The 144,179-nt window shown below is 37.3% G+C and overlaps 11 protein-coding genes and 3 long non-coding RNA genes across 24 annotated transcripts; 6 read left to right on the top strand and 8 right to left on the bottom strand.

Moving 5' to 3' along the window:
• The first annotated feature begins 10,608 nt into the window (after positions 1-10,608).
• Positions 10,609-12,288, top strand: LOC124223709 (tigger transposable element-derived protein 6-like). The gene is made up of 2 exons (XM_046635942.1): positions 10,609-11,661; positions 11,800-12,288. The coding sequence occupies exons 1-2, from the start codon at positions 10,609-10,611 to the stop codon at positions 12,286-12,288; spliced, it is 1,542 nt and encodes a 513-aa protein (XP_046491898.1).
• Positions 12,289-53,406: 41,118 nt separating this feature from the next.
• Positions 53,407-55,801, top strand: LOC138191255 (uncharacterized). The gene is made up of 2 exons (XR_011177637.1): positions 53,407-53,476; positions 55,513-55,801. It is a non-coding gene; the product is annotated as an uncharacterized lncRNA (long non-coding RNA).
• Positions 55,802-59,255: 3,454 nt separating this feature from the next.
• LOC124224008 (alpha-ketoglutarate dehydrogenase component 4) lies at positions 59,256-60,696 on the bottom strand. Of its 2 annotated transcripts, none has more exons than XM_046636498.2 (4): positions 60,549-60,696; positions 60,371-60,425; positions 60,038-60,286; positions 59,256-59,446 (listed from the first exon to the last, which is right to left on the bottom strand). In XM_046636498.2, the coding sequence occupies exons 1-3, from the start codon at positions 60,570-60,572 to the stop codon at positions 60,039-60,041; spliced, it is 327 nt and encodes a 108-aa protein (XP_046492454.1). In that variant the 5' UTR covers positions 60,573-60,696; the 3' UTR covers positions 59,256-59,446; position 60,038. The 2 variants fall into 2 exon arrangements, with proteins under 2 accessions (XP_046492454.1, XP_046492455.1); XM_046636499.2 differs by having other exon boundaries at positions 60,111-60,286; positions 60,549-60,695.
• A 500-nt stretch (positions 60,697-61,196) lies between these two features.
• Positions 61,197-63,683, top strand: LOC124224000 (uncharacterized). The gene is made up of 3 exons (XM_046636484.2): positions 61,197-61,554; positions 61,666-61,740; positions 61,820-63,683. The coding sequence occupies exons 1-3, from the start codon at positions 61,440-61,442 to the stop codon at positions 62,476-62,478; spliced, it is 849 nt and encodes a 282-aa protein (XP_046492440.1). The 5' UTR covers positions 61,197-61,439; the 3' UTR covers positions 62,479-63,683.
• On the bottom strand, positions 63,198-64,949 carry LOC124223996 (putative nuclease HARBI1). 2 transcript variants are annotated; one of them, XM_069137847.1, is made up of 4 exons: positions 64,587-64,949; positions 64,372-64,493; positions 64,102-64,282; positions 63,198-63,942 (listed from the first exon to the last, which is right to left on the bottom strand). In XM_069137847.1, exons 1-4 carry the CDS (start codon positions 64,755-64,757, stop codon positions 63,313-63,315), a joined length of 1,104 nt encoding a protein of 367 aa, XP_068993948.1. In that variant the 5' UTR covers positions 64,758-64,949; the 3' UTR covers positions 63,198-63,312. The 2 variants fall into 2 exon arrangements, with proteins under 2 accessions (XP_068993948.1, XP_046492437.1); XM_046636481.2 differs by having other exon boundaries at positions 64,351-64,493; positions 64,587-64,947.
• A 1,327-nt stretch (positions 64,950-66,276) lies between these two features.
• RIC-3 (RIC3 acetylcholine receptor chaperone) lies at positions 66,277-116,524 on the top strand. 6 transcript variants are annotated; one of them, XM_046636475.2, is made up of 9 exons: positions 66,277-66,430; positions 66,545-66,971; positions 73,548-73,901; positions 80,398-80,663; positions 90,381-90,573; positions 93,280-93,419; positions 111,156-111,322; positions 111,508-111,694; positions 115,152-116,524. In XM_046636475.2, the coding sequence occupies exons 2-9, from the start codon at positions 66,824-66,826 to the stop codon at positions 115,569-115,571; spliced, it is 1,875 nt and encodes a 624-aa protein (XP_046492431.1). In that variant the 5' UTR covers positions 66,277-66,430; positions 66,545-66,823; the 3' UTR covers positions 115,572-116,524. The 6 variants fall into 6 exon arrangements, with proteins under 6 accessions (XP_046492431.1, XP_046492433.1, XP_046492432.1 ...); XM_046636477.2 differs by lacking the exon at positions 93,280-93,419 and adding an exon at positions 109,879-109,931 and having other exon boundaries at positions 66,277-66,971; XM_046636476.2 differs by lacking the exon at positions 93,280-93,419 and adding an exon at positions 109,876-109,931 and having other exon boundaries at positions 66,277-66,971.
• LOC124224001 (uncharacterized) lies at positions 99,344-105,780 on the top strand. 2 transcript variants are annotated; one of them, XR_011177660.1, is made up of 3 exons: positions 99,344-99,987; positions 100,086-104,152; positions 104,311-105,780. XR_011177660.1 is itself a non-coding variant. In XM_046636486.2 (2 exons), the coding sequence occupies exon 2, from the start codon at positions 102,621-102,623 to the stop codon at positions 103,722-103,724; it is 1,104 nt and encodes a 367-aa protein (XP_046492442.2). In that variant the 5' UTR covers positions 99,344-99,987; positions 100,086-102,620; the 3' UTR covers positions 103,725-105,780. The 2 variants fall into 2 exon arrangements, 1 of the variants encoding a protein (XP_046492442.2); XM_046636486.2 differs by having other exon boundaries at positions 100,086-105,780.
• On the bottom strand, positions 100,756-111,618 carry LOC124222615 (uncharacterized). Its single transcript, XR_006884051.2, has 2 exons — positions 111,479-111,618; positions 100,756-100,929 (listed from the first exon to the last, which is right to left on the bottom strand). It is a non-coding gene; the product is annotated as an uncharacterized lncRNA (long non-coding RNA).
• A 2,375-nt stretch (positions 116,525-118,899) lies between the features above and the next one.
• On the bottom strand, positions 118,900-121,074 carry LOC124223708 (zinc finger MYM-type protein 1-like). Its single transcript, XM_046635941.1, has one exon. The coding sequence runs from the start codon at positions 121,072-121,074 to the stop codon at positions 118,900-118,902; it is 2,175 nt and encodes a 724-aa protein (XP_046491897.1).
• Positions 121,075-123,086: 2,012 nt separating this feature from the next.
• Positions 123,087-124,727, bottom strand: LOC124224003 (uncharacterized). 3 transcript variants are annotated; one of them, XM_046636490.2, is made up of 5 exons: positions 124,339-124,727; positions 124,019-124,253; positions 123,686-123,812; positions 123,402-123,576; positions 123,087-123,318 (listed from the first exon to the last, which is right to left on the bottom strand). In XM_046636490.2, exons 2-5 carry the CDS (start codon positions 124,105-124,107, stop codon positions 123,113-123,115), a joined length of 597 nt encoding a protein of 198 aa, XP_046492446.1. In that variant the 5' UTR covers positions 124,108-124,253; positions 124,339-124,727; the 3' UTR covers positions 123,087-123,112. The 3 variants fall into 3 exon arrangements, with proteins under 3 accessions (XP_046492446.1, XP_068993949.1, XP_046492447.1); XM_069137848.1 differs by having other exon boundaries at positions 123,412-123,576; XM_046636491.2 differs by having other exon boundaries at positions 123,456-123,576.
• A 578-nt stretch (positions 124,728-125,305) lies between these two features.
• LOC124224005 (uncharacterized) lies at positions 125,306-126,922 on the bottom strand. The gene is made up of 3 exons (XM_046636495.1): positions 126,883-126,922; positions 126,430-126,641; positions 125,306-125,746 (listed from the first exon to the last, which is right to left on the bottom strand). The coding sequence occupies exons 1-3, from the start codon at positions 126,905-126,907 to the stop codon at positions 125,456-125,458; spliced, it is 528 nt and encodes a 175-aa protein (XP_046492451.1). The 5' UTR covers positions 126,908-126,922; the 3' UTR covers positions 125,306-125,455.
• Positions 126,626-139,637, top strand: LOC138191270 (uncharacterized). The gene is made up of 2 exons (XR_011177661.1): positions 126,626-126,697; positions 135,919-139,637. It is a non-coding gene; the product is annotated as an uncharacterized lncRNA (long non-coding RNA).
• On the bottom strand, positions 128,109-129,645 carry LOC138191246 (DNA ligase 1-like). The gene is made up of 3 exons (XM_069137754.1): positions 129,185-129,645; positions 128,390-128,795; positions 128,109-128,149 (listed from the first exon to the last, which is right to left on the bottom strand). The coding sequence occupies exons 1-3, from the start codon at positions 129,482-129,484 to the stop codon at positions 128,109-128,111; spliced, it is 747 nt and encodes a 248-aa protein (XP_068993855.1). The 5' UTR covers positions 129,485-129,645.
• LOC124223997 (retinol dehydrogenase 14) lies at positions 131,810-142,975 on the bottom strand. Its single transcript, XM_046636482.2, has 5 exons — positions 142,787-142,975; positions 139,410-139,683; positions 137,807-138,046; positions 136,087-136,469; positions 131,810-132,120 (listed from the first exon to the last, which is right to left on the bottom strand). The coding sequence occupies exons 2-5, from the start codon at positions 139,678-139,680 to the stop codon at positions 132,016-132,018; spliced, it is 999 nt and encodes a 332-aa protein (XP_046492438.1). The 5' UTR covers positions 139,681-139,683; positions 142,787-142,975; the 3' UTR covers positions 131,810-132,015.
• Positions 142,976-144,179: the final 1,204 nt, after the last annotated feature.

Raw genomic sequence — 144,179 nt, 5'->3', positions numbered from 1 at the left:
CGGAGGAAATAAATCTCGTTAAAAGAATTTATTCAGTCGAACAGAACAGCTACAATGAATTACGAAAACAATATGAAGACGTATTTTCTGGAATAGGTTGTCTAAGTAAACCGTATCAAATTAAGCTAAAAAAAAACGCCACGCCTGTAATACATCCTACGAGGCGAGTTCCTTTGCCGCTGCGAGACACTCTCAAACAAGCATTGGATAAACTTGAAAAAGACAAAATAATCGAAAAGAAAGAGGGTCCGTCAGAATGGGTAAACGCACTCGTGCTCGTGAGGAAACCAAACGGATCGATTCGTATTTGTATTGACCCGAAAGAGATAAATAAACAAATCGAAGTCGAGCCGCGACAAATTCCGACCTTCGAAGAAATTATAAGCAGAGCTAACGGAGCGACCGTATTCAGCAAACTTGACGCGCAAGCAGGGTTCTATCACGTCCCGTTGGACGAAAAAAGCTCGGAAATTTGCACATTCGGCACGCCTTTCGGGAGATATAAATTCAGAAGGATGCCTTTCGGCATTAAAACTGCACCGGAGGTGTTTCAGGATAGATTCAAACAAATTTTCGATTTGGAAGGCGTCGAAGTGTACATTGATGATATTTTTGTATACGGCAAAACGAAAAAAGAACACGACATTAGACTTAAGGAAGTCCTAGATGCGGCCAGGCAAAACGGCGTTCGGTTTAACATAGATAAATGCGAGTTGGGGAAAAAACAAATTAAATACATTGGTCATATAATCTCCGAGAATGGTATTGCTCCAGACAGTACAAAGATAGAAGCCATCAAAAAACTACCGGTGCCGCAGAATAAAAAAGAGTTACAAAGAATCCTCGGGATGCTAACGTACGTCAGTAAATTCGTAGTCAATTTCGCGGAGAAAACGGCTCCCCTAAGAAATGTTCTGAAAAAAGATGGGGTTTTTGAATGGAACGCGGAGCAACAGAGAGCATTCGACCAGCTAAAAGCATGCCTATCGAGCGCTCCAGTATTACAGTTCTTCGATGTAAATAAAGAGACGACACTTTCAGTCGATGCTTCGCAGGCAGGGCTAGGAGCCGTATTACTCCAAAATAGACTTCCTTGTGCGTACGCGGCGAAAGCGATGACCGATACACAAACGCGTTATGCGCAAATAGAGAAAGAGCTGTTGGCAGTTTGTTTCGGATTAGAGCGATTCCACGATTATATTTATGGAAAAAAAATAGTCGTCGAAACGGATCATAAGCCGCTAATACCAATATTTCAAAAGCCCCTGAACAAATGTCCAGGAAGACTTCAAAGAATGTTGGTGCAAATTCAGAAATACGACATAGAGATCGTTTATCGCCCAGGCAAAGAACTCTATATAGCAGATGCTTTGTCGCGGGCTTACGATAAAAACGATAAGTTCCTAGGATGGTCACAAGAAATTGAATCACAAGTATGCTCAGTAAATTATGTAAATGCAACTCCCGAAAAGATAAAACAGCTAATTGAAAGTACCGAGAAAGACAGCGAGTTAAAAGCGTTAAAAGAAATAATCCAAAACGGTTGGCCGAACAACTCAAACAAACTGCCAGCAACGGTAAGACCGTATGCTCAATATAAAAGCGAACTTGTTATTGTAGACGGTTTAGTTTTTAAAAACGATTGTTTAGTGATCCCGCGTGAAATGCGAAATGAAATAATCGACAGAATACACTATTCCCACCAAGGAATTACTAAATGTCAGAAAATCGCACGCGAATCGGTATTTTGGCCAGGTATCTCGAATCAAGTCAAACAAAAAATCGGCAGTTGTCCAATCTGTTTAAAATACTCGAACTCACAAAACAGGGAACTTCTACAACCCCATGAAATTCCAGAACTACCATGGAACAAAATTGCGTGTGACATATACGAGATAAATGGCCAGAAATACCTTCTCGTTGTAGACTACTATTCAAAGTATCTTGAAATAGCCGAGCTACGGCGAAACGCGACAAGCGAAAACGTGATTAGACACCTCAAAACAATGTTTGCGTCTCACGGCGTACCGGTGACCATAGTATCTGACGGAGGTACTCAATTTACATCGCAAGAATTTAAGAAATTCGCGAAAGAATGGGAGTTTGATCATGTAACATCATCTCCAACGTATGCGCAGTCCAATGGCATGGCTGAAAGACACATTCAAACGTTCAAGAAAATAGCGAAAAAAATAATAGAAGAGAGAAAAGATGTACAAATGGCGTTGTTACAGTATCGCAACACTCCTGTAATCGGGAATCGATCGCCCGCCGAACTATTAATGTCGCGCAAACTCCGAGACAATTTGCCGAACTGTAGTGAAAAATTCCTACCTAAAGTGGTACCAAACAACATAAAAAAAATGATTGTCGAAGAACAGAACAAACAAACAGAATATTATAATAGAAGGGGAGCGAAAAACCTTCCTGAAATTCCCGACAACACAGACGTCTACGCACAACTCCAACCTAACAGCCTTTGGCAACCGGCAAAAGTCATATCTCAAACAGGCAACAGACGCTACAGCATACAGACGAAAACGGGGAACATCCTCACGAGAAACAGACGATTCCTGAAACCCTTTAAAAAAACAATGGCAAAAAATAAACCTCCCTCGTCTCCTCTCGTCGCTAACAGCGACAATAAGACCTACTACATTCCTTTGGATGACGAAACAAATTCCCAAACAGATGACACCGAGACAAACTCAGATAGCGAGGGTCCTGAAACCGCACAGGCGGTCGAGCTTAACGATACGAGCATTGCGGAATCTCAAAACGGTACCGAATCAGATCAAAGCGTAATTATAGTAGACACTTCGACCGAGGCTGACGAGACGTGGTCAGAAGCCGAGGCAATGCCTACCGCAACGATCACACAAAGCGGTAGAGAAAGTAAACCACCAAGTAGACTACAGATAGAATAAGCTAGTATGTAAGAACATATAGGATAAGCTTGTAAAAAACTAAAAAAAAAAAAAAAAAAAAATAAAAATAAAAAAAAAAAATAAAAAAAATGTAATGTAAAAAAAACAAAAAAAAAACTTTTATACATATATATATAGCAACACATAGAATAATTACGTAGTAATTAAACTAGAAAAAGAAGGATGTAGAGAGATATGAGTAGACAGGGAGAAACCACTGGTGTGCGCGGGCCTGAGTTCCTCTCGCCACGCGCCACCGGGCCAGCGAATAAACGGGTGTCGCCAGTTCGGCTAGAGACACACCACCTGACACATGTGCCTCATTTCATTATACCCTACCTAGATCATAACAAGGTCTATATTTTCTAAGCACACGTAAACCTTAGGATAAACACTAACGGCTGGGTAAGGTCAGTGAGGGGTGGAAGACCTGTAACCCCAAACGTCGAAGTCACAGAGTTCGCTTCGTGAACGGAGGTAGCGGGGCAGGTAGGTAGGTGGCCCCAGAGTCTGCCGCACGGCCAGGGGCACCAGGGTAAGGGGAAGTAGATCGTCCCATGGTCAGAGTGCACAGGCCCAGAGGCCATCCCGTAGAGTCCGAAATCTGATTCGCGGTCAACGGTACCCGGGGTAAGGGGTCGCCACACGATATTCACCACTTGGCGAGGGGGTCGCGGGCGAAGGGCTGACGAGTTGCGGAGCTTCGAGGCGGAAAAACCGCTCCTTGGCAAGGGGTTGCGGGAAAGGGTTGGTCGTTCGGAGAAGCTTCTAGAATAAAATACCTCCTTGACGAGGGGCTGCTGGGGAAGGGGATAGTGCCCAAAATTTGCTCCTAGGCGAGGGGCAACGGGGGAAGGGGTGGTCGCCCGAAGAAGCTTCTAGAATAAAATACCTCGTGGACGAGGGGTGGCGGGGGAAGGGGAAGGTGCCCCAAAATTCGGTCTTCGGCGAAGGAGGCGGGGGAAGGGGATGGCGTCCTAAAGTCACTCCTCGGCGAGGGGCGGCGGGGAAAGGGGAATGCGTCCCAAAGTCACTCCTTGGCGAGGGGTGGCGGGGGAAGGGGAAGGCGCCCCAAAGTCACTCCCAGGCGAGGGGCTGGCGTCAGAGAGGGGTGCGAAAGGGGTTTGTTGTGACGCCCCAAAGTGCCCCTATACTACTTCCCTATTATCATATCCATCAAAATTCTGGAAAAATTTTAGAATCGTAACAAAAAAAAAAAAAAATGATTGGATGGAAAAGAGGACCGTCAGACTACCCACCCAATTCACCGCCACGATCGCCGACTTATAAGCGGGTGTGCAGAGAGGTGGGTTACGATGAGGAGGAGGATGATGATGAAATGATCGATAGTGATGCCAATACGTTCATTATCGACACCAAGCCATGTTTTGGCAACAGTGCTGGTGATGATGATCGCGAGTTTGAGCGAAATTTGGCTGGCGAGCATCATCATTTCGAATCATCACCATCACCGACTGATGTGGAGGATGAGGAGGGGGAGGATGAGGAGGAGGAGGGTGAGGAGAAGGATGAGGGGGAGGCGGACGTGGAGGGTGTATGGAATGACGATGATGTTGATGAGGGGCGGGTGGAGTTTGCTAATGATTTTGACGGTTGTGAAGATGTACACGTCAGATTCAGATTGCTTCTTGATGAGGTTGATCAAATCCATCAAATGCTGGGAGACATCGATACAGCTGACGATGATGGCTATTATTCATCAAAATTAAAAAACATTAAAATAAAATTTTAGCATCTTCCATACATTCGTCGTATCACTCATTTTGAATGTGTGGAAACTTTTTTGAGTTGGAGAGTTATCATGTATATAAATGGTGAGTGCAGCAGCATCAACTTTTCTTTTTCGGTTTGCTCTTTTTACAGATTTATCATCACGAGTCAATTTCGAAAAAATGGCATCTAAGTCCCATCACGAGTATGATTCAAGTGATGATGATGATGGTGACGAATGGGCAATCGTTGATTGGGGTGAGAATGAAGAGGCTGAGGAAGAGATAATTATAGGCTTTTCCGAAGCAACACGCTAGTTCTCGTTGGAGGAGCTTCGGGAACTCGTTGAAGACGCGCGAGCTGCTCGAGTGAGGCCAAACAGCCAACATTACATGTATAAATTACGGGGATACATGTATAGAAATAATTATTGAAAAACGGGCGAATGAAACTGTTGTAATAATTATTCTATGAGTTCGGATGTTTTTATAATCTGAGGTTGTTCGTTTCTATAAGATTGATTGATTCATTTTGTATATGAGTAAATTTTCTGAAGATTTGTATACTTCCGATTCTAGTATAAATTTCTGTGTTTTCCATCTTGTCGTGGGTGGAGTCACAGTTTGAAGAGTGGGAAAAGGTTAAACTTTTGTTATTGGTCGGTTTCCGTCTGGGGGGTTGGTCGGGTCTAGTCTATGAGCTTATATAAGGGTCTGTTTTGAGGAATTTATCGTAAATTTGAATTTGAGTTCCGACTGGAGAATTTCCAAAAAATATTGAGATGTCGAAAGTGTCAGTCGCAGTCGGTGGTCTGAAGGTGAGTTTTGGGTGTTTTAGTTTGTATTATTGTCGAGTTTTTCGATCTTGATTATTTGCTTGTTTTAGACCAATCTTAGATTTCGTGATTTGAACGTGAATTTGTGTTTGTGTTCTAGGTTTAGTCTACGAATAATGTTTTGGTGCACTGTGTGGTTTTAAGTTTGGTTTATCTTGATTGTTTTAGTTTATTAACATCGAAGAGATGAAGATGCGCCGGCTGCGGAGGGCCGCGTTGGAGGCCGAGCTCGCGTATCTCGAGGGATTGGCCGAAGCGCCGTGGGACGGAGATGATTACATTGACTATTACGGGATTAGGTGGATGGTGGAGGGCCGGTGGGGCCAACACAGTCCCCACGACGACTGGTTCCACCCAGCGTGGCACTCAGCCAGGGGGCTGTGGTCGGTGTACAATCAGGATTAAAAAAAAATATAATAAAAAAATAAATTTTTCAAAAAAAAATTTTCAAAAAAGAAATAAATATACAGTCTTTTAATTTTATCGTACCTGATTCGTGTTTGTGTTGGAACTTATTTTCTATAAGTTATATAAGTTAGTTCGTAGGTTATTTTCAGGTCTTAGTTTTAAGAGAAAGCGAATTATTATGTGTAAGGTTGTTCGTCAGTTCTGTCCTGATATATTGAATTTGGTTCTAATATTCCTGATTGACTCCTGTCTTCATGGTCTTGTGGTAAGTACAAGGTCACGGTTTTATTATCTGTTTTAAATATAGTGACGTCCGTCTGAGCCACTTGGTGTCGGTAGGGTTTGTTTCGAAGTTTTGTTCAGCTCTGATTTTGATGACTGTTTTGAGAGTGCATCAATATTATTTTGATTTTCTAAGATATTTGTATTACTCGTAATCTCGATTGTTTGCATTTCTACGTCTGAATTTTGTTCTCGTGTTTGTCTAACTTCTCCCGATCTTTTGCTCAAGTGTAGTAATAGATTTGTGACAGAATCCCAAATTGCGCCGATGAGCCATATGCTCCATCCGTAAACTGAATGTAACGCGTAGCCGTGAACTAGAGTGTCGATTAAAAACTTAATTCCTCTAAATGTTATTCATGCCCCTAGTAAGGTTGCACTGAATGTTCCGACTGTATTGAAAAAATTGTAAACTTTTCCCCAAGCTTCTTCCAAAGATCTTTTGATTGCTTCCTTATCTATAAGTGAATTAACAGATAATCCGTGATCAGCTGAGATTTGACCTGTTGCTTCTCGGGCTGTTGTATTCAACACGGCTGGTTTTTCTACTGGAAACATTATATTTTAGCGTAATTTTTCCAGATCTTCGTTCGAATAAATTCCGCCTGTTGCGAGGTTTTCTGGCGTAACGTATTTCCAAGATTTCTTTGTAGTGGTAGACATTTCATCGGGAGCTATTGCAGGTACTAAATTAGGTGAGGTACTGTACCAAGCATTGTTGATGTTGAACATCGGTGATAAAAATATGTTACATTCGATTTGATTTCCTGATTTTACTAAGATGTGAGTTCTCGGTAGCATAAATAAACTTTCGTTGCCTCTATAAATTGGAAGTTCTTGATAGCATTCTTTAGTTTTCCTCGTTCTAACGTCCACTGGTACGCATTTCGCTACACGTACTACTTCTCCTGTAATGTAAGCGATATATCCTGGTTGTTTCATGAGATGGAATGCAAATTCTGCAGGTGCTGGTGGGGCTGTTGAGAGTGCGGTGTGTAGTACTTTATTTTATAATTCGCACTGTTGCAATATGGCGTCGTTATATAGAGCAATGATTTGATTTCTGACGTGTCTTTCAAGATACATTAGTTTAGAATTTACGTATGTAAAAATATCCATATTATCTTACTGTTATGCCGTTATTTTTCGTAAAAAAGTTTCCGGTCATTTTATCTAATATGAAAAGTTTAGGGTGTTCTGTTTTAATTAATCTATATCCGCATAAAGGATAGGTTCCGCGAACTCATAAGGCAAAAGGTATATCGTTTGTTGTTACTGAATAAATTTCTTGACCATATTTCCCAATCGTATTATCTTTAATTTTCTGAGCTGCACCTTGATATAGAACTGAATATTTTTCGAAACTACATCTGTCTGCTTGGATTATATCCCTTTACGTATTACCGCCTTCTACGTCAATGCAATTCCCTGATGAATATTCACATCGTACGCCGGATCTAAGAATTATTCCGTTTCTCTGTATATTTACCGTAGCTTCATAATCTTGTAATGTGATAAAAATTTGTCCGTAAGCTACGACATCGTTCCAGCTTCCATAGTGATCGGAAAAGTGTTCTTTGCAATTCCCTGAGTTGTCTACATCTCCGGCTAGGACTATAGGTCTCGATGTCTTTGAGTTCAGTCGTATTTGTGTGAATAGTTGTCTATGAGTTCGGTAAGAGCGTGCGTAGTGTAGGTCTCTGCACGCGTCACGGGATATTTCGTCTATGTATTCGATGTCGCCATATGAGACAGCTGATATGTGTGAGTGCATGCCGCAATGGAATACTGATCTATGGATTTCTACCTTGCATTGGATTACTTTGACGCTTGAAAATTCGGCTACCTGAAGTAATTGTATACTTGTATCTATTGCAACTGGGTTCGAAATCGGAATGTTACATTCTTTGATGTTGATTAACGATAATGTTGTAATGTTCATCGATGGTGCTCCACAGTCGTAAGCTACAAAGCTATTACCTGGCCGCATGGCAAATATCAAGAGTGTTCCGATGAATAGCAATCTGCGTAAACTCGCGTCCATGATTATCTGAAAAATTGTTATGCTTCATCAGCAATACGAGTAATTGAAATTTGAATTTGATTAATAAGCTATCTTTGCTCTGTCACAGTGAATTATTTTACGTTTGTTTTTCTCTAATTCTATTTCTATATCATTCTTTTCTGGAAATACTTCTGTGATTCTGTACGGTCCCTTGTAATTGTCATCTAACTTTCCTGTCTTTTGATTTTTCACTAGATAAATGCTTTGTCCTATTTTGAAATCAACTGGATTTATTTTTCTGTCGTAATATTGTTTCGATCTGGCTTTAGCTTTTTCTAAATTTTCGCGTGCTCTATTTCGAATTTCTATAGTTTTAAGCATTAGGTTCTTTACGTAGTCGTCATAGGTCAGAGTTTCGTCGAGGGATGGGAATTCTGAAGGCATGCGGGCGATCCGTCCGTAAACTATCTCGAATGGGGTGTGGTTTGTCCCTTCGTGTCTGCTTGTATGTATTGTAAGAAAATGTCGTGTGAGGCAACCATTCGTCCCAGTCTCTCTTCGTTAAATAATGTTTTAGATAATCTACAAGTACTTGATGGCTTCTTTCTAAAGAACCATTTGATTGAGGATGGAATGCTGTAGTCTTGAATTGTGTGATTTTGAATGCTTTTGCAACTCGTCTCATTACTTGACCAATGAATGCTGCTCCTTGATCTGTTAATATTGTTTTTGGACATCCGTATTTACAGATAAAATTTTTCACAAATGCATCTGCAATATCTTCAGCAGTTGCATGGACTAACGGTATTGCTAAACTGAATTTCGAAAGATTGTCTTGCATGGTCAATACATACTTGTAACCGTTTGGGGATGTTTCGAAGGGTCCGACTATATCTAGCGCTACTTTGTCAAATACGTCTGCAGATGTGTCTGTTATAACCATAGGTTGTTTAGTTTTAATGCGCGTTAGTTTTTTATTTTGACAGCTGACACGTTTCTTTATAAAATCTTCTATTTGCTTTTTCATATTATCCCAAAAATATTTCTGTCGAATTCTGTTATACGTTTTCGTGATACCTTTATGTCCTGCGATCGGAGATTCGTGATTTTCTTGTATTATTCTGAGTCTAATATCTGGAGGTGGAATGATAATTTTGTCTTTACAGATCGTTATGATAATTTGTGTTCCGGCGAATACCTGTCTAATGATATTTTTAATTTTAATCCATCCAAGATCGTTGATTCCACTTTTACCTTGCGATATGCTTGCTGTTTTAATATTCAAATCTTCCATATTCTGGTTCAAATTTACAAATGCATCGTAATAGTTATTTTCCAAAGGTGTATCTTGTTCATGTTCTTGAGTAACTAATGCAATTATTCGTTTCTTTGGTGTTCCCAATATAATTATGTGTCCTATCTGATATTCTGTAACTGGTTTAATGTTTTTCAAGTATCCTTTTTCATCTAAATATTTACCTATCTCGCCTAGTGCTATTCCGTTAGTGGAAATGAAGCATAGATAATTATCTTTTTCCATTTCTAAATTGTCTCGAGTTTCTATCAAATTAGTAGGTTCTTGTCTTGGTAATTCTACTGAGGCTTGCGAATCATCAGATACTGTGATATCTGATACGTTGTCTACTTATTTCAATCGATTTATCTTCTAAATTCTGTGGATCATTAAATTCTACTATTGCATCTAGATCTGGTAAAGCGTTTGAAATATTTATCGATATTAGATTTCGTTGACTCTGAGGATCTGGAGTTATATTTATTTTTGAAGATTCTTTGTTAACGTTCTCAAGTGAAATTGGAGTCTTGGGAGTCTGCGAAATTTCCACTGCCTGTTTTCTAATTTTTAGACTGCTAGTTTTGTTTCTCACGGCTTTCGGTTTTGAAGGTTTACTTGCATGGGTGCCTTAGTGGCCTCCTAAACCTTTGTAACATGCGTATTCATATGTCGGTCTATGTTGTCTCGTCGTACGTCGGGGTTCTGGCATATGATTTACACCACTGTTAGGTATACAGTGAAACCTCGTTTATACGATTCGCACTTGTACGTTTTTCTCGTTTATACGTAACATTCATTTGGCCCCGGCGGTTTCCGCATATAAACCATGTAGAAAGATTTCATTTCTACGTTTCTCGTTTATACGTTTTTCACACTTATACGAATACTTATTCGGTTCCCGAACGGTATTTTCTATTCACTTATACGTCATTATGACAGCTGATTTTCTGACGGATACTCGCGTTACTGTATTTCATTATCCTACCGCTAGATGGCTGAGCCTAATGTTTCGCTTCGCAACCGCTAGATGCCGCGGCTTACAATTTATGCGTATTCGCGTATAAGTTGTCTCGAACAAGTTCTGGCGTGTTCTGGTGTGTAGTGTCACCCAATATCGTGGTACGTCATGGCAAATCCAGCAGGGGGGAGGAAAAGAAAAGCAATATCGCTGCAGAAGAAGCTGGAAATTTTAGAGGAAGTACATGATAACCCACAAGAACCGAAGATCAGTGTTGCAAAGCGGCTCGGTCTTCCATATTCAACACTGATGACAATTATCGCCAATTCGGCAGACATTAGGTCAAGTACGTCTAAGGCAGGACCTTTAGGCGAGAAAAGAACACGAACTCAAGAGGGCCGATTTTCAGACTTGGACAAAGCATTGCTCACATGGTTCCAACAAAAACGGGCCGCGAACATACCCGTTAGTGGTCCAATGCTGCAAGAGCAAGCTTTAATTTTTGCAAAAAAATTAAATGTAACTGCTGACTTCAAAGCATCGGCTGGCTGGGTGTTCAAATTTAAAAAACGTTGCGGCATAACCGGCAGAAGTGTTTGCGGGGAAGCTAACAGTGTCGACGAGGCTACTGTAGAGCAGTGGAAGAACATCGATTTGCCTCGAATCATAAAGAACTACGATCTCCGAGATATTTACAACACCGATGAGACAGGTCTGTTTTTCAATCTCCTACCATCTAAAACATTGGCTGAAAAAGGAGACCCCTGTCACGGAGGGAAACAGAGTAAACAGAGACTGACGGTGCTTCTAACAGCGAATGCAGATGGCTCCGATAAACTTCGTCCCTTGGTCATCGGGAAATCACAGAAGCCGCGTTGTTTTAAAGGCGTAAAAAGCTTTCCTACAGAGTACGCAGCAAACAAAAAAGCATGGATGACTGGAGCATTATTTGAGTCGCAGTTAGATAAGCTGAATAACAGAATGCGTCGTGAGAAGAGGAAAGTCTTGTTGTTGCTTGACAACTGTGCCGCTCACCCCCCGGCACTCCGTTTTAGCAACATTGAACTGGCTTTTTTTCCGGCCAACTGTACAAGCCATCTGCAGCCCCTGGATTTAGGAATCATCGCTGCTTTGAAGGCCAAATACCGCAAGGTGCTGGTACAGCGGGCAGTCGCGGCACTCGACGCGGGAGAAACGATGCCGAACTTGCATGTTCTGCAGGTGAGTTCGTGATGTTTGGAAATTTTCAACATAAGCACATAGGCCTATAAAATCGGTATTATGCATTCAAATAAGAATGTTTCCGACACGTGATGTTTAGGCAGTGTTTAAATCTTGGAATTTGTTTCTTGTCTATAGGCAATGCAACTGACCGGTATTGCATGGAACCAAGTACAGTCTGACACCATTGCCAAGTGCTTTCAAAATGCAGGAGTCGTAAAGGCGAATGATCTCGATGCCTCTTCTAACGAAGAGAATGAGCTTGAGGGTTTCGAAGAGCCCGGAGATTGGGCACAAGTGTGTGCTGGGCTTCAGTTCGAGGATTTCGTTCATTACGATGAAGACTTGAGTACATGCGCGGTACAGGATGACGATGACATTGTAACTGAAATTCTTGCACAAGACTCAGACGGGGATTCGGACGAAATAGACGAGACTGTCAAAGAAGTCCCGGTGAAATTTTGTGAAGCTTTGTCGGCACTGGAAATTACAAAGCGATATATAATGTCCAAGGTTATCGATGGTAAAGGCATGCAACTCGTCAGTGACTACGAACGTTTCATGTACGAGTGCTCGTTGGCAGAAAAGAAACAAGCCACCATTGACAGCTTCTTCAAACCTAAATAACTGAATCAGCTTTCCTTATCTGACTTTTGTTCCTATTTTACTGTGATTGTTTTTAATCCGTACTTAAGACTAAATAATATATATGATACATAGTACAAATGTAAGAAATGTGCAATATGTACAATACAAATACATATTACTGATTAATTGCGGCGAGTTTCGTTCATTCAATAATGTGTGTGGGTGTATGATTCTAACCTCGAAATGTATCTTGATTTTCTTCGGAACATACAAAATTGGGTTATATGTATATTCCAAAATTCGAAATTTCACTTGTACGATATTCTCACTTATACGTAATTTTTAGCGTACCCCTTGAAATACGTATAAGTGGGGTTTCACTGTAATTATTTCTGTAACTTCGATGTTTAGTTTAGACGCAAGTGTCCTCGGTTTTACGGTCTCGGTCTACTTTTTCTGTTCGTCTGGAGAATGTCGAACTGGTGACTGTTCTGTCTTTTGTTTGCCTCTAGCGTCACTTTCGCTTGAGGGTATGTTTATTGCTTCATGTTTGAAATCTTGAAGCGTCTCGTCAACGTCCATCTTTTGTGTGGTCCTGAAGGATTCGTCTACACATATGGATTCTTGCAAGGGGTGTACGTCTGCCTGAACTGTGATTGTATTAGTTTCTTCGCTTTCTGAAGCTGATGCAACTTCTGAAGTTATAATGCGTCTTCCTGTACATTCCTTGTCCAATTCTATTTCGTCATGAAATTTCTTTTGTCTCGAAATTATGTCGTTTGTTTTTGATATAGGGTATGGAGCAATTTCGTCTGCGTCTGTTATTACTTTCAAATTATCTGTAATAGTTTTACGTCTTGTTCTAAGTAATGGTGAAGGTGTACATTCAGCTGTTTAAGAAGAACGTTTGTTTAATAAATCTCTGGCTAAGCTTCTCTGAAAATTATTCTTCCTATTGGTGGAAGGTGTTCCTGAACGTGTCGGTGTATTAGTAACACTTGGCACGGATACAATCTTAAGGGTGTGAATAATCGTAGCTGAAGTATGCTCTTGAGTGGGTGTCGAGGGTGAGGCGATAGATTGCCGGCTTTCTGTGACGACTGTAGCTGTATTTTGTCTCGGACTAGGTACACTCGATTCCCTATTACTTTTATTAGCTCTATGGTTTACTGGATTTAATTTATAAGAATCATCACTATCCAGTGATGAGGATTCAGAGTCCACATAATCTGGGAGTAACGTAGATTGATTTTTCTTTGATTTTTCATCCATCGAAGATGTAGATTGAGAATCTGATTCTATTTCTATGATAACAGATTGTTGATTTTCATTCGATTTATTGCTAGCTGGTGTTCTATGATTTTCTGGAGAGTCTGATAATTCATCCGATGATGAATCTTCATATTCAGAACGATGTCTGAATGGAGTAAAGCGTTTAGCACTTGATTTTCTTTTATTAAGGATTTTTAATTTCCTTTGTTTACCGGTTTCCTGTGAGTTTGTATTTTTGTCTACGAATTTAGATCTAAGACGACTGGCAATAGGTTGCGCAGGCCTATTGTTATCCATCGTTCGATTTTTGCGATAGTCGGAATTTGAGTCTAATCGTGCGCCTCTCGGGTTTGTCACGTTTTTAGAATCTACCGTTCCGACATGTTTGTTTCCACCTGAGCTCGGAAAACCTAAAAAGTCTTCCTCGTCTGTACTCATTGCAGCTTCTTGGGTTTTGTAATCTGCCTGTACAGTTTTTCCTTTCTCGGAGGAACTACTTACATAACGTCGTCTAATCTTCGCGTCTCTCTGAGTTAACTTTTGAGCGGAGTCAGATGACGACCGTAGCCTGGCTATACCCGGTGCTACGTTAAGAGCAGGGTCTGCTGACCGTCTCCACTTGAATTTTATGGGATATACGTCCCTTTTTCCAATATCAACGGGGTTTCTCGACAACGCGTCTGCGTTTGTATTTATTTTACCCGCTTTATACTGAATTTTATACTGGAATTCTTTTAAACGTTCTCTCCATCTCATTACACGTGACGTAGGGTCATTCGTAGAATTTACCCATACTAACGGTCTGTGATCGGTTAACAATGTAAATTGTCTACCATAGAGATATGGTCTAAAAGTTTTAATTGCATAAACGATTGCCACCATTTCCTTCTCAGTTGTCGAATAATTTCTTTCATGCTTGTTCAAAACTCTAGAAGCATACGCGACGGGCGCGTCTCCGCCTGGCTTTCCTTGCGATAAAATGTCTCCTACTGCGAAACCAGATGCGTCTGTTGTAACTATAAATTGTGACGAAAAATCAGGATATTGTAGTATAGGTGCTTCGCAAAGTTTATCGCGCAAGATTACGAAAGCTAAATGCGTATTAGAATCCCATTCAAATTTTTTATTTTTGCTAGTCAATTCTGACAAAGGCTTAGCGATTTTAGAAAAATTCTTAATAAATCTACGATAATATCCGGATAGTCCTAAAAATTCTTTAACATTCTTCGTGGTTTTCGGAACAGGAAATTTCTTTACAGCTTCGATTTTTTTTGGATCTGGTTTAACTCCGTCAGCTGATATAATATGCCCTAGATATTTCACTTCTGTTCTAAGAAATTCGCACTTGTCCGATTGTAACGTCAAGTTTGCTTTTCTTAAGCGTTCAGCGAGCTTTATAAACTTAGTTGCATGCTCTTCAAGTGATCGTGCATAAATTACAATGTCGTCTAGGTAAACGAATAAATCTATTCCCTGTAAACCTCGTAAAACTAAGTCCATAATTCGTTGAAAGGTTGCTGGTGCGTTTTTTAGTCCAAAAGGCATTCGGTTAAACTCGTAATGTCCGTGGGGTGTTGTAAATGCTGTCTTATGTTTATCGTCTGGATGCATAGCAATTTGATGGAATCCTGAGGCTAAGTCAAATATCGAAAAATATTTTGCTCCACCTAGTTGGTCGAGTATGTCTGATATTAAAGGTAATGGATATGCGTCTCCAATCGTTTTTTCATTTAATTTTGTATAATCGATAACTAATCGCCATCGTTTATTTCCTTTTGAATCTTCTTTCTTTGGTACAATTCATAGTGGTGAATTATACGGTGAATTTGATGGTTCTATGATATTCATTTTCAATAAATCTGTAATCTGTTTCTCAATTTCTGGCTTTTGAAAAGGAGGATGCCTGTACTGTCGGGTGTTGACGTGTATCTCGTCTGTGGTTAGTATACGATGCATGCATCTGTTAGTAACTCGCAGGGGTTCTCCGGGGATGTGAAAAAGGTCAGCATACTCATCGATTAAGAGAGCAACTGCTTTAAGACTTCCGTCCAAAATGCTGAACTAATAACAGCAGGAACAGGTCGTCAAATTTCCTGAGGATGGTCGGCAGGGCCCGGCCGAAACGTCGGAAACGTTTAAACATGTTACGTTTTCCAAACAATTAAACTCTCTTTACCTGACCGGAATTTTCGACTGAACTTTCTTCTTCAATCAACCTCCTGGTCACGATTTCTTCACAAAAGACAGTATTTATCTATCTGCTGATTTGAGTTTGATATATTTGCTTGACTTGAATTATTTTGTCGATTGCCATTGATTCGAGAATTTGAAATTTTAGTCCGGTTTATTGCATTTGAACTATCTGTTTGAGCAGTATAACGAGCTTTTTGTTCGAATGCTTTAATTGTTGGTTTATAGATATTTTCGACTTTCTTGACATTCTTTTGACGCTTTTCTAATTCCATAGCTTCGGTAACTACTTCTTGCAATGTATTATACGTAGATTTCGACAGAAAAAGGGAATATCTGGGAAGCAGTCCAGCTATAAATGATTTTACTGCAACTTTAATTGCCCATGATTTTAGTGATTGAGTGTCACGAGCGCCGCATATTTATTAAATATATTAGTTAATCCATATAAAATATTCATTATAAAACAGTTCGTGGAACAACCAAAGCGCAACGGCGTAGTTGACGGCCAGCAACGTCAGCGTCTTCGCGCCCGCCAGATACCGGGTGTAATCAACACCGGGATAAGGCGAGGGCGAGATCACGCGCTTCGAGGATGACCGTCGTGAGGCGAGCCTTTGTCTCAAAATTGTAAATTCAGCGAAAACCTCGCTCGCCGCCCGACGTTCCAAGGGGTGTCGGACGAGCGAGCGAAGTCAGTCCCGTTAGAGACAGAGTAAAATCGACCTCTACGAAAACAGGCTCCTTCAAAGCTGTCGAGTATAGAGTTATCAGTCTTAGAGTCATCGACGAATAGAGAGTGAATTCCTCTAATTCTACACGCGGTGTTCAAAGCGTCTCGCGTCGCGACGTCAGTCTTTCGAAGCTAGAATATAAGACTAGAAAGCTGTGCCACGAACTTAATCAAGTTGTGTAGTAATAAGAATAGTGATAATTGAGAGAGAGTGAGAATTCGGAGTAGAAACCACCAAAAGAGTGAGTAGATGTATGAACGAGAACAACTAGGTTAAGAACATTTATGTAAGCTTCCTCGCAGTGGCGTAGCTATCATAGGGCCAGGTGGTGCAGTGCACCAGGGCCCTGGAGCTCAGGGGGCCCTCTAACCTCAGCTTTGAAAAAAAAAAATTTTTTTTTTAAATTAAAAAAAAAAAAAATTTTTTTTCAATCTTGTGTTACGTCCTCCAGACTTCATATTCCTTTCCCACGCTCTTAGTTACCTTACGCTCTGTAGTCTACTCTTATCGTTCGCGAGTCAGCAGATTCTTCTGTAACTCGCGGCTAGCTTGCCTGCTACAGCCCGCAAAACCAGGCAGATCCATCCCAGCGCTCAAGCAAGACACCTATCCCTCTAAACCAAGACCATACCTTTTTCCCTTGACCGACTCCGTTGCATTGACCACTAATAAACAATCATATACTTTAAATCGTTTACCTTCCCTTAATACCGATCCCTTTCTATTCCACTCACTTCCTGCATTGGGAGTAGTAGCACGCGAGTGCATAGTCGACGTGAACGGACCCTACAATAGCCAAATAACACCTTGGCTGGGCGTGGAGTAAGCTCCGATTACCGCTCATCGGAGCCTACGCAATCTACCCCGTAACACTTGTGACTGTGAGCAAAAAAAATAACAAATTAAAAAAAATATAAAAAAATCTTGTGAGTCGAGGCTCGAGCCTGCTCACAAGATTTTTTTGTATTTTTTTAAATTTTTTATATTTTTTTCAAATCAACATCACCATATCACCAATTATAGAACTCCTTATTTAACATTTCCAACACATGCGCCAAGCGTCCTCGATAGGCATGTGCTGTTTGTTATCGTTATTTCGGTTATTTGGTAATTTGGATGAGTAAACCAGTAGCTCATTCGATCAGCGATAAGCTCACGTGCTTGACGGTCGCGAGATCAATTCGCCAATTCCACCCATCAACTTTTTAATGAAGTTTTCATTCGCTCTTGCCTTGCATCAGTTCTACAGTTATCGTAATATCGTTTGTAATGTCTTTCGATGATTTTTTCTTATATTTAAATTTTCACCCGATGGACGGTCAGATGCGAAAAATGCTTTCGTACCTGACCGCCATAAACGAAGGCTATAAACCCTTCATCTGACAAGCTGGCAAACTCTATTTCTCAACTTCTGCTTTTTTATTCTGCGTCCATACGGCAACCTTATGTTTTGCGTCTCTAATGCGAGACACTGCCAAATGGACAATTTTTGAATATTTTTAATCTTTGTGTCCACGCTAACCGTCACGTTCGGATTTTATTCCTTAAACTCGGGAAGTTTCTAAGTCAAGAAATTTGTCGAGTCTGCGTGCCAGCTGTCAGTAATATAATTTTATTATAGAGTGCATCCTCGTTTTAAGCCTACGCACATTTTTTATTTTCTCAGTATTTTCGCCAGATTTTCCAACTCTTCCGTGATTGGCGACCTCTGGACCTTCTTCTTGAGTTTTCCGATCTGCTTGACCAATCATCTGTTTCTTAATATTCGAATAACGAAGTAAACGTCAACGCCTTCTTTTCTAAAGGAACTCGAAATTGTCAATCACGGAAGTCAGTCTAGCGACAACCATCGAACTATTAACGTCACATCCACTGTTTGACTGTTAGCTTCACGCCCACTTACTAACTTCTTAATTCCATACCTATAACTTGAAATCTTGGTTGTAACAAATGTTACGCCCCGACGTACCGCCTTGGCGTACCTTTTTCAAAATTCCATTTCATTTCATTTCTTTAATTTCTTCAATGCACAGATATCATTTCATCAAAATCTCATATTCTAATAACGGCGAGTTCCACCCCTCCTGGCAAAAGTCACGTAGAGACCAACAATGATCCCTAGTATAAGGTTCAACTTTCTTTTATTTAGCTGGTACCAAGAACTGAGATAGGAGACTGCTGAATTAGCATCAGCAGCGCTCAGCCTGGGAAATATCCCTCTTTTTAAGTTAAAACTATAATCAATAACTAGAATAAACCACTACCTTTCGAACCACCAAATTAAAATAGATTACTTATTAGGATGTATGAATCAATGTGTGAACATTTTATGTAAATATCTCTTGTTCATATTTTTAATATGTCACCGATGAGATTGAGAATCGTCGGAACACCGTCGAAGAGCGTGAACTAACGCTGACCATGTGGATTTGGGCACCAGGAGGTCGCCCTCGCACCTCATTGGCTAATTACCGTTGTAACTTATTACAACTGCAGCTCCTTGGACCCTGAGGCCTAAGAAGCCGCGGTCTTTCGTCTGTCAAGTCGCGAGGTGCGTGGACGTCAACCCGTATTAGCCCTTCTTGAGCAATAGTAGCGTTCGGAAAATCTTATTTGTGACCGGCCTAAAGTCTCGCGCTAATTCGTCGGTGTTCCGACGATTCTCAATCCCGTCGGTGACATATTAAAACTATGAACAAGAGATATTTACATACAATGTTCACACATTCATTCATACATCCTAATAAGTAATTGTTGAAATATTGGGTTCGTCTACAAAAGTTTCTCTCTTTTTGAGATATTATATTTCTCATATTTAAGTTTTATTTTATTTATTTTAAAAGTGAAAGTTTTCATTTTCTTGCAACATTTGGTAAACACATTGTCAACCCTGTAGCGATTGCTTTTATGGTTTTCTAGAAGTAAGGATAAGAGTACTCGAACAGAGTCATAAAAACTAGGTATAATTTTAAGCATAGTATAGACCCTTAAATATATTTTTAACAGTACAGCTACAGTAATATGGCTCCAAGGAGTTAGTTCACTCTGATCCTTCAGTTTGTCAAGACATACCTCCGATACTCTATTTTGAATAAAGTAACAATCTTTTTATAATAAATTTTTAATTATTTAATAAAATTAATCACACCAACATCCATAATCCCAACAGTAATCTATGTTAATTTGGTGGTTCCAAAGGTAGTGGTTTATCCTAGTTATTGGTTATAGTTTTAACTTAAAAAGAGGGATATTTCCAAGCTGAGCGCTACTGATGCTAATTCAGCAGCAGAATTGGGCAGCAGAAATTGCTTTCGTCATTTCATTACCCGTAAATTACAATTACTGTGAATAACTGTAATATTTAGTAACTAATTACAATTACGGGAAATAATTATAAATTTTGATTTACCAACTACAGTTAGTATAAACAATTGTAATTTTATGATTATCAACTACAATTACTCGAAATAATTGTAATTTTTTTGTTGTCAATTAAAATTACTTGAAAAAATTGTAATTTTTTTGCTACTAATTACAATTACTTGGAACAATTGTAATTTTTCTGTTATCCATTACAATTAATGGAAATGATTATGTTTTTTTTCAAATTTCAATTGTTTTTCATAATTTATTTAAACAAATTACCTTTGGAAACGTAATGTCGAATTCTCAACATAATTTCAAATTCCGAAAACATCGGGAACTTCATGGAGCTTACATATTCACATTGACTGGTCAAGCAAATTATTTAAACAAATTAATTTTTCAAAGTAATGTGAAATCCTTGATCAGCTACCCAAAAAACTTTGGTAACCATAGCCCATTCACATATTGACTGTAAAAGACTCGTTCCGATCACACCATTTTAATACTCCAAAAACGGAGTAAATTTATTTGTCTATTTGTTATTATTTCACAGGAATAACGTTAGAGAAAAAAATTCAATTGGACCACATCGTGTGGTTTACAATTACTCAAAAAAATTTTAATAATGTCTGATTTAATTACAATCACTGAGGATAATTGAAATGATTTCTGATTAAATTCCAATCACTGAAAGTAATTTTGATAAACTTTGATTAAATTCAAATTACTCAATGTAATTTTAATGAAATCCAATTCAATTACAATTACTGGAAATAATTTCGATGGACTCTGAGTCAATTACAATTATCAAAAGTAATTTCACTGAACTCCGATTCAATTATTATTACTGAAAATAATTTTAATGGAATTCGATGTCATTAAAAATTATCCTTAGTGATTTGTAATTGTTAATTTTTTATTACAATTTTGCCCAGCACTGTTCAGCAGTCCCTTATCTCCGTTCTTGATACCAGTTGAATAGAAGAAAGTTGAACCTAATACTAAGGATCATTGTTGGTCTCTACGTGACTTTTGCCGGGAGGGGTGGAACTCGCCGGTTCAGGCAATACGATATTTTAGTGTTGTTTATGGCCGTAACCGTTACAGTGTTGAAAGCTAATTGTGAGAATCACTTCCACATATTAAGGATCATATAGATTTTGAAAAAGGTACGCCGAAGCAATGTGCCGGACGTAACAACGGCAATATTAAACAAAAGTTTAAGCTTTTAGATCATAAACTGGATAATAAATTGCTTCCAAAAACTAGTGTTTTTTGTCGAATCGCTTGTTTTTTACACAATGAATTTGGTACAAGACTTGATTCTGATCTCGATCTTTCGAAGAAATCATTGCCAGCATGAATTCAAAAAAAATCAAGATAATACTCTAGCCTCGGAAGCAGAGACTAATCGTTGGGCAAGAAGAAAAGTTCCCTTTGCAAGAATAACTTCAGATCGATTAACTGATTTTCCTGAATTAACGGAGCACGAACTCAAAATTCTATTCACAGGATCGTATCAAATGTCTCAAGCTGTATCGTATTTAGCCGAGATGATGGATGAAAACGGAACTATCACACTTCATTACGTAAAACTAACACCTAACATCATTAAACTTGAAGTAAGATCTCGACATATTAATTCCAAGATGTATCGCTGTTTTGTCGAATATCAGCCAGATAAGAACGACATCTCTGCAATAACTCGATATTGTTGTGATTGTGCAAATGGTAAGCGCACTGTCGGATGTTGCTCGCACGCTGCTGCTATCATATATTATTTATCTCATGCTCGATATTTGGCAAAAATAGTAAAACCTGCTGAGATACTTAGTCGTCTCTTTGTTGATCAAAAAGTTAATGTCGTAGTAAATGAAGACAGTGATGAAGACTAATTTAGTTACTTTTTTAATTATAATTCTTTTTTTTGTTGTATCAAAACTAAAAATAATTCTCAATAGCATAAAAAATGTATAAATATCATCTTTAAGTGTCTTTTGAATCATTTATAACCCTTTTAAATTACTTTAGGCGAGATATATTTTAATTTCCTATAATATTCTTTATGTTTATCTCTTGCAAAGAAATATTTTCGGTAAAAAAAAAATTTTTTACGTATTTTTTTACACAAAAAAAATATATAAATATATTTAATTGCAAGATTTCAGGGAAAAAATAAGTTTTTCATTTTTTTGATATTGTTGAGTGACACCTTCCAAAAAGCTAAAAAAAAAATTAATTTTTTTTTTCGCTAAAAATTGGTTTTTCGATTAAGAATCACGATCACATTTTTTTTTCATGTCTTAGACTCCTAAGAATTAGGAAAAAAATCATCATTGATTAATTTTGAATTTTACTATAAAAATAAAAATAAAATCTAAAAAACAGGTTTTTTTGAAAAGCTCGAAAACCGTTTAGGTTAAAGAGCCAAAAATTTCGGTGAATTATTTTTATTCGACACTGTGGCGGACACCCGCCACTAGCAAGCCGGCGAAAAACCCTTAAAATATTTCCGTTTCTCCATGTTTATCTTTTTTCTATAGTTCTTTACAACTAACGTTCGAGTGTTCAGGCCTCGCCTCGCTAGCCGAGGGCTAAGGGTTTAACCGCACCGGAAATTTCCCTACATGTGGCATTTATGGCGCGACGCGACCCTTGGCCTCGACTCGGGGGCGAGCCCGCACTTTTTCTCATCTGCAACCAGTCTTCGCCACGCTCTTGGCACATATGTACCTATCAACTCGTTTCGCTTTTTTCCCTGCCTTCCGCATTGTCTATTACGCCATCCGAACTGTGTAACCCGCTTTTTCGAGCAATAAACAACTTGTAAACCATATTCTCTGGCGTCATACAGTAACTAACCTCCCGACAGCACCACAGACACCAAATCGATCCTCCAAGTGCGAGTCAAAAAAGCCGCGGGGACATATTTTCCATATTAACCCGACTATACCCTTTGATTTTGTTTAAGAACTAAGCCAGGGCCGGAACTTTTGTCTATTTTGCCACACTGTACGTCGTTGCGGACAATTCCGGTGAAACGAGGGCCGAGCAACGGAGGGGAGGCGACGAACGCCAGCTCTTGCCAGAGAGCATACCTGAGGCATCCGTTTTTCGGACCGCCACAAAGGAGGCTTCTCGTGACCCAGGCATGATCACTAGCAGGGGGATGATGGCCAATTTTGGCCTTCGCTTTAGTGACCACGTCAGGCATCGCCTACGCCGTCGCAGGCTAAGGGTTTTCCCTCGCATCTGGAATTTTATGGCAGCATGCCACCCGGATGCGGTCCGGGCGATATCTGCGTTTTTTGGGGATAGTTCTGAAATAGCAGTCAGGCACCATATTCCTTTTCTCACTCTGTACGCTCCATTGCTTTTCTAATAAATATATTTTCTTATTATTGTAAATTCGCGAGATATTAATTCACCTTCACCTTGTCCACCTCAGCTCAAATTGTAGTTTTTACTATTTTATTTTGATTGTACGATCTGCAGAGTTTTACAATCAATCAATGAATTTTTCTGAACACCGGGGATCGAGAATTCCATCTCTTGATTCTAAAAATTTGGAATTGAATTGCTTTTGCAATCTCCGAATCTGAGAATTTTTCTGAACACTGGAGGTTTGAAATTATAGCTCTTTCTTGTACTTTGGAATCGATCGTGTTTTCAACCTTTATCGTACCTTTGGGGCGCGATTCACTCCGACTATTCTTCGGTAAAAGATTAATAACTTTCTTTCAATATTAGGAAAAGGAATCCATCGAATTAAAATAATAACGAAATATGCTAATTTCCTGTACGCACCTCAAAATAATTCAATACGATACACACCGCGTGGATTCCATCCCAGCATTAAAACTGTTTCTACGTTAATAGCTACACCATAAGATGTGGAAAATGTTTCTTGAACCCTTCAAAATGAGGAATCACAAAAAACCTTGTCGATTTTCTATGAAGCAGCACATGAAAAACTGTTAATGTACAAACAGTTTCAATGCTAGGGTGACATCAACCCCGAATGTATCGTATTAAATTATTTTGAGGTCTGTACAGCAAAGCATTATAATCTCGTCACTTTTTTTTTTTAACTATATACAAATACAAGGCTCTCGTTACCAATTATACATTAAATTCATCCATTCTCGATATTTGTTCAAAATTTTACCACCCAATTACCAAAATCAATATCGCAGACTCGAGCTACAATAAGAATGTTTATACAATAACTCGTCTTTATTGGAAGTCATACGATCCGCCTGGTGAAAATATTATCAACGTATGTAAATCGTCGTTAATTAAATTCATCCCAGATTAGTAAGGATTGAAATTACTTATAGTGACAACATTCAGGTAGAAAAACAAAAGTAACATTTAACAATGTGATTGACACTAACCTTTAACCCATGCGCGATAACTGCTAGTGTTGATTCATGGCACGATGAGCATCTATCCCTCTCGAAATTTTGTGCAAGCGAAAATGCTATTTACAGTCACTGTCCTTTTCCGAATCTGTGAAGACTGGGTCATTACAGCAATTAACAGACGACTGTTAATCAAAATAATTTAAAATAATTGCAAATAATTGCTATGTGGTATTTTTTTTTTTTCACAAATATCTAAATTTTTCAGCGTCAAAAATCTAAGTCATCGATATTTTACTGTAGTATTGGCGTCACTTATTTGAAATGTAAAAAATAGAATTTGCACACTAATTCACACTCTGAGGACATTTGTACGTCCATCGAAAATATAATCATGAGTAATAATTATTGCGCTGTGTTAGTTTATAAAATTGGTTTTAGCGTAAAGCATTCATGCTTGGTACGGAAAAAAATATAATACATGAGACCCTTGACTGAAATTCACTTTGTACAATGACATATTCAAATAATTATCGCTAAAGTCAAGTTGAATACAAGGAAACAACTCATTTAAACTTAAGATCGTCACTAAAACGCAATCAAACGAAAAGCGCATTTTGCTTGTCTTCTAAACCGTCCGCCTGTGACCACGTAGAGTTAACGACTGAATTTTCAAACCTCTTCAAAACTTACATCAGCTGCAGACCGAGATCGAGATTTGCAGGGTGGGAGCAACGCTGCAGTTTAAGTCAGGCAAGGAGGGGGGGAAGGCCCCAAGACAAGGCACGTCATTGCTGAGGCCCAATGCCGGCTTAAGGAGGTATTGTCGAAACTTCAGAGTCAAAATAATGTTTGGATTTTCTGCTAAATTTTTATTTTTAAATAGTGACTAAAAAAATTATTTTAATTTTTTATTACTAATTTATTTGTGTTTTGAACACTTTAATTGTTAGGAAAAAAAATTTTCACAAGAAAAGACGCATGATTTTAGCAGTTATATGGCGAAGAAGGTTAGGTGGCAACATCGCTTAGCGGAAGAATGCGTGTGTCGTGTGTCAGAGTTGTATGGGTGCGTGCGACATAAACATGGCAACAACGAACAGTCCCGATATAGGGACCGTGCACTAAATATAGAGGCAGCACTTTAGTCGAAAGTAGCGCGCCCTGGTGTTTAACAAAAGCAAAAACGGGCAAAAATGTCAATATAGTTAATGTATTTGTATGGATTAATGTTAATTAAAAATGGAAAAAATTATTAAATACGGTTTTCAACCAATTAATAATACTAATATTCGAGGTCAAAACGACTTCAATGGTAAAAAACTCTATGAATCAGGTCATGTATCTAATGTCGTGGAAAAAAGGCTTCTAAATAACATTGTGACAGTAACCGGTGAGGTTCTTTCTGCGGTGTATAAAACTACAAATTATAATGTCAAAATAACGGTATGTATTTATATCTCTTAATTTTTTTTTTAACTTTGAAATGAAATTAATAAATGTTAATCGGTAAATTATTTTATTTTAGTTAGATAACGAGCGCAATATTAGTCGTGCTGTGTGTACCTGCAAAGCTGGATTGTCTGGTAAATGTAAGCACATGTGTGCTGTGGTTTATTATGTCAATTCAGCTGATACAGCGGATTCTAAGACTAGTCATGGTCAAGAATGGGGTAAGCCCTCTCGTCGACAGCTTTTGGATTACGGTAAAGGAATAAGAATGAGCAAATTGTTCCCTCCACCGCCTTACTGTGTCAAAAATCCAAACATAGTGCCATGTAAGTTGGAAACTCTAGTCTTTCCGAATGATTTGGCTGGGACACCTCTTGCAACAATGATAAATATTGACCGAAGAAATGAAAATGAAATTATAGCAGTTGAATCATTGGTAGCTTTAGTTAAAATAAATGAACAACGTAAGTGCGAAATAGAAATTGAAAAAACGCTGTCGGAAATACTTCAGCTGCAGTCTGTAAACGAACTTTATTCACAAGAGAATATTATAACAAGTGATATTTATGATTTTTATATAAGTGAAGTGTGTCGTGATAAAACAAAAATAATAAACATTTGCGTGCAAACGATTTTACAGTCAAAGACGGATGAGTGGTACAAGCAACGTATACTACGAATAACAGCAAGTAATGGCCACAAATTAAAAGGGGACCGTTTTGATATTGATAAAGCTATTAGAGAGTTAATTGCACCTAGTAAAGTGGAGACAGCAACCATGGCTTATGGTAAAAAAATGGAAAAGACAGCTTTGAATGAATGTAAAAAACCCCTAAGTCCAGATCGCAAAATTGTTCAAGTCGGCCTTGTGATTAATATTCATCAACCTTGGTTAAGCTGTTCTCCTGACGCTATTTTAGAATATGGTCCTGATATTTGGCAAAAGCGATTGATAGAAATAAAGTGTCCTTACACGTGCAAAAAGATACCAATTTACGACGCGACAGCAAGAAAGTGTAACGTGCAATATTTGAAGTTAGACAAAAATGGAATTCATTTGAGTGAAACTCATTCCATTTATACGCAAGTCCAGCTGCAAATGTATGTAACAAATATCGCTTTCTGCGATTTATTTGTTTACTCACCTCTGGACTGTGTTCTCATAACAATTGCTCGCAATAATTTGTTCTTGAGTAAATTAGTTCCTAAACTAGAGCAATTTTATTTTGTTAATTATCTTCCAAGATTATTTATTGATTATAAAAAGTAAACAATTACAGATATCTTTTAAAAGTTATTTAAAAATAACTGTCAACTTATAGAAATTTTTTAAGAATGTTCTGTTGGTTTTCCTTTTTTTAATAGCTAAATATGAAAAATAATTTATAATTTAAAATAATACAGCCAAAATAACATTACCAAATATTTTTGTAAGTATTTTTATGATATAAAAATTCATAATTTAAGCACAGTTCCAAAAAAAATAATATATACTTTGATTATTTTAATAGTTTATTCATCAGATTTTAATAAAGTTACATTTCATACTAATTACACATGTTATTTAATTTATTAAATTTACAATTTATTCCTTCGTTTTACATTCTGTCGTTGATTGATCTCGTTCTTTAAACAGAGGCTTTTGAATATTTATAATAGCACAAATGACAAAAACAATTTCATCAACATGAGAAAATAGTGATGCTGGCACTTTGGAGAGAATATAAAAGTCTTTTATTCTTTGATTCAATCGTTCAATGTGTATTCTCACTGAAGCAATATTGTAAGTTTCATCTACTTCCTCAGGTGAAAATTGATCTTTTGTACAAAATGGAGGCATCACAAAGATTGCGTTTTTTTCTTCGACTTTAGTTTGTATTTGTGGGAATCCTTTATCTGCTAGCACAACATCTCCAGGCTCAATTAAATCCACTAAACCACAATCATTTGTAATGTAACAATCACCAGCACGACCACCATAACACTTTGACAGAAAACTTATAAATCCATTTGGAGCACATCCAACTAAAAATTTTATTGTGTGATGATGTTTATAATCTGAATACATTAGAACCCGATGTTTAACTTCTGGTGGAACTTCTGTCTTGACTTCGGTGCAATCAATAATAACACGTGTGTTGGGGTAATGTATTTTGAATGCTTCTGGTAAGGTTGTTTGTACAGCGACTTTTGATGGCCAAAAAATGAAGTTTTTCATTATTATGTTCATCTGCTGCAGATTATTTATAAATATTCGATAAACAGTAGTGCGATGAATATCGAACAAGAATGACATCGCGGTAAATGTCAAACCGGTTTTTAGTTTCACCAATGTTATCAATAATTTTATTTTTTTATCAACTTTAGAATTTTTGCAGTCTGGGAGTAGATTTAAAAGGAATGAGAATATAGACAATGTAACACCTGTTAAGCTACTCATAGCTTCATTAGTTGTGATAGATGATAACCCATGAAAACCTCGACATTGCGATTTTTCGGATTCAAAATCGATTGGATCGCAACTGGAATCTTGGACCTTTTTCTTCATAGGTGGCATCGAAGCTTGACACATTTTATCCGTAGTTTTTGTCACAGATATATTGACCTGGACTGCAGCGGTACTAATGCCATCGTGATGATTCAAATTACAAAAAAAATAAGTACAAGTATCAGTCGAACTATCTGATATAAATTGCTCAGTTTGACAAGTTATACTTCGAAAAACCCGCGGAGAAGTATTCATATCAGAAGCATTCGTATCATTCATAAAAAAGTCTTCCTGAACTTCTGTGTCTTGCTCCATGACAATGTCACTTAAACAACTAGTATCCTTATATGCTATTGAATTATCACTGTTTATACTGCTGTTTGTATTATTAATCACTGTAGATTTCGAGACGTTGATTTGTTTATTTAATTGACGTATTCTTGACCGTTCAAATCGTTGCAGCCGTTGAATTGATTTCTTAACATTTTCTTTTCCAGGAAAAATAGAAGGAATGTATGATGGGTGATTGGAGTTATCTGATTTACTATTATTTATGAAGTGAGCATTACAAATTCTCGTATGTTGATTTGGCTCCCAGTTTTTCGGATTTTTTCTAAAATAAACAACAAAATTTGAGGGTTAGATTTATACTACTCCATAAATTTAAATTTAATTATTATATGTAATTTTTTTTTTAATAAAATATCACTGTATTTCATTTAAAAATTTTTGAATAATAACATTACTACTGTTGCTAATAATTATAATTCATTACTTACACATAATTTTTTACGGCATTTATCCACTTGATACGTTTATCATACTTCCATGAGACTCCACGTTCACTCGAAGGAAAACAATAAAATTTTACTGGCGAATTGACTTGGTGCATCCGACGTGATTTTTCTGTACGTCCTTTGATACAGCAAGACTTTACGGATGAAGACATTATGAATAATTTTAATATTTATATTATTAAAAATAGAGAAACAAAATATCGCGTGCTTTTGCCTAACTTTTTTGCCCGAATTTTGTACATTTTTATCACCAGTTGGCGTGACGGTCTAACGCACGGTCCCTATGGCCGGCCACTCCGCACTCCGTTGGGACTAGGCCACGTGACCATGCTGAAGTTTTCACGTGCGAAGAATATAACTGGAAGCCCGTATGAGTTTCGCGTGGTTGATAAGATTAGGATACTTTTATCCAAGGAGAGGTTGGCACGTATACATATTATTTCAAATATTTATTGCTTATGCAAATAATAATAAGTTACAGAAATGATTGAATAATCTTCGTGTTTTCAAGAGATCTATTGCATAACTCGTTGCAGTAAAGTGAAAAATATTGCAAGAGAAATCACCCGAAACAGCAGTTAGCTTTTTTTTAAATTAATTTCTTTTAAATTGAGTATATACATTGCCATCAATTACCCAGGTATCACCACGTGGAGGTCGCTGCGATGAAGAGACCCACCCTATTCCGTCCCAACCTCCCGACCATGCCAGAAAAAATTAAAAGTGTTACATACATCGATAGGTATTCTAAAGAAAGTTAGTAAATCAAAAAAATTGAGACATGCAGGAGTATATTAGAAATTGATAGATAAGGCGTATTGAAAAATCAGCAAAATCTATGGTACAAAACATAATCAAAAGTAATGGCGCGTCAATAAATAAAATATATACATTCGATCGCGTGGAATACCATACTTTTCGCTTTCCGTTATGACGTTTCTTTGGTATAACAAGTAAGTATTATAGAAATAAAACGAATCTTCAAATTAAACTGTTTCAATGAGTATTATGGAATAAAAGATGCAAACATTCAGCAAACGAAAATGAAAGACCATTATTCAGAAATTCATTCATTTCTGAACTTGAAAACATAATGTGAAAACACGTTGTATCCGTGCAAAATTTAGAATGGGCTGTAACTGTAAAATGAAAATTTAACAAGCAGGATATACATGCGAGGGTTGATTTGTAATACAAAAAAATAAAAAAATGGCCTACACACAAAGAAAACACTCCTTGAATCAAGAATTAAAATATTCTTGAATCAAGTGCTGAGTATTCTTCATTCAAGAATATGTGATATTTTTATTAAAAAAATAGCATACTCTTGATCCAAGAAATAAAATATTCTTGAATCAAGAATAGTTTTCTGTGTGTGACATTATTGTCAAATAGTTATAAATAAAAGGAAAAATATACAAATATGTAAAAACGTCTGTATAGTTACTCATTAGTACTGTCGCTTGTCGTTTTCTTTTTCTTACGGTTGGAAAATTCAGTCGTTGAGTTTTTTGATTTGACCACAGAATTTCTAGCTTCAATTATTTGAGGAGGGTCGCGAATCGAAGTTATCGAGCACGTCTGGAGTCTACTATTTCTGGCAAAAGGCAGAAACGAAAAAACGGCAGCTAATTTACTTTCCATTTTCAATTTCCAAAAATTGTCGTTGCGAATAATTTTGTCAAAGATCAGTCCTTTCGGCGTCCAAACTACGAAATAGCACCACTTCCTTTTCATACTGCTCAGGAAGTGATTTATATCCACTATTCTTCTGCCGGCCAACTCGAATGGTGGACTTGATTCGATCTTGGATTTATCCACTATCCTTTCAAATTGCAACTCATGGCCTTCTACCACATTACTGTCGGTTGTGGGCCAAACACTTACGGATGTGCTTGTACCTACAACTGTCGTCTCCTTATTGGCTGCCGTTATAGAAATCGGAGAGTTGGGCATTACCTCCGAGCAAAACAGATCGACTTTGACGAATTCTGTTGGAGATCTGACCTCGTCAAACTCGATAACATTATCTGTAATCGTGCCTTCGGTTGGCGTGTCTTCCGCGACCAATTCTTCGTTGATCATTTGGCTCGCAGCAATTCTACATTGACCATATATTATGTAACCGATTGACAAGTATGTACAAAATATTGGAGCCGGTCTGATTTGAGTCCTGACCCCCAGGTGGGTGTTGTTTCAGATAAATGTTTTATTTCTATTTACAAATTTTTCTTCAGAATTGGTCGAAAAATGTAGGTTATTTCAGCTTCGTAAAACCTATTTTTTAGGTAATCGCGGGGCATATGATAGTAATATTTCTCAATAGAAAAGGTTTCATTTTTTCTCGTAATTGTAGTATACATAAGAATAATTAATTTTTTTCCATTCGCCACTTGCGAGTCAAATTTACGATATTTCAGGCGGAAATATATTGCTATTGGAGAATAAAACAGTATAAAGCTTGTTCGAAAAGGACAGCGATGGCTCATTGAATTTTTTTTCCAATTCACAAAACTGATAAAGCTGAATCAGTGCTAGAGTCAAGTCTCAAGTTTCATGGAGCTGAATAATTGGCTCATTTCGAAACGTGAATGTAGCGTACCGAACGTGGCTGGTATTGAAACTTTACGCTGCAACAATGTCTTCGATAGCACGTCATGTTTTCAATTCATTAGTGTATTGTGCATTGACCTTGGTAAGTAGATCTCAAATATCACAATCAAATATTCAGTTAGGTAGATCAGTGTGCGGTAAAAGTCATCGGTAAGTTTGTAATCGTGAGTGGACGAAAAATGGAAAATGATTTTCGGAAGAATAGGTTGACAAAACACGCATTGAGAAAGGGACGGTAAATAATAATTCGAAGAGATTGTTAAGAAAATATAATAATATTGAAGAATATTTGGTGTATATTTAGTCTAAGCGTATTTGTTAGTATTTAGATTACTCATAGACCCTTAGCCTGATGAGTGGCGCAAAGGGGGGTGCGAGGCAAAGATTCTGAGAGGCAGAGCCTTTTGTCGAACGTAGCCACAGCCCTAGAAGATGTTGTTTTTAAGTGGGAGTTACATTGAAATAGAGCTAGAAATCGGTAAAGCAACGCAGATGCATATTGAGAGAATTCTAGAGGCAGGGTGAATTCGTTGTCGCCTTTCCTAGTACGCGATAGTTAATTGTTAGTGGAATAGAAACAGACTATATTGGAGATAGAGACATTGTTAGTGATTCCAGACTGCTATTTACGTTATTATTATTACTGATTAGATTGATTAAATTAAGTGTAAACAAGGCTCCAGCAAGAGTAACCATGGACGCCCCTGGGCCACGTTCCCCGACCTATATATATATACTGTAACCAATATTTTTGTGTGTGAGTGAGGGTTAATTGATAATGTGAGATTGGTTACCCTACGGCGCAGTTACTAACCTGAATAATTAGATATTGAGAGATAATAAAAGAGAAAGATATAATTGTTGGGCGCCAGACGCACATGCGTCAGAAAATAGATAATTAGAAAAAAAGATATAGATAAAGACAAGACCAGGTTCTACGACGGTTTTGCACAGCTTGCTCAGTATAGACAAGATAACGGTGGAGGGGAGGGGTTGAATCCAATAGATAAAATAAGAAACAGGTGAAGCAGAAATCGAATATATTGGTCAAGAAGCGATAAATCTTAATAACAAGCAAACAACTGAAGAGATTGAGATACAATTAAGATAGGTGAGATAATTAATTTACAGCCCGAGAAAAGTTAAGCGAGAGATTTAACAAGTAACAGAACGTTTTCAGAATAAACGAGAGATATGCGTAGGCTCGCGATACTATGATTCGAGATATTAATTAACACGGTTTTATAATGAATAGGCAGAACAGAGAAAGATATACGGTACTTAAAGTAAGCATTGATCAAGCAAGCCATAAAATATGGGAGGCGATTATAAAAAACATGCGAAATACAAAAATTGTCATAGTTATCACATTACCAGAATTATCAGAAATATAACAGAGGTAGGGAATTATTAATTACGAGGTAAATTCAAAGAAACAGGTCAAGTAGAGAATTATTATAAAATATAGAAACTAACAGATAATACGTAGTCTCTAGTTTGCGGTAAGTGCGAGAAGAAAGAGATATAATATTGGGTACGGTAAAATTAATACGCAACATATGTCAAACCAAAGAGACTACGGACAACTACGATCAGCGGTATTAGCGAAGAAAATAATGAACAAGATGATATTCGATACGGCGCAATACTCCAAAGTCAAAAGAACGACGAGCGAGACCGCGCGGCGAGGTAAGATCGCTCACGCGGTACACTCGCTAAGATAAATTAATCAAAGATAATAGGTAAAGAAACAGTTATGAACTAATCAGAGAAAGTATAACGAAATAGTAATGCTCAATAGCTAAGATAAGAATTGATAATTTAACAGAACACTCTTCTGTACAGCGATATTAGATATTTAGGTATTCTAGAAGAGAGAGATAATAAAATAAAGCAATAGTCACTAACAATGCGTAAGTAAGAGTCAACCAGTCGCGAAGTTAATTGCAATAAGAAATAGAAAGTGATAAGGTAAGAAATAGTAGAGAATAAGGTACGAGCCCAGGTGGCTCACGCAGACGAACTGCAAGAGAGAGAGAGAGAGAGAGATTGTGAGAGAGAGAGATAAAGATACGATATATTGCAAGTAATTTCGTGGCTTCACAAAATAGAAAAGGAACCTCACTTACGTGAAAAGAAGATGTACCAGGTACTAGAGAATGCGATACGATAGCGGTACGAAGAACTTTGATAGCGATAGCAAGAACACGTCTGTTATTATTGAAAACTGAAGGTAGAGTGTCGAGACGAGCGATGATCCTGATTTTCGTCGTGCTGCTGTCACGTGATTCTTCCTCAAATTTGCGTTATTCTAATTGGGCCAGCAGGTCGCGTAGGTCTGGTCTACAGGTAGGCGGCGATAATCCCTCGCCGCTTGTTTTTCTTCTTCCTCGCTGACTGGTATTGAGGTATCGGGACGTCGGAAGGTGGTCGGAGATGTTTACCCTCAGCTGTGCTGTATCGTTGGTGAGAGGGGAGGTCGTACCCCTCATGTGTTGCGATATTGAGGTGTGCGATAATATTGCGTTACCGATCTCTTGGACTTGCGACCGATTGTACTTCACTCCTTGCTTTACTGGTACTCCCCGTTGTAGCTATTTCGTTGGCGCTGCTTCCCGGCCCCCGCTCATCGGAGCCCTCATGCCGGAACGATCTGGTGGTGATGGCCCTCGACCCGGATCCCCACACTATATCCACCAGATCCACGTGGTCAGCATAGTCTAACCTATTCCACGCCACAGCCCTTCGATAGGACGGTTCATTAAGAGAAAACCGTCCTCTATTTGATAGACAACGACTAGTAGATGTCGTGGTCGGTTCAGCTCCAGGCTGATAAGTATCGTCGACGGGAGGCTTTGTTGTGTTTTTGACGCACAGCCCTGTACGCCGTCTGGCGATGCATCCGAGCGGTAGAAGCATTAATTCGTGGTTCGGCTCCTGGCCGATAAGTCTTAAATAGTTGGAGGTACTGTTTGTGCATTACGCACGACCTTGTTCACAACTTAGATAGGCATCCATCGGAAGTGGTTTCAGCGGTATTCGTTCGTCTGTACTCGGTGGTGGTCGGTGTTGAGCTGATACGTGACCCCTGTCAGGCAGTGTCCTGGTATCTTGAAGCGGAAGTCTCGTAGATCGTTCTCGTAGAGCGTTACAAAATTCGAAAATAGAATAGAATTAGCTTAATAGAGAGAATTTCACTTAAAGATAACTAGTCGTTCGTTTTGGAGTATTGGCCTCAGACGTGCTTTCGTTATTTTTAGCGATATTCCGTACGTAGGGAAGTGCGATAATTAAACCATATGACGAGGTACGAAATACCACGTCACAATACATATGTATGTATATATGAGGTATTCCGTGCCAACTGAGAGGACATTTTCCCTGACCCCCGCCAATTTGCTTCATTTTTTTTTTTTATATGATTCTACAACCTAAAAAAAGCACTCACCATTTTTTTCATATTCTTCGTCCCAACCATTCTTTTTTAAAAAATATTACAAACCCTTTTGTGGTCCTAAAAAAACGCCATTTTTCATTTTTTTACAAAAATTCACATAATTTCTGGGTCTCAAATCAAACATTTTGAGCCATAGTTAAGAGTGGAGAATTGATTTTTTGTATTTTTTAAATAATTTTTTAGGGGAATAATTTTTCTTATTTTGTATGTACTATCTAATAATAATTCCTAACGGCTCGGCATTTGCCAAATTAATGGATTTTTTCGATTTAACAATTATTTATAATCGAAATAGTTAGAATGCTCAATTTTTCTTTTAATTTTTCTGGAATCGGCTTGGACGATAAACGTCTTAAGGAGGTTGGCTCGCCTTTTCAAAATGATAATAAGTGATAATGAGTTACAATTTTTCACAGATGCGTGATCCCTATGGACGTATATTGCTGAAAAATTTTAACTTTAAATTTTAACGTATACTTTGACGACGCGTTTTTTTTGCATACATGGGCTTATATATTGCTTACGGATTGAACTATCAGAACAATTTTCAATATATATTATTGGATACAATGTATGTATCACTTTTTATGGATAACGCATAGTGTAACACCAGAGTTGCGTATTGTTTCAACTTTAAATTTTAACGCATGATTTGACACCATAGCATAAGTATGTATTTAAAAGATATTTTTAGGACGTAGTGTTTTTCGCATAGATTGGGTCATACCGTGCTTGAATGCTATAATTGACCGGCTGGGCGCAAAGCATCGGAAACCGGAGTTATAATTTGCAATCTGACGAATAAATTGTAACTTTGATTACCCACTTGCTTGACACCGAGCCGCTCTATTTTCACATTCACATACAAATATATTGGTTATGAATTTGAATATCATGAAACTTTTCGATACATATCAATAGATAGAATGTATGTATCGCTTTCTGTGCATAACAAATAGTTTAGCGCCATAGTGGTCAAAAATGCGTTAGGATAATATTTTACCCGTTGAGGTCAATATTTTTACGGCATGTCGAGCTTACCAACCTTGAGTGACGCATACAAAGCAAAATCTCTTGAGCACGCATGGGTCTTCATTGCTTGTGCGTCCAACTGTCATGAAACATTTTAGTTGATGGTACTAAATGAACTGATTAGACGACTTTCTGTGAATAACGCATAGTTTGACAATGGTCGTCGATGAATGCGACAGATGTGTTGTAAGGTGAGGTTTCGTAAACCACTGGATGAATTGAACTGCTGTACGAGAAGTACATTCCTTACCCTACGCTTTTGTACAAAACGTCCGAATTTATCCGGTGGTTCAATTAACTCTATTTTACTACGTATGGCCAATATTTTGATATCATTTAATTCCTTCAAGTTATTCTTCTGACTACGTATCGACCTCATCATCTCGTGAAACGAATACAAAACAAGCGATTCTCCGAATACATGGGTCTATGTTGCTATTGCGTCCAACTCTTATAACATTTCTCAATTGATAATACGAAAGGAAATGGATATATGAGGGATTCTCGGTCAACTCGGCCACTGTTTTTTCGACCATCTCAGATCTGCCCCATAATTGGTTATATCAAAGTACTACTAAAAGGTACTCTATGTGAATTTTTTCAGATTTTTTAATTCATTATTTGAGAAATTGCCGTTTTTTTTCAAATGAATATATCTCGGAAACTTGAAGTAACTGAAAAAAAATGACTCTACATAAAAGTTGTAGTTCTTTGTTAGCTTTCGAGAGGAATTTTTGAAAAAATTCTTACGTTCCGGTAACGCTGATTTTTTACCAAAAAAGGAAGAAATCATTTTTTTTATTCAAAAAGGACCCTTTTTTTTGCTGAAAAAATTACAGAGTCTTCCAATATGTGTGAAAATATCGCCAAAAAATCGCCAGAATGGCACGGATCGAGGTTCTAGGGTAAAAAAAATGAAGCCACACAAATTCGGTCGACGTTCCGGTAAAAAAAAAATTAATTTTTCATTTTTTTTACTCTAGAACCTCGATCCGTGCCACTCTGGCGATTTTTTGGCGATATTTTCACACATATTGGAAGACTCTGTAATTTTTTCAGCAAAAAAAAGGGTCCTTTTTGAATAAAAAAAATAATTTCTTCCTTTTTTGGTAAAAAATCAGCGTTACCGGAACGTAAGAATTTTTTCAAAAATTTCTCTCGAAAGCTAACCAGAAACTACAACTTTTATGTAGAGTCATTGTTTTCAGTTACTTCAAGTTTCCGAGATACATTCATTTGAAAAAAACGGCAATTTCTCAAATAATGAATGAAAATATCTGAAAAAATTCACATTGAGTAACTTTTAGTAGTACTTTGATATAACCAATTATGGGGCAGATCTGAGATGGTCGAAAAAAAAGTGGCCGAGTTGACGAAGAATCCCTCATACATCATTTCTTGTGGATAACGAATAGTTTGATACCATAGTCGTTGATGTATGCATTCAATACTTTGTGAAATGGGTGAAGTGAGCCACCAGATGACTTGGACCACACCTATGTGAAGTTGGCACCCCATTTTGAAAAAAATGAATTTTTTTTTGAGAGATGTGGAATCTTTTCAAATAGTTCTAGTGTTCCTGAGAAATTTCAAAAATAGTTCCGGTCAATAAGCGTTCAAAAACTGAATTTCAAAAAATGGAATGCCAATTTCACGGGGAATCTCATTTTCGGAAAAACGATTTGTTTTTTCGAGTTCTGAATAGTACTCGAATAGTTCTACAGTCTGAGGAGTTGTAGGAACGATTAGTAGAATGAATGACCCAGGGTATTACGATCAACAGTAACAAAACATCAATAGGTGATTTATTAGAAATGGAATGTCAAACGGTAACAGAATTATTGGAAATGAAAAGTAAACTCATTAGTAACGCTCGTGCTGGACAGCGGTGTGTTTACAATCCGAACAGTGCTATTAGTGCTGGTCCAGTCAAGCTACGAGTATTACACGTTCAACGAGAAGGGAGGGAAATAGAAGTAAACAAACGGGACAACTAACGAGCTTACGCTCATCGCTCCAAACCTTGTATCCCATCGAGGAATTCTCTGACTACAGAGAATTAAATAATCCTACCGCTCAAAACATGACGTCTCTACAAAACCGTACCTACGCCAAAGCAACTAAAACCGAATCTTTTCCGATCAAAGAACAAGCTGTCATTGTCGATGCTCTCGACGGAATACTGCTGAAAGAGTATATACTAGCAATTGCTGACAAAATTATTCCACAAAAAATAAGATTCGCATCTCGAATATCCAATAATCGGATATGTGTATGTATGGCGAGTAAAGCCATAGCTGATGATCTAGTAGATACAAACAAGACAATAACAGTACAAAACAATGAGCTCTTTATCAGACCTCTCATCGCGCGAAATAAACGTATCGTACTATCCAACGTTCCCCCAATTATACCAAACTGCGAAATAATAAGTAAATTAAAATCTTTCAACGTAGAAATCGCTTCCCCCATCACGTTTCTCCGAGCTGGACTGAACGAACAACAGTTTGCTCATATCATGAGTTTTCGACGTCAAGTCTACATTCATCCAGAAGACACAACAAAAATCCCAGACTCGTTTCAAATCAACTTTGACGAGACAAACTATTGGATATACGTCACAGCTAACAGTCCCGGATGCTACTACTGCAAAAACGAAAGACACATCGCCAAAAACTGCCCTGCCTCCGCCAGAAACGAAACAACTGAAGACGGAGCGATACTGCCTCTAACAACACCTGAACCTGAACGTATCCCAGCCGCCTCAACAGGAGGAGAAAGCATAGCAACGATCCTAGACACTAGTCACGAGACATCTAGTCAACAAAAGCGCCCTCGATCATCCGGATCAGACTCTCCTATGCATATGCAACCATCTCCAATCGCCACAGACCTTTTTAATCCCCTTCCCCCCTCCAACAGCCCAAAAAAAAAAACCGAAAAAATCCCAAAAAGACTTCATCTCACCCATGAGTCAAGAAACAAGCTACCTGCTCCTCACCGTCCTCATCGCAAACCTATTAGCAGACACCTTTGCGGCAAACTCTAGTAACAAGAACTATACTCCAGAATTTAAGAAGTATAAAAACATAAATGACCCAAGAATAAGCGAAAGGATACAAAACGTCACAACTACAAATATACATACAGAAGACAACGATCCTATAAATTCTCTGATACAGCTGGAAGAATTCATGGTGGCGGTAAATTCGTGCAAAAGCTCGAGCCTTGGTCCCGACAGATTACCAAGTATTTTAATAAAGAATCTGCCAAAAAAAGGACAAACTGCCCTCCTTGAAATATACAACATATACAACATGGTTAAAAACATTCCCGGCTGCGTGGAGAATGGCAATCATTATACCGATTCCTAAATCTGGAAAGGATCGTACAAAAGCAGCCAATTACAGACCAATTGCACTGACATGCCATTGCATTTCTGTAAAATTCTGGAGAAAATAATAAACAGACGCCTAAAATGGTCACTTAAGAACAAAAACTGGTTCTCCCCGCTGCAAAGTGGCTTTAGACAATTCAAATCTACCACAAACCACCTAGTTCAACTCGAATCGTACATTTCTGACTCATCTGCAAAAAAACTACACACTATAGCAATCTCGATGGACATTGAAAAAGCTTTTGAAATGGTCTGGCGGGTTAGAGCACTCGACATCCTCATGAACCTCGGATACACTGGACATACTATCGCGTACATAAGCAACTTCCTACTAGGAAGAAAGATTACGGTAAGATTTGACAACCAGCTATCTAAGACAATAGAAATTGAAAACGGGGTCCCTCAAGGTTCTGTGATCAGCGTCACGCTTTTTCTCATAGCTATCAACGACATTGTTAACAATATAAAACCACCAACAAAATGTCTCATATTTGCCGATGACCTGACAGTGTATTGCTCTGGTCAAGATATCAAAACCACCCAAGGGCTGCTACAAGAGTCACTAGACAACCTCTCTACGTGGGCAAATAAATCGGGTTTCAAATTCTCTGAAAACAAAACCGTATTTACCTTATTTTCGAGATCTCCAACCGAACGCAACCTAACACCGATACTTACACTAAACAACTCTCGCTTACAACGATGCTCCTCAATGAAAATTCTCGGAATCATCTACAACGACACCCTAACCTGGGTAACACACATTAAGAACCGTAAAGCCCGATGGCTAAAAAAAATTAAGGGAGACTTTGCCCTTGGAGTGCCATGTGTCAGGTGTTTACATTTTATTTTTTTTAAAGGAAACGAGTAAAGCTTTTTGAGTGCAGTTTTTTCTTGCTTTTATTCATGATATACAGAACGTAACAAAAATTTTTTTTTTGAAAAAAAAACCAAAATGGCGGCCGTTGCAGCTCCGCGAAAACTAGGCAACAAGTAAACGGCTGCCATCACTGCCCCCTCTTTGTTGATCTGAAACCCAAATTCCAAGCATATTATCAATGTGTGACCCTCTGGTCATGGAATGACGGATGGGTTTTTCGTTTAGTACAAATTTCGGAAAATGGCGGCAATTAAAAGCAAAAAATCGAATTTTCGCGTTATTTTTCGCATAAAAAGATAAATAATAAATGCAAAAATGTATCTATCGAAAAAACGATCCGTCATTTCGTGAAGAGATATTTTCTGAGTGTGCTCTCCAAATTTCAGGTCGATATGTTAATTACAGCGGTCAGGAGAATGGCAGCCAATTTTAAAAACGTGTTTTCGAGAAAAACGCGTTTAAAGTTTTGTAATGTGTTTACACAAATGTGTTTATAATTACCGCTAATCGGCAATGCCTGGTCCATAGAGGCATCCCTCCTCTTCTTCCAGCTGCTCGTGTTGAGACGCTAACATCTCCCGCTGCTCAAACCGGGCTTTTTTTGCTGCGTTGGTCACCTGCCTCTGCTGAGACGGTCAGAACGCGCTGACCGTGTCGACTTCAAACGCGTTTAAAATATCGTAAACGTTCGAAATCCGGGAAACGCTTCGACAGATTTATTTCTACTTACATGTAGATTACGAATCCGTAATAAAAAAAAAATTGATTTTTTGAAAATTTCAAGGGCAAAGTCTCCCTTAACCTGACGAAATCCCTAGCCTCTTAAAATTGGGGCTCAGACAGAAGCACCCTCCTGAAAGTCTATAAGGCAATAGTACGAAGTTAATTAGATTACGGGTCAACAATCTACGGATCAGCCTCAGAACGCAACCTCAAAATTCTAAAGCCCATTCAAACAACAGCCATACGTCTCTCGATTGGAGCATTTCGCTCCAGCCCCAACTCTAGCGTACTAGCAGAAACTGGAGAGCCTCGGCTAGAAATGAGAAGAACCGAACTGATGCTGAGATACGCCCCGATACACGATGCTCTTCAGAGTACCTTGAATCACAACAAATACTGTGAATCACACCGTAGAAAAACTATTTGACGATAATCAAAGGCTAAGTCGTCCATACCGGCTTCGACAAAAACAAGGAATCCTAGATCTTGACTTTCAGATCCCGCTGGTCCAGGAGCGGACGCAGTCCACCCTCCCACCATAGAGCCCGCTGAATATAAAAATTGACCTCGAAATAGCTGAAGCTACTTCAAAAAAAGCCAACACGTCCGCAACTGACTACCAAAAACTATACAACAACATGATAAAAACAACCTATGCAAACTATAGTAAGATATTTACGGACGGGTCTAAAACGGATGGAAAGTTTGGATGCGCTGTTATAGTGGAGGACAGTTCTATTGCGTTCCGACTTCCAAACACTTGCTCCATTTTCTCGTGCGAGGCATACGCAATCTTGCAAGCGGTCAACTTAATTGTACAAACAAAATCAACACCGGTGGGAATTTTCACAGACTCAAGAGCTGCTCTCGAAGCGATAAAAAATGTAAGTTCGAAAAACAAGACAATCCAAGAAAAACAAATGAAACAAAAGCAATTGCGAGAAGCTGGACTATCCATTGCCCTTATCTGGATTCCCTCCCATCAAGGAATCACCGGCAATGAACCAGCGGACATCGCCGCGAAAGCGGCCACCACGAAACCGAACGATATGGTACTCAACACACCGATCACGGGATACGAACTCAAAAAGCTTATAGGGAAAAAAGTCAAAGAAAAGTGGAACGACATTTGGACTACCAGCCGACTCACCAAGCTGCACGATACTCGGAACGACATTTGGGAAAAAACGCCAGACAACTTCAAACGGAAAGACCAAACCGTGATAACACGTCTGAAAATAGGTCACTCAAATGCCACGCACATACACCTCATCAAACGTAACGTACCCCAGCGCCGGCATGCTCAGTATGCCACGTCGAACTTACGGTCGAACACATGATTATAGAGTGCTCCAAGTTGCAAGAGTGTCGCAAAAAGGCCAACCTACCAAAGACATTCAAGGAATGCCTTGAAACCACCGAATCCTGCCGGAAGACAATTGAATACTGCAAAAGTATAGGACTCTACAGTGAAATATAAACACATATGTAACCACTCTAAGAAGTTGCACATACGCGCATAATTATGTATTTTTAAACAGTCGCTAATAATCTCGTTGTTGAAGCGACTCAAAATAAAATTAATAAAAAAAAAAAGTAAACGGTTACAGAGTTTGTGTGATCGGATACGAAAGTAAGGAGAAAAGAATAGTGCTGAACAGTGTATGCGTATGCGAAAAAGTGCAGGCTCGCGCCCGAGTCGAGGCTAAGGGTCGCATCGCGCCACAAAAGCCACATGTAGGGAAATTCTGGGCGCTATCGAACCCTTGACTCTCAGCTAGCGAGGCGGGGCCTGGACACTTGAAAGTAATAAGTAGTAAACGACAGAAATAGAAAAGAAGAAAATATTCTAAGAAAATTGCCGCCTCGCTGGTGGCAGAATGAACGCCACACAGTCCTATGCTCATATGAAAAATAGTTCTGGTTGTTTACCACAAAGAGAATGCAAAATAAAAAAAATACCAACAGCCCATTATTTGGGAATTGAAATTTTTTTTCAAATTCTAAGAAGATTTAAAAGGGTTCTAGAGTTTCTGCTAATTGAAATTTTTTTATTTTGTTTGGTTAGCGAGATATTGGACAAAATATCCACGCGCATTGCTTACAACGAAAATTAATTTTGAGCATTCTTGAAGTTCTGATGAGAGTTCTGACGATTACTCAAATGGATGTTTTCAATTCATCAATAATTTTGATACCTTATTTTTTCCAATGTTTCTTTCCAGGCTTTGGCTGTGAATTGTGAACCATTATCCGATAAAATTGCCGCTGGTTTACCGAATCTCGGGAAGTTATCTTTGATTAATTTTATTAGACTTATTGTTTTAAAGCGCGAGCTTTCAAACTTCATTGATGTTACTGTCATGAAGTATAGATGGTGCACCTAGTAATGAAATATACTGTAGTCCTAGATGTGCGCTAAGGCGCGAACGAGTGAGTAGCTTGTTTTTGGATGCTCGCTGGAGACGGCAGCGGTGGAGTGCTATCTTAGACAAAAATAAAAAAGTTATAGAAGAAACAGAAATCATATTTATTCTCTTGGAACCACCCAAAACCTTCTAACACTTCCCTAGTCGTTGCATTTTTAATTGGATAGAGGGAGACGTGTTTCGAAAATACATCCAGTACCACTAAAATATATTGTACGCCTGCAGTTGAAATTGGAAGAGGTCCATAAAAATCTAGTCCCAAGTTCTAATGGTTTGCAGGGAATAATTGGCTGATATTCACCTTCCATAAAAACATTATTATATTTTACACGTTGACATGTGTCACAATTGTGAATTACTTTTTTTATGTCCTTGCACATCCCTTTCCAAGAATACAGCGGTTCAAAATATTTGCTTGTTTTATATATACCAATATGCGCTAATTGTTCATGAACTGTGTTTATTAATTCTTTGCCTACGTTGGTTGTAATAACTAGCCAAAAATTACGATTTGCCATTTTTGGAAATAAAATGTCATGATGCACTTTATAATTCGAATAACTTTCTCCTTTTCGAAAATTTAGACGAATTTTTTCTATTACTGAATCTGCTTTTTGTAAACTTTTTATTTTCTTCAGTTGTGATTTTAAAGGTTGTTTCGCAAAAATGTTAAAAACTTTGTTTAATTTTATATTTTCGGCGTTGACCTCATTTAGTATAGTACTAGTCTCTCTATCTCTCTATCTAATAAAAAAGTTTCAAACAAATGAACGTAGAAAAAGATTATAATAACAATAGTAAAAAAAGATTATAATAACAATAGTATACGCATGAAGTTGGCGGTGGGGTGAGATACCGAAAACAAAACAAAAAGCATCTAGCAAACAAAACTTCCTTTGACAGCTGTCATCGGCTGTTTATGACAGTCTTTGACAAATATCTTTATAGGTATCTGTTTCTGACGCGCAAAAAATGAACATGCAAACGAAAATTATAACGATGATTCCCGACAGGAATTGTCTTTTTCGCGCGTTGGCGTATTGTGTATACAGCACTCAAGATCGACACGCAAAGGTGAGACTGAGTATCGTTTCAAATATAGTGGATAATTGGTCTACATTTGCGGGTTTTATTACAGGTAATGAGTCAAACGGTGCTGTGATTAGGTGACCTGGTAATTACAAATCACATATGAATAAAAATGCAATATATGCAGCTGCGGAAATTTTTAAGATATGTTAAATCGAGTATCGCGAAGAACAAATTCATCCACACCGGATCGGATCACAAAATGGAACACAATTCTCGCTACTCTTCACCGGTGACGGAGAGAGTGGACACTTTGATGTCTTGCAGAACCAAAATAAAATTCAGATAGTGAGTAATAAGTATGAAAAGTAACAATCAAATAATAGTAAATCTAAATATATCACCAAACAGTCAAAAGGACAGCCAGGATTTACGATGACAATGGAGAAAGGAGGAGTTTCAAGCAGCAGACAAGGCGATGAAGATGGTGGATGGTCGGAAGTATCACAAAAAAAAGAGGAAAATAAAATTGTAAGTGCGAAGAACCAAATAAGCCATAGAATAATATCCACCAAATATTCGTATAACCAGGAAAGAGGACGACCAGGATCGATGTTGACCACAAGAGAAAGAGGTGTTTTGCGGAATGAACATCAACGCAAATATAGAGAAAAAAATAATATAAAGAAGGTGATTTTGGAGAATAACCGGCAGAGCGGCAGTAAAAATAATTCAACGAAGGGTGTCGAAGAATTAGAAGAATCGATTGCGATGATTGATTCGGAAAATAAATCGAGAGGACGACCAACCAATGTGATGTACATAGAAGAGCGAAAAATTAGACGACGGGAACAGCAGCGAAAATATAGGGAAGCGAACAAAAAATATCATACTGGCTTTTCAAACAACGAACAGAAAGGAGGAGTTTCAACCAGCAGACAAGGCGATGAAGATGGTGGATGGTCGGAAGTATCACAAAGGAAAAAGGAAAATAAAATTTTAAGTGCGAAGAACCAAATAAGCCAGAGAATAATAATAAACAAATATTCATATAACCAGGCAAGAGGACGACCATGATAGATGTTGACCACAAGAAAAAGAGGTGTTTTACGGAGTGAACAGCAACATAAATACAGAGAAAAAAAAAATATAAAGAAGGTGATTTTGGAGAATAACGGGCAGAGCGGTAGCAAAAATAATTCAGCAAGTCAAGGAGATAGACAGATATCAATAGAGAAGGAACACCAATGTTCAACCAACGAATGGAAGCTTAGATTGATGAAAAAAAGAAAAGTAAGCACAGAAGGAATTGAAGGTGACAGCAAGTGCAGGACCTGTCATTAAATCGACATGAAGGAATTCGCCTGTCTACTAGACAATGCGGAAGGAAATAGTGAGGCGCGCAGCGCCGAGTGCCCGAGGCGCGTAGCGCCGAGATGGGGTTGGCGCGCGAAGCGCGCAGGGGCGAAGCCCCTAGTCTAATAAAAAAGTTCTGAACAAATGAACTGGTAAAAAAGATTATAACAACAATAGTATAAAAAAGATTATAATAACAATAGTATAAAAAATATTATAATAACAATAGTATACGCATGAAGTTGGCGGTGGGGTGAGATGCCGGAAACAAAACAAAAAGCATCTAGCAAACAAAACTTCCTATGACAGCTGTCATCGGCTGTTTATGACAGTCTTTGACAAATATCTTTATAGGTATCTGTTTCTGACACGCAAAAAATAAACATGCAAACGAGAATTATCAAGATGATTCCCGACGGGAATTGTCTTTTTCGCGCGCTGGCGTATTGTGTATACGGCACTCAAGATCGACACGCAGAGGTGAGACTGAATATCGTTTCAAATATATCATACTCGCAAACATGTCAGCAGAAGTAATGAAACAGAACTCGAGGAGAGTTATATCAGAGAAGAAATAGGTTTTTTTGGATCCTGTAAATCCTTGATCCGGTTAATCACTAAGTAAGGGCCTTCCCAGTTTCTTTGTAGTTTCGGACACCGTCCTTTCTGTCTTCGAGGTTGAAAGAGCCAGACAGAATCTCCGGGATTAAATTTTATATCCCTGGCTCGAATATCATAACGAGTTTTTAATTTGTCTGAAGCCATAGAAATTCTACTTATAGCAAAGCTATGAATTTCTTCTATATGGGGAAAATAATAACTATAGCAAAATAAGTCGCCAAATGCAATTGGGGATGCATGGCATCGGGGATTTTGTACATGTGAGTGGATTCGTTTACGAAAACAATCTGAGCAGACCTGCATAGGGAGCCAATAGCAATTTCAGGTTGATCGGAAACAACCGATCAACAGTTGCAGACCTGTCATCAATTCAGCATAAATAAATTCACCTGTCTAACAGACACTGTATAAGGAAATAGTGAGGCGCGCAGGCCGTGGTGGGGTTGGCGCGCGAAGCGCGCAGGGGCGAATCCCTAGTAATTACTAAAATAATCAGTTCATTCGAATTTGTATCTTGATTTGAGTTGGAAAAATTGAGACTAAAAAAATCTGCGACTGCATTATTTTTTCCTGGACAATGTTTGGTAGTAACTGAATATTATTGTAATAAAAGATTCCATCTTAATAAATGAGAGTTATAATACGAGCTTGACATAAGAAAAGTTAAAGGTTCGTGATGAGTGTACACGAAAAAATGAATTCCATAAATGTAGGTCCTGAATTTGATTATGGCATATACTAGCGCTAATAATTCAATTTCAGTTGTTGTATAGTTACTTTCACATTTGCTTAACCCTCGGCTAGCTGTGGATATTATCCATTGGCCATTATCTTTATCATACTGATACAATACACCGCTAATTTCTAAATTACTGGCCTCAGTTTGAATATAAAAAGGTTGGTCAGTCATATAGTGATTTACAAATACAGATTTTATAAAATTTCGATTAGCATCATCTAGAGCTTTTTGGCGAATGGATGTCCAATTCAAATAATTTTTTTCACTGAGTAATTCCCTAAGCGGATTTATTAATTGAGCATGATTGAAACTAAATTTTCTATAATAATTACAAATTCCTAAAAACTTCTGTAAATTTTTTCGATTTGTTGGTTTTTTTCAAATTCAGTATGCCATTCATCTTTTCAGGATCCGGACGGGTTCCTTCTTTATTAATTATGATTCCCAGAAATTTTACCTGTTCATGGCAAAACATAGATTTTTCGAAGTTTAAGCGAAAATTATAATAAATTAACCTTTTGAAGACCAACGACAAATGGTTTAAATGATCATCAAACGTTTGTGATATTATCATTAAATCATCCACGTATGAAGTTGAAAAACAATTCATATAATCACCTCACGCCATGTTTAAAACACGAATGAAACAGCTACTTGCTCTTTTTAATCCAAAAGGTATGTGACAAAAGTGACGAAGCGATGTTTCGTGTAAAAAAGAGATACATGGTCTAGATTTTTTTGTCGAAAGGAATTTGCAAATAACCATTTATCAGGTCAGTAGTGCTCATGTATTTCACACCATCATACTTCTGCAACATTTTGTCAATCCGTGGAGGTGACTGGTTATCGAATTCAATAAATTTATTTAACCGTCTTGCGTCTAAACAAACGCGAATTTTATTATTTATTTTTATTATTATTCTCAGCGGACTTACATATGGACTTTGAGATCTTTCTATAATACGTTTTTTCAACATATTATGAATTTCATTATCTACGTCACTTAAAAAATTTAAAGGTGTCGGATATGATTTACGTATAAACGCTTTTCCGTGTTCAATTTAATCTTATAAGTATATAAATTCGTACATCCTATTTATTTTGAGAAAACTTTACGATGTTCAAATAGTACATTGAGTAAAGCAGATTTTTGATTTTCATCTGTGGTCGTGAGCTCACGCACAGATGATTGAGCTTCCATATTTATATCCAATCTTTGAATAATCTCCAATCTTATTTTACTCCGTTTCACTACAAGAAATATTATTTACACGACACGAGATATTATTAATATTTCTATCACAAGTAATAATTTCATATTCAGTGTTACAATTTGTCAATGAATTTTCAGTCATCATATTACAATCATTATTATCATTTGTCAATGAACTTTCATTTTCATCGTTACTTTCAATCATTTCAATATTATCTTCTAACACGTTATTCAAATTATTCTCTACTTCAATCAATGCTACATCAATCTTTCGTAAACTTTCCATTGTTTGCAGCTCTTCGCTTACACAAGACCCAAACTTATCCATGAAAACCCCATCAAACGACACATATGCTGAATCCAGCCATATATCTCTGATACCAATCTTTTGTTTTCTATAACTGATATCCACGTCGTTTTTAATAAGCCAATCCGTACCTAAAATAATATCAACATTCATACGAGGCAAAGCTAAAAAAATTGTTTCTATATCTAAATCCAGTATACGTAGATTGAGAAATATTTGTTTTACTATATTAATTATTTTTTCGATAGTATTATTATATTATATTTTTAGATGGTAGTTCATACACATTGAATTTGTTTTTAAATTGCAAATATAAATCCTGTGAAACACGCGTCACCTGACTACCTGTGTCTACAAATGCAAAAACCATTTTTTCGTATATCTTGCACCTAATTAACGGACTGTAAACTTGTTTATTACATTTAGTTTCTGAAGCACGTTTCTCTCCTTGCAAAATATTTATGTCTAGATCCGGTACAAAATTCACGAAATCCGAGCCCGATGACAGATCATTAATCATCGAGTCGGTTAAATTTTGTATTTGCTGCGATGTTTGTTGATTACGATTATTGTCGCCTGTTTGCTGAGTTGGAAAACCAGGCGGTGGAACGTAAATACTGGACATTGTGAATTTGAACCCATTGTTTTGATTATTTCTATTATAATACTGTCGGCTGTTTTTGTCTTGTTTTCGATTATACCTAACGTCCATCTGCTGACCATTATAAGATTGTTGACAATTACCTGGTTAATATTTTTTTCCCTAATTCTTTTTCTTCATTATAATTAAATCTAAATCAGATAAGGCTTGCAATATAGAATCGGATTCTTTGATTACAGCTAATTTTGTTCCAACACCCATTTGCATTTGACTAATAATAAGCGAATTTATTTCTCATTCTCCAGCATGCTTCATAATAATTTTAGCTTCGGTAGATTTGTTCAGAAAATATGTTCGCAAGGAACCATCTTGATAACCGTATCTACTATTATTCCACTTTCTACTAAGTTTTATTTGCTGATCGACCGAGTAAATTTGCTGTTTGAATTGTTCTTCAAAGGCATTAAAATTTCGAAATGTACTTTGTGAATTTTCAAATCATGCTTTCGCACGTTCTTTAGCTGCTGTTCCAACAACTGATAATTTTAAGTCATCTGGTACAAATTTAAGTCTAAAATAATCTTTCAAGTTACGTAAAAAATCAAATGGGTTATCATCTTTTTCTTCTTGAAAAATCGGTATACCGACTTCCATCGAAAAAGTGTTACTCAATAGTTGTATCGGTCTGGTGTCAGTCGTCACATTACTTGCGTGTTGTCCAGTTAAATTACTTTCCACGTGGAGAGGCAATACTCGTATTTTTTTTTGTATCTCCTCCAATTGTTGTTTAAAAACTTGTGTGTCCTCCTGCTTTTCTGAATCCCGCATTTTTGATTTTGTATGAACGACTTTCGATGTACTGACTTTTCGTACAGATGTATTGGTTTTCTGTGTTACTTAAGATTTCGATCTGGTGAACATCAAATTACATTAATATCTCTTAAATTACCTCGGCATATTCTACTATTATTTAGATACAGTATATCTGTCCAGTTAAAAGTTATTATTGTTATTCTTTTTTTTTATATAGAAAAATACAGAAACAAATATGCGTAACAATTTACTAGTTGGATTCTATTTTTTTCGGGCGCCAATTGTGACGGAATGCCCTTCTTCCGTTACAATACAAATAAATAAATTAAAATAATAAATAATTTTGTATATCTCCTTCACCACATCTCCGTGTCAATGTTTATTAGAAGAACGCGAAAAAAGAAAACAGAGCGTATAACCAGCTGATAAAATCGTTTGAACTCTTATTTCCTATCGTGTATTTGGTAAAGTCGTGATTGTTTGTATAATATAGGTATGTGTAAAAGTAATATAAATGTATGTATAATGTAAACTTGTTACTAGCGATCCGAGTATGATTGAGCCTCGTGTTTGTCCAGTTTCGTCCGTTAATTCACTCGATTGCCCTTATTGCCTTTTCGTAGTTTCCATTATTATTCATATATTTGCCTTTTTTGGTGTGTAATTTAGGTGATTGTTCAACTTTAATAATTCAGTGAATCTTCAATAAACAATTAGATTTTCGAAAAGCTCACTCCATTTTGAGATATATATATATATATATTTTATGTTTTGGCCGTGTTACCGGTTCAGTTGTCGTCGAGGGAGTGAGAGCGAGAAATGGTGAGGATGGAACTCATGAGCCTAGCACGGAGGTCAAGCCTTTACGTTGATGACATTCAAATTCTGTTGTGATTTAGGCGGGCTTATTCGACTGCTACAAACTTCACGTAGGTCAATATGAAGTCAAGATATAAATTCATAGGGATCCGAACGCATACATCGACGACCATGGTGCCAAACTATGCGTGAATTACAAAAATTCATACATGCATATAATCCAACATTATAAACTATAAAATTATAAGATATTTGAATAAATAAGCAGTATTGATATATGTGTGCAAAAAAGTGCTTGTTTTGAATTCATACTATGTATTCATGATATTATCTTGGAAGGCTATCACATTAGCTGTATGTATATGTGCATTAAACGCATACGTTGACGAACACGGTGTCAAACTATGCGTTATCCACAAAAGGTCGTAAATACACTTATTCAGTATCATCAAATGAAAAATGTAGAGACATCCGGATATGCAGGCAATATAGAAACATGTGTGCAAAAAGTGCATGTTCCGTATTCGTACCAAGAGTTGGTAAGGTCATTATATGAATACTAAATCATATAAATGAATACTCTCATTATCTTGGAGGGGTTAGCCCTTTGAGGGGAAGTGGGAAATATACTTACCACCTATTTTATTTCCGTTTTCTTTTTTTTTATCTTTGATGTTTCGTGGCTTTAATCTGTACTCAGACATTTTTTAGACTCTTAAATTCCGAAATAATGTAACCCATGTGAAAAATTAGGCCACCTGACTTGTTTTTTTTTTTTAATTCTTATAAACAGTCAATTAATAAAAAATCAATTTCTTCCGGAAAAATCGGCTATTGGTAAACGGATAGAGCTAGAGCTCTGATTTTTACAAATCTTTTCTATGCTTTGTAGCAATTATATATATTTTTTGCAAATTTTTTGACATAACAGTTTTTTCAAAAACAAGTTTTGAGTTTTGAATAACCCCAAAACCCAATAACCCAATAATCAAATATGACATACCCATGTTTTACGGTGCGCTGAGTACGTAAATAATATAATTTTACACGGGACAAATGGCGAATGATTCCATATTCCACCACTATGTGGCGAAGACAAAACTGTAATCAAAAATTAACTCTTTAATACTTGGAATAACTAGAGCTATTGTCGTACAGAACTTTGTCTTTTCTTAGCATTTTTTCGATTTGAGTGGAAAAATGAAAAATCATCCACATCCACGTTGTTAGTTCTGGGTCACGCTGAGAGGGAGAATAGGCGCCATATTTTATTTTTTATTTAGGACTTTGAAAATCATAGTCACTATCTTGGATGCACCATCTTAAATGTTGGTAATTTAACCTCATATTCGTAATCAGCGACTCCAAAAATGCCCCATCATCAAATTCGGCATAAATCGATTGTTTTTTTAAATTTCGTCCGCCATCCTGGATCCACTATCTTGAATTCCGTAAATATAACCTCAGATTGGTAATCAACGGCCCCAAAAATCCGCGCATGTCAAATTTGGCATTGATCGCTTTATTTTTTTAAATTTCGTACGCCATCTTGGATCCGCCATCTCGAATTCGGCAAATGTAACCTCAGATTCGTAATCAGCGGCTCCAAAAAAAAAACCGTATATGAAGTTTGGCATAAGTCGATTGATTTTTTAAAATTTTGTCCGCCATTTTGGATCCACCATCTCGAATTTCGCAAATCTGACCTCATATTCGCAATCAGCGACCCCAAAAACACCTTGAACCACTATGACTTTGATGATTGGTTTTCTTTTATAAATGATTCCCTCAAAGGGTTTAATACATTCGTCATTTACATCAAACGCATACATTGACGGCTATGGTGTCAAGCTATGCGTTATTTAGAAAAAGTCATGCCTATATTTTATCCAGTATCAGCAACTAAAAACTTTTAGAGATGGGGATGCACAGATAATATAGACCTGCGTCGTCGGAGCATGCAAAAAATAAATACCGCATATTTTGACAACAATGTCGTCAAAGCATACGAAACATAAATACCGCATATTTTAACGACAATGTCGTCGATATATTCGTTAAGCATATAATCAGTTTGACGACTGTCGTCAAAGTATGCAAATGTCGTCAAAGCATTCGTTATCTCACAAATTTGTCGTCAAAGTATACGAGAACACACACACACACATAAATATTGTTGAGTTATAGCCGCTTTTATACATCAATTTGACTGTAACGATTTTTATGTTGCTTTATAGATTCAATAGTTAAAGTTGTATGAGTAGAAATCTAGCTTACGCACCGCCAAAGCTAGATGGTCGACTATTGTCTTATAGAGAGAGAGAGACAGCGATTCTCTCTCACCGTATTGCCGTGACACCTGAAGCGCGTCGTTCTTCTAACCCTTTTCTTCTTCGTTCGTCTTTCGCAGTGAAAGCATGCGTTAAACACGCAAATGTTTAACCTTAACTCTCTGATTAATTTTCCACAAATGTGAGATTAAGACCCACGATTTCCAAAAGGCAAACTCAAACCGTGTGCCAAAAATTGATGTAGGTATGGTGGCAAAGTTTTTCAATATAAACTAAGATTCTACTGGAGCTGAAACACGTGGAGTAAAACCAGTAGATAAATCATATCCTGTTGGTCTAAATTTATGAAATTTGTTCGAGAAATTGTAGATTCCTTTTCATACATACGTGTGATTCATTAAAATTTTCAATATTTTACGTGGGGTTCTAGAAAATGCATTCTAACTTCACAATGAACGTCAATCGCAGTCTGCTTCATTAATTGTGTTTTCTATGCACTTCTTTATACCCAGAAGAGTCTACAGAAATTATTCATTTGTCAATATCAATGAGCATCTATATCTTCCGCTATATACTGTAACGCTAATTTCTGTTACCCTCGGATGAGGGCTTACCGTTGACCCTTTGTCGCGATTCTCCAATTACTCTAAACGACTAAACTATAAAAAAATTAAATATGTTGGGTGCCAGACGACTTAGCGTCGAATTTCAAACAATAATACGAATCAATAAGAAATAATACGAAACAATACGAAAAATAACTAGAGAAACGTTGTACGGCTGGCTAGGCTCAGATACTCACACGAACCGGTAGAGTGGCGGTATTCAAGGCAGCTTACGATAATTAAAGTATTAAAGAAATAAAAAAATAAAGAATAAACTCGAGCCAGGGAAAATGAACGGGTCAATCAGTCTCTCTGCTCTTGATCGTGTCTCGCTTGTTGTCTCGTCTTGTTACGTCTTCGATTATGTATATTTATTAACCGTATGTGGCGGACACCCGCCACCGGCAAGCCGGCGAAGAACCATAAAAGTATTTCCGTTTCTCCATTTGTATCTTTTTCCATAGTTCTTTACAACTAACCTTCGAGTGTCCAGGCCTCGCCTCGCTAGCCGAGGGCTAAGGGTTTGACCGCGCCGGAAATTTCCCTACATGTGGCATTTATGGCGCGACGCGACCCTTGGCCTCGACTCGGGGGCGAGCCTGCACTTTTTCTTCATCTCTACCCCAGTCTTCGCCACGCTCTTGTCATTTAATTATTTATAAAACTACGTAGTTGTAACTGTTGTAAGAAGAAACATTGTAATAGTGAATCTGTCTCGAAAAACACCTTTCATCTTGTTTTCACCCGAACCGTGATAATATATCTTTGTAACATATATATTATTAATAATAAATTATTGTTAATAGGCAATTGTGATTGAATTCATGAAGTTATCTTATGTATTAGTTATACATTTTTTAAATGTTTTGTAAGTGTTAATTTTAAATAAAAAATGGTCCCCGGGCGCGTCAGTGATGTGTGTTCATATAAAGGCTGCAAAAATCGACGTGATGTTACAAAACTCTTTCGGTTTCCAACGATTGACGTTCATCGTCGTGATAAATGGATCCAGCATTGCGGTATGTATTGTGACGTGGTATTTCGTACCCCGTCACATGGTTTAATCATCGCACTTCCCTACGTACGAATATCGCTAAAAATAACGAAAGCACGTCTGAGACCAATACTCCAAAACGAACGACTAGTTATCTTTAAGTGAAACTCTCTTTATTAAGCTAATTTTATTCTATTTTCTAATTTTGTAACGCTCTACGAGAACCATCTACGAGGCTTCCGCTTCAAGATACCAGGACACTGCCTGACAGGGGTCACGTACCAGCTCTACATTTAATTTTTATTTTTTATCTTTTAAGATCATTATATTTAGTTTATAAGGTCGGGCGGCCAATGAGGATGGTCGACATCCTTACGCCTACAATATTGATCTAATCTGAAAATGAACCTATAAACTAAATATAATGATCTTGAAAAATGAAAAATAAGAATCAAAATTTTTTTTAATAGAATTAAATAGTTAATAAACGATGTAGGAAAAGAAAAAAAAAGATTTCCCCTTCCTTCATAAAAAAAAAAATGTTCGAAATCGAGGCCCCACCGTATGTGTAAAGCCTTAACTTTTATTCTGTACATCTGTAAATTATGATTTGTTTATTTCTGAAGTTTCTGTACAACTTTCATTAAGATCAGCAGTGCTTACTTTTCTATGTTTTTACAGGCAACTCTGATTTATTAAAAAGGAGGTTAACATCGCTCGTCAAGTCTGGCGTTTGTGCATCACATTTCGCGGAGGATGATTTCGTGACGCCTGATCGTTTAAAAAGCACAGCTGTTCCTGTCGATCATAACACGTCGGCCCTGAATAACTCTTCGGAAATCATGCAGCACGATCAGTCTGGAGTAAATGATTTCGCGGTTGAATTGCATTCATTTGCCGAAGAACCCATGGAACACGATCAACCTCGCATGACTGAAGCTGCGATGGATAATCTCCTGAAGAGGGTAAAGTTGCTGGAAAAGGAAAATCATGACTTTCGGAAAGAATTGCGCGCCTTAAAAAAGAAGTTCATAAATATCAACGAACGTGAGAATCGAGTAAAGACAAAAGCTCACACGTTCACTAGAAAAAGTACACATGAAATAGTTTTGTCACTTTCAGACTATTCAGATTAATTGAATAAGTATCACATGTAGAGTATTGCATCCGTTTACGAAGCAAGATCCTCTTCTTCTATCTGTGTGCTTGCCTCAGTCAAATTTGACAGAACGCAAGTTAATAAAAAATCCTCCGAAAAATTTTCAAGCATAAATTTTCCACCACTTTCTTTTAAAGCAAAGCGTATTACTTATTCTGCTGTGCGATAATTGTGGTGTCCAGTATGAGATGGATAATGCAAGCCACCTCGACTCTTCAATAATATCAGAGCACTTTTTGGATCTGATTCATTGCCAGACAGCGCATCGACACACGTTTCACACAACAGGGTCTTACTCAGATGTTTGACAACAAAACCAGCAATAAACACAATGATCCTATCAGAAAATTCTGATACAGTTCGTATGTTGGGTAAATTGGAATGATCATCAAGAACCCTAGAAATCTCATTCAGATTCAGGATTGCATCACTACCAATTAACCGAGCAGTTGACGTAGAAGAATTTATCATATCTTCTGGTTTTCACGCAGATGTAACATGTAATATGGATATATTCTCTAGCAGTATGCAATTTCCTGAGTCTGTGTCACGAATTTCAGAATATATGAGGAGTTTCTTGAAAATTACTTCAAATTGTCGGACTGTGGGATCATTATTTTGATCGCCATGTGAATGAACACAGCCAAAAAAACAACTCTACATGGTCCTGACTCAATTGGTAGGTTGGTATGTGCGTCAGTACTTTTGTGGTTTCACAAAGTTCGTGGAAAATACCCTTAAAGCTTTGAACGCAGATCAAAAATCCAAGGAACCCCATTGTGTGCTGTGTATTCAGAATACTACGGCCAGCGTCACCTTCCTTTAAACCTAATATATAATCTCTACATTTGTCAAGCTTTGTTATAATTTTAGCTTTATTCTCTGAATGGATTAGCTTTTTCAAGCCTTCATGTGTAAGATTTTTTAAATTGAATATATCAAAAAGATCATTGAATATTTTGAGAAATTCTGCAGTGGCTGCAGTTTTCGAAATAATCCAGCTGTAAGTTCATTCTACAGAATTCAATCTTGTTTGCAAGCGATTTGCTTAGTACTTGTGTGGCAAACTTCACTTTCATTTTCTGTTCTTTAAAATCAGTGTGGAGTGATCGTAACTTGTTACCTAACAATAAGAGAAGGCCTTCTTCTTCCTGTATGTTATGGATTTTTTTGAATCAATCCCATAAAACCAATGCGCCATTTCCATTCATAATTATAAGTTTTGCATCTCAGTGAGTTTCGCATTGATCATGTGACAAGGATCTGGTATAACGTATACGTTTTCTGATGTCATAGGATGCACAAACGATGATTGCAGAGCACTAGGGTCATCAAAATTACAGCAGAGTTGTTTTGCTCTTGAAATGTTGGCAGAAGCTCCATCCAATGTTACCGATATCACTGTTACACCACATTCTTGCAGCATGGTTAAGCACTGACTGACAAGAGTGACTTTTTGCTTTGCGTTTATGCCGGCAGTTAAGAAAAACCCAACTGGTATTTTCCAAGAACAGTTTACACATACGAACAATGACACCAATCTTTGCCAACAGTTGATGTATCATTAGCTATGTTACCACCCATATCCCCATACCCACTAAAGTTTGTTCCATCGTACTCGATGTGCTGGCGTATTGCCATTTCATGAAATACCAGAGATCCCATTAATAAATGATCAACTGTGCTGGCACGTTCCTTGATAGCGATAAAAGATTGAGTATTAAAACCAGACTCTCCGTTTACTGATTGATACCAGTTTGATAATGTTTGAGGGTGCGGCAAACACGATTCAAATTTTTAAAGAATATAATTGTATGTGCGTGGTGAGTAATAGTGCAGTGTCAAAGCAAATAATCATAACTCAGGTGAGAACTTCTTGGGTACTACAGCATGCATAGACTTCATCGTTGCTCGTTTGAATAAATCTTTGGTTGACCTACCGAGATTTGTTAAAACATCTAGCTCTCCATCGGTGAATTATTAACGTTTCTTTAAACTCGCCAACACGTTCTGCAATGTTGCAATTCGTTTGTCTTCCCACTGAGTCGCTCGTTTTACAAGTTTTATCCGTCTCTCATATGATTTCTTCTGATTTTTCATAATACCACGTAAGTGCATCTTTGTTGGAGAATTAGCAATGAACGATTTTGATACCCACGTAGCTTTATCAACAGACCTAGGTTGTGGCTGTGTTTGTGAAGATGCATCTTTCCTGTCACTTAAATCATTTGGACCTGAAAAGATCACAATTCTGAGATCATGATGCGACAAAAATCATATGCATCTAGACAATCGGGTGGCACGTAAATGAAAATGATAATTTATGGTCAGTAATTTTCTGTTTTTTTCTTGTCAATACTTCAATCTCATGTACTGTAAAAGTTTCATTTCCTCTGCAGTGCTTACATTCAATTGTTTCTTCAAACGTATCCTTTTCTAGTTTCAGTTTCAGTTTTTCAGTTTTCTAGAGTGCTTAATTTTTGTTTTTTCTTTGGCAACCATATTGACAACCACATTGTCAACCACATCATTGTCAAACGCAGCAGTATTAGAAACGTCTTGAACATTGTATATCTAAAGCATTAAGAAAAAATATAATTTACATTCCCTCCAACGCTAAAAATCCTTGAATACTTATATGAGAACTACATATACATAAAATTATTGAACTCACGGATGGAACAGCGAAATCTTTTAGCCTTATTTTGCATACTAAAGTACGATCAAATGAATCACTTGAAAAGTGACACGAACATAAATATGGGTATTTGTGTAAAGATGCCTCTGTCAACCCCATTCGATTGATCCATATCTTTCGTTCATAGATCTTCTTTAGAAAACTAAAATGTATATACAAATGAAACATAATAGAAGACATCTACTAGGACCATCGCTTCTTCAATTTTTACAGATGACTTACCGATGGTATGAAATCTTGGTTCGTTTTTCAATCTCTAATTGAGCCTTGCTTTTTGCACTGGATTTATGCGTGCAACGTATTGCCGCACAGTGAGGCATCACTTTCAATTTAAATTAAAATATTTATTGCAAGCAAAACCCAGGGACCTACTAAACTTAGCTACTAAAGACACTGAATCAGGCACTAGTTGTGTAAACAAACAGTACATACAGGTACTATATCTATATTCATCAGATTTTACTTCATTTTAATTAACGTTGAAACATTTAGCACCCATTTCAGACCGTAGAGTACAACTTCACGAAATGCAAGCAAAGTAAAATTTCATTAATTAAAAAACATAAATTCTATAAGAGGAGTTTTATTTCTACTTTAATGTCAAGCAATTGCGACCTTACATATATGTACATGAGTTTAATAATTTACATTGTTAAATACGGAAACCTGTAAAATTCCGATTATATACTATGAGACGATTTGTTGTGAATTCGAAAGCTTTTGGTGCACCTGGAATATTGTTATTCGGGTCCACCACGCTGAAACAAATCAAAAACGATTATTTATTCGATAAAAGAATGAAAGGTGTCATGAGTATAATTCAAAGGCCCTATTCATCAATCGCATGTAGAAATTGTGTCAACACATTACGCTTAAGCAGAGTAACAAATTTTGACAGGCTGATTTATGTATTGGAGTTTGAAAAAATGGCAGTTTCTATTTTCCTTGCAACAAATACAGGTAAGTCATAAGCTAGACGTAAATTTTTGAAAATCGTATCTACGAAAAGCAAATTAGGCTTTCGTTAATAGGATCCCTGACCCCCATCTAATATGGCAAATCGTATTTTACAATTCTTTTTTTTCAACTGATGAAATCTCTTCAAACTTTAGGAAACGATAGAGTTTACGATTGTGTTTGAGGGATGGCTAAGCAAAATTCACAAAAAATTTACAGAAGCTCTCAAGTATTTGGAGCTAGATTTTACTGAACGTGAGGTTATGTTACGCTACTACAGCTGAATCAGATATTTCTTGTATTTTATCATTCGAACTTATCTTAGCTATTCCACAAACAAAATAAGATTTCATCACTTAGTAAAAATAATTGTAAAACATGATTTACCATACCTCATGGAGGCCCGATATCCCCGTAACAAATAAAACTTAGCATGGAATAGAATCGGAATTTCAATCCACCCACGTTGATACATTCGATTTCTTTGATATCCAGTGGACGCCTCTGATATCTCGCCGGTAGTTGGAAATCTTCAATAACTGGTCTGGTCACAACTCCGGGCCCCGACGCCCTGCTTGTCGTTTTCAGTGGCGACGATGCTGGACCAGTTGACTGATTAGTCGCGATTACGTCTCTCACAGCTAACGAAAAATATCATTATGAAATTTTACTTTTGCTCAAAATAAAAGCATACGTATTGCTATTACATCGTGTATATGATTCACCTCTTTCAATATCACCCTTACGAAATTTAATCATAGGTATGTGAGCCTGCACGACCTGCAATTGAATTTGATGCTATATTGATATAAATGCTCTATAAGATATTTTTACTCGGTTACACTATAATTACTGAATTGAGTTATTTTATCATCCAACGAAATAATCAACCAGTGCACGTACTCTCCATCCTTTATTAGCCATCATAGTCTTTTATCGAAGTTATTAATTTCAGCTACAAAGAATGTACGGAAAATTTCACTTTCGTCATAGATTCAGAGTTGCCAGATGACTCAATGAACTCAATCAGCTTCCCCCAAGTCTGCCAACATTTTCCCCCACATTGGCAATAACATATCCCCAGATTTCCCCAAGATTTTTCCCTAATAAAATGGCGGGTACGGATGTCTTATTAGCCAAAATTTTCACACCGTTTTCCTGAATCCTTTTTTCCCAACCTTCTGCATACCATGCATGCTATTTCATTTTACAAAATTTTGACTGCGCATGTGCAGTCATCTTTTTTCCTTATGGATTTAGTGGATAAGCCTTAGAGCATATACTACTTACTGGAGGCGTGAGGCTGGAAGGTGGCTTAGTATCGACAGAAAAGTGAGAGAGAAGGAGATAGATATATCGCTCTCAGCCAATCATCTGCAGAGTGAGAGAAACGGAGTATCTCAAGTGTATATTTTGTTCTCTCATTACTTCGGCTGCAGTTTTTGCGAGGTTGACGCCGTTGACGGCATGGGTAGCTTACCTTCGGTAGTATATGCTCTAAGGAAACACCAGTATCGTTGTTGGGCGCACTCAAGGATCATATTTCATTTATAGCGTTTTCGAGTGAACACTCCAGATCCCCTCTCAGAACGCTCTGAGAGCAGTTCCCCCACTCTTGGAATTCTGTCCGAGCGATCTCGGAGCGATCTCGCCACGGTCTTACATATTACGTATATGTCTTACATACGGCCATTTTGTTATCTCAAGCATCATATTTTTCTGTTTTTCATAAGAATTTGATATTGATACTGTACATCAAAATTAACAGTGGATATCCAATAAAAATAACACAACATGAGCGAACAAAAAAAAAAGAAACTTCCATTTGTGTTCAGGAGGATTGTGTTAGATGACGACGAGGCAGGTATTGAAACAGATGCCGGCGTGTTATGCGAGGTTATGATAAATGGTAAGAGGGTACAAAAATGTATTTCTTTTTATGAAATTTGCAGAATACTATAAAATGATAAATTTATCAATGCAATTCATGACCATTACACTCATTTATTCTTGCCCATAGGTACAAAAAACATCTCATATGTTCCCAAAAGTTTTCTGTCAAGCCTGGGTATTGAACTGCCTAAGAACTTGCACGGTGAGTTTTTGGAAAACTGTAAAAAAATTTTTACCTTATAACGATGACAAATACATGAATGACAGTCGTTTTTTTATAGATAAAGAAAATTGCTCGTCCAAAACAGTTGATACTTCCGGGGATAACCTAGAACGTGACGTTAGTATACAAGCATCTGGCAGCACGACTGCTATTCGGACTGTTTCGCATGTATTGCTGCCAACGTTCAATAGCTCCAATGCTACTGTGAAGTGGGATGACCATGATACCAAAATGATGCTCGATCTGTACGCCGAAAACTTGAACCACGTTGGACCATTCAAAAAGTTCAAAACAAAAAAAAAGATGTGGGAACACATTGCGGTTGACATTTCAACAACCTTCAGTAAATATGTAAATGGTCAACAATGCGAGTCACGATTTAAAACTGTAAGGAATCGTAAAGGTTTAGCTGTTACTCATAACAAGCAGTCAGGCAACGACGCGAAGGTTGTGCCGTACCAGCAGGAAATGGACAACATCAGAAGTATAGACGACAGTGTTCAGCCTGAAGTTCTTGTGTCTGTGGGTAACACCCGCGTATTGAAACAAAAACGAAAAGAAGATGCTGCAAGAGGTGGAACTAAAAAAAAAAAACAAGATCCTCTGCTCGCTATGTATGTTGAATTGCAAGAAAAAAAAGAAGAAAACAAAGAACGTCGGCATCAAGAGAAAATGAAAATCTTCACGGAATATTGTCTGAAGAAGCAAAGTGAATAAAACTGATATTTATAGAAAATTAACTGGTTGCACTGGCGTGCACCAAGTGCAGTTTCATCCTTTTCTGCCATAGACTTTTGAAAAATATGATAATATACTCTGTGTGCACCAGTGCAACCAGTCGAATTAGCTATTATAATATTACGTATGATCATCACATTAATATTATATTTTTTTGTTATATCCTTCAAATTTATTTGTTATATTATTAGTTCAAACTTAAAAAATGTGATATTTACTCCCAACCTGTTAAAATAAGTCTCATCCAAAGTATCACAAACAAATATCACTGGATACATTATCAATTCTCACTTTAAAAAATATCCAAAAAAGGGCCAAGCTCAAATTAAATTGCAGGAATTGCAGTGATACTTGTTTGCGGTATTTTGATTTTGAACATTAAGAGATGTGGCCCCGACAAATATTCGAACCGAGCTTTGTTGCACGACAAACTTACTTCAGGTTAGAATAATCAAACCAGTGAGATTATTTATCGGTATCATGTCACGTCAATGTTGTGATAATGTATCCTGTGATATTTGTTTGTGATGTTTTCTTATCATTCGTTATAATGTTTGATAAGGTTAATTTTTTAGTCAAAAAATATAAGCAACGACAAGGTTTTATAAAATGTATTTTTATTTCTGTTAATTAACTCCACATCATAATTTTTCAACCATCAATTTTAATAATTTTTCATCTTTAATGATCTAGACCTCAACATTTTCGGTAGGTGAATATTTTATGCAGCATATCAGACATTACAGTAATTATTTTTTACAAATCTTATAAATTGACAAATGATGTACGTTACAAATCGCAGTGCTTCTATATTTACATGAATTGCCTGGACAGAAAATTGCGTTTCAATACACCTAAACGCCGAGCTTCATCGTTTATAATAAACTCTGCTTCAGGCTCAGGTTCTGCCATGTAATGTTCAATTCCATCCAAGAAGTCGTTTCTTTCGATACATAAATTATGCATCACGCAGCATGATAGTATAAATTTCGATGTCTTTAAAACACCCCACATATCTGTTCTTATTAGTTGCCTGAATCTTTGCTTTAAAAGCCCGAAAGCATTTTCGATTAAAACTCTTGTTGAACAGAATCGCCTGTTATATTCTCTTTGTTCATCTGTTAAATTTCCGTAATCCCGGATCGGTGTCATCAGATTTTCACATATAGGATAAGCAGAATCTCCGAGTATATGAAAATCTGGGCCCATTGATAGCACGGTAGGGCGAATAAATGACAAAGTAAATACTCTCGCGTCATGAATTTTTCCTGGTATTCCAGTAAACACATCAAGGAACTTCTTCTTCGCATCGCATATTCCTTGCAAAGTCAATGCCGTTGTATCGTGACGATTAACGTAGGTCGACTTAATTTTATGTGCGGGTGTACGGATGTTTATAAACGTACCATCAATGCATCCGCATACTCCTGGATATCCTGCAATCTGAAATTTATATGTATTGTGAAACTCGTTCTCGTTGCTGCCCCTAATTATACCTGGGTGAAAATATTCCCTAGAATCTGGAAAAAATTTTCCAGAATATTTTAGACCAATGCAGAGGAGATGTGTTTTAACATGTTAGTCAAATATTCGCTACCTTACCTCCTCAAATTCCTCACAAATGTCTTGTTTCTCCTGCAAGGTACGAGGATATCTGATAACCAGTGGACCCAATTCATCTGTTAAATAAGTCGTTACACTTTCTATCATTGCGTGCGCTGTTGACAAACTCAAACCAAAGAGTTGAGCTACAATGCGGTAAACAGATTTGTTACCTGCAAACCTATTAAGTCAAAAAAATTAATAAGTCATCGCAAAACAAAAAACAAAGTATCATTAATTATCACTCACCATAAATAACATAGAACGTACTCTTCAGCAGTTTTTATTCTCACACCACCGAAAGGTGGTCCTTTGGGATAATGTTCGCTCTGTTCGAATAAAGCTATTAAATAATTGCAAGTTTCTCGCGACACTCTGAAATGACTTTTGAACTGTAAAAAAGAAAACAATTGTAGTTCAAGCATCCAACTTCCTTGGAATTCAATAGTTCAATAAATAAAGATATTGTGAGGTTATGTACGTACTTGTTTATCGTTATAGTGGTTAACAACGTCAGCGATGTAATTTTGGATGCGCGGAATTTTTCGTCTTCTATTGGCGATATTCCGCAATAATAAAATATCTTCTTCATCATCGGAATTCTCTGACGAAAATAACTCCTCGATTATTCGCACTTCATGAACTGGCTCTGCCATACTTGTTTTGCTCGAACCGCTCTGACCCCTGCTTTCCGAGCAGATTTTTGTTCATAGACCAATCAAAATTTAGTATTTCAACCGTCACTCGAACATGCGGTCGCTACACTCAACCTGCTCGGTTTTCACTCGAACACAAAACTCGCTCCTGGAGTGCTCTGAGAGCGTTCACTCGAAAACGCTATTAGAAAGTAATCTGGACGGACTGTATGTTGGCGATTAATTTTGCGTGGATACAAACTGTTTTTTAAGACGCGTTAAATTCTCGCGGGTGGTGGCTTTTCAGCGCATGTGGCACCTGGACTCGAATTATCGTGTAAGCCCGTATAGCGCACTCATTCCCTTCCCCATATGATCTTACGATTCGCCGTTTGCAAACCTTTTCCTCGGATTTAGTGTCAGTTGAGATTAGAAAAGCAATCACTCGATTTTTACTGTTTTTTAGTTACTTCAGATGCGTACTTTACGAATTTACGGAGTATGTTTATAAAACGGAGGCTTATAGGTTACGATTGCCACCCTTTTTTTTACATTTTATAGCGAAAATTTCACTTTTCCGTAAGAGGCGCTCAAATCGCATTTAGACAATTCCTCTTACGTTATCTCAAAACTGGGGACAATACGTGGCGCTAGTAGACTTCTGACACGCTCGCTGCCCTCGCTGATCGCGCGTAAGCTCGGTAACTACTAGCGCCACTAGTGGTGGAAATTGGCGGCAGAATCGAGGGACATTTTGCGAACCACTTTTAGCAGCGTGTGTCAGGGGGCTTGGTCCTACATACAGGCAACGAAAATCGAGTCACATAGAAGCGTACGGCCTACAGGCTATTTGAAGCAAGAAAAGTTGGGGTGCTCGGACGAGCTATCACCCCAACAGCTAGGTGTCGCTAGTGGCGCCTTTGCTTGTGTGGCTCACGTACAGCGCTCGACTAATGCGTACACTGTCGGTGTGTTGGCTCCGACCGGCGAGTTGGGGTGATCGTGCTCTCTATTGTCGACCGACGGTAGAGCCATCTTACGGATTTACGAGTCGCGGAAAGTTTTGCTTCAAGCGGCCCATAAGCCGTACGCTTCTATGTGACTCGATCTTCGTTGATACCACTGGTTGATACAGATCTTGAAACTCATCGAAATTTGCGTGGTGGGGGAAATACGCTTACGTTGCAGTTTTTGTTTTTCGACGCTGCCGCTAGTTCGCACTGTCGTAAGGTAATGTTCGCAAACACAACCTCTAAATTTCCCAAATTTTCCAAATGTACGTAAAAATGTTTTCAAGTACATCACTTAATACTTACCTCGAGAATTTCAGAAACAATATAATTTGATGGAGAATCCCTATTGATACTGCCCTGCAATTTATCTATCTCTTTCCCAAACAACCTTACTCTACCGCCCCGCCTCTAGCGGCCCCAACGAAAATTAATTGCTATTTCTTAAGCGTTCAGCCCCCATCACTAGAGTTTTCAGACCTGTATGTAAGACCGTGGTCGTAGATATAGTTTAGCCCCGCCCACTCTATGGTACCGAATCGATTTGAAACGTAACATGAATGGGATTATTCGATGCGTTTTGTAGAACAATTCGTGATTTTTTCACCAAACTGTGCTATATCAAATCGCAAAATTCTTCAACCAAACCTTTCAATGCAACGTATCGAACCATTTTTCTCTAGAGTAAATTGAACAAAAATAGAGTTAAATAAGTTAAACTTCAACTCGAAATTGATGAATAGACTTTAGCTTTTCCTGTCGCATGCTTATTTCAAGGCCTGATCAGTGTTTACACAGATTCAGCAGGTACAGCCCTGGGGCTCCGCCAAAAATAGCAGATGACAGTGTGCTCCTCGGTTGTGCTTGACCCGGTGTTGCTGCCAAAGCTTGGCGTTTGCGACTTGCTGCGTTTTATCGACGAATGTGTGCCACACATAGACAGAATAGACGCAACTAGTTGAAACGAAGATTGAAAAAAAGAAATTTGAACCTACTACGAACGACTAATTGAAGATTAAAAAATACGATAATTTCGGTAATTAAGGTTAAGGAAGATACAGAAAACGAAAAAAAGAAATGGCAGAAACCTCGGAATTCGGACCGAGAAAAACGATTTTCATTCTCGCAATTGTTGCTGGATGTTTTGCAGTTCTTTGGCCAAGGATTTTTTATCCTATGATCACTTCTTCTGTTATCTCACACCCAGCACCTTCTGACGGATCCGGTGAGTTCCATTTTCAAGACATGTACTAGTTTTTATTGTTGCTCCAAGCCAATATTTACTTCAAACAACAGCTCGCAACGAAAAACAGCCCTCGTTTTTTTGATTATGATCTGTTTTTCATCGATAAGGTGCTAAAACATCTTGGTTTCCAAATAATTGTAAATATTGTTATATGTATTTTCAAATTTCATTTAAATGATATTATGTATTCGATAAAAAATTAACATGTACATTGTACATGTATCTTTTGGTTTTAACAAAAACACTGAATTGTGAAACATCATTATTGATATCGTTGGTATTTCCAAGACTGAATGATGATGTTGACTTTATTAAACATTGAGTTGCAATTAAGTGTTTTTGTTGCATTAAAATTAATTGATCTTCAGACGGTTCTAATGTTGTGAAATAACGACTTCTCCTAAAACTGGCTTGTTAGATTATAACGTTACGAAGTGCAAGCTGATAGGACCCTAGAAGCAGTAACAGTAAAAGTCAGTGTAATGTAAGGGTGGCGATGAATTTTGGATTTGACCAATATCAGAAAGATTTCAGTATGAAAAATCCAGGGAAATTTGACACAAAGGTATATAACTATAATACCAGTAACTTGAACCACAGCTCAGCCTCTTGGAAAATAATGTTTCAACAACATACAATATTCATAATTTTTGAAAATTCTCAAATAAGATCAAAAATATTATTAAATGTGTACAAGGTTTTGATCAATCAAGCTTGAACTAATACGGTTCCGATAATATAGGCATAATGCCATGTTGAAGTTATTTATAATTTTATAATTTTGTACTCACAACTCGAAAACTGGGTTGCATTTACTTTTCAGTTTTGGAGGTAACTTGCATTGCTGATGATACTTGATTGATTGGAACTTGTGGTTTATAATATTAAATTGTAATATCCAAAGAAAAATTGAAATCTTTGGAATCCTGAACATCAATTCCGTTACTACGTTCCACAACCTATACTTCAGGCCAGTTTCATAATCGACGGATGAAAATTTACTTATAATTGGAAAATCTGGAGTAGTCAGAAAATTTCATATGTCTGATTTTATGGTTACCCTGTAAAAGTTGAGCTGTCTATTTTTACATGAAATCATCGTTATAAAAATAGAAATAGAGGTTTTCACGGACAACTATATATGTAGCTTGTCAACACAGACAAATCTGAATTTTGATTATAGTGTAGGTATTGCCGTGCTTCCATGTCTCAAAGGTTCCGATATGCATTAAACGATACTGACCATTTGATCCAATTTAGCATACATAGCTCTGAACACCTGATCAGGTTATATCATTTCTGAAACAACAAAACTTGCACAAGAAAGTTAATTATGTGGTTAAAATTAGATTGCATGTGTGGAACTCTTTGAGACACGCAGGGTATAGACGAATACTTGATTCTGATTAAAATGGAAAAGAAAAATGAACGTATTTTCCTTCATATCCAAATTTTTTTGCTGCTGTTGCTAATGATAAACTTGATTAGTAAATATTGCCTACAGAGCTGGTAATGAGTTTATTATTCCTTATGTTCTTGATCATTTTTTTGGATTCTTTACAGATACATTTTTTGGAAAGTTTTTTGTCCGTGTAGCAATAGAGGAGAGGCAGAATAAGTAATGTAATGATCTCTGAATATCATTTCATTTTATTGGCATTTCAGCTGGGGCGTCAACGGTAGAGCGTAACAAAAATTTTCAATTGTAAAGTTTATGCTCCCTATATACACTGAGAAGTTTTATTCTAGAATCCTGAAAATCTGCCCGAAATTTTTTGTCATGTAACCACCATTTTAAGATTCCTAGAAAACCGTTAAATTTCAAATCTTCAGCGATTTAGGTTCGTATACTAAATGCAACTCTGTGATCATGTACGTTTATCATATAATATATAATATGAGTTCGGTCATTATGGGATTATAAAACGTTAAGTTAATATATTGATATTTAGGTCATGTACGTTTATGATATTATATAATGTAACTTATTATATGGCTTATTCCGCCAATTATGAGTATACCACTAGGTTCGAAAAATCCAATTTGGTTGCAATTCTCGTATGTCATCATGTGTACTGAGATATGAAGATTTTCCAAATTTTAGACCTCGAGGCTCTACCGTTTACGGGAAATACGTTGATGGATTTTTTAATTTTTCGGTCGCATGTTTTACTTCGAATTTTCAGCACCTTTTGTCATAGGAAAAAAAATACAGACCACTATGTTTTTTGTGTAAAAAAGTTTGATCTTTCCAAATTTTTAATCCATTTGTGGGTAGATCGTTAGCACCATTCTTAAAAAATTCACTTTTTCGAAAAAAAACTGTCTTGTTCAAAGTTCTGTAAAAAAAAATATATGTTTTGATTAGAAATCCATCAAAAAGCTGGGAATTTTTACGTAAGGACCCTAGATTTTCAGAGTGGGAAGACCTCGGAATAGGGTCTGTGCTTAATTTGCGTGAAACTTTTACACAACGTGGGATTGAACCAGCCGTACCGGAGGTGATACCTTAATATTGGGGAAAATTTGATTTGTGTCATTACTAATTACAATAAATTAATTGATAATTTTCATAGTTTTTCACTCACCGATGCTCGTTTTTTTCAATTACAATAAATCGATTTTGTGTTTGGCTTTCTTGTAAGTTTTACAAGTTTTACTCAAATGAAAGCCAGACCTAATTCCATAGTCATCCCACTCTGAAAATCTAGGGTGCTTATTAGGGTGCTTCAAAAATAAAAGAATTTTTTTTTTTTTCTTAAGGTGTCCAGAAATTGATAGTATACCTAAAAACAAAAATTTTGGCGCCAATATGAGCTCTTAATGTCAATAGTAAGGTTTGCCTCTATCCATTTCTTTATTTTCCATTTAAATAACACCGGAAAAAAATATTTTTATTTTTGAATTCTTATTACTTTGGAACGGTTCATCGTAACAACAATCTGAAAAACGAGATTTGTAGGAAATTTCACGCTTACAAAAAACGTCTCAAGATCAAAGTTCCTCAGATCAAACGCTTCAAAGATGTCAGCGATCTAAAATAACACTAATCAAAAATTTTAAATATTTTCCAATAAAGCTACAAAAAAATATCACATGCCATATTTATATTATTTTTTATGTAAAATTACTTTAATTCTGTTAACCTTAGACTGTAAACTTTTTTTGCTAATTAATTAAATTAAATATTTGACTCACAAAAAGCACAAATACATAAATATAAAGGTTAAAAATATTACATAAATGATTTTTGGGTCTCTTTTATAACAAATTTTTTTTTTTTTTACTAAATATTAAGAAATTTTATTGAACAATTAATTCTTTATAACAAAAAACAATATTAACAACTTGTTATAAAAATTTTTTAACTTTCAGAAATAAAATTTTTTTTTTCCCGTGTTATTTAAATGGAAAATAAAGAAATGGATAGAGGCAAACCTCACTACTGATATTAAGAGCTCATATTGGCGCCAAAATTTTTATTTTTCGGTATACTATCAATTTTTGGACACCATAAGAAAAAAAAGTCATCTTTTTTTGAAACACCCTAGTGCTTTTGCAAAAATGCCCAGCTTTTCAGTGGAATTATCTAAATATTTTTTTTGTTTACGGAACCTTGAAGAAAACATTTTTTTCGAAAAAAGCGTTTTTTGGCTGTTGCTGACGACCTATCCAAAAATTGATTCAAAATTTTGAAAAATCAGAGTTTTTACATAAAAAATATCGTGGTCCATATTTTTTTGCCTACGACAAGAGGTACTCAAAATTCAAAATGAAACATACGATCGAAGAAAAGTCAAAAATTCATCAACTCAATCTCTTAAATGATAGGGCCTAAAGATCTGAAATTTGGAAGATTTTCATATCTCACATGATGACATACCGAAATTGCAGCCAAATCGAATTTTTTGGACCTGGCGGTGTGCTCATAATTTGGTGGAATCAACGATATGTTATTACATGGTGGTCACTTGTCCGGGAAAATGGGGAAGTCAGGGAAATATGAAATTCGAAAAATGGTTAGGGGAAGCAAGGAGAAGTCAGGGAATTTTTCAATCAGTGAGGAAATCTTGTGGGCGTGTGGAAAAAGAGATAGCTTTTCTCAAAAAAAAAGCAAAATTCCTAGAAATTTTTGTATCAATGTACTCGGTTTCAGCATGATCATTAAATAGATTACAAAGTTATTTTTAAGCACCGTTTGATTCCGAGCTTCACTTCTTAGTCGAATTGGTACTATTAGTTCGGGAAAAATTATAAATTGGTCAGGGAAACACGGGGAATTTGTTTGACTATTTTCAGTGGTCAGCGTGATTATTATATATAATATCGCGTGTAATGTAATAAAAGGAGAATCTACGCCGATAGATGACAGAATTTCATTTACTGTATGACCGAAAATCGCCGAAGAGTGTTCCAATTTAATGGTCATCTAAGAACCTAAAGACATGGTCTTATGAAAATATATCATATTGAAGTTGGTAACGTTGATCGTATTTTTTGCTGATTTTTTTTGCTTCGTTTCAATTACCAGTCATGCTCAGAACTGTAATGTTGAATATGCACTTATTGTTAGTAGGGATATGCCAAATACTCTCTCTACAAATCGCGAAATTACAGGAAATTTGATTTTCATCTTATGTGTACATTTGAGTTACATTTTGTAATTTTTTCATCGTTTTCGTAAGAGAAATGAAAGTTTTTTAGCATTAGAAACATCACATCAGCAGTTAAGACTGTACCTGTTGTAGTTCATTGCATGAAGTTTAAAGTTAATCGCTTATTCAGCTGGTATTCAGTAAAGTACTCAGTAGCTCCCACGTATAGGTATAAAAGTGACAGAGACGAAGGTAATCCAGTGATACGATCGATCGGTCATCGATTACTCACAAGCGGTAAAATTTTAACGTTCGTAAAGCTAGCTCTGCACTTATACAAAAAAATTTGAGAATAATCATGAATTAAAGGGCTATTTACAGTGACTGACAAAAAAAAGAGACCGCTTTTCAATTGTTCAATATAACATAGACTTTTTTTTTTGACGATGCCTAATATTTGGTATGGCCACCTTTAGCTTTGATAACGGCTGGGAGTCGTCTAGGCATACTTTCGACGAGATTCTGCAGATAGTGGTCATCCAATTCCTCCCAAGTTTTGTTAAGGGCCGTAAAATAATTTTCCTTGTTTGTTACACCAGTTTTATTGATTTTCGCGTCCAAAATCGACCACAAATTTTCAATTGGGTTGAGATCGGGTGATTGCGCTGGCCAATCAAGCACTTTTATTTTGTTTGATTTCATGAACAGCTGTGTTTTCTTCGCTGTATGCTTCGGATCATTGTCTTGTTGAAAGATGAAATTCTCTTCCAATGCGATTCGAACCAACGACGGTTATAACCTGTTGCGATGAGACAAAAAAGGTTACTATTAGCAACCATAGAACTTCCTTCTGCCATAAAGCACGCAGCCATAACTGAGCGACTCCATATTCCGGGCCCTTTATGGGTCATAGTGAGCAGCGTTATGGCTAACAATTTTAACAACACTACTACTCGCAACGGCGAGGTGTAAAGATGGCTACAGTCTTGTCGCAGCCCCAACAGCGATACTATAAGGACGCTCCACTGTATAGAAACTAGGTTGGGACCAGCCCCCTGACACACGGTGCTAAAAGTGGTTCGGAAAATGTCCCTCGATTTTGCCGCCAATTTCCACCACTAGTGGTGCTAGTAGTTACCTGACGAGCTTGCGCGCGGTCAGCGAGGGCAGCGAGCGTGTCAGAAGTCTACTACTAGCGCCACGTAGAGGAACTAAAAAACGGGGACAAGGCGCGTACAATTTTTTAGTATACAAGCAGTGGTGAGTGTCAGGGGGCTGGTTGGGACATGGTCGGTGACCAGTATCTGACGGTGTGAAAAAAATCGCGGCTAGGTCGATCAACCTATGCAGTATCACGGTTCTAAAAGAAAATTTATGGGGGAGACTGGGGCTAAAACTGTAACAGTGCATTCATCTCCTTAAGTATAAGAGACATGATTGCAAGGTGAAAACAACCAGTAATATGCCATTCACTTCATCACCCTCTTCTCTCTTCTACTTGTGCAGATACCGTGAGTATTTGAGGAAATGAAACAGTCCGAAGCCAGGTACGCGCGGCTCATGTAGCGCGCGCACTGTCGTCCGTAAGTTCGGGTATGCTCGACAAGAGAGCGCGGAGAGCGCGCGCTTCATGGGCCGCCGTGCTTAGCTTTGGACTGTTTTAGCTCCTCAAATAGTCACGATGGCTAGATAAATATCTTATGAAAAATCTTCGGTAATAATAAATCCATCTTGTTGAATTGAGTATTTTTGTCTTATGTCTTGCGATTCACTTTTCAGATATTTTATAGAAAAATAAAATACTACCTTACCGTAATCCCTGTTTGAAAAAAATTCGCTACCAGCATTGTGAATACGTAATTGATATAATAAAAATATGACATTCAATAAAAATTAAAAATAAGAAATGAACAGAAACGGAAAATATCATTCAATATTCATTAGAGATTTTAATTGACAGCGTGCTGTGATGTAATATTTGAGAGCGATGTTAACGTGGTCGACATCATGCAAGAAATGTGCCAAAACATCGTAACACATCACCAGGTCGATCCCCGAGTCCGAGATGCCTTGAGGACAACCAAACTGACGCCTCAGAGTATCAGTTTATGCCACGAAGAGGTGCTTGCAAGATGTGGTATAGACTTGTCTTCTTTCTTAGCAGAAAGAGAAAGACTTGGAAAATCTTACAAGCAAGTATTGGAAGAGATAAGGTCTTTCAACAGTTCTCTCTGCTTAAAACTGAATTTCGGAGTACCTTTATCGCAGCTGGGAACGCCGCATCTTATAAGATATCACATACTGATGCCCCATAGTAAGACAGGAAATATTCATTGAGCAAACATAACCTAACGAATGACAAAAAGCTAACGCCCTTATCAAGGTGTTTATAAAATAAATCGATTTCTTTGCTCATACCCCTGAAAACTAGAGCTTTGAGAGAACAAAACATCCTCGCACTGACCGAGCTTTATAGCTTAATGAGAAGCTGCCGCTTATTGAACATTTTTCATTATAGCAACCAATTAACGTCTACGACGAACTGTTTGGAAAGAAAAAATTTGGAGATCATGAAGATAATATTTAAAGTTAAAGACTGAATTATCATTCAACAAATAAATTTGTCTATTGAACAGTTCCGATTGTTGATTAAAAAAATGGTGAACAATCATTTAAATCGCAAAATCATTATTATAAGTAAAATCGATCTGAATTTAATTGATATATGGAACACGATGGTGTCGAAAAAACAAATACAAAATTAAAGATAATTTTTTTTTTTATAAACAATTAAAATTGTGCAATGCAATTGTGGTCTTGAAATTTTTTCGTCCCTCAAAGTTGGTCGTAGACGTGAATTGGCTGTTATAATTGGAAATGTCCAATGAGTAGTAGCTTCCCATTAAGCTATAGAGCTTGGCCGGCGCGAGGATGTTTTTTTCTAATAAAACTCAAGTTTTGAGGCGTAGAAGCTAAAAAAATCAATATTTGTTTTTATCACACCCTAGGCTTTATACTAAATTATTTTCTAGATTCCCCGCTTGACTAATGTAAACTAACTCGATGAAATTACGTGTCTCGTTATTTGTCAGCGTTTGTGAGTTTCGAATGTAATTTTATGAACTTGTCAGTATCTTTGAAGAATACGTGCGTGTCACACTGAGAAAAGAGATTATTTACTATTAACAAACGTATATTTGAATATGGGGAAATAAATGTTTCGTTATTATTATCGAGTTTTAACTGAATCAAATATGATTTGTTAACTATTAACAAATTTTTATCGAGCATTATTTGGCTCGACTCAAATTTGATAATAATAACGAAACATTTATTTCAACATATCCAAACATACGTGTTTTAACAGTCAATGAACTATTTTCTCAGTGCATTCAAAAAAATCTGTTCGCTTGAGAAATGGAAAAGTTTCATGAAATTTTTGCATTTGATATTTTAGTAGTTTAGGCATGTCCTTCCTTCTTTCATTTCAAGTAACGTTGAAGATGATATTACGGGTCGAAAAAAGGTACTGTGTGACGTCACCCATGCTAAAGTATATCTATGCCGGGAGAATTCCGCGAAGGCGAATGATCTACGAAGAATCGAGTTCTCCGATTAATTTACCATTTTAATGAAACAGTTTGCGAAACAATTTGCCATAAAATAATCATGTTGCAATTTATTAGATTCTATGCTGCATTGCTATCGCAGTTTTTAGCAATCTTCGAATACCTGCGTAATTTGAGAGTACATTTTACGAAGCTCAACTTTTGACAGCGCAAGCTGACATCTAACAGAGTTCGTGTCAGCTGCAACAGCAAAAATGAGATGTAACTTCGGTTGCCTATCTGCCGGCGCATCGTCGCTTGTATACTTTCCTTGCGGGAATCCTCTTGATATATTCTACATCGAAAACTGTGAAATTCAGTTGCATATAACTTTTGCAATTATCATTTTAAGCGAAAATGAAAAAATATGGCCGAATTATTTTGAAATAGTTACCGTTTTGCCCATATAAGAGGTAGAATTTCTTTTCCGAGACGTCCCTTTTCGGCTATTGTTGATGTAACGGTGTATGGAGCGTATAGAAAGAGGGATATTTTAGGGTTATAAGAAGTGAGCCGATTTAGGCTGCAAATAGTAGTGTCGCTGTTAAACGTAAGTTGCCGAACTCCCTATAGTTTATGATATAATAAGTGCGACTGTGTACTTAACACATTCAATTTCATCACTCAATGTAGTATCAATCAGCGCCATGTCAGTTATTTTATGTATCCTTATTTGCATCCAGAGTTTAACCACATTTTGAACGCAACATCCATTAGAGAGTGCCCTCCTTTTATACGCTTCATATAGCGGTGATATACCGTAGAAACGGTTGCGCCAGTTTCCAAGGATGCTCCTGAGTTTGACCGGGGTTAAGTTTAGGAAAAGGAGCAGGGTATAGATGAATAAGTTCTCGGTACTCCTTACTATGAAAGTACGGTGAGTTTAATTGAGCTTTTAATGAGTATTTCCGTGAACAAAAAAGAAAAGAAAGGCTACGTACTCACATCTAGGGACTCACGACCGACTACTATGAAATACTATATAATGTAATGTGCTGAATATATGCCGTGAATATCTGATGAAAGGACCCGTTCCGAGTCATGCAATGCGGCTACTCCAACACACATGCAAATTTTATGTGAACCGAGTGAAGGGGTAAAGTACTGCCAACTTGCCAAAAATGACGGCCCGCTCGGGGATCTTGAATCCCGCAGGTCTCATGGTAACCGATGGCGTAAGTGATGCACAGAGAGGTTAGAATTCATTTCGGGGACGAGTTCCGGCGTCCGACGCTACGCCCCGACGCAGAGTGAATTACTGAAATCGTGAATACCTCACGATACATAATTACGATTTGATTATAAAACGTGGTTAGAACAATCTAACTTAGAAACGATTTTGCCAATAAGTGAAAATTGTTATTACGGAATAATTCAATTTAGTGAACAGTATAACGGTACAACAAATCAGAACAGCATATGAATGAAACAAAGTTTGATGACATGAATTTTATTACAAATAAATTAGAAACAGGATTCCGCAAAATCCGTTTAAGGGTAATTTACTCAACATTCTGATTATTCAATCAATTTCATATTAAATTTTCACCATTTGAAACCTGGAACTACGTACGTTTATTAATTGAGGTACACAGAGGACGAGAAATATGACACTCAAAATATAAATTTAGATTTGTGGCATGATGGAACACAATATTTTTGGTTCACGGGTTTGTGGCACACATGCAGTATGGCGCACTGCATTTTGGTATACGAGAAATACTTATAAGACGCAGATTTATGGCACCTAAGAGTTATGGCACAGCAACTTATCTCAAGGAATTGTTCGAAAAATTGAGCAGGAATAAAAAATGATGAAGGTTAGACATTGGTGTAGTTGACATGAAATTTCCTCAAAGTAACTTAGAAATTGACCGATAGAGAAAAAAAATTCAAGCACTAATCAATCCGCGATATGTATATTATACGTAAATGCGTGTAATGTTTATTCAATCGCTTTTCTTCAATTGTATGGTGAATTAAATGAACGAAACTATCTTATTTCAGATTTTTCTTTATTCAACATAGAGATTATGATTATGAATACGCTGTTGTGCTATAACTCCTGTACGCCAAAAGGCTGTGTGCATTGCTCGTGTACCATAATCCCTGCGCGCTGTAATGCCACGTGTTATAATTGTCTTGTGTCAAAAATCTTATGTTCCATTAAGTCACGAGTCTGAATTTTTATTTTGCAGTTATCTTTTCCGTGTACCACTGCTCTGTATACCATTGAGCAGTGTTCCATAATTTTGTGTGCCATGTCAAGTCCAGTGTACAAAATTTTTTGCTGCGTCGCTAGATTAACCGTACGGGCATGCTCATACAGACGTTGCGCTTTCGATTGATGTGAACCACGGTCTCACATACAGGTCTGAGAACTCGGGCATTTTTAAGTCGTGGAGAGTGTTATAGTAGTGTAACCGAACTGTAAGTTCCTCGTTTGTTCACTAGCTGCGCTGTCATACTAGGGTATTGTAGGTATAGATATATAGGTATCTAAGCAGCAAACTTGATTAGCTCATCCCAAGTTTGCACTACTTAAATGGCTTACCCCAAGGCTGCACTACTTACCTGGCTTACCCCAAGGTTGCACTGCTCCAAGTGGCGGAAACGAGCACTACGTTTTTGCCACATTATTTGAGTCAGTCACTCCCCACCGTACGAGTTTCCAGACCTGTATGTAAGACCCTGGGGTGAACGTAGCGTCTGTCAGCGACCGTAGTACAGTATTGCGTCATGTGTTACTACAGTATATTATAGAATAAAGAAAAAAGGTATATCTCGGGTTTTTTCCTTCGGAGTGCAATTATACACAATACTCTGAGGGATGTCCATTGCACTAATGTTTTGAAGAAAAAGATAGTGCAGTAAAATAAATATTCTAACACAATTTTTGAAAAAATGAATTTTTTTATTCTTGCGATATTATTGAATTATTTTCACTTTTCGAAAATTTCCTACGATAAAAACAATGGTGTGCAAGGGAAACCAATTTGACATTGTTTCTTGCAAGAACAAATAGGGAACCCGTTATCCGCATGTCATGGATAATAAAGAACAACAAGCTAAAATTGTTGGCTGGCTGCGGTGTGTCTTGTGTGTTATTAACTTTTTACTTCTAAAAAACCTTTGAAAAACCATATTAATGTCCACAAGTACTGTAAGCAAAATTTTTTTTTTTTTTGTAACACCTGCATGGGAAGTTCAGTATCGTCATCGGACGTGATGAGTTGTAAGTACGAACGCGTCCGCTGTATGTCAGCAACATGTCTACGTTCAGAATATTACGTTTGCAATCTTCTGGAGTCGAACTTCCCATTATAGCTGTTACAAAAAATATTATACGATACGCGCACTCCTATATGACCCTCGCACTTACCTACGTGAAGTTAGCCCCCCATTTTGAGAAATCAGAATTTTCGGAAATTGTTCCAGATTGTTCTAAGTTTGTTCTACACTCTTCCAAAACTTGATATTGATCACTCGTGTAACACAATTGAAAAATGCTAAAAACCGTTTTTTGACCGAGCCCCCCACTTTTGAAAAATTGAACTTTTTTTTGTTGTTCCGGTTTGTTCCAGTTGTTCTAAACGATGTTCCAAAACGGTGAAGTCGTAAGTTCAACGGCGGGTCTACCAAAAGGAAAAAAGAATTTTTGACTAGCCCCCCACTTTTTGAGAATCCAACTTTTTTCGATTGTTCCAGGTTGTTCTCGTTGTACTGAACATTGTTCCAAAACGGTCAAGTCGTAAGTTCAATAGCGGGCCTACTAAAAGGGAAAAAGAATTTTTGACTGGCCCCACACTTTTCGAGAATCCGACTTTTTTCGATTGTTCCAGGTTGTTCTCGTTGTACTGAACATTGTTCCAAAAGCACGATGTAGTGGGTCGAACCATAGGCTCGTAAAATTCAAAAAACGGGATTTTCGGTCGCCTACATATTTGGGAGTCAACTTTCCAACGTGTTTCAGGTTATTCTAGTCGTACTGAATATTGTTCTAGAAGCACGATGTAGTAGGTCCAACCATAGACTCGTAAAATCAAATAAACGGGAGTTTCTTGTATTTTTCTCAATTTTCGTACTTCATTATGATTTTTGATGAGTTTTCCGATTTCATTGTATTTGATACTTATTAAATCATAATTGATTGATTTTTCGATTTCAATCATGATGTGGATTTAAAGAAAAAAATTATTATATATTTGGACAAGGTGCTTGAGCTCTGTTACGGCCCGATCCCAGAGCCTCTTGGCTGTTAGTACTCGAATCATTCTTATTCCTCTAATTCTGTTCAACATTCAATTCGGAAGTCGCTGTACTTAGATCACACGAATCTAGCTGCTGCTTCTTATTCTGACTCATGGATGCGGATATTTGGCTTGAATGAGAAATACCGATAAAATTGTACATGTTGTTCAAATCAATCAATTATGATTTAATAAGTATCAAATATAACGAAATCCGAAAACTCATGAAAAATCATAATGAAGTACGACCCACTACATCGTGCTTCTGGAACAATATTCAGTACGACTAGAACAACCTGAAACACGTTGGAAAGTTGACTCTCAAAAATGTAGGCGACCGAAAATCCCGTTTTTTGAATTTTACGAGCCTATGGTTCGACCCACTACATCGTGCTTTTGGAACAATGTTCAGTACAACGAGAACAACCTGGAACAATCGAAAAAAGTCGGATTCTCGAAAAGTAGGGGGCTAGTCAAAAATTCTTTTTCCTTTTTGGTAGGCCCGCTATTGAACTTACGACTTGACCGTTTTGGAACAATGTTGAGTACAACGAGAACAACCTGAAACAATCGAAAAAAGTTGGATTCTCAAAAAGTGGAGGGCTAGTCAAAAATTCTTTTTCCCTTTTGGTAGGCCCGCCGTTGAACTTACGAGTTCACCGTTTTGGAACATCGTTTAGAACAACTAGAACAAACCGGAACAACAAAAAAAAGTTCAATTTTTTAAAAGTGGGGGGCTCGGTCAAAAAACGGTTTTTAGCATTTTTCAATTGGGTTGCACGAGTTATCAATATCACGTTTTGGAACAGTGTAGAACAAACTTAGAACAATCTGGAACAATTTCCGAAAATTTGGATTTCTCAAAATGGGGGGCTAACTTCACGTAGGTCTCGCCGTGTATTTGTATCGTAATTTACTAGTTTCACATGAATAATCGAAATATCTTCTTCAGGCATTATAAAACAAGAACGACGAACGCCCCCACATGCCGGTGGGCTTCACCCGGCAATGCGAGAACGTGGAAGAGCTATTCCTTCTTCACATATTGTTCCGAAGATAACTGATCGACCTGATCACATTGCTGTACCAAAAATGAGACCACCAATGGGTGGTGCTGGACACGTTGTACCACCACCAAAAGGAAATGGCACGATGGGAATTATTATGCCACTTTACACTCTTGGCATCGTTTTGTTCTTTCTGTACACAATCGTCAAGGTATATTATCAAGTTTGAACTGCTGATATGATATTGTAATAGATACATACACATGGGAATTTAACCGAATCGAGGCTACCAGTGTCGCTTTTTACCATCTATTAAACCTGCAGAGCAGACGGCATGGATGGCCTTGAATCGGCCAGAATTCATCTCGGGAGGTTTACAACCCCAAATTGCAACCAGCTTTGTTAGATATGTCACGAACACGTAGGCTCCGATTCGAGAAGGGTGACCACAACAAATAAGGGTCCCTGAAGTATTCCTGCGTGCAAGATGTACACTTGGAGACAATGAATCTGAGACGGCTTCATTTTTACACTAGACAGTTATGTTGGCAACACAGAAAAACCTGCAGCGCCATAGTCGGCCGAGCGCGAAACAAACTCAATCTTAATAATCGTAACATAACCCATAACCGTCGAATCTAACCTTAAAATACCGCGGGGATAATGGCTTGCTCGATTGAGACGTCAACAACGGTCATGGATTATGTTATGTTCATTGAGATTGAGTTTGTTTCGCGCTCGGCCGATTATCGCGCTGTAGGTTTCTCTGTGTTGCCAACATAACTGTCTAGTGTAAAGAATTAGCCGTCTCAGATTCGTTGTCCCCAAGTGTACACACACAACACTTCCGTTGTCTATCTGCCGGCGAGACATCTCTCGCTTTCTAAACCCCCCCCCCACCCACCTCCATATCGTGAAGCGTTCACCGCATATGTGCAGGCTGGTAACGTTCGGAGCAGTTCACAGATTTCGCCATTCGAAACTTCCACCCGTATCAAATCGTTACTCGTCGCAATTCCGGTTCAGAACAACTTTTATTGATGGCTTACGATTTTTGTGGCTCGGATGAATACGAGCGGCCCCTTTGTGACTTTTATCTCATTTTTTTTGATCCCTCGATTTGTCGCATAAGTGTCGCATAATTCGAAACGCTTTGATGATCGCTAATCATTGCCATTGACTTACTTACATACGCGAATATCGAATTGTTACAGTACTATAGTATATGCTAATTCAGAGTAGCGGTAGTTCGGATAATACAATACTAATTTTGGATCTTGAATGGTAGAGAATATTATTGAAAACGTAACACAGTAGTGAATAAATTTTGATGCTATTTTTCCATGTATAATGTGTCACTTTAATATATAGTCATATCATTCTAACTCCGTTTACGTGTGGAGTAAATTGAAATATTGTTAATTTCAATGTAAGGCTATGAATTTATTTTCTTCGACATCTTTTTTTTCTAACAGCGTATGCATGTATTCCAAATTTTCAGCACTTTTTTTGGTTAACAGAAGTAGCCATGGTTTGGATAAAGACTATTCACAAATTCCATAAGCACGTTGTAAACAGGCGAAAGAGTCAGAAGGAGATAGATAGATAGATAGATAAATAAATAAAGAAAAGACAACCACAAACATGCTATGTCCTTTATGAAAAGTCTAATCAAGAATAGAAATAGGAATAGGAATAAAGCCGCTTTCCAAATCGAGCTGGAAAAGACGCTAAAGCAGGCTACGGAAGCGAACGGGAATAAGAAAACGAAAGTCGCGCCACAGATAGACGAGAAGCAATTATTAGATAAATAGAAGAGGTGAGCGTCGCAACTACAACTGCAAGCCAAGTCCAGAGGGAGAACGATGCAACGAGAAGCCGAGCCCAGTTTAATCTCAAGGAGACGAAAACCCCACTGTACTGTCGGGGCGAAAACGACTGGGAGATAGCCAAGAAGCAGAGGAGAAAGAAGGGGGAAGAAAGAAACCAAGAGACAAGAAGCGGACCAGGACCCCAAAAGGCACCTCCCAGAAGGAAATTACCAAGACTGAGATGAGAGGCTGTCCTCATACAAAGACCGAACGAAAGCAAAGTGTCTTACGTGAATATGCTTAAAGCAGTGAAGCAGAAATCAGGCATGGAAGAAGTGGGATCCAAAGTCTGCAAGATCAGAAAAACTAGGGATGGAAACCTCCTCATAGAGCTATTGAAAGGCTCGAAACTAAAAACGGTCAGCGGAGCAATACGCACGGCGGTACATGACAAACTAACCGTGAGGCTGCTAGTCCCGACAGTTACAATAGAGCTTAGAGATCTTGAAGACGATATAGTGGAAGAAAATGTCAAACAGGTACTGGTCGCAGCCCTCTAAGAGGTCATACCAGATCTAATAGAGGTAAAAGCACTCAGAACAGGCCCGAAAGACACCCGGGTCGCACTTGTGTTAACACCAAGAGCCATGGCAACTGCAAAAGTGCTAAATCCAGGCAAAGTCAGAGTTGGCTGGGTCAACGCAACCGCGCGAGAAAAGAAAACGATCATTGGATGCTACAAGTTCCTGGAATATGGACACACAGCCCCAGAGTGCTCAAAAAATGTTCAAGAGAAGTTGTGCTTCAGATGTGGAGAACCAGGGCACTTAGCTGCAGTGTGCCAACAGCTGTACAAGTGCTTGACTTGCGAAGCGGTAGGCAAACCCCGTGGCCATAGGTCAGCGGATTATTCCCCGCCCTTCGAATAGCTAGAGGGAAGCTGAACCGAAAAAACGGTAATGGCTGATCTCCCTAGCATCAGCATTATGCAGATAAACCTCAACCGGTCTCGGGAAGCAGCTGGCTATATTCAGCTGCTACTTCTCTCCTAACGTGACGGACGTGTTGGTGAAACTGGACCTGACTGCGTTGGAGGAGCACATCCGAATGTGAAGGGCCCACTTTTCGTGGCGGGTGACTTCAACGCCACAACAATGGCATGGATCGGAGGCCCGCGAGATCAAAGAGGTGACATAGTGGAGGAAATGATGGCTACCTATAACCTTGCAGCGGTGAATGATGTACGCGTGCACACTTTGGAGAGGGTAGGCAGTAGATCGGTCTTAGACTTGACATTCGTATCCCCAATAGTAGAGTCATCTTATCTTAGGAAGTACTGGACGAAGAGACACTCAGCGATCACCGCTATATATTGGCGAGACTCCGAAGAAACCAAAACCAACAGAGGAAATATAAATCGAGAGTGGGATGGTCCCTTAAAAAGATGAACTGCAAAAAATTCCTGCAAAAGCTCAGTGCAACTAAACAAGAAGGTTCTGCTACTGCATAAGAAGCAGCCGAAGCACCCATGACGAACATAGAGGATGGATGCGATGCATCAATGCCACGCAGGCCGTCGACATACCACAGGAAACCAGCATACTGGTGGAACGAAGAACTGGCGGAACTGAGAAAAGAGTGCAACAGAAGTCGAAAGAGGTCACAGAGGGAAAGAAAAGAACAGGCCAAATGCGGTGGAGGAACAAGAAGCTTACAAAGAAGCCAGAAGACTCCTGATAAGCAATACGAATGAGCGAAAGTGAGAACTGGAAAAGCCTCACTGAGTTGATCAATCGAGACCCTTGGGGCTTACCTTACAATATTGTAATGGGTAGACTCCGGAGATCGCAAGGATCAATCGTACCAGAAGATGAAATAAGCCTTCGTAGAAGCGTGGAAGTGCTGTTCCCGACGGGAGAACCTCGAAATGGCTTTCCAGTTGAAGAAAAAATGGAAGCAATTGATTTGTTCAGTCTTCAGGATTTATAAGCCGCAGTGAGCAGATTCTCCTCTGGGAAAAGTCCTGGACTGGACGGGGTTCCCAACAAGGTGGTACATTTGCTGGCGAACGAGAATCCTCAGATACTACTGAGCGTCTTCAATAAATGTTTAGTCGAAGGAGTTTTCCCCATTAGATGGAAGAGGCAAAAATTGGTCTTAATACCCAGGGGCAAAGAGAGTACAGCGGCTGATCCCTCGTCTTTCAGACCACTGGGAATGATTGACTCAATGGGCAAACTATTTGAGAGGCTCATCCTCGATAGGATGGAGAAAGTGTGCGAAGAGGAAAGAAACGTAGGAATCTCCGAGGCGTAGTTCAGCTTCCGCAAGAGACTGTCGACGAACCATGCATTAAAGAAGGTAGAAGAGAAAGTATCGGAGGCCTTATATAAACTACCTAATCGGGGAGGATACTGCGCCATAATAGCGCTGGACGTCAAAAATACGTTCAACTCGGCTAGTTGGGAGCGCATTTACCAGGCTCTGACACAAGAGAAGAAGATGCCCAAATACCTACGTAGGATTATGAGCAGCTATCTAAACTATAGAAAGCTTGTAATAGTTGCCGAGAAAGGCAGGATAATATTGACTTGTCAGCAAGAGTACCTCAAGGATCGATAAAGGGCCCATTTCTATGGATCTGCATGTACGATGGATTACTGAGGCTGAAACTTCCGCATGGTGCATCGTTGGTTGGGTTTGCTGACGACCTGGCTCTAGTCGGGGTGGGAGAAGCAGCAGAGTTGGTAGAGACAGTTGCCAACGAAGCTTCGGAGCTGACAGCTGAATAGCTGACCAGCAGGTTCTTGCAGCTGACGGTGCGTAAATGCGAGGCGATCCTGGTTACACGGCGTAGGAAGTACAAGGTACCCCAATTCCGAATCAACGGAGAAGTAGTTCCTCTCAAGAACGAGATAAAGTACTTGGGAGTGTGGCTTGATGGGAAATGCTCATTTAAGTACCATGTCAAGCAAGCCGCAACAAGGGCGTCAATAATATGCATATCACTGTCGCGGCTAGCGTACTTAGCGAATAAACATATGTGCGCAGTACAGCGGAAGATGAATCTGCGCATCATCAGCGGATGGCGTTTGATGTCAAGAGATGCGGCCAGCGTACTGTCAGAGGTTCCGTCATTTAGGCTGTTAGCCCTGGAAAGGAAAGAAATATGGCACGAACAGGAAGATTACCGGCGGAGACACGGTCATTTGACCGAGGAAGCGAGAAGCTGCATACGAGAACGAGCAAGGGAAAACCTCTACGTGAGATAGCAAGAAGAATGGGACTCTTCGAAAAATGGAAAATGGACGTACTCAATGATACCGAAGATCAAGGAATAGGCCCTCCGCAATCATGAGGCGATGGAACACCGATTCACGCAGGCAATCAGCGGCCATAGGTGTTTTGGAATATATTTGGCCAAAAGAGGGCATATGCCTAGCAGCAATTGCCGATTATGTAGAGAAGAGAAAGATGACGCGGAACACACTTTGTTTGCATGCCTGGCACACGAACAGAACAGGAGAGAAGTTGCGCGAGACGTGGGAGTGCTACTGTCAAAAGACAACATAATAGCGGTCATGCTTACGTCACAAGAGAAATGGAACCAAATAGCAACCTAAATAAGAAAGGTAATCAAGACTAAAGAAGAAAGGGAGAGAGAAACGAGAAGAAGAGACTGAAGATATTACAAGACTGATACGCTAAGTTATATAGCAACCGAAGAGGGATTCTACGGGATCAGAACAGGCCCCACCGAAATAATACTGGAAAGGAGTGCCGGTGGGTGCTAGATATTGTAAGGAGGATTTCGGATTGCGGTTTTACACTCGTACAACTGTAAAACGAAAGGGTTTTTAGTCAGCAGGCCACGCAGGAGACTCTGGCACACGGTGGCATCAGGGTTGAGATGGTTTCGACGATCTCATCAACAATGCTCACTACGGTCTATGAAAGATTTTTTACCCCACGCCTCCATAAAAAAAAGATAGATAGACAGATAAATAAATAGATAGATATATCTATTTATGTCTATGACAATATTACACAATGTAGCCACAGAGCATTACAAATTCAAATTAAAAAAAAATTACTCTGTGACTAAAAGAGATAGACAGCACCATATAGTGCAGTATTTGACAGTAAATCAAACTAGAGTAGCCTACACCTAACATCCAATGCCTGACACGCGAAATTGAGAAAAAGAAAAGAGAAAGAGAGAGCTTAAGACCGAGTGTCCTCAGTATCCAGCAGATGGATAAAAACACCATTCTTGAACGGCGTAAGTGAAGGCGTGGCCCTAAGTTGAGGCGGAAGAGAGTCCCAAAGACGTAGTCCAGCAACTGCGAATGAATTAACGTACGCAGTTGTGCGAGAGAATGAGGCTATAAAACCATTTCTGGGGGTCCGCGAGGAGCGATCGCCGGAAGAATCATAAACCCGATTGACGAAGAGCTCACGCAGGTAACCAGATCGTCCTGAACACGGCACGATAAAGAGCTGAGATAGGAGTAGGAGAGAAAAAAAGCTAGAGTTTAGCGTCAAGACTAACGGATAAATCAGCAAACACCGCGCAGCAGTAATCGCAGATCGGAAAGATCAAGGTCAGTACCATCAGTTTGCGCAAGTTCTTGGAGAGCAGACATCTTGGCACACAGTAGGCCAAAGGTCCAGCTGAAGTTTGGATATGTAAGGTCCACAACCAAAAATCATCGTATGCGTTTTCGCAGACGGAGAGCAGAGGATCTGGACCATTCCAAGACAGCATGAACGTCCTCATTGAAGTAGGCGTCGGCATCCGCAATCTTCACCGATGGGAACTGGTAACAGACCTGCAGATCGTCTGCATAGACTAGATGGTCGCAGTATTTCAGGAACACGGAAATATCGTTAATTAAGATGGAAAACAATAGTGGTTCCAAAACTGAACCATGTAGAATACCAAGACCAAGATTCTCCCAAGAGGAAAAAGACCATCCGGGGACGCGACTTGCTGCGACTAATGCAGATCGGAAAGCTTTCTGAGTAGAACTGCTTGCAGGATCATGTCGAAGACGTTAGAGAAGTCGACGGCGGAAGGAGGGGGAGGGGAAGGGGGAGATGAATAGATGCGTATATTCGCCCTGGGACAAGTTCCCTCAGGCGGCATATAAAAAGCACGTACAATCAAAACATGTGCATTATAGGCATAAAATACAATAAAACCAACAACAAATTATCATACATCAAGATTAAGGTTGAAAAAGAATGACTACAGGAGGAGATAAAAATAGATAAAAGTAAATAGACCGAAAGTGAGTAAAAAATAAAGATAAAATAATGAATAATATAAAGAGGTAATGACGGAGAGATGTGTTCATTGGCTTTGGGATAAGTCCCCTCAGGCGGCGTATGATACATAGTACGGGCATAAAAAATTTTTAGGGAAATAAAATGAAAATAAAAATATACTTCAGAAACAGTATATGAAGCTATTGTACGAAATAGAGGAACAAAAATAAATACAACATAAATTATGCCGCAATCTACAGGCAAGATAAAATAAAGATAAGATGTATTGCGGTATAGAAAATGAAATCAGATCTGGTTAGCATTAAACTTAGCGGAAGCAATAAATTGAAAAAGTAATTATAATAGAAATAAAATGACTAAATAAATTAAATGGATTTAGTAAGTGAACAAAACATATTAAATATGAAAATAGAAACAAAAGTAAAAATGTTAATATAAATGAAAATAAAAATGAAAATGAAATTATAGATACTGCCTTAGGCAATATAGAATACACAGCATAAGCATAAAAAATTCGAAGAAAATAATAAAAGCAAGAATATACAAAACAAAAACGGTTTACGAAGATATACAGGGTATACTAGACAAAAAGTAATTCGTAGTTACAAGTACGTAAACGCAGAAGAAGCAACAGTATATTGTGTAACAAGAAGGAAAACTCGGTATTCTCCGGCCAAGCGTACGTTTGCAATATGAGTCATAGGTGAGCACACATTCGAGCTGAAGGCGCGTAATGCTTATGCGATCTAAAGAAGACGCCTCCTTGTTGCACACGATTCTTTATACATATAACAAGACTATGTTTAAGCAATGGCGACTGACAAGCTAAAGATTTTGCAAGCTAAAAATAATCGATGCATCGATTAATCGAGTCCAAAAAAATCGAAAGAATTAAATCAATTAATACATTATTTCGTATTTTTTTGGAACGATGCATATGAAATAAAAATTTCGTAAATTTCAGTTCGTAGCTTAGTGCGTTGGGGGAGGGGGAGGGGCGGGAGGGGGGTCATTTTCTACAAAAAGTACTTGTGTAATATTTGAAAAGCCCCGATGGAGTATTCCAATAACAGAGGTTCGGATAATTGAGGTTCCACTGTAGTTGGCCTGCCCATTTTATTTGCAATTGACATCATTTGAACCCCTATTTGTTATTTTATAGTCTTTTACTAATGAAGCTTATAGGATGCGCGTGGTCTGGTATTTCAGTCATGATTTTAGGTTAAGGTGGTTTAGGTGCTTAGTTATCCTCGGTTAACTCCTCCTTCTCTAAAAAGAACTATAAAGCTTTGATTATATTTTTATCCAATTATTTATATGTGCAAACAATTCTTTACAACAGCATATTTAGAATTGTTTTTGTTTTTTATTTTTTATTTAATGGATCAGTTCTACATTTACGAAACGGTCCCAATAAGAAAATAATATCCTCTTCAGCCGAGGCGAGTTTTTGGACCGGCCCATGCGATCTTGGATTAAATTTAAGTATACAGTTTTTCACAAAATTTATGGGCCATATCGTTTCGATTACCGTTTATTGATGTTAGCTACTTAGCGATCGGGGTGCTCAGACTGCACCACTTTTTGTCCAATTTGGCGTCTTGGCGCAACGAATCTTACATTGGTGACTGCAAATGAGGCGAGGATTACAGGGAGACGTAGCTCAAAAACACTCTGACCAGTGGGAAGCTCCTTCGTGAACCCATTCATACCACGTTATACTTGTTATTTCGCCGCCGATCGCTGTTCTCTTCAACTTCCTGCCACATTGACGATATTCCCGAAGTATCGGCATGAGATTGCGATCCATAGTCTCTGAAAGCACCACATTGAAAGGCCGTTAAATTCATTACTGTTTAGGGCCCTGTCTAGGAATGCCATATTTGTAGAGATCTAATAATTTGTTGATATTTACTAATATATAATACACTAAGGGCTTTGGCCCTGCGCGCTTCGCGTGTTATCCCGGTTGGCGTTTCGCGCTTCATAAATTCTCATTGTCAATGAGAAACATAAGTTTGCACTAAAACCGTTAGAAGCAAATCCAAGTCGATATCGTGTCAGCTTTAAGAGATATCGTTAACCAGTAATGACACGTCTCACCTCTTTTCATCCCCTTCGGAGTCGAATTTAGAAAAATTCTTTCTCGGTAGAACTCTCCAAATTCCACAGTTCTAGGTTCAGGGATTTGGGCTGGGCGTATAGAAATTACGTTCTGGTTACGTGAGCTTTGTCGTCTTCTCCCCCAGGCTGGCCACCCCAATGAGCCTAAGTGATGCAAATTTGTTTTAGGACTTCAAATAATTCATGGAGTGAACTTATCGCTGTCAACGGAGTTACGTTGTAAACTGTTTTGTATTACTCGTCTGAACGTGGAAATGGCAGTTGGCCAATTTTTTTTTTTTGTTTTTGCGGGCTATCTTGTCCCACAGGCCCCTGGCACTCAACTAGATTCTCGTATAGCAGGACGTTCCGTTAATATCCCTCATCTCTATGTGGCACTGGTGGACACCTGTCACGATGCGCGCGTCCCTATTAGTCATATAAAGGTTAGAAACAACGCAGAGAGTAGAGCTGTGTGGGGCAGGGGGCATAGAGGGTAGAGCAGGTGACTATTAGTGCCGCGTAGTGGCGGGGTCACTAATGGGAACATGGTAAAACCAGGAGTGCCTGGGGTCTGGTGATGTTCCACCATCTGCTTTGCCGAAATCTCTAGCATCTTCTATATCGATATAAGTGCAACGCTAAAAGCTCTTATTTTACTTTTTTTTGTTCGAAACTGAACAGCTTAAGTTGTAGTAGTATAAGATACTAAATTCTTACAGGTGCTACGAAAAAACGCTGACAGCGACGTACCGAACGATTATCCGGTGGGTACAGCTGAGACGGAATTCAGAAAAATGGTATTTAGTCCAGAAACTTTAACAAGTGCTGTCACAGGAACCTTGTATAGACAAAAAAAAGAGAGATCTCCTTCACTGCCTAGACCTGCTCCAACATTAGAAGAATTGAAGGCTCGTAAGTATCGGTTCTTTTACAGATTTTTCACTTTAGACTATAAAAATTCTGCCATTTCAATTGGAACATGTACAATTTTCCTCAAAAGTATTTTCACAAACTATTTTCTCTCAGCGCAAAAACAACGCTGTGAGGTTTTAATTATAATATAGCGAACAATATTTTCGGTTTCATTCTTCTCGTTACGATCATGTTTCTTACTGTGCTCAGGAAAACAAATCTAAAAACTGGTTTTTCTCTGAAAAATATGAAACTCGACTGTAATTTATCTTTGAAAAGCAATTAAAAAATCTGTATTCAGACGCTTATTATATCATTCTGGAGGCAGACTTTGCATTTGCTTTGAATGTCGCCATAACCTAAAGATATTTTGTCAATTCAGTTAGAAATGATCAAAAAACACACTTTAAGTAGACTTTAAGAAAATCAAGCCCGGAAATTAAATACGCTAGCAAATTTGACCAAAGCTCAAAATAAATGCGGCAATATGAGGAAAGGACAGTGATATAGTCCAAGAGCTGATTACAAATTTAGAGAAGGTGTTTTGCCCACGTTAAAATAATAAAAATACAACACTATTACTATGAGTGCATCTGGAATGGTTGGTCTGGTAGAGGTCTTGCGGTTATTTCGTCATCGTGCAACCCATTAGATTTGAAAAAAAATAAATCCAAAAAATATCTTTTGAGCAATTAGAAATTTTTTTATTTATTGTTTCAGTAGCTGTATAATATATAAATAACAATCCTAGACTAGTTTTTGAGTTTTAAAGTATGACCTGACCCCCCCCCCGAATACATTTATTTAATATACCAAAAAAATATACTTTAGGCATCTTAAAATTTTTATGGCATATTCAATAAACAATTTAAAAAATACATGTCAATTGCCAGTCAATTTGAACGGTTTTTAACAACCCCCAGTCTCACTTGTAATTACAAGTGCGAGAGAGATGGTTTATCCACACCTACCGGTAGCTGACGGGGCCCCTGGCTCCTCGACCTGTGATCGGTCGCCTCAAGACCACGTGACCACTATTGACTATGAAACTCGCTCTCAACACACAGCAGAGTATTTTGGAGTAATTAATTTTTCAATAAAAAATAACAAATACATTATAAGCTCGTAAGTTTTTTTCCTTTGATACCAACGTGTCATTAAATTCCTTACAACTCGTAGACTTGCTAAACGGAGTATTATATGAGGTATGTGTGGTATTACTTTGAATAATTTATTAATTTTTTTAAACTTAATTTTCATTAAAATAATTTTTATATTCTAACTATATACACAAATATTTGGCCCATATATATACATATTGATAAATCTTGATACCCAGAACGACAAAAACTGCAGTAAAAACTATGATAAAAGCTTAACAATATCAAACTAATTTTCCACGTGGTCGTATAAACTCGTTATGAAAAATACTCCGAAAGACTCTGCTGTGTGTGCTGAATACGAGTTTCACGGTAAGCAGTGGCCACATGGTGACATGGTCTTGAGGCGACCAATCACAGGCCGAGGAGCCAGGGGCCCCGTCAGCTGCCGGTAGGTGTGGATAAACTATCTCTCTAAACTAGTCTGGGATTGTTATTTATATATTATACAGCTAGTAAAACAATAAATAAAAAAATTTCAACTTGCCCAAAAGATATTTTTTGAGTTTATTTTTTTTTAAATCTAATGGGTTGCACGATGGCGAAATAACCGCAAGACCTCTACTAGACCCACCATTCCAGATGCACCCATAGTAATAGTGTTGCATTTTTATTATTTTAACGTGGGCAAAACACCTTCTCTAAATTTGTCATCAGCTCTTGGACTAATAGTTTTGGATAATGTTTGAACTTCAATATTATCTTCGCTCGATGCATAAAAAAAATAAGAATAATAGTGTTATTGTGAAGTCATATGTGAATGAAGTGGAATTAATTATGATGTTCCTGTTCAGATGACATTGCAAATTATTAACTAGTGATTTTTGCAATCTTTCGTTACACTCACGTTACCAACCAAAACTCATACATTCCTTCATCTTACATCAAGTTATGTAATATATTGTTTACATTTTAGTCGAAACTTCCGAATGTTGCTCGCTGCGATCTGAATTTTTTTCTCTAAACAGAGTCTTATTGGTTGCTAAAGATGAATGTGATTAATGCACTATAGTTCAGCTGAAGCCGACGTAGGCTATTCTTTTTTACTCCAGGGTAAAGTGTTCAGCAACTGATATACCTACGAGCTTGCAGTGTTTCCTGTCATATCAAAATACAAAATATATGATACCATTTTAACAGAATATTTTTCATCTAAATTTTGAGCTTTGGTTGAGATTATCAGTTCAAGAATTGCTCAGTCTCATAATTTGTTTAATGTTTTCGACAAACTTTATTTTGTCGTCCTACGATAATCTAATCATATCCCATGTACAATAATTGTTGTTTGGGAACCGAGAACAAAATTCATTCTCATAGAATAGGTGAACTTACGCAAAATCCAAATGACTAAAAAGGTTTCATGTAATTCAATCATAAACTATTCGATCACGCGTTGTTAAGAACATCGATTATGGTTTGTGAACATAATTTATTGCGGATTCGTGGAATACATACGTGTGTGTATTATCACGTGAGTTTTTTCAAACCGAGTATAAAAATGTCTGTAAGAATGAATTTACCACTGTTTCGCATGCTGGGACACTAGAAGCAGCAGGAGATATAGAGATAGATCAGCTCAGGCAACGGCTGGTCGAAACAGAGGCAGCGATGGAACGAATTGTCGCTCAGATGGGCAATTTATCGCGTTCTGTAACGCATAGTCCGAGCCCACAGCCCGAAGCAAAGGTTGACTAATGAGTTTTATTGAAAACAGTTCACATTTTCAGTTTCATGTAGATTTTAGAAACATGCACGCTGCTGTGATCTGAATGTGATTTGAGCTTGTGTGTTCGTTTTCCAAGTTTTATCCCACAGCAGAGACATTCTTTGTCCACTGGTTCACGCATCAAAACCGTCGGCAAAGTTTTGACCTCTACTTACATGTCTTTTAGTGTAGACTAGAGGGAAGTTTCAATTTCTTTCTCCTGTATATCATCCAAAATTTACGAGGATCATGCCAGATGCGAATATTTAACAATAGAATTTACAGTAAATCAATACGTTCCAGCCCCTAATATATCCATATTTCACCATGGACAAGCCTCTTATTGTAGTCTTAACATCAAGTCTGTTAGCCTTTCTTGAGCTTTTTGAATCACAAAAAGTCTAACCAACATTTATGAGAATCCCATCACGTGTGACTACTTTTTAAAATTAAATCACACTCGAAGTATTTTTAGCAAGTTCAATTTTTGTCAAACATGGTCGTTTCAAATTTCCCAACAGTTTTCTAATTCACTGCAAACGTAAACGGTGTCATTTTTAACGAGTCATTTAGGATATCTCGAAAACTAAGCGTTCGTGCCACACGAAAAGGTTTTGGATGAAAGCTGTTCACTCACTTGTTCATTTTGAAGGGGGAAATGTATTAGAGAATTCGATGTGATTGTAGGTCGCATTACTTTCAAGAAATTTTAATGGCTGCCACTAAAAAAAAAAAAAAAATGTAACCAATTTTACCTCCGCGTAAAACTTGTAGCTAATAATTAAACCGAGACGAGGGGTCGTTCATTCTTGAATCAGTATGCAATCTTCTACAAACAGCTTTCCCTCACGGAAAAACCTCTCAATTTGGGGGTGAATTCGTACCCTCAATTTTTTTCTTATTGGAATTTAGCATTACCTATGAATTAGGGGTACAAATTGACACCCAAGTTGAGCGTTTTTTCTGTGAGGGTCAAGTCATATGAAATCGTGCAGGTTAAGTGGCGTGCAAAAGTTTCGGGTCAAATTAATTTTCACCAATAGTTTTTATCTAAATAGAGGTGAAAAAAAATCATGTATTCCGTATAAACTTAATTAAGTATGTATTCGAAATACATAACTAGTTAATTTTTACAATGAAAGAATATAAGTATATAATGAAATATATAAAATTCTATGCATCAAAAGTTTCGGGCCAAGCAATTAAAACTATGATTAGCTTGTGTATGATTACGTTTCTGACTTCAAATTTCTATAATAGTAGGAGCTCGAATTTGTTTACACTTGTATGTCAGTACTGTGAAGTCAAGATACCAAAGCGCACGCATTTACATATTCGTGAAACTGTTATAAAATTACACCAAGAAAACAAAGTTTCTCGTGATATAGCTTCAATATTATCGATTGGAAAAACGACTGTTAATAATATTATTGAAAAGTGGAACAAAAAACAAACACTTTGGTACACAAACAAGTACCTGGAAAACCCAGAAAAACGAATCGTTGCGTTGATAAAGTTATTAAAAAAAAGGCAGTCGTGGATCCAACGAAGTATGCTGCAATTATAACACGTGAATTACGTGAGAAAAAAATTGCCTGATGTTAGCCGCAGTACTGTTTCACGTAGATTGAACAAAGTTGGACTTTTTGGATGCGTCGGAATTAAGAAACCGTTGATTAGTGCAAAGAATAAGAAGGCGAGATTAGAATTTGCTAAGAAACATGATAATTGGACAGTCGAAGATTGGAAGAAAGTGTTTTTTCAGACGAAACAAAAATGAATCTTTTTGGAAATGACGGAAAGAGGTATTTTCGACGACCAAAAAATGCCAGATATGATTCTAGGTGACAAATACCGACTGCAAAACATGGAGGAGGTAATATCATGGTGTGGGGAGTTTTCTCATATAAAGGCGTCGGCCCTTTAGTAAAAATAGAAGGCACTATGGATAAAGTCGTGTATAAAAACATCTTAGAAAATCATATGCTTCCCTACGCGCGTTAAAATATGGCGCGAGGATGGATTTTCCAACAAGACAATGACCCCAAACATCGATCTGGACTTGTTGAAGATTTTTTCAAGGCAAAAAAAAATTCGTGTTCTCGAGTGGCCAAGTCAATCTCCTGATTTAAATCCTATTGAACATTTAAGGGGACAGCTAAGAGTAAAAGTAGGAGCTATCAATTGTTCAAATAAAAACGATTTGTGGGAAAAAGTTCAAGAGGAATCGCAAAAAATTGATCACACAACGTTTTGATTAAGACGTTAATAAAAACGATGCCTCGGCGATGTGCTTCTGTGATAGCTTTAAAGGGTATGTCAACAAAATATTAGTATAATTTGACTTTATGACGTGTTGGAAATAATTTTGGTTTTTATTTTTATAGTTTACTTTTCATAAGTTTGTTTGGCCCGAAACTTTTGCTCACATAAATTTCATATTTTTTGTTATAAGTTAATATTATTTTGTTGAAAACAATTGTAACTTGTTCGGTTCGACAATATAACTGATTCAGTTTAAATAGCAATACTCAGTTTTTTTTTTCACCCTCATTCATACAACAATTGTTAACGAGAAATAGTTTGGCCCGAAACTTTTGTACGCCACTGTAAATAAAGTTGAAAAGTTAGAAATCGAGTGGAACATGGCAGGACGAATTTTTTGTATTGCGTTGAAATCGCTAACGCAATGAGCAAGTCAGTGTGATTAAGAAGTGAGGCAGCACGAATCAGGATTGAAAGAGGATGGCCCGACAGTTGTGATCGAGTCTGAAGCGGCGTCCTTTTTTGACAGTGTAGGGTTCGGTCCCACGTGTCACTCCCTGCCATCGTTCACCGTAGTGGACCCACGTTTTCGCGTAATCGATCAAAATAATTTCTTGTGACGAGTTTGAGGCTCAAAAATAACACATCGTAAGAACGAGCGTGATAGCCTAGCGGTTAAGGTGTTCTAGTCCAGTCAAATTGTCGCTCAAAATGGGTTAAATAAACATTAAATTATGTAGTTTGGGGATTGTTAGGGATCGATAAAGGGGTGCATTCTGAACATAAATTTCAATTTGCGGGGTTCTCCGAAGGTCAGCTGGGCTCGGTTAACGGACCAAAATGTGTCTATGAGAGTAAAGGATATATTGTAAAGAGAAGTATAACAACTGACATAAGATAAGACAATAATGCAATTGGAAGAGTAAGAGTGGTGTTATCACGCAGCGTGAGTAGGTCGGTATTGGAAGAATCTATGAAGTAAAGAAATAGTATTAGTTCGTTGTTGGTTGAGGAGGTTCGTCTAGGGATGTAGACTCAAGTTGGTTATTTTCCAATGTGAGTAGACAATATCCAGGCTGTAAGGAAACAGTACACATAATGCGTTTTATGAATGTAATCGAACGAGTCGACTAGAGAAAAGAGCGCGAACTAGGCGCTGCGGACAAGATTGCACGAACGAGGTGCCTGAAAGGATCTCAAGAAGGTTGCACGAATTAGGTGCCTCGAATGAGTGCAGGAACTAGGTGCTTGAAAGGATCTCAGGAAGGTTGCACGAACTAGGTGCCTTGGATGAGTGCACTAACTAGGTGTTTGAAAGGATCTCAGGAAGGTTGCACAAACTAGGTGCTTGAAAGGATCTCAGGAAGGTTGCACGAACTAGGTGCCTTGGATGAGTGCACTAACTAGGTGTTTGAAAGGATCTCAGGAAGGTTGCACAAACTAGGTGCTTGAAAGGATCTCAGGAAGGTTGCACGAACTAGGTGCCTTGAATGAGTGCACGAACTAGGTGCTTGAAAGGATCTCAGGAAGGTTGCACAAACTAGGTGCTTGAAAGGATCTCAGGAAGGTTGCACGAACTAGGTGCCTTGAATGAGTGCACGAACTAGGTGCTTGAAAGGATCTCAGGAAGGTTGCACAAACTAGGTGCTTGAAAGGATCTCAGGAAGGTTGCACGAACTAGGTGCCTTGAATGAGTGCACGAACTAGGTGCTTGAAAGGATCTCAGGAAGGTTGCACGAACTAGGTGCCTTGAATCAGTGCACTAACTAGGTGCTTGAAAGGATCTCAGGAAGGTTGCACGAACTGGGTGCCTTGAATGAGTGCACGAACTAGGTGCTTGAAAGGATCTCAGGAAGGTTGCACGAACTGGGTGCCTTGAATGAGTGCACGAACTAGGTGCTTGAAAGGATCTCAGGAAGGTTGCACGAACTAGGTGCCTTGAATGAGTGCACGAACTAGGTGCTTGAAAGGATCTCAGGAAGGTTGCACGAACTAGGTGCCTTGGATGAGTGCACTAACTAGGTGCTTGAAAGGATCTCAGGAAGGTTGCACAAACTAGATGCTTGAAAGGATCTCAGGAAGGTTGCACGAACTAGGTGCCTTGAATGAGTGCACGAACTAGGTGCTTGAAAGGATCTCAGGAAGGTTGCACAAACTAGGTGCTTGAAAGGATCTCAGGAAGGTTGCACGAACTAGGTGCCTTGAATGAGTGCACGAACTAGGTGCTTGAAAGGATCTCAGGAAGGTTGCACAAACTAGGTGCTTGAAAGGATCTCAGGAAGGTTGCACGAACTAGGTGCCTTGAATGAGTGCACGAACTAGGTGCTTGAAAGGATCTCAGGAAGGCTGCACGAATGAGGTGCCTTAGATAAATGCACGAACTGGGTGCTTGAACTGGGTGTGCAAACAAACAAACCAATGCACGAACTCGGTGAGGTAAAGTAACAGAGCGTATTCAGTATCAACCTGTGATTCAACCAAGGTATGGGTGTTTGTAAATCTCAACGCTGAACAAGCTCGGCTGTGGTCAGACTAGAACTGGCCGCCGCTCCGCGGTGGCGCTTATATGTGAGGTGATTGGTCGTATCATGGAGCGTTCAGCAGTCGTTCGGTGACGTCACAATTCTGTAACGACAGACAGATTCTGTTCCCCTGCCGGATTATACTCTTAGGTGCTCATTCAATCATTGTAGGCGAAAGTGAATCCGATAACGTAAATTTATCCATACAGAAAATTATTAGTTTAGTCGTAACAAAAGAAAACATGTAATTGTAAGGTTACTCAAACATAATTTGAAAAATATTGATGTTAAAAAAAAGGTTCGTCTAAAAAAGTTAGTAAATTAAATTTAGAAGAGAAAAGGTCTCTACAATTTTTTGCCCAACACTAACCGTTCTCGAAATATCGAATTAAACGCGTTTTTAGCGAGAGGGGCCCAGCTGACCTTCGGAGAACCCCGTAAATTGGAATTTATACTCAGAATGCACCCCCCTATCGATTCCTAACAATCCCCAAACTACATAATTTAATGTTTATTCATTTCACAATATGACTGGACTATTCGGCTAGTACGCTGCTGGCTGTAGGTTCAAGTCCTGTTACAGCAATTTTTTTTTTCAATCTAAATACCTGTAAACGTTATTTTTATTTACTTACTTTAATATAAACTCAACTTTTTTTTATATTTCGTTTGGAATTTTTGCCAGCCTGATTTTAATCACGTTCGAAAAATTTTGTGTATCCAAATTTTTTTTCTTCTATTCATCATCTAGGTTGAAGTCATTGCTTGTTTTTTCTATTATAAAAATATATGGTCTTTGTATAAATTAATTTTCTTTTATAGTTTGATATTTTTTTCTGTATTAATACAATTATTATTTTAATCACGCTGTTCGTTTGAATTTTGTTTTTCTACCATTCCTTTTTTCGTGTAAACCTCTATCCGTGTTAATATAACAATAATAAATATTTAAAAGGTTCTTGTAGAAAACTATAGTAGCTCCAAAGCAGGTGCATGGGAGTTCGGTTCAGGTTGACGCTCTGTTTCGACAAAACGGAGCTGAACCGAAAACTTTTACTTTTATTTGAATGTAATGTCATTTCAATTTCATTTAATAGTAATGTAAATTCAATTGCATTTTCCCATAATACCTTTCCTTGAAATTTCCATCCATGTTATTATAATCGGCATAAATATTCGAAAATTGTCGTTGAAATATCGTGGGTCGTTTCCACGAAACGTAAGCGGCCCCATAGAGCAGATATATCGGATTTCGGGTCGGGTCGATCCTCTGTTTCGTCGAAGCGGGAGTTCTCCTTATCTCTTTTCTCTCGAACAGAAAGAGATACAGATATTTCAAAGGGTGAGTTATTTTTGAGTGGTGGGGAGACAACACGTTGGACGAGTTGCCGTCACCGATCACAAATCAGTTCGTTTTCGTCTTTCGTTCACCGAGCCTATTTGAGTTTCAAGAGTTTTTATTTCAACGAAAATGTGTGACAACAAAGATCCATTAACCAGTGGAAGTGTTGAGAAGGGAGAGGAGCAATTCAATGACGAAAAAAGGGGTATTTTTACAAATGCCTTACGTCATGCATTCTCAATTTATGAAAGCAGATCTCTCATTTCCGAGAATCCTCCTGCGTCAGCAAACGCTGACGCCATAGCGATTGGCGAGTGTATCGCGAACGAAACGATTCGAATTTTACAAGAGTACGTTATCGTTCACGATGAAGATCTCATTTCGTATCATGAGCCTAATAAAGATAAAGCATATAAAGCAGTACGTATAATCATAATAAAATTCATGTAATTTTTGTAAAAGTTTTTTTCTGACAGTAGGCGATATTTATATCCACATCAAAACTCCGTTTATTACAGTGTACTTTCAACAAGGATGAAATAGATCCCTTTTTCAATCTTGCGGATTATCAAGCGACTTTACAGGATTATGTTCCGTTAGACTACAAGAAAGAAGCCGTTACTTACGCCAAGATGCATCCTAATTATTCATTAGAAGTCCTTCAAGCAAGTGGTTTTTCACGGCTAGAGACGAAAGATGATTTGAAAGAATGGGCTGACGACATCGAAAAAGGAGGAACCAGGTTGGATAAATTATTACAGATTGACTCCGAGACAATCAAAAAGTTTGAGAAATCTCGATCGATCTATGAGCAAGTGACAACGCGGACACTCCAGCTATGGGCGACGGCCATCGCTTTTCCGTTATTATCGGAACATTTTTCTTTCGTTGCGAGTACGAAGTGGGTGAAGTATTTTAAAAGGAAACATGGAATTCGCCAGAGGAAAATCACGAAATTTCTCAGTAAAAATGACGTGGCAACGTTTGAAGAAACCGTAAAAGCAGCAGGGCGATTTCGGACACAAGTGACTTCGGTAATAGGAAATTGAAGCCCAAAATTTATTGTACATACCAATCAAACGGGATGTACATATAAGTCAATGTATAATCGCTCATTGGAATTTAAGGGGGTCCTCTGGTTTGACGCCGTGATTTTTGAGCATATTTTGGGATTTTTTTGTAAAAACCAATGAAGAGATAGAACTTTGAACTTTTTATCATTTATTTATACATATTTCAAGAGTATACAGTTAAATTTTTAGCTAAAAATATTCAGTAGAATTAAAGTTATAGTGGTCTGAAGACACCTGCCTCGAAAAAATGGACGCCCACTTCCTCCATTATATCAGCTGATTGGCTTCTCTGAAACAAAAAAACCAGGCGGGGTTTTAATCTGTATACTTAAATACATCGAGTGGACTACGATGAAAAAAAAAAAATTTTGAAAATTGGATTTTTGACAGACTTCGGAACAAAAAAGTCCGAATTTCATGTATTTTTTGTCAACTTTTTGATATAAAAAAAAATAGAAATTTTCAAAATTTTGGGATGATAATAGTCCACTCGATGCGTCCAGATATACTGAGTAGACCCTATAAATTTGAAGTAAATCGGTCAAGCCGTTTTTGAGATATGATGGAGGAAAGTTTGAAAAACATGGTTTTGAGAAAAAAGCGTTTCAAATTTCAAGTACATTGAAGAATGAAGAAGGTTTAGTCGAAATCCGGTCAGGTATATAAATTTTTTAATTGTTGAGCAAACGAACATGTTCGCGTTTGCGACGTTTCGGCCGGGCCCTGCCGACCATCATCAGGCTATAATAATTACAAAATTTTTCAGAAGACATTCTAATTAGAACAGAGACTATGTTAGTAAGAATAGTTACTGTTTTTTAGCTTACTTATACACTATATATTGTCACATGGTGAAATGACATTTTTTGAGTTAAGTGTGCAATTTGCGGTTAGCAAAAATAGTATAAATATAGGTTACATAAGTGAAATTTGACGATTAAAAAGGGTAATGAATGCGAAAGAATTGAAATAAGAAGAGATCAAACAAAATATAGACGGATTACTCACAAAATTTGACGACCTGTGCCTGCTAAGGTGTTGTTAGTTCGGCATTTTGGACGGAAGTGAAAATTAGCGGATATCGATCAAAAATCTATGGTAATGAGGTGCGATATTGATCTATGTTAGAACAAAATGGATTTGAAGCTGATACAACGTAATAATGGCGCCAAATTTGAAAACTAGAGTATGTTAGAGTATAGATGACTGAGATGTTGAATATATTATGGAATCTTGGTTATCGGTCAATTAAGTAAACGTATTTTTAGTTAACGTTTCGACCCGGATATGGGCCCTCCTCAGAACGAATTATTTATTTAACTGTCAAGAAAAAAATTCGTGACACCATGACTTTTAAAAAAAACAACCCTAACATTATGTTTTTAAAAGCTGACAAAGGCAATACGTCGGTTGCTATGCATAGAGACTCTTATAACAACAAAATGAGGCAGCAGCTTTCTGACACCAACACTTACAGAATTGCTAAATATGATCTGTGTAACTCCCTACAAACTAGGGTGAATAAACTCACGTTCAATTGGTTTACCTCCAAACTAATAAACAAAAACCTACATAGAAGCATTTCTACTTACAACAGTGTCCCTCCACGCGCATATGGGCTACCTAAAATTCACAAAGAGGAAGTCCCATTAAGAATTATCGTCTCATTTGTCAATAGCCCGACCTATGCCTTAGCCAAGACAATTAATTCATGGCTCACCACTAATATCACACCTCCCACCTCTAGAGTTAAAGATAGCTTTTCCAGACAACTATACTTTAATATCGCTAGATGTAATATCACTCTTTACCAACGTTCCGACAGATCTCGCATTGCGCGCAGTAAACAACCGTTGGGCTTCTCTTGAAAATAAGATCCCAATTCCCCTTATTGAACTAGATAAAGCTTTAAAAATATGCTTTGATTCTGCAATATTCAAATTTAACAACGATACGTATGCACAGCAATTCGGGTTGCCCATGGGATCTCCTCTCTCCCCAATCTTGTCAGACCTTGTCATGGAAGACTTGGAAACGTCTTGCATTAACAATCTTGATTTTGATTTACCGTTCTATTTTCGATATGTTGATGATATTCTTACTGCTGTTCCTAAAGAAAAAATAGATCACACTCTTAATACTTTTAACCGATATCATCCACGATTACAATTTACTATCGAAACAGAAGAAAATAACGCCATCAATTTCTTAGATGTATTGCCGATACACAACAACAATAATATCAAAACGGATTGGTTCCACAAAAAAACCTGGTCACAAAGATATCTGAATTTTAATTCTCACCATCCAATGTCCTACAAAATAGGCACCATCATTAACCTAGTTGACCGAGCCATCAAACTTTCTAGTACAGAGTTCCAGGAAAAAAACCTGTCGCTCATATACAATATACTAAGATGGAATGATTACCCTCATGGCCTATTACACCAACATATTAATAAGAGACGCACCTACATCAACAACTTACCTGACAATAATATTGACTCTGCTCCCGCAGACGATAACAATAGACCTGCTATTACATATATCCCCATCCCATATGTATCTGGTCTCTTTGAGTCTCTGAACCGCCTATTCGCCAAACATAATGTCAAGTTTGTTGGAAAAAATTCAAAAGATTTACAATTAGTCTTTGACACGGGAAAAGATAGGATCCCCACAGGCAAACGATCCAATGTTGTGTATAAAATACCTTGCAATGATTGCAACCAAGTTTATATAGGTCAAACTGGCCGCCACCTTAACACCAGAATCAGGGAACACCAACGCAATGTACATGAGATTGAAGAACGTCACACGGCTCTAACAAAACATAGTATCGATAAACAACATACTTTTAATTACGACAATACAAACATCCTTTGTGAAGAACACAATTATTATAAAAGACTATTACTTGAAATGTGCAACATTGTAGGTCACACCAATTCCGTTAATCTTAGACAAGATGTTGAACATTTAAGTAATATTTACAAACCTCTAATCTCCGCCCACACAACAAATATTACCTTAACTAGATACAAAAAAAAATTTTTTCCCCATAACACAGTTCTTTCTACATAATTTTTTTCACAAAATATTTATTGTTTTTCTGTATAATTGTTTATATTAGGTTCACCTTCACTCTGGATCATATTTGTTTCTCCCATCAGTCGTTATTCACCTTTTGACCCAATCGGTTCAACCAACAATAATTTTTGGTTAAACATGTGGAACATAGTCATAAAGAGCCTACCTCCACTTCTTGGACACTTGCAAATTAATTTTACTGCTAAAAAGACCTTCTTTAAAAACCTTTTAACACAATGACATACTGACTGTGAAGAAACATAGTTCTTTAATCTTTTTAATTAATGACTTCCAACTATTAACTCGTACATGTAAAATAACTAGAAGATTGACATTGACTACCATCACTCAAAGAACATTGTCTCCACTAATTGTAAATTGTGAATTCGACTACATCTTAGTCCACTTACTTATAAAAAAAGGTAAATAACACCTAAAGCCATTCTTTTTTCAATTAATCAAAACGTTCTTACTAACCAATAATATATAATAGCCCTAAGAGTATTACATCTACAATATTTAATGTCTGATTACTTCTAGTATTATTATTTATAAAAAAAATTTTTGTTGTTCTAGACAGTTAAATAAATAATTCGTTCTGAGTAGGGCCCATATCCGGGTCGAAACGTTAACTAAAAATACGTTTACTTAATTGACCGATCACCAAGATTCCATAATAGATTATATACGAGGTCGAGAATTCTTATTCATCTGAGATGTTGAATATCTGTGCGCCTGTTAACAGTGTTACTTTTGTTCTTAAAAATATGAATCATTTCCTTAATATTACGTTTATACCAATTAGGTTCTGTAGCCAAAGTTATGAAGTTATTAAAATCAAAATGATGTCCAAGACTCAAGGTGTGTTCTGCTAGAGCGCATCTATCAGTTTCATGGCATTTAATATTTGAACGATGGCCAGAAATTCTATTTTTTAAATGTTGTGACGTCTGTCCAATATAACTTTTGCTACAGTCTAGACATGGTATTTTATAAACACAATTGATTTTATCTAAATTAGGACTTACAGATTTTAAGTGAGAAAAAAGATCTTTGGTAGTATTATTAACTCTAAACGTAATTTCGATGTCCTCAATTTACAAAACTTTTTTAATTTGGCTAGATAGATTTTCAATATAGGGTATAGAGATGGTGTTCTTAAATTTGTCATTATCATTAGGTTGATTGTTAGATTCTATATTCCAATCAATAGAATTGTAGATTTTTTCAACTCTATACTTTTTTATATCATTGATGAATTTTAAAGAGTAGCCATTTGAAATAAGAGTTGTTTCAACGAGTTTTAATTTTTTTTTGAGAATTTAAGGGTTTGAAATTTTAAGACAACGATCGAACAAAGCTATGGCGACAAATTTTTTATTTTGTTGCTGGTTGACTCGTCGAGTCAAGTCGATAACACATTGTACGATGAAGTGTTTGTTAATAGCGTTGGCAAAGCGAGTTGCACAATGAAAGTGATTCCGCCAAAATGCATTCCACTACGTCAACCATGCGACGTATATTTTTATCGACAGGTAAAAAATATTGTTAAAAAACTGCAATTCGCACCGGATTTATTCAAAGATAAACGTGAACTTTCGAAACGCGAGGATGTAATAAAAATTCATTCAATCGTTCACTGGATTTTAAGTGCACCAGCATTTAAAGATATGATATTGTATGCTTGGTATGGATCGAAGCTACGTGTGGAGAAACCGATTTTTAATAATGTTAATGATGTGTGTTTTCCTTTAACTTTGTTTAAAAAAATGTACATGTGGTACGGTGGCGTTTTATTCTGTTCGTGGTGCGAAAATAATCTGTGTTTTACATGTCTCTACGATGATTACCACCAAAAAATATGTACATCCAATAATACAAAATAATTTTGTCTGCTATCCTCTCCCATCCATTGCAGATATAATATTTCGTTTTTTATACATGCATAAAGAAAGCGGTAGTTTTTAACTATTTAAATATTACTCTATGCAAATAAACATTTTATAAAATGTTAATCTTGTAACGAAAAATAAATGAAACACTTTCCCACATAATGTGAATATAATGTTTTGTATTTTCATTTAATCGACACGGCGATAATTTTTTAATTTTCTTATATTAACAATGGTAAAAGTGAATAAAAACAATAGAATAAATGAGCTATGACTTCAAACTAGCTGAAGAATGGAAGAAAAAAAATTTGGATACACAAAATTTTTCAAACGTGATTAAAATCAGGCGGGCAACAATTCCAAACGAAATATAAAAAATCGTTGGGCTTATATTAAAGTAAGTAAATAAAAGTAACGTTTACAGGCATTTCGTTTAAAAAAAAAAAGAAAAAAAATTGCTGTAACAGGACTTGAACCTACAACCAGCAGCGTACTAGCCGAAAAACTTGATCGCTAGCCTATCATGCTCGTCGTACGACGCAGTATTTTTGGGGGTCAAACTCGTCACAGGAAATTATTTTGATCGATTACTGGAAAACGCGGGCCCATTAGGGTGAACGGTGGCAGGGGATAACACTTGGGACCGAACACTACACTGTCAAGAAAGGACGCTCCAGACTCGATCACAACTGTCGGGCCATACCCTTTCAGACAAAGGGAATAAGAAGGAGTCAGGCAGAGGTAGTCAAAAAAGCGTGAGACAGAGTCGAGCGCTCAACTTTCGTTAATCGTGGATTTTACTGTTTTAGTAAAATAAATTGTACAATCTCGTACAAGTAATTGTTATTCTTTAGCAGGTTAGGACTCTGGTAGTGGATTGAGTCACTTTTAGTCTTTCGAAGAAAAATCTATTGTTCGTGAGAGTTGAAGAAATGTAGTTAGGCACTTATTTTTAAAGACTGTAGAAATAAGATGTCTTTCTTTAACATATCTGAAATAATAGTAGTGTTTCGAATATGTCGATAGAAAAAAAGGGAAAAAGTTGCATAGAATAACAATTTTGTGCTCAAGTGAATGCTCAATCATGACATCTTTTAATAGAAAGAGTTTTTCAAAAATTGATTTTATACTTGCGAAGTTAAACACATGTATAACTAGCAAAATCGAATATTATTAGATTACTTTTCCCATCATGTTGGATCCGATCCGAAGTCCAGTCAATTCAGAATTTTCACTCTAAAAAGCTGTCCGAAAGTTCATGGAGCAGCCCATATACACATACTATGAGTATACCTAGGCATGAACGATGCGTGCATCTTATTCAAGCATCCGAAGTTACGGCTCATGTTCACGTAATTCGACACATAATATTTGACATTATGGATGGCCGTGGCGGGATATGGTGCTCAACCAGAAATGAGAGCTATAACTCCGATAGCTTAAATAAGGCGCACGTGTCGTTCCGCGTTTAACAGTACTCACGGTACGTAGATTTATATAGTGATTATAAAGTGTTCTTCCTCTAGAGCACAACTGTAAGAATGTCTGTAAGTGTGTTTACATTTTGGAATCTTACGCTTCTGATGCGAAGCCCGTAAGACAGTCAATTACCGTCTAATAATTGAAATGCGGATATGCATTATCAATATTAACATTAATCACGAGGCCTTTGCATTGTTGAAGATATAAATTTGAAAAACTGGTAAATTCGAAAAATTAACGACGGAGCCAGGAATCGAACCTGGTATCTAGCGATGCTTTACCGGAGCCTTACTCCACTAGACCACCTAGCCGCCCTGACTCTGATGTCTTTAATTCCTCTCATCACCAGTTAGTTCAAATTTGTTTTCTTGTGCTGTTGTATGTGTGAATATAAAGTGTTCTTCCTCTAGAGCACAACTGTAAGAATGTCTGTAAGTGTGTTTACATTTTGGAATCTTACGCTCTAAGGCTCCGGTAAAGCATCGCTAGATACCAGGTTCGATTCCTGGCTCCGTCGTTAATTTTTCGAATTTACCAGTTTTTCAAATTTATATCTTCAACAATGAAAAGGCCTCGTGATTAATGTTAATATTGATAATGCATATCCGCATTTCAATTATTAGACGGTCATTGACTGTCTTACGGGCTTCGCATCAGAAGCGTAAGATTCCAAAATGTAAACACACTTACAGACATTCTTACAGTTGTGCTCTAGAGGAAGAACACTTTATATTCACACATACAACAGCACAAGAAAACAAATTTGAACTAACTGGTGATGAGAGGAATTAATGACATCAGAGTCAGGGCGGTTAGGTGGTCTAGTGGAGTAAGGCTGCGGTAAAGCATCGCTAGATACCAGGTTCGATTCCTGGCTCCGTCGTTAATTTTTCGAATTTACCAGTTTTTCAAATTTATATCTTCAATTATATAGTGATTGCCGGAATACATTGTTATTACGAATTGGCGGTATGTTGCTCAAATTGAAATTATGAGGTGTTTTTAACGTGTACTACAAACAATTGTTAGTTTGTCGGTAATATTAAGTGATTGACTGAATGAGCTAATGAGGGAGTTGGATCTTGAATGTGAATTCGAATTGTACTGAGCTTTGGACTGAACTGGTCTGGGCAAGTCACTGAATATGAATAATTAATGACTAACGAATGACCACTTGGTTGGTACTCTGTACCTACTTTATTTTTGTAGCCATCATGTCAGGAAACCCATGTCGGAAAAACTGATTATAATTCATTCCAAAATTAGATGGTGTTTAGGTGTTAATTAGATGCTCGATTCTAAAATCGGGGGCTGCATTCTTTAATCGGGAAAGATCGATTTATCCGTTGAGCTGCCAACTTAACGTTCCGCTGGCAGACCACTTTGAAAAATTTGTCCAACAACGTTTTCGGGGAGAATCGACCCATATATGAATTAAGCGCTAATTAAGTGCTATTTACGTATTCAATAAAAAATTTTGGTACTTGTGACGCGGTAAAAATCGATTTTTTTATTTTCCTGGCAGACACCTCGAAAAACTCGTTCAACAACGTCGTCGGGAAAAATTCGCTACGAATATGGTAAACATACCTACGCATGTGTTTCGTACGATATTTTTTGACATAGTCTGTGTAAAATAATTCGATTTTATGTACTGTTTTGTGGGTGTAGAATGCAATTTTATGCATACTATGTCCAAAACGTTTATTATGACTTGCAGCTACGTGACTAAATTCCGACGCTTCGAAATTCGCATCTTTATAACGTAGTATTTAAAGTATTGCTATTGCGGCAAACGTGACTCCTTACTTGGCGGTTAAAATTTTAGCTCGTAATAAGTCAAAAACCACTTTTCACTGGTCCGTAAAAAAATACATATCTCATGAAACATAGTCTAGTTTCACTGGTTTCAAGTTCATCGAAATCGGACACCCCAGAGGCATGACCTCCCTTTGCTAGCTACTGCGCCTCTACGCTCTATCCCAATATGTCTTCGGGATGTTTGTATACATTTTTCGAACATTTTAATCTCTACAAATTTTCGAAAGTCTACATGGAATGTGATTTATTGTGGCCATTTATGAAACAAATTTATATTTACTGTTAAGCGGTTAAATTCGAGACTTTCAATCGACTATGTAATGGTCTTGCCCTATTCGATACTTGCGATGAATTTACCTTACACACGTATATATATGGCTGTCTATGTTAATCCGATTTATTTCCAAACTTCACCTTTAATTTATTTCATCGAATACATTCTTGTACTATCTATGCAAACTTTTTGTGATTTTTTCAGATTTTTAGAGTCAACCATTATTATGGCGAAACTAGTAAATAAATTGTGCAATTTTTTTTCAAACCGTTATATCTCGCTATTTATTGAAAACTAAAATTCAACGTCATGTTATGGAAGTGTATCGAATCTATAGAATATGGAAATTCCAATTTTTGGCTACCCCGTGGCACATCAATAAAGGTGCTGCAGGACAAGTAGCCTCTGTTTAGGTAATAGCAGAATATGTACGGTAAAAATTATGGGTTCGAAAAACAATTGTGATTTAATTCGGAGCGGAGATTTATATTACTTATGAATGTTTCATTCTATATGAATTTTGGAACACTACTGCTAATTTTAGCGAGAGTGGTACTATTCATTACACATGAAAAATATCACTTATCGATTCTTCGCATAGACTTTTTTTCTTTTTTTTTAGGTAAAATGCAACCGTTACAGATCTTACAATTAGTACACAATTTTATGTTTTAAGTAGTTGATGCGGCTCCAAAATCCAATGGTCTGGCAGGGGCCGGTTTCATTTCCAAGGTATATTCCTTGCGTCCAATATGTTTTAACACTTATAACAAGTATGTGTTTACTTTGAATTTTCTGTGTCCATCGGGCTTTCATGCAAACTAATACACGTCTCCCTTCTGATAGCACTAATTCCGTGGCAGTTTACATATGTTGTTGTAGTATTGTTAGAGTAGATGATTCATTTACGTATAATTTAACTGCTGTATGATATAAACTGTTCACGAATTTTACCATCAAAAAAGAAAGTTACGGATTATTTTTTTTTGTTTTTGTGGTCAGCTTGTACCTTGTAATTGGTAGATCAAACCAACACACCGTACAAGTAATTGCTTTTACACATTTTTAGTGTTGTATAAGGAACAGAAATAATTCCAGTGTCCCTATATGTATGTAATTAGACTAAATTCTTTTGTTCTAGTGTGTATTTAAATACCTTTAGAAGAAATAATTAGGTCAGTGATTGTAGAACAATGTAATTTGCTATGTGCTATGCTGGCCTTTCGCCCATCAATAACTCGGCAGAGTGGTTCCTTAAGATTTACCATTTTGTACATGGTTCCGTCAATGGTGCATGTGTTCACGTATTTTTCACTTGGAGAGTACTGCACCATCTATTGGGTGGATCAAAAGTGGGGATAACGAGAGAGAGAGAAAAGTGGTATAGTCTATGACAGACAGCCTTATCTTAGTTGATCCTCGTACTTATACTTACAACAAAACCTGTCAGTTCGGGTTAAAAAATGATTTTCGAAAAATTAAAAATGTATAACTCTATATGGCTCTGAGTGATGATTGAAACTTTCAATTTCTATTTAACATTTTACTTAACATTTAATTCTGATTAGTGTTTCCTGATTTTAACGTACTATCCTGTGTGAGCATTGATTTACTAAAAATACAGTCCTTTTTCTGAAGAAAATACCTTCACATTCTTCAGTACGTCAGCTCTGCAGTAAAAGGGAACGATTTGGCACCATTCACTTGCTCAGCAATATTTAAATCCATTTTGTACAATGTTTCAAAACATTTCATCATGTATGTAAAACCTACTATGGTGGTTTGTAATGTCGTGAAGTTAAAATTAAAATGTGTTACAAGTTTTCATATCTTGTAGGCCCTTTCATGCAACAAATTCTTCACGGATTTTATTAAACTCAAATTTCAACGGTGTCTTAACGTTAATTGCCAGTTGTATGTGTTTTAAAATAACAAAAAATTCTCTTATAATTACAGGAAACCTTGGCATATTCCCAACTTGAAATAAATAGTGATAAAGAAATAGAAAATATCGATGATTCCTCACCGACGGTCAAAGTTGTGGGAATGGAAATGACCGCTAGTTGCAAAGATGGGCAGAAATGGAGTCGACCTAGTACCCCGGTGGTATCAGCAGTTCAGAGGTAATCTCTTGATTAAAAACGCAATATGTTGTATAAGTCGAAGCTGATTTAAGAATATGCTTTACTCGTTATCAATGTAGTCGCAGATATCTCCAAATACCTAATTCTACGTCGAAATCAAGTGTATAGTATATATTGTTAACCATAATTTTTCACCTCTTGTGTCTTATTACTCTCGTTTTAAGCCACTCGGAACAGGACAAGATACCCCCGAAGCCGATTTATCTTGAAGGAGCATTACCATCACAGTGTGAGCTTCTAGTAACAGATTCTGAGACGCAAGCTGAAGAATCCAACGTGGACGTACAAGCGCCCATAGTCCTTTCTGGCAAAATGACTCTTTCTCTCATCAGTCTCGATCAGATATCATCTGTAAGAAAGTATTACAATTACTAACATAACTCAATTGATACTGCGAAGCGCTATTTTATTTCCTGATACTTTTTATTTCATTTCAATCTTTAGATCCATATATAGCTCCTGAGTAGTTAGTATATGATGGTTTCCGACCACTTCTTAGTGTGATGTGTACGTGTCAGTTACCGGCTGCGATGGTAACTGAAGTGCTAATTACCGACCCAAGTGTAATTGTAATTTCGGTTACCGATCGCAATGGTAGCCGCAATTGTAACCGAAGTGCTCGTTATCGACGGCAGCGCCATCTATTGCAAAATGATCGATAATCAATACCAACGGTAATTACTACTGCTATTGACGTTCATATCGGTAATTAGCACTTCAATTACAATTGCGATCGGTAACTGCAATTGCGATTATCATTGCGGTTAGTAATTGCAATTGCAGTTGCAAATGGCTCGGTAAATCATTGCGGTCAGAAATTAGCACTTCAGTTACTATGGCGTTCGGTAATTCACACGTACACACTGACACTAAGTGTTCCGAAACCATCGTATACTAACTACTCTTCTGTATTAATTCTTAAGCTGAGAGGTTGTAGGTGATAAATAGTACATTGAATACTAAAATTTGTATCTTAGTGTCCGGTATGCCATTAACTTTCAATCTATATGAACCGTAGATATGTTATGTCGTTGTGAGAAATCACTGTCTTCCTGCGTCAACTGTTTTCGTTGTTGGACAATTTATTTAAATATCTATGCACAGAAATCTGTATTCTAGCAGTAATGAAAACTAACCGTTTGTATAAAGTTGTTTATGCCTATTCAAACAATTCAACTAAAACAACCAGTCGATCTCCAACACTTTTCAATCCAAACTTTGACCCCAGAGGACAATTCGTTTCTCAGTCTTTTCACTGAACACTATTCGTTCTGTTACTGGTCCAGTCGGAATGTATATTCCTTCTATTCAGGCATGGCGTATAATTATAAATTCGGCAATTTTTCTATAAGGTAATTGGCTGTCTGTGAAGACAACCTAAAGTTTTCGATCAATGTTAGATCTGGGTTTGGACCTAAAAATCGATACAAAGACTGAAATTTCTCCAATTTGGCGATATTTTGTGAAATGTGCGTTTTGAAAGAAAAATAGTTTCAAAGAAAAGTTATGCGTCTTAGCTAATAGAATTTTGTACCAAATTTGTAAGAGACAAATTTGAAAATGACTTGGAATTCATTCGTGACGCCTTTATTTTGGAATATGTGGTCATTGTAGCTACTTCCGTGGCGTTTTCGAGATAAAACAGTAGTTGATTTGTCAAGTAATGAGAAACGCTAATTTTTTATTATTTCATTGGATTAGTGAGAAAAAAATACACAAGTCTGAAGAGAAGAGAAAATTTCTATGACAAGTTGTAACGGAGACATTACATTTGTTAGTCTGACGACGTGGCACCGGTTTCAAATTTTAATTTCGGAACTTTCATTTGTCTATATCTTCACATTCTGTGTTTTGTTCAGTCGGAATGCAGACTGTTCTGAAAATACCTTTTTGGATAATCGAGCGTTGGCTTAAATCCAATTTCGGGAAAACAGTTATTTGACTGGGTGATTTATCGAGAATCTCAATTTCGGTACACTAATCAGTCGTTCTTTCAAAATTCATAAAATCGAAAATTACGGGTTTTCAACCAATCGAAGTTTTGATCTTTCGGGATTTTGACCCCCACCCAATAACATCATCTACATTTTACGAAAAGTTGAGTAACTAAATAATAAACTAGGCGTAAAGAAATTGATAATGTGACGAAGCAATTCTATATGTGAATGCCCATGTGTTTGTCTAAATTATATTTTTAACAATACAATCCGACGTCTCGATATGGACACCAAAGTACTCGAGGGGAAGAGTTTTTCTGCAGATTCGAGTACCCCCACCATACGCTCGACTCGCTCACTGACTCTCTTTCTTTTCTTGTAGACTGGGCATTTTTATTGAGAGGTTTGAGATAAAGAATTATGTAGAGCTTTGAGGTTGAGTCACAGTGGGGGAAGTGCGCGAGCCAGAAACTGGGGAAGCATTCTTATTGAGAAACCGGACTGTACCTGTAAATGTAAAAAAAGAAATAGATTTATTGAAATGAATAATAGCACACGATTTAATTTAATCGGTTTAATTCCATTTTGAGATTTATATTATTTATAAATTTAAGACTTGCTAGAAAAAAAAAAATTAAACGAATAAACTAAATAATTGACCATATTCAAACTGTACATTTTGTTTTGTTTTGTGCGTTATATTATTTTATATTATGTAGTGGATTAGTTCGTTGCACCAAGATCAATTCGAATAGAGCTGTAATCAAATCTTTTCTGATTTAGCAGCAGTGAAAACCAAGTTTTACTAATTTATTAGTGATAAACGCATTGCATCAGAAACTTCAGGACCAAAGATTCCTCGACAACCCGTGCACACAGAATTTTTTTGTTGCAGAGCTCTTTGAATTGGTTGAATAATGTTGCCGGATCGAAGTTGACATGGTTCTCTGAGGTCTGCATGAAAAATATTTTACTTGTTTTGTTTAGCAACATGTAATGTTCCTTCTAGATTGAGGTATGCATGTTCTACATTGCTCCTCGGTATGATCAAATAGTTCAAACTTATAGGTAATTACAATTCTCCGACATAACAAATCTTAAAATATTTCCTGTATTCATCTCAAAATATTAGTTGGACCATTACAAAGCCCAAATGATGACTTTAAAAATTAAAATTGTCCAGTCAGAGTTACGAATGATGTGCACTTGCAATTGGAACGTGGAAGAATTCCATTTTCCAAATCAATAACCGAAAATGGACTCGTGCTTCTTCTAATGCGTCAAGGCGATCCTCCATCAACGGCACAGTGAAATTATCTCTCACCATTGAATCATTAAGTCCACAATAGTCTGTACAGATTCAGTAACCTACATTCTTTTTATAAACCGGATCCACCAGACTGGAAAACCACGCCTCCTAATATAGTACTAGTTTTCATTTCGGTACAAATGCGGTAGATAATAGTGGAAAAATATCAGTTGCAGAATTTGGAACACGTTTTCTTCGGAACTTCTTTGAAATTCATGAACGTGCCCATTCACCAAAAACATACGGAACTATTAGGACAGATCGGTGGTCAATTTCTCTAACAATAAAACACCAGTATTGTTGCAAGAGCGAGGAAAAGAACTCTCGGTCCATAGCAAACACTTCGACTGGTTTAATTCAATGAAATTTCAACACATAATTTGTTAGGAATGACGACCAAAAACCCCACATCTACCTTGATTTGATTTATTTTTATCACTCTTTAATTGAATAAAATCAGTCATTTAAAGTCTGTGACCTTTCTTCTTAGTCTGTGTGCAGACTCATACACATAATTTTCACTATATCTAAGGTAAATCAAAATAATAATCATCACTTATAGAATCCTGGGAGTGATGATCAAGTCAAAGAGAATGGGGTCGACGCCACAACCTGTGAGAATGACAAACAAGATGGAAAAGAGGGAGAAATTGGAGGAGTTGGAGAAGCTAAGGTCACGGCTAATAATGTACAAGTAAATGGCATTGAAGGGGTTAGGGGTAAGGCGATAACAAGGGAAGAAGTTGAAGAAGCAGAGGAAGTGGATGAATATGAAGAATACAGAGCGGAAGAAGAGGATAGTGAGGGAGAAGACGAGGATGAGGAACAGGAAGTGGAAGTAGAGGAAGAGGAAGTGGAAGTAGAGGAAGATGAGGTGGAGGAAGAAGAGGTGGAAGAAGAGGAGGTGGAAGAGGAAGAGGAGGAAGACGAGGACGTGGAAGAACAGGATGGGGTGAAGAAAAACGAAAAAATGAGAAAATGATGAGAAACATAAAATATTATTCAAATAAGTCAAATATTTAGTAATTCCGAGCAATTTAACGTCCCAAGTCGATACGTTAAACCTGTGAATGGTCGTGGAGATGAATAAGAATTTTTTTATAAGATATGGTAGGTGGTTAGAGAAATGAAGATTAAAACAAATGCGTCTGAAATTTTATCTGCAAACTCGGTACGAATTAGTAATTAGACCAATATGGCCTGTTGGAATAGATCGCTAAATTTAATGTTTTAATGATGAAGCGATAGCCGTAATAAATTTCCAACGTCTGTAAATTTGTAGGTGTTTTGTTTACTCGAATTACCTTATAAATAATTATGTATCGACATCTTCATCATTTTGATACATACTCGTATATAATTTCCTGCGACAAGCGACCCATTAGGTACTGCGATAGAAGGGATTACGAACTTTGGCAGGTCACAGGATTAAGACTCCACGTATTTGCTCATATTTCGTAATCTAGGCAAGTAGAATTGTACAGAGAACGAAATTGAGTATGTTACCGCAATGCCAGGAACGTCACGAATTTCACAGGCGAGGTGACAATAAACAGCTGAGCGCTTGAATTACAGTTTTAGTCTGTCAATCCTCCGGTCAGATTGAATGCAGTCACCTTGAATATAAGTTTTCTCCTGTGTTGAAAGTTAATATCACAAATGAGATTGGCTGACAACTACATGGTGAGTGATATCGGTGGAAAGTGCATTGTTAGATCGTTGGCCTGTGCAGGTAAAGTATTGAAGGGTTCAACAATTGTGATTCTGAACAGTATGATTGCGAAACTTCCATGCTTGAGGTTATTAATCTGTTGGTTGATTCGATCTAGTTGATGTTACGCACATGTCACTGCTCGATTCTTTGTTCTACGTAAACTTACGTTACTTGTCTATCGTATATCTTCTTATGTGCAAAATAAATGCTATATACGAGAATATACTCTTGTTCATTAAAATATTATACTCTGGGTGCACCCTTGTTCACAGTGCTAGTTTATCGAACACCTAGTGGAGGTGGAAGTTACATTGACTAGAGATGATTCTAGTTTAGTTAAGTCTTAAGACCGTTCCTTACGTGTACAAAAACAAAATTTTCTGGGTACGTTATCGGTGGTTTACGATACACCTCCAGTACTAATCCCAAAAGAAGTCAAGGAATCTTGCAGTTCACTCCCATATAGTTTCGCATGTGGTAGAAGGGCTAACAATAGATAATCTGGAAGATTGCTTGGTATCTCGGAGACCTCCGTAAAGCTGGCTCTCCCACTTGCTCCTCAAAAACTTGAAAAAATCACAGATTAAAGAGCTGTTTATGAGCTCTGCAGTACCTTAAACTGCAATTTTTGAGCCCGCTTCTGTTACGACAAAATCAATTTTGAAAAATGGGGGGGAGCAACTTACCGGAAAGCGAGCCCCCCTGAAGTGAGGAAAAAATTTTAAAATTGTTTTAAATATGACAGAATTAGGAGCTAATTGGAGCTCCTGATATACGTTGGAAACAATCTTGTAAAAACTACCCCTACAGATATATCTACGCCCAATTGCAATATGAGGAAAGAAAAAAATTTCAAAATGATAAGTACTGGCATGCTGCGTGGTTTAAAAGTTTTAAATACCAACGATGATAATTTTAGGTCTTCAACCCTTAGTGAAAAATAAAAGAAAAACCATCCTTAGAATTCATCACAGCGGATTCTTTTTTACGGCAAAATATTCAGCGGCTTAAGAGCTGACATGATATGCATCATTTCATTTTTGAGCTACTCCCCCCTGATCACCCTCTGCTCTGATTCGTTTTCGATCACCAGAGAACTACCCTCAAAATTTATCGCAGCGAATTCTTTTTACGGCAAAATGGTCAGCGATTTGAGAGCTAACAGGACATACACATTTGAGTTTTGATTTACCCCCTCAGTCCCCCTCCATGGTTCAATTAGTCACCTACGAATACAAACCTACTCTGAAAATTGATCGCAGTGATAAGGTTCCCACGATTCCGAGTTGGCAGTAGATCCAGGAGGAAAAGTTTAATCATTTTTTAAAAACTGGTATTGTGGCATTACGTATTGGATTTGAAGAATCCGTTTGAATTTTTTGGTTCAATTCAACTGACAACTTGGAATCGTGAGTATCGCAAAACACGTCACCGAGCGAAATGTTTGACTTTATTGTCAATAATAATCCATCTTATTAATTGATTATAATTAAAAAAATATATACAAATGACGCTCGACCTACACACTTTTAGATTTAAAATAACCCAATCGAATTGAATAATTGGTTGTCGAGATGCAAGATCCCGAAATTCATCTACTTTTTGAGCCGTCAACTCGTATATTATACCACATTAAACACTAACCAAAACTAATGATAATGAAAGAAACAGTAGTAAAGAGAGTAATAGTAACTTATAACAATAATAAGGAACAACTACAAGAAACAGTAATAACTCTAACAAGAATAAACATAACGAAAAACAAAACAGCAACCAGAATAGTAACTAGAAGCATGAACGATGACGAGAAAAAAAACATTCTTTCGCATCGTAAATTTCTTCTATGGAGTTCAGAAACTGTATTTTTCATCACCTTAAAAATGATAATAATGAAATCGTAAAACCATTACAGCAAATTGCGTTATATTATTGTCTTGTAAACCTCCGTTAGAAATAATTAGTCAGAATTAGTCAGAATGGCACGAACTCCAAGCGAATTGAATGATTGGTCGTCAAGGTATAAGTTCTCAAAATTCACCCATCTCTTCAGTCGACTCGTATATTAGTACAGTCATTTGGTGCTCAAAAAAGGGGTTACCTAGAAAGTTTTCAGGGACTTTTGAAAATTGGTATTTTTATATAGATTTCGACGTGCTCTTTTCGAATTTTCGCTTTGCCACCTCGTATCTTTGCCGCTCGCGCCGCCACATTGGAAGAATGGCGTCCAATAACAGTTTTTTGACGATATCTCCCAGAGACTTATAAAGATAGACTGAGCGCTCTTGTGAGCCGCTTGAAGCATACATTTAAAGGACAGAAATATGTAGGGAATACTCCTTTCTCTCTCTGACGATATTTGCGGCGGGGATCGAGTCGGTAGCAGTGCCGGCGCTAGCCCACGGCTGGTCCCGGGCGAGCCTTGAAAATCGAGCCCCTTATCAGAAATTTTTGGACCACTGATGTCTTAAAGTGGGACTTTGCGAGATTTTTTGTTCGCAAAAGATGCTATAATATCGCTGAAATTCAACTCGTTGCAAATTCCATGCTCAGTTGACATCGCAGCTAAACCATTCAGTCGATCTTGGCACATAGTGGATCACAGGTAAGTTTTGATGAGCTTTAGCTTTGAGAAGGTCCTTTCACCCGACGCGGAGGTTACTGGTAATGTTAAGAAAATTCTTAAGGTCACAGTGAAATTTGGATATATCTCATCCAGACCTTTATCAATAATGTGCGATATCATAACGAGTGCACTCAAGTCGGTCATTCCAGCGGCTACGAAGTAAGCTTTTAAAGATTCCAGTTCTTCGGCAAGCTCCCGACCATCAATGTCACTGTTCTCGTCTTCACCAGTCAGATAATTTTCTAAAGCCTTGGACTTAGTCAAAATTTGGGTTCTGTCCAATCTCATAAAGTTATCCGAGTTTCGGATGATACTAAATGGTTCACAAACGTTTTGGGTCATTTCGAAACGTTCGCGTAGGCTTGATATCGCTATATCGCATAATTTGTTGAAAAATTCAATTTCTAACCTTTTCATCGGATCGCTAGGTCGTTCGTCGTGCTGAGACTCATAATCAAAGAATCGTCTTGTTCGTGGGGTACGTGATTCGGGTAAAGTTTGTGAAATATCTAACTTCTCAGCCGTTTTTTTAGCGGTGGCTATGCAAGTTTCGAAACCGGATTCTCGAAAGGTTTGTAATTGAAGAAGAGCACCATCAATCATGTTCATCGCAGTATGCAAATCAACTTTCGGACATTGTAAAGCTTTACTGATTTTGTTGATCACTTGCAGTACATCATACCATACTACCAATCTAATCAGAAAAGACAATGACTCAATTTCGAAACATAGGCCTCTCAGTTCCGATCTCAGCTTTGCATCCTTACCTTGCGACATTCGACAAAGTTCCTGCAACGCATCTCTGATTTCTGCTATTTGGAACCTCACAGCTTTTACAGCATTTATTTTCCCTTCCCAGCGAGTTTCAGGCAATGATTTCACACTGATATTAACGTGCTCCTTCAATATTTGCCACCTCTGGGTTGAAGCAGCGAAGACTGCGAATAGCCTTTGAAGAACACCAAAGAATAGTTCAGCTGTGACGGACGAATGTCCGGCATCTGAAACTACTAGGTTGAGGTTGTGACAACTGCAGGAAACGAAAAACGCTCTTTTATTATCCTTCAAAATTCTGGCCTGAACACCACTATTTTTACCTTTCATATTACTGCCATTGTCATACCCTTGACCCCGACAGTTATTCAATTCAAGATTGTTTGATTTCAAGATATCTAACAACGTTTCATACAATCCCTTACCAGTTGTATCGTCTACAACAACGAAGCCAATGAAATGCTCGCAAATTTCCACGGTGTTTTTAGACACAGTGACAAATCGAACAACGGCAGTCATTTGTTCTTCATGACTAATATCGGAGGTGCAGTCTAAAATTATGGAGTAATATTTCGCGGCTACCACTCGCCTGCTAATTTCTTTGAAAATTGCATTACCCAGTATGTCAATGAATTCGTTCTGAGTTTCCTTTCCCAAATAGTGAACACGCTGGAGGTCCCCACTTTGAACTCGACGTACATGTTCGCTTAAAATAGGATCGAATTTCGCCATCAGTTCAACTTGGCTCAAGAAATTACCGTTATTCGGCTCGTATAATCGATCGACAGTACCTCGAAATGCCATATTCCGCTTAGCTAAATGCTTAATTATTTCAACGAGTCTTTCAAGTACTTGTTTCCAATAGGTTTCCTCTCTTTGGATTAAATTTTGATTCTCATCATCGATGGTTTTTCTACAATCTAAACGGACTTTGAGTTCTTTCCAGTCTGTCATGCATTCAATGTGCATTTTGGATTTTTCATGCGAGCTCAAACTGTCTTGCAAGTGCCGCCAGGATCTAAATCCGGTCGATTGCAATTGGGTTGGAATGTTGCGGAGGCCAAACAATTTGCAGCAAAAACAATAAACGGAATCCTTAGTCTCTGAATAAATTAACCAGGATCTCTCCATTTTTTCGCCATTCTTCAGGGTTCGATAACAATTTTCTATGGTGAAGCGCCGGCGATCTGTATCAAAAGGAAAAATTGTATTCCGATCTATTTTTGTAGGCCCTAGCTTTACCAATGCTACGCGTGAACTGTCGCTGATGTTATTCGGCCACTTAGCAGGATCTTGCCAATCAATATTTGATACTGTAGAATCTTTTTCTATAACTTTTTCTGCCAAGTTGTTTCTATCTGTAGCTATCGTCATATCTCCGGTATTCACTGACTGAGCGTCCAAATTTCCATCAGAATCTACGGCGTCCTTGGAAGGTGGACAAGCGGGGTCTAAATCATCCGTGGTTTGGCTACATTCACCACCCTCATTATCAGACCTCAACCGCTTAACATAGCCTTGAAAAAAACAGCACTTTTTTTGTCCGCTTCACATCGAGCTTTTTTTAATTTCCGCTTTTGGGACCCTGATAAGTCTTTGGGCTTGTTCATAATGACTATCGACTATGACTTGTGCAATCCAACAATTACAAAAATAAATTCAGAAAAATTCAATCAAATCGTAATTTATGCAATGTAAGTCAAGTTGAATGCGGTTAATTAATGTTAAGTAATATGAATATCCGTAGAAATGCCTATATTAAAGATTGTGCCCTAAACGTGATCGACCGCTGCCTGACCGGAACGTCGGCAGCTTCTGAATAAATGTCTCGTCGATATCCGAGAGTTTGCAAATTACTAGTAATTTCAAAAGAGCATCGAGAATAAAAAATAAGAAACAACAATAGGTAGCGAGAAAATTTTCAAGAAATGTTCACGTTGTTGAAAGAGTTCCTATGGAATATGCGAATACAGCGGTTCAGCTAGACAGAGCGTAGCAGTGAATCCACAGTTCATACAAGTTACAAGCAGCGTGGTCTGATAGTAGTCTCTGGGCACGCCGCGCCGCACGGCGTAGCTTGACGTTTAAGCTATAAACTGGCGCATGCGCTGCAGCCGAACAAATTGTGGTGGGGGCCGTCGGTCCACCCAACACCCCGCGCGGTCCGTGCTCGCCGGTAACCTAGTACAGCAGCGTGAGCCGTACAATGTTTCTACAAGGGCCCAATCGTTCAACCTCATTTTATAATTTTTTTTCATATTTTTTTTCTTACACCTATCATCTCGATGTTCACACACAGGATAATGTATTATCGCAGTTAACCTTATTCCGAAAAAAATTCTTATTTTCTTCAGTCTTTGGGCCCCCTCGGGAACAGGGCCCCGGGCGGTTGCCCGGTTAGCCCATACCTACCCAGGTAGCATTCTGTCGCAAGTTCACGTTATGGTCGTCACGTGGCGCGTGCATGGCTCTGGCGGCAGACCACTATCTGCCTGTTTCCGCAGTTGTAGGAAGACGTGCGCATGTGTGCTTTCGACAGAAGCTTGCTGCAGATCATGCATGATTCTCGAAGGGTCTGCCGGTATTCACGAAGAGCAGAATGCACAGGTTCTCATTGGCAAATAAAAAAAAAAGAAAACTATATATTGTGAGATTTTCTCATTTATTTCAAATACAAGGTTCAAAACCACAGAACATGGCAGGTCATTCGTTGACTATAATTGTTGTACTATATAATTATAATATTATTTATATTTTATATTATTGATATGCGGCTATAGTAAAATATATGATATATTACACCCATATACATATATAGGTATAATATAAGTTTGCATATTTTTTACTGTTACTTAAAGATAATTAGTTATAAACGTGTTACAGTTACTAGCGAGCAAAAATGAACAAGAAAAACGCTGACTTACAGATCTATGTCTACAACAAGACTAGAAGAAACCCTGAAACCGTTGTACAGTTATTAATGTAAATACATCTTTTGTTACATTTGTATACGTTGTAGCTTAAAATTATCATTAACTACAGTTTATAATAGTATTGATAAACTCATATCAAATGAGTAGAATAGTAGATAAAAAATACTTTATATAAAGGTCAGAAGACTAAAATTTATACAGTATCTAATTTTTAGCTATTTTATAGCTATGTTAGTACAAACCCGCCGCATTTGTTGATATAGGTATGTTTCTTTGGAACACATATAGTTACGTATCACTGGTGGATATCACAGCTGCAGTACAAATTATAAATACTGTGCTTGAGCATAAACATAAAAACTAACATCACAGCTATACGTACTAAAATATTTCTTAGTCAATCAAAGTACATAAGTACGTATGTTTGAATACGCGTAGGAACTTTAATAGTCAAATTGCAGGCCTCTTATTCCGCAGTGTTACTGTCCTGGGTGTTCAACCTCGTAACGATTAGCCATTTCAGCCATATATTTTTGTCTGCGACCCTCCACGTGGACAGAGCGATTAGCACGTCGTTTTGCATCCCGCAATCTTTGTTTTGCGCCCCGAATTGCCTCTTGCATCAGTCTCGCAAATTCTGTACGATCATGTGGCTGTGGTATTGTTCGACACTCACGTAAGGCATCTGCGTAAACAATCATCGAAACCTTGCATTGAATATAGGGTAACGTATTATTAGTCAATAACGATAATCTTAGTCATACACACCAAAAAATACCTTTCCGATACAGGTATTAAATAACGGTCGCAGATTCTCTTTACCTGAAACAGTCTTTCCAGTCCAAGAGAATTTTTGTGTGAGGCTATCCGTCATGGCTTCCTTCAAAAATTGGTTGAGAGCATCTCTAGCTGTGACACCACCAACGTTAATAAGATAGTGTCTCTGAAATCCATATCACTCGTTTTTAAACTTGCAATAAACGTCACTGAAATTAGTTACCACCCGAGAAAAAATACAGTATCGGGTGATATGATAAAACTATAATGCTTACTAGAGATCGTTGTCTTTCAGGATCTTCTTCAAACTCTTGGAATACCTCCAAGGAATCAAGAGGGAACCCTGGTGGCTTCTCATATGGGTACGCCCGTTCAATATCCTGCTCTTTTTTAATCATTTGTCTGCAAGAATATTATTTGTGGAAGCAGCTTATCATGCAAGCAGTGGCATAATGAACAATCTTAATTTGGAATTCAGTTTTAAGTTGTTTTTTTTCAACTATAACACCTGTTGTACCGCCATCTTTCAATTTCATATACATTGCAGTAGATGCGAATAATATCAGGAAATGAAAAATAGAACCTTAGATAATATATGAATGCATTACTTGATAACTGTTTCGAAATGCTGGTAACGATTCTCTGCATAGTTGTTAAGCTTGGTCATGTCTTCACGGTGGTCCTTTCGAATTCTCATTGCAAAGTCTAGAAAGCATTGCTTTTGTCGCTCCTCATGCTGTTGAAGAAGATCTTGCAAACTGTCAATGGTGGATCGGGCAATACGCTCAAGTGTCTGCTCTGAAGACACAGTCGGTGTATGGTAACGATTTTCTTCAACTGTACCTGTGAGTTTGTAGTCAAAACGTATTAGTGAATGAAAAACACTTGAGTCAGTTCTTACAGCAAAGATCAGAATTGTTATATTAACCTGATACAGTGACCGGACGTAGATTCACTGATGCTCCATGTGAATTCAAAGGAATATGATTATTTTGCTCTTCCACGTGATTTTGTCGTCTTGTGGTTAGTCGTACTACATCGCTAAATGTTATAGAGTTGCTCGAGTGTAATTGTGAATTTGGGATGAAGGTTGCGAAGTACGAAGAACAGAATTGCGGCAGACGTCACATGAATGCTGCAGCAAGCGCTGTTAGACAGTCCCTTACAGCTTTGCTGTTTGCTCGCTTGTTTTGCGTCGCCATACACCAATCATGCATTATTCTGCCCTATGGCGCTGCCGATCAAGATCTTGCATGATCTGACGGCGCATGAAATGCTACTTGGGTGGGTATAGGATTTTAGCATTTTTGCGCGACACTGACGCCCGCGGGCGTCAAGATTCCCGAGCGGACGTTATTTTAGTAAGTTGGCAGTATTTGGCTGTCTCACTCGTCTCACGTAAATGTTGTGCGTGAGTTGGCGCATGTGCACTGCTTAGTTTGGAGGAGGTTCTTCCATCAGAGACTCGAGTATAATCTCCATCCCACTTACGTTGAAGTATTCGCGAACCTTGATACTTAAATATGAGCAAAACATGCGGGTGACAATTAAGAATTTATACCAAAAATTCTTATTTATGTGAGAAATCCGAGTGTTTAATGCATATTGCTAGAAAATACCAAATGATTTCAATAGAAAAACTCCAACAAATTACCTAATGCGAGAACTTCAAATCCTCCGTAGAATACGATTTCAACAAAATTTTGAAAACTTTCTCTAAGATTTCATCATCTACTCATCTTGTGCACAATAAATCATACAGATTCTTAATATGATTATGCGATTTTTATTAAACTTTTCCTTATTTAAATAATGCTGCTTATTTTGATCTGATTGCATAGTCAAATCAAATTCAAATTTACGTTATGATATGTTTCAGTATAAACACTAGAATGATTCAGCTACGTTGTTTAGTACACATCAGTCACTGAAAAGCTCAGATTCTACAAAGTTTTCTCTTCGTGACACCATGAGTTATAATTTTCACATGGCTCTGATCCTTGACAGCATATTTTGTTCTACATTTCTTTATCTCGAGCATTTTTTCACTTCTTTTCGTCATTCTCCTGCTTCACTTGATCACTTTTCTCCTGTCGTTTCTGCCCCCGCTTCTCCCGCCTTGCCTTCTTCGCTTTTTCAGCAACCCTTCTGGCCTTAGCTTGCTTTTTAGCACCGGCGGGATCAATGCAAGGATCAATACTTGGATACAACGGTACAGACTCATATTTTTTCATAGTATTCTCCAACTCATTTGCCTGCCCCTTATCCTTATTGTCTTTATCCTTACACTCGCCCATTTTATATGGTTTTACCTTCGGCAGTCGCTTACCGAATTTCTGTAATACATACGACAGTGGAAGTATAGATAATTTGGCGTCAAAATATGGAAATCATTACACATAAACTGCATAATAATTATAAAAAGTGCAAAAAAGTATTCAACTGTTAAGGTTCGCAGTTTTGATGAATTAATTGATTGACATAAGGTTAAATAACGCGGGGAAACTGGAAAAAATTATTTTTCACGAAGCAAATAATAAGTAACAAATAGTCATTGAAAAAATAACAAATAAAAGATGAGAGATACTAGATAAAAAATAACAAAAAGAAATACCCATTTAGCCGGATAATGAAGTACTATAATGACAAGTTCAAATGCTAAAAAAAGGAACACAAAATAACACATAATAAAATATTGAAGTAGATCACGAATGGTAAAATATGAATAACGAGCAATAAATTGACAAGTAAAAATATAATCGGATAACAGATACCAAATGATGAGAAAAAACTTGAAATACAATTAACAACATAGTGTGAATGATGAAGATTGGCAAATAACTAATAAAAAATAGCTGAAGAGCTTGATCAAAAATAACAAATAACAAATATTCGTAGAGCGAAATACGTAATACAAATACCAGAATCCAAAAAATGGATGACAAATTAAAAATATGAAATAATAATAGCACAATTAAAAATATGAAATTAAGTACAAGTGACTTCTAAATATACTTACCGGCTGGGGAAATATCGGAGCACCAAAGGCGTTCTTCTTGCGTGGTGGTGGTCGTTCAACAGGATCAGCAGGATGATTCGGTTGTGCCATTTCGGATACCCGTGCAGAAGCTGATGCCGAGAGGGCACTCTTTTTAACGCCAAAGGCGTCGTTTCTGCACGCCGTACTGACATGAATATGAGGCTTTGCTATTTCCTCCGTACGCTCGGATGCTGATGCAATATGAAACGAGAATCATGAAATCCTGTTATTTACATCACGATGATGAGTTAGTGCAAAACGATGTTGCCTGCGAACAAAATTTTTACTTTCCAACAAAATCAATTTGTAGACGTATTTTTTGGAATTTTTTTGATGGGACATGATGGTTCGTTACAAATTTCAAAACAATTCAATTAAGTGCATCGAGATTGAAAAAGTATAAGATTCAATTAATTCTAATTATATACATACCAAATTTAGTGTTGTCAAATACCATTGAATGAGCTTACCATTGACAATAACATATAACAATAGAAAATTCCCTTGTCATCATTTGATGTTGCATAATCAGCATAGTAATGCAGCATAAACTACGTTAAAACGATAATTCGTTCGATTACAGTAATTGAACAATCGCTTAGCAATATTTACAAAATGATTTTACTGTGTTGATCTAAATTCGTAATCGCAACAGAATCTTTTGGATTGTGGCACCAAACGTTGGCGTAGAAAATACTAAAATATTTATATTTCGTGTACGAAACATCATTATGCCTATAACTTGAATGTAAATTATACATTTCTTTGTATGGATGTTCTACTAACTCCTGAGTCACTATAAAGAACCACCTTGATCTATGTTAGAGTAGCGGAACTACCGTACCTCAAAACCTGGCAATCCAGAGGGATCCATCTGTATAATAGCTCTTTAGATAGCTATTTCATTTTTACTTTATAAACATGATTACGAATGCGGCCATGGAATCAAAAATTGTGGGAATGAAGATTAGATTAGACGTTAGATTTGACGGTCATAGGTTATGTTATGTCTATTGAGATTAAGTTTGTTTCGCGCTCAGCCGACTGTGTCGCTGTAGGTTTATCTGTGTTGCCAACATAACTGTGTAGTGTAAAAAATAAGCCGTCTCAGATTCATTGGCCCCAAGTGTACAACGTCACTAGCACGTACGAACATATCGTATCCTTATAACCCATTTATTATGTATTATCAATAAATATGAATAAGTAATTACTGATGGTCATGATTTATTGCACACCAGAAACAGCGTCCGATTGTCGCTTCTGGTTATACCTACTGTGCGATACAGTCGCCTGCGCGTAAAATTAAAAACAACTATTGCCCTTGCGTTCCCGTTTACCAAATACGCTTTTACGCCCGTTTTCGTGATTGCCTTTCTTTATTTTTTTTCGACTTCCCCCTCTAACGTGAGAGAAAGACGAGTGGCTCACATAACGATCCTGACAAAAAGTTACAGGAGAAGACGTTGCAGGAGGCCAATAATATCTCTTGCTAGTCCCGATTTTGATGCTATTCCCCAAAATAGACGAAGACAGATTGCAGCAATAGGGTGGTCCTTAAAAAGGTCATTATCGAATTTCGACCGGGTCACCCTCCAAATTGGTTCCAAATAATTCAAAAATAATTCCAACATTTTTTCAATTTTTTTATTTCAACCTTAATCCGTGCCCACAAGAAGTTGGATTTCCCCATTTAAACCTTCAAGGGCACATTAAATTTACCGAACGGATTTAGACAAAATTTGATATATGGGGGTTTTCGAGGTCGCTGATCATGAATATGAACTCAAAATTATGAAATTAATAAATGACCTTTTGAAGAATCACCCTGTTACAGCATACTAACCATAAAATTTACTCACAGTAAGACAATTTCGGTTTTGAAAAATAAACATTTTTCTGAGTGCACGCGATGTTACCACACTCATTACACTCGTACCTTTTGCATTGAGAGCTGCCTTCGAAACTGATCCGTAATTATCTTTGCAGGGTCCTGGTTCTGTTCGCCATTTTTTACGCTCCTTGGATTTCCTCTCTTCTTCTTTCTTCTGCTTCTCTTCCTTTTTCTCCTTCTCTTGGTCCTCTTCATCAGGCTTTTTCTCGGTGACTTTTTCCCCATTCGCCTTTTCACCTTTTTTGCTTTCCTTCTTTTTCATTCCTTTTTTCCCCTTCTCCTTTTTCTTCCGCTCCTTTTCCTCTTCCTGCTTCCGCTGTTCTTCTAGGACCTTTTTTCCTCTGTCATCACTTGCTTCGATCATTTTCTTCATCTTCTGAGCTTCCTGGTCTCGGCGATCTTTCAGGAAACGGTAGGAGGGCAGAGCCAAAGTCGATACCCATTCTGTTATCTGATTGTAAAAACAATTTCTACAAATGAAATATCTTTAAATATCTCCAACGGGACTTGTCGATAACCCTTTCATGGATATTAAAACATAGCAAACACTACTTGAAAGTAAATCCTATATCCTCATTTCCAAATTTTCCAAGCAAGCTGAGACCAGTTTTAAATATTAACTTTTGATTTGATTCTTTTCTTCTAAAAAATTGATTTCATTCCAATATATCTGAAAATTGATTGGATAAAAGTGTAAACAATATAATACATAATATTCAGATTCGCAGTTTGTTCTCAACTGATCAGCTGTGATCATAGAATGAAACTGCAAATAGATGCAGAACGTGCAAATTATTGATGGAGGTTAATTAGAATCGTCAAAATGGCAGTACAAATTACTTTGTATGTAAGAGCGCTTTTCTTGATGCCAGTGGGCGTGAAAAGCCTGGCGAATTCCTCTTCGTTCAAAGAGTTCGGACAGTCTCGCCCCTTCTTGGCCAGGGACATCGTCTTCTCCCTCTTCGTGGTCTTGTGCTTCAATGCCTTCTTCGATATTGCAAGGTCGCGACAGCTCTCCGTCTCGTGGACATGGGGCACAGCCATTTCAATGATCCTGGGAGTGGCCTTATAGTTCAAGGCCGCCTTCGTTATTGGGTTCGGCATTTCCTTTCCCGGGTCTTCGTCCTTCCACACGAACATTGCGAGCTCCTTGATTCGCTTCGAGGGCTTCGCCTTCAACGCCGCCTTCGAAACGCTCAGATCCAGGCGACACAGTAGTCCCGGATCAGACTTCGGAGCTGGCTGCGATATCACGAGCAATCGCTTCTTCAACTGGCTCAAGGGCTTCGCGACTCGTACCTGCGAATAATTATGCAAGGCGAATCACGGCCAAGCATCGGTTTCCAGAAGAATTTCAAACACTTCTCCTTCCAGAATTCAATTGATAATATTTTGAACCTAGTACTAACGATCGGTTCTGGTTCGGGAACTTTTTTCGGCAAAGCATTCACCTTCGCCCATCCATCGAACTTTGCCCAGTCCGCCGCTGTCTTCAGCCATCCTTTCAAGTTCAACCTGTGCCTTCTCTGCTTTCTTAAAATCAAATGTTACTGGGAAGAAGAATATTCCTGGAAATCTCAATTAAGAGTCTCTCAACGCACCAGGTATACTACGAATAGATTGTTGAAAAACTAGGAGAATACTGGAAATATTATACATATATCTCGACAACCAACTATTCAATTTGAATCGAGTTTATTTCATTCAAAAGTATATAGATCGAGGTTACTTCACACGGAAACATTGTTATCGATAATATCGGCAACCATTTCACCGGTGATCTTTTGCGTTGCCCATGGTATTTCAAAAATGGTTTATACGATTGACTTCAATTTTGCAAACAATCTTCTTAGATTATTTATTCTCTTTGTCGTGACCCAGAGTTTCATTCTTATTACCATATAGTGACCATTTAAAATTGAAACTCGACTTTTCATCCAAAATCTATAACTTTCTCATATACTGTTCCCAAATTTAAAGGAAATCAGTAGTAATTCGTACCGCAAAACGTGATATAATTTTTTTTTAAATGCACATCAAGCTTGATCTGAATATTTTTAAATGAATCAAACTACAATCGAACTGAATAATTGGTGGTCGAGGTATGCATTCTCAAAACTCAGCGACTTTTTCGAATTCAACAATGACTCTACGATGTAAATCGAACGAGGAATTTTATATTGCGAAAATTTGCGGGTTAAGAATCAGTTAAGTATTTACAGGAATAGGTCAATACGACTCTGAACGACTTTCTCCGGACTAAGATTTGGAAAAACTTCTTCAAAGTGGAAAACAAAGTGGGAGAAAGTCAATAAGCGATTACTCACTTCTGTCTGTCTTTTCCCTTGCCTTTCGCAGGCTTAGGCTTCACCGAATTACCAGGCTTAGGTGACATCGTTTAGAACAGTTTATTGCAGGTATACACCATCAGAATAAGTGTTCGCATAAAGTAGTAAAATTTTGTTCGAATTTCGTAGTTATAATTTGCGTGATGATTTCATGTATGAGAATTTTTGTTCATCATCTTCAGAGTTATGAGGAATTTGAGTTTATTTCATTTTTAAATGAGTATTCTATGCTTGCTCTTCAAATTTTATATCATCGTTAAACCCATAACCGCAGTTATGAGCTACAGGTAATCATAGTTGACACTTCGACGTTTTGCTTCATCATTTCTGTTTATCAGGTTATAATTTTACTTTTAATTTTCGTTGGAAAATGTATCTGAAATTTTGTATTAAGTCTTGATAATGTTTAACCGATTTGAAATTTACCGAAAGCTTGAGTTATGAATTTAGCTTTGTCTTAATTTAGAATTTGAAACTCATGTCTGAAGGTTTCATCAATTTTGTTACCATAGACCGTTCTTTTGTTTTGTTATCGAATAATATCGAAATATGTATATTTCATTTTTGACTAAAAAGTTGGAGACTCGGCTACAACCATGAAGTTGGTTCACTCGTTGTCAATTCTCCTGAAAATACACAAGGTGCTTCTTCGTTATTCATAACGCCACTCTGACTTTGGAATAAGTCTCGTAATAATACTTGTTATAAAAGTCAGCTTTCTTCCTCATTTTTGTTACTTATTGTTGTTGGTAAATTTTTTCAACAGCATCTGCGTAGAAATCATGCGTAACCTAAATTAAGATGAGGGCTGAAAAGATTATCATTCAACCCCTAAGAAAATGACCCACCACATTCTTACTATAACTGATTAAAGCAGAATTTATTACTTAGCATTTTCAAGATTTATTTTCAACATTCAACTTCTCTATGTGCACGCACTTCATAGAAAGCAAACTGTAGATTACCTATTTGTGAAAAAAATTGAACTTGGATCCACATTTTACGGAGACTATTCAAGTATACGATAGATAGGTATAATGGATAAAGAGCGCGTGTTACACTTATGATCAATTGTTAAATTTGCCAGATAAAAGCTGTTTTCCATCAAAAATGAACATTTAAAAAAACAAATATCATGTGCATTTATTATAATTACATTATATATCAATTGAAGCCGCAAACAACAATCGTTAAATTACAAAACCATAAAAAATGTCATAGTCATTCTCCGACCAACAGTTATTATTTATAATTATAATTATCTCTGCCGATTGTGTGCACACGTATAGCTCATCTGCAGTTACATAATTCAGTTCTTTTTCTTCATATCTTTGGATCATTGGCTTCCAATTTCACAAATCCCTCACTAAGTTCCCACAGCTTTTTCCCCTTAGCCGCATCCTGTGCGCCTTGAGACAGTCCATGTTCCTAAAAAAATGAGGTTAAAATTTGTGAAAATAATTCGGAACAGTTCTCTGACGTGTGCAAAAGTGCACGGGGCAGTTCGATGATAAATTACCCAATCTTACCAACCGAACCCAGTCTTTTTTACATTACATACACCTATTTACCGAATTCAAAACTACCTTACCGACTACAGTAGCATCGCACTAGTGTGCAAAACTACGGAAAGGGAGAATTTGAGTTTAAATACGTTAAGGCGACTTACGTCGTTCAGACAACCAACACGTACACTTGGTTTTGGTAGTTTTCCGATCAGGAATCGTTTGTAAATCATTTATAAACGTTTGTGAGTGATTACTTTAATTGTAAGTACTAAAATAGAAATTAGCATGTAGTTAGCCAACAAAGGGCATAGCCGGATAAGCAGGTCGAATCGGCCCCCGCTGAATTTTTTGTCGGTACTTCAGGGATCAATTTGGACCCAAATGAAAATAATTCAGTGAAAATTTCAGCTATTAATCTTAAACGGTTTCCGAGTAATTGAAAAAAAACCTATTTTTTAGTATTTATTTTTTTTTTAATAGTAAAATTGAAAATTTTTTTTTGCTGATTTTTTTTTAAATACTTACGAGTAAAAGCTGTGAAAAAATTTTTTTTTTATGATTTCTAGACTAATAGCCGATTTCTAAACTGAAAAACAAAATTACAATAATTTTTTTTCATGCCTATTTTAAAACATGCAATCACCAAATTCGGACAGAATACGTCTTTTATACCCCTCTGTACTCAGGAATTTTTAAAATTTTTTTGGTTTGGTGCAACGTCATGAAAAAAATTAAAAACCAATTCTTTGTTAATTATTTTATATTTCAACTGCTTAGAACACTACTTACAACTAATTATAAAATGTATTTATTCATAAAAATATTCATCAAAAACGTAAGTGGTCATCAAAATATTTGTTAATATTTTCGTCAATCTTCATCACTGTCTTCATTAATAACTACACAGCGCCCGGTATTATTGAAAATGCGACTTAATTGCATATTTTACTGACAGGATCATACCAGCTTTCTCAAGCAGTGTCATACTTAGCTGAGATGATGGATGAAGATAATAATATAAGCCTTCAGTACGTAAGATCGGCTGAAAACATTCTTAGATTTCAAGTAAGATCTCGGCATATTAATGCAAAAACATATCGCTGCTTCATTGAGTATCATCGTGGCAAAAATGGAGTTAACGGAATTTCTCGATATTGCTATGATTGTGCCAACGGTCGGCGTACAGTTGGTTGTTGTTCGCATGTAGCAGCTATTATTTATTACCTATCACATGCTAGATATTTATCGAGAATTGTAAGACCAGCAGAAATTTTAAGTCGCATTTTCAATAATACCGGGCGCTGTGTAGTTATTAATGAAGACAGTGATGAAGATTGACGAAAATATTAACAAACATTTTGATGACCACTTACGTTTTTGATGAATATTTTTATGAATAAATACATTTTATAATTAGTTGTAAGTAGTGTTCTAAGCAGTTGAAATATAAAATAATTAACAAAAAATTGGTTTTTAATTTTTTTCATGATGTTGCACCAAACCAAAAAAATTGAAAAAATTCCTGAGTACAGAGGGGTATAAAAGACGTATTCTGTCCAAATTTGGTGATTGCATGTTTTAAAATAGGCATAAAAAAAAATAATCGTAATTTTGTTTTTTAGTTTAAAAATCGGCTATTAGTCTAGAAATCATAAAAAAAAAAAATTTTCACAGCTTTTACTCGTAAGTATTTAAAAAAAAATCAGCAAAAAAAAATTTTCAATTTTACTATTAAAAAAAAAATAAATACTAAAAAATAGGTTTTTTTTCAATTACTCGGAAACCGTTTAAGATTAATAGCTGAAATTTTCACTGAATTATTTTCATTTGGGTCCAAATTGATCCCTGAAGTACCGACAAAAAATTCAGCGGGGGCCGATTCGACCTGCTTATCCGGCTATGCCCTTTATTTTCAATACTTTTTTTTTCAATCAGTGAGGCGTGTAATAAGAAGGAAATCGATTGAAAGTAACGAATTCATCAATTCCTAGGTCTGTAACTCTCTAATTGTTTAATGAGAAAATTATTACATTTATGGAATTCGCGGGGCAAACCTCACACACGTACGACGCTTGCGCCAGGAATATTAATTTGCTTTTAACAATCCATCAATTATGGAGTTATAAAACTAAATATTCATTAAGTCTTTATTTACAAACTATTTCCTTTTCATTGCATATTATTTCTCACTATCGCTATTTAGTGGAAAAGAATTCTAAAAAAATGCCGTCATCATTTTTATTTGTGATGCTTGTAAGTATTTCCGCCTAGTCCGTTTCTGGTGAAATTATGAGACAGACGACTTAATCATGCGTTTTGGAGTTAGAAATCTGGCGTTACGATTACATCAGAAATGGAGTAGCGCTTTCCAACGATCGCTTTATTCCTGCAGTAAGTCATTTTATAATGTCGAATATAGTCTATCGTTTGTTGTTCCATTACTTCAATTATTACTTTACATCTTTATTACAGATTACTGTCTGCGGGGTTATTCCGTTTCACGGCTATGCTGTCTTTGAATTGGTAAAAATACAAGTAAGTCAGTAGGGCTAATTGTAAGTCGGCATTTGCATTCTTAGGGAATTTAACACAGCATGGTAGCAAAGCGGAGTAACTCCAGAAATATGACGCAGGAATGTCAGATTAATAGCGAGATATGTGAATTAAATTCTTTCAATCAAAAAAATAGTGCTCAAACTTTAAACGTGTTTTTCTCGAAACTGTTTCAAACATGTTTTTCGAAACGGTGTACATGATATCTCAACAACAGTACAGTTTTTTGGTTGCAGACCTGTATAATTTTCTTGAAAATTTTTTTTTTACTTTCGAACATCAATATTTTGTCTTATGTTTAACAATACATTATCTATAGATAATGTGTAATCAATATTTAGTCTTGTGTTTAACAATACACTCCGATAAATCCAACGATACTATTACTAATTTTGGCCAGCGCCAAAAGAGAACGTATGTACACTTGGGGACAATGAATCTGAGATAGCTAATCCTTTACACTAGACAGTCACGTTGGCAGCACAGAGAAACCTACAGCGCCATAGTCGGCCGAGCGATAAACAAGCTCAATTTCAATGAACACACCATAACCCATGACTGTCGAATCTAACCTTAGAATACATGTCAATCTAACAAGTCATCATCGCCGCGGTATTTTAAGCATAGACTTATAAAGACTATGATTCTAAGCCTAGATTCGACGGTCATGGGTTATGCTATGTTTATTGAGATTGAGTTTGTTTCGGGCTCGGCCGACTATGGCGCTGTAGGTTTCTCTGTATTGCCAACATAACTGTCTAGTGTAAAAAATTAGTCGTCTCAGATTCGTTATCCCCAAGTGTACCCTCAAGACGGTTGCAGATCCATAATGATAATTACTAGCCCATGCCTCCCTTACCCGGCACAAACTAAACGCTTATGGGTTTGGTTATACTTGGGTTTGGTTATAATCATTATTACCGATGATCATGTTACCTTACCGGCGGTAAGAGTGAGTCTTACCTTCATCGGCAAGACTAAGACTCAATCGGTAAGAGTTGATAATGTCGTTTCTCCACCATCAATAAGTCAGAATGTACTGACTCGGTGAATGGAAAGTTTTACATCATTTTTGCCACGCAATTAATCAACCCAGCAAATTTTAATGTCTAATCTGGCAATGAATTCTTCACAGTACACGAATTAACTGTTTGCAAATTTCTAGTGTAAAGAAAGCAGTCAGTCGACTTCTGAAACTTAGTGGACTTTCTCAACATGGCAGAAATTAAGCAGACCAGTCTCCGAATTTCGACCATCGTATAATATCCTCATATCGATAATTGGATGCCAGTGATATGTCTAAATCTTAATTATTTTTAAAAGAAACTCTTACGTGACAATCCATGAAGTATTTTCCGGTGACACCAATGACCTCATCCGATACGGCGAGGTAGACGCTTGTCTGAGCACCCTGTTCGGGGGTCTTGAAGAATCCCTTGATAATGAGGTACAGTCCCCAGGACAACGGTACTGGAACGTTTCTCCATATCCCGCTGTCAATCATCCCGGGGTGAAGGCAGTTGGCCGTAACTCCGGAACCCTGAAGACGCCGCGCAAGCTCCTGAGTGAAGACAATATTCGCATACTTCGACACGTAGTACAAGTATCCTGGGAACGTGGATGTCGGGTTCATGTTGTTTAGGTTCAAACTGGACAGTCGGTACAGCTCAGAGGCCACGACAACTATGCGGCTGGGCGCCGACCTTTTCAGAAGATCTGAAAAATTTTCACTCTTAAAAATTTGTGAAGTAAACAGTCCATTTGAATCCATTTCGTTCGTTTCTTTATTTAATATAGGAAGAAAAAGGGCGAGTTTCCTCGGTCGGTAAAGGTAGGAATACCACGCGACCTAATTACAACTGCTGAGTGCTGACTGACGTGAGTTGAATTTCATTAAAAAATCCTTCTGCACAATAAAAATCAATTGAATATAGCAAATATAAATAAAGAAAGTTAGTCAATTATGTATAAGTTCAAAAGCGTCCCCATTTTTAAAATTTAAAAAATTGGATTGTTAGGTATTGCTCGCTTCATTTCAGAACGAATCATCTAGAAATTGTTTAAAATAAATTTTAATGACATTAATATATTTCTCACTTAAGCTTAAGTTTAATAATCATGATCTTTAATGCTTTATGCAATGTTTCTGTGGCTAACTGAAAAGCTACGGCAAAAGCTACATATTTATTCATTCAAATCAGTTATGAAAATTAAATGAACGAACGATACCTTTTTGACATTGAAAAACAAGCTTTAAAAATAATATTTTTCGCGGCACTTTCCATCACTTTTCAAACCAATCCAATTACTAAAAGTACCATCAAGAATAATTAGAATCTTTTGTCGTTAATATTCTCTTTGAATTCACAAAATCGTTCTTTTATTGTTCATGAAATTCTTATTGCGTTATTTTATTCATTTTATAGCAATTCATATAAAATTTACTGTAAACGTCATATGAACTGTGTCAGGGACCTTCGAGCTTGGTCAATTTTTTTCGAGAGAAACATACTGTCGAAGTAAACGGGACATGGCAATTTTTACTGCCCATCATTTGATTGTAAGGTTTTGCAAATTTCGCATTTTATAATTTAGCCGTTTTCAAGATCATCACAGGACTTTTTCGGTACAGACAGAGTGCCCGGCATTTTTCTAAAAACTTATATTGCTGACATTAGAGATCCAAAAATGCGAAGATTTACTTAAATTAACAAAGTTCAATTCGACCAAAACCAATACTGTTCTTATGTCACCATAGTTGATCAAACGTAAAATTTATACATCTAAATACAATTACTATGAAACTGGTAACAATCGGGTTTCAATCAGTTTCAATTCGTAGGGTTTAAAATTTTGCCCAACTGGAAAATAAACGTAAAGTATACAACTGTTTTAAATCAAAGTCTCAAATTTCAACTCAGTTACGGTTTTTCCAACCACAGTCTTCTTTGATTTTATCATGTTCTATCGCTTTTAGTGTATCACAAATCGGAAGACGTATGAAATTGCGGCATTTTCAATTGATTTGGACAAGTCTGGACAAGATTTCCTACCGATCAGAAGATGGGTGAGAAGGAATGGCCCGTAATGGTTCGTGGCCATCGTCATCTCGAGACCATCATCGGTGACCTTCTTCCTGAATGTCTCCGCCGTTCCGGCGTTGTGAAGGAGAACGTCGAGTCTCGATTCTTCCCGGTTAATCTGCTGGGCAAATTCCCTGACTGACTTCAGTGAAGAGAGATCCAATTTTCTCACCACGATGTTGTTGTTTCCCGTAGACTTTACCAACTCGTCTGACGATGAAAAACAAATTTATAATCATCATTATGTGGTCACGTTTTTCTCTTCTCTTTATTGAGTTGAAAATGAAATTTTTATGTGATAAGGTGACAGTAGTGGAATAAATACACCTCAATTTTCAAAACCAGATGATGGTTATTTATTCTTTGTTTCATTAACGACTCATGGGCCGTACCGTCTGAATCAAAACTCGCAAGAGAAAAGAACTTACAAATAATATCCCGGAATGTTATTTGTGCGAATAATTGTCAACACGAATAAAACAACATTCTACTTTGTAATGAAAATGATTCTGAGCGAATTTAAATAATACAAGCTAATTAGTATTAAGAATTTGAGAAGAGGTCTTATAATTGAAAAATTCAGAATAATTAACCTCTGGTGGTTTTATCCGGTTTTAATGTTCACGGTGTGTTTTGCTCGCTGACCAAATTCCCAAAAACTGTATGAAAATCATCTGTATGATCTTATATTAGAGCGTAGTTATAATGTATAAATGTAGTTGTTAACGAACATTTGTTGCACCGTACTTACAGAGCTCTTGTTTTACCCACTCTAAAAATAACCGATTGTAAAATCATTTTCAGGTAATTTCCAGAAATCTACAGTGAACAAGAAAAAAAGGAAAAACGTACGAATCGCATTAAAAAAGTCTGAGTTCAATTATTTTGCACACTGTATAATAATAATTTTATTTCTCAAATTCTTTATAGCTTAGATTTTGTTACGAGAATTTTGTCAAAATTGTTTTATTGGTGTGCATAATATATTATGCATAATGATTGGCACCCATAACATTGTTAGAAATTATTTAAACCTATGCATACATTTGTCGTTGCATGGGATTCTTTTGAAATTTTTCTGTAAATGTGCTTTTGGGGTCGCTGATTACGAATCTGAACTCGAAATTCTAAAATTCAAAATGGCGGATCCAATATGGCAGATTAACAAAAACAACAAGAAAAATTTTGAAAACCTTCCCTAAAACTTTTTGGTGTGTATTAAGTTTGGGTAAAAATTAACATTCGGATTTTCATGATAGATTAGCGGAAAATACTTTTTTTCCTGAAAAAGTACGAGTTTCAACCATTTGTTTACGTGTGTTATTTTTGCATTAAATAGATAAATAAATTTTGTATCTTTTTGAAACTTAGAAGTATTTCAGGGGCCATGTGGAACCAAAAAAATTCGGAAGTTGTTATCAAAAAAAGTAGTTTAATAAATAACAAGCTGCAAAAAAACAGGTAGGACGCTGAGCGTGAATTAAAGGGCTTAACGGTTTTCTCTGTCTTTCTAACTTTCAATTCAGACGGTAAAGCGCATTCAACCTTAATCTTGTCTCTTGTTTTAGCAAACCTTTGAGGACGTTGGCGCTGTCGAGGTTGCGGCAAGCCATAATGACCTTCGCGCCTCGCTTGGCAAGATCTTTTGCGGTCTCCTTACCAATACCGGAAGTACATCCCGTGATGATAACGACTTTGCCGTCCATCTTTGCTTTACTTTTACAAATGCCTAACGTGTAGCAGGCGAAAAGTCGAAGTCCAATCATCAACAGAACGGCTCCAATAGTTATAGTTCCGATAATCACGTAGCAAAAAAGAAAGCAAGCACCAATCCCCAGTAACATTATCTGCAGAAATTACATGGTTAAAAAATCGCTGATCATTATTCATATTAACAAAATTTAGCCAGACTTCAAACACAAGTTTTTGTTCCTTTGGTAATCGAATATTGAGCAATAAACAGGGCGGGGCATTTGAAATGTGACTGAGCAATAGTACTCAAACTATCGATGATACTCAAAAAAGTTTCAGATGAAAGTTAAATTGTTCGAGAAGGCCGTCATACTGGACCATCTTATTTCTTTTTCGGTGGAGGCGCTGAAGCTACGTCAAGGTCAACGCCACTTATTTAAATGCAACAATGTATTTTGTTTTCTACGACATTATTACCGACTTTCAGGCAAATTCAGTAATCTACAACACAAGGTCATTCTACGCACGCGAATTATGAAAATAGTCGAAAAATCGAGTCGAATCGAAATAATTATTTTCAAAGTATTTACTAGCCTTGGTTTGTGTCTACCTGCAGAAAATGCTCGAAGTGATGACCCGCGACTTTATTTATATTTCGACTGTAGATCACTGAATTTGCTTCAAAGTCGGTAATAATGTCGTAGAAAACAAAATACGTTGTTCCGTTTAAAAAAGTGGCGTTGACCTTGACGTAGCTTCAGCGCCTCTACCGACAAAAAAATAAGATGGTCGAGTATGACGGCCTTCTCGAACAACGTAACTTTCATCTGAAACTTTTTTGAGTACCATCAATAGTTTGAGTACTATTGCTCTGTCACACTTTAAATGCCCCACCCTGTATAGTTGTGATTTTAATTGATGATAGAAATGAGTACTTGACGTAATCCGAGCCTTGCGCGTAGATTGTCTAGCTTAATTACGTGCATACATTACAAGACTTTTTGCAAGATTGCGAAAAGTAAAAAATTGCAGTGAAATAAAACGGTATAATAAAGAAAAGTAAAAGAGTCAAGCTTCATCTTCCGTTATCAAAATTACAATCGTAATATGCATGTTGTTACAAGTAAGCAAAGATTCGTTTTTGCCACGTATCTATGTAACAATTATTTATCCTTGAATTGAAACACGTTTGCGCACAAACAATTTTTTTCTGTGTTCCTCGAGTAGCATGTAATTATATATGTATATAAATATGCTGTTATATACGCTTAGTAATTGATATTGTGTAAGCATGAAATTCTGTTACAATTGAACGTGAAGTAGTCGATTTCAAGGTAGAATAAACCAGTTTTCATTCAAATTTACATCCATAAACTTGTAATTTTCAAAACTTTATAGACTGGCTTATAAATTCCGTGGAAACCGGTCGGAAAACCTACGTTCAATGCTATTTAACAGATTCAAGTTGCGTGAGTACGAATATAAATCACTATACGGTCGCCAGTTCATTTATCTATGCCTATAATATAGTAAACCAGAGTAAATACAACCACCAGTCAAATTAGGAATAGGGAAACAAATGTACCTACTTCCTATAGAACTGCCCGATACTCGAATTTAAGAGGGGGGCGGGGGGGGGGGGGGGCAGCTTGGACGGTCTGTAATTATACCTACATTTAGAAGTTTTTTTCAAAGGAAATGAAAACGCTTAGAGCAGCTTGAGGTCGAGAGCTTTATTATTAGTAGCGTCAATAATATTTCAGAATTTTTTCATTGAAATTAGTAACAAAATAACAGCATGGACCATATAAGTAGCAAACGACTACGAACTCGAGGGCTTTTAGCGGTGGCGCATCTCCTGACATCACTATCCAGCTAGTAACAAATGTTGTAAAAAAAATTTGATTTGGACACCTTTTCAGATTCGACCTCGGTACCTAAACGTTGAGAAAAAAATTTTTTTTCTGGTATATATGATTATGAACAAAAAATGTAATTTTTCGAACATAGAATTGCTAGCAAAAAAATGAATAAAAAAATTTCATTTTGATGATTGAAATTCAAAAATCAGGTCACGAGGTCGAATCGATAAACAAGTTTTAAAAATTGTGTCACAATTTCAAGTCGATCAGATAAAATTTGATCGAGGATTCCACGCCACCGGATTGAAAACGTGGCCGTTCATTACTCACATGCCCCATACCACCATTTCGTTATTAATTTCAAAGAAAAAGTTTTAAAATGTTTTTGAATTTATGAATAATAAAGCCCTCAAACTCAAGTTGCTTCACGTGTTTTCATTCTCATGAAAAAAACTTTGAAAAATAGGTTGATTTTAGTCTGTCCAAGCTGTACCCCCCCCCCCCCCCCCCCCCCCGGCCCCCCACCTAACGGATGGTTCAATATACGGTACTTTACTATGTACATACATTTCTGTCTTTTTTGCTATTACAATTTATAATTAACGGGTAAATCAAATGTATTTATACGCAGCCATATACATGAATTACTCAATTTATTAAATAAAATCTGTAAACTATAGCCACAAAAAAAAATAAGAAATAAAAATCTTCAATCATCAAGTATGGAGATAAGTATCATTATCAAGCATTCCGGTTTTCCAACAAATAAAACAACAAAAAAAACCAATGTGAGTCCCTGTCAACGATCAAGATGGTTTGAAATTACCTTTTTTGTCACAGCGCACTTTTATCTAATTTGTAATGTATGTATAAATATATATTCACGGATAACAGTTTTTTTTCCAGCTTAATCGTTATTCTAAATCGAAGTGAGGAATGCTTTCGAACATTCGTTTTAGTATACACCTAATAAATGAACGTAAATCGTGAAAAAGATAAAAGAAAAAAAAATTCTCATTAGTTAGTCGATGGCGTTTCGACATCTGAGCAGTAGTTAAATCTTATTACAATACTCGGTGCATGCTTTCTTTTCTACACATTTAGAATCGAATTTCACAACTTAATTAGTAGTTGAAGAATGAATTCCAAAATGGCGGTGGGAAAATGTAGTCTTATACCTGGGAGATTAGTTCAGACTATAATAGGCCTAAAATGAATGGACTAAGTGTATGTATCAAAAAAAAAAAAAAAAAAAAATTGCGTAGATAAGGCATATATTTTAAAAATAAAAATCGTGTGAGAGCTGGAGAAAGGTTTGATTTGAAAAATTGTAAACACGTTCAAATGAAAAACAGGCAATTCGTAACTATTTGTAACGAAATGACAAAGTACTCACTCAACCTGCGATATTCGATGTTGTTATCCAAGGTCGCTTTCGTTGGACGTGGTTCTTTACGGTTCTTTTCCGTACGGTATTCACAGAGCAACTGAGAACTGAGCAGCGGTACAATTCAAACCTGTTGAAATCCCTACTCTTGACCGCGGTACTTCTTCAGCTCTGATCATCACGCATGCCTGAGTGTAGGATATGCACAGTCACGGCTGCCTGCACGACTCGAAAGTTTCAAATCGATCTCACCGGTACGACAATGCCGGTAACTTGCGTGAGTGAGCGATGCTTAACCCTTTGAAGCATACATTTCACCTTGCAGTCAAATTCCTTGAAACTTGGTATAGAAGGGTTCTCGAGGTCGGTGATTTCAAAAATGAGGTCATATCTGAGAAATTTTAACTATTTAAAATGGTGGATCTAATATGAGCGAATGGGATCAATTTTTATATTTTCAGTCCGCCATATTGGATCCGCTATTTTAAATTTTTTAATTTTGACATTGGATTCATTTTTAACGGTCCAAAAAATCCGGGATTACCGAGTTCCACTCTTCTAGTCCCCATAACCTTTCCACAATTATATTTGTTCTGTAAAAACAGGCATTTTCAACACTTTGTTTCTTTATAGCGATCACCAGATTCGCGGAATCACCATAATAATCCCTCTTAAAACGTCAACAATGACATCTTCGAAGGCCGATTATGCACAAAAAAAAATAGCAGCAATATCTCAAGAATTGAATGTAAATGTTGAATAACCGATCTAAAAAACAATTGTCTCATATCTGAGACGCTGTGCCGCAAAGGGTTATGCGTATTACAATTTTTGTCCCGATAAAAGGAAGACGATAAACCTTGCTGCGTTTTGTGGTAAATTTTTTTTGTCGTTTTCGAAATTTTTTACAAGTTAGCCCCAAAATCTAACTTTTGCAGTGGTCAAAATTTCATTTTCAATAGTTGTACTTTAAAATTCTCGTAAAATATATCTTGTTTCAATAAATAGGGGAATTACAAGAAAATGTAAGACAAGTAACTATCAACGATTAGTGTAATTGTAATTGTCAACTACTTCATCTTCTGGTTATTGCAATATTAAATCTGTACATTTAGTTGACCATATTTTTCAGTGAACTAAAACCTTGATATCAACTTACGGTTGAACCAACATCGGAACTCGCATAATAGTTACAAGTAAACATATAGTATGAATGACTGGAATACAAAATAATAATTACACGCACTAGATTTTTTGGTTACAGCTGCAAAACATATTTTTATTCTACTACACAGAAATATATTTTTGAATTATGGTAAGAAAGAAAATTATTAAAAACTATAGAGTAACAAATATTAGAAATTTCCCCCTGTATGGGCATAATAATCAGTGAATACAATAC

This window comes from Neodiprion pinetum, chromosome 7, assembly GCF_021155775.2.
Source record: "Neodiprion pinetum isolate iyNeoPine1 chromosome 7, iyNeoPine1.2, whole genome shotgun sequence".
NCBI lineage: Eukaryota > Metazoa > Arthropoda > Insecta > Hymenoptera > Diprionidae > Neodiprion > Neodiprion pinetum.
This window is presented reverse-complemented; position numbering and strand designations above follow the sequence as displayed.

Coding starts and splice junctions, on each gene's coding strand:
- LOC124223709 (XM_046635942.1), top strand. CDS start 10,609: ATGGCAAATCCAGCAGGGGGGAGGAAAAGAAAAGCAATATCGCTGCAG. Junction 11,662..11,799: donor CGAACTTGCATGTTCTGCAG/GTGAGTTCGTGA, acceptor TCTTGTCTATAG/GCAATGCAACTGACCGGTAT.
- LOC124224008 (XM_046636498.2), bottom strand. CDS start 60,572: ATGATGGCTAATAAAGGATGGAGA. Junction 60,426..60,548: donor TGGCTAATAAAGGATGGAGA/GTACGTGCACTG, acceptor ATTCAATTGCAG/GTCGTGCAGGCTCACATACC. Junction 60,287..60,370: donor TAAGGGTGATATTGAAAGAG/GTGAATCATATA, acceptor ATTTTTCGTTAG/CTGTGAGAGACGTAATCGCG.
- LOC124224000 (XM_046636484.2), top strand. CDS start 61,440: ATGAGCGAACAAAAAAAAAAGAAACTTCCATTTGTGTTCAGGAGGATT. Junction 61,555..61,665: donor ATGCGAGGTTATGATAAATG/GTAAGAGGGTAC, acceptor TCTTGCCCATAG/GTACAAAAAACATCTCATAT. Junction 61,741..61,819: donor ACTGCCTAAGAACTTGCACG/GTGAGTTTTTGG, acceptor GTTTTTTTATAG/ATAAAGAAAATTGCTCGTCC.
- LOC124223996 (XM_046636481.2), bottom strand. CDS start 64,757: ATGGCAGAGCCAGTTCATGAAGTGCGAATAATCGAGGAGTTATTTTCG. Junction 64,494..64,586: donor ACCACTATAACGATAAACAA/GTACGTACATAA, acceptor TCTTTTTTACAG/TTCAAAAGTCATTTCAGAGT. Junction 64,283..64,350: donor TACGTTCTATGTTATTTATG/GTGAGTGATAAT, acceptor TTGACTTAATAG/GTTTGCAGGTAACAAATCTG.
- RIC-3 (XM_046636475.2), top strand. CDS start 66,824: ATGGCAGAAACCTCGGAATTCGGACCGAGAAAAACGATTTTCATTCTC. Junction 80,664..90,380: donor TTCTGTACACAATCGTCAAG/GTATATTATCAA, acceptor AAATTCTTACAG/GTGCTACGAAAAAACGCTGA. Junction 111,695..115,151: donor GTCTCGATCAGATATCATCT/GTAAGAAAGTAT, acceptor CATCACTTATAG/AATCCTGGGAGTGATGATCA.
- LOC124224001 (XM_046636486.2), top strand. CDS start 102,621: ATGGGATCTCCTCTCTCCCCAATCTTGTCAGACCTTGTCATGGAAGAC.
- LOC124223708 (XM_046635941.1), bottom strand. CDS start 121,074: ATGACGATAGCTACAGATAGAAACAACTTGGCAGAAAAAGTTATAGAA.
- LOC124224003 (XM_046636490.2), bottom strand. CDS start 124,107: ATGAGAATTCGAAAGGACCACCGTGAAGACATGACCAAGCTTAACAAC. Junction 123,577..123,685: donor CTGAAAGACAACGATCTCTA/GTAAGCATTATA, acceptor TATGGATTTCAG/AGACACTATCTTATTAACGT. Junction 123,319..123,401: donor TATCGGAAAGGTATTTTTTG/GTGTGTATGACT, acceptor TTGTTTACGCAG/ATGCCTTACGTGAGTGTCGA.
- LOC124224005 (XM_046636495.1), bottom strand. CDS start 126,907: ATGGTATTTGACAACACTAAATTTG. Junction 126,642..126,882: donor ATTTGACAACACTAAATTTG/GTATGTATATAA, acceptor ATATTGCATCAG/CATCCGAGCGTACGGAGGAA. Junction 125,747..126,429: donor CTCCGATATTTCCCCAGCCG/GTAAGTATATTT, acceptor TATGTATTACAG/AAATTCGGTAAGCGACTGCC.
- LOC138191246 (XM_069137754.1), bottom strand. CDS start 129,484: ATGTTCGTGTGGAAGGACGAAGACCCGGGAAAGGAAATGCCGAACCCA. Junction 128,796..129,184: donor AAAGCGCTCTTACATACAAA/GTAATTTGTACT, acceptor TTTTACAATCAG/ATAACAGAATGGGTATCGAC. Junction 128,150..128,389: donor GGCAGCTCTCAATGCAAAAG/GTACGAGTGTAA, acceptor GTGCCCTTGAAG/GTTTAAATGGGGAAATCCAA.
- LOC124223997 (XM_046636482.2), bottom strand. CDS start 139,680: ATGTTACTGGGGATTGGTGCTTGCTTTCTTTTTTGCTACGTGATTATC. Junction 138,047..139,409: donor CAGCGCCAACGTCCTCAAAG/GTTTGCTAAAAC, acceptor TTTCATCGTCAG/ACGAGTTGGTAAAGTCTACG. Junction 136,470..137,806: donor TCTCACCCATCTTCTGATCG/GTAGGAAATCTT, acceptor AAAATTTTTCAG/ATCTTCTGAAAAGGTCGGCG.